General features: G+C 65.3%; 3 protein-coding genes across 7 annotated transcripts; 1 reads left to right on the top strand and 2 right to left on the bottom strand.

The window, feature by feature from the left end:
* Nucleotides 1–55,700: 55,700 nt before the first annotated feature.
* On the bottom strand, nt 55,701–58,889 carry LOC118614914 (nucleosome assembly protein 1-like 1). Its single transcript, XM_036238143.1, is given in 2 exon segments — nt 55,701–56,759; nt 58,688–58,889. Coding segments are annotated over 2 exon segments (999 nt in total). The 3' UTR covers nt 55,701–55,962.
* A 4,959-nt stretch (nt 58,890–63,848) lies between these two features.
* On the top strand, nt 63,849–100,397 carry COL18A1 (collagen type XVIII alpha 1 chain). 5 transcript variants are annotated; one of them, XM_036238089.1, is made up of 41 exons: nt 63,849–64,117; nt 69,943–70,487; nt 75,427–75,516; nt 76,184–76,243; nt 77,308–77,437; nt 80,720–80,796; nt 81,103–81,213; nt 81,444–81,470; nt 82,305–82,367; nt 82,474–82,560; nt 82,786–82,839; nt 82,975–83,133; nt 83,774–83,836; nt 84,419–84,445; nt 84,989–85,120; nt 85,535–85,597; nt 86,010–86,036; nt 86,906–86,941; nt 87,395–87,466; nt 87,663–87,698; nt 87,886–87,975; nt 88,479–88,505; nt 88,579–88,605; nt 88,793–88,855; nt 88,976–89,050; nt 89,545–89,571; nt 89,846–89,899; nt 90,169–90,243; nt 91,262–91,330; nt 91,831–91,873; nt 92,247–92,309; nt 94,464–94,507; nt 94,751–94,873; nt 95,434–95,587; nt 95,673–95,746; nt 96,154–96,282; nt 96,701–96,808; nt 98,094–98,339; nt 98,744–98,941; nt 99,311–99,426; nt 99,968–100,397. In XM_036238089.1, exons 1-41 carry the CDS (start codon nt 63,868–63,870, stop codon nt 100,176–100,178), a joined length of 4,125 nt encoding a protein of 1,374 aa, XP_036093982.1. In that variant the 5' UTR covers nt 63,849–63,867; the 3' UTR covers nt 100,179–100,397. The 5 variants fall into 5 exon arrangements, with proteins under 5 accessions (XP_036093982.1, XP_015999024.2, XP_036093980.1 ...); XM_016143538.2 differs by having other exon boundaries at nt 63,849–64,507; nt 96,701–96,733; XM_036238087.1 differs by having other exon boundaries at nt 63,849–64,507; nt 96,701–96,790.
* A 1,067-nt stretch (nt 100,398–101,464) lies between these two features.
* On the bottom strand, nt 101,465–125,195 carry SLC19A1 (solute carrier family 19 member 1). Its single transcript, XM_016143545.2, has 6 exons — nt 125,071–125,195; nt 112,684–112,908; nt 108,003–108,765; nt 107,739–107,931; nt 105,579–105,720; nt 101,465–102,471 (listed from the first exon to the last, which is right to left on the bottom strand). The coding sequence occupies exons 1-6, from the start codon at nt 125,071–125,073 to the stop codon at nt 102,211–102,213; spliced, it is 1,587 nt and encodes a 528-aa protein (XP_015999031.2). The 5' UTR covers nt 125,074–125,195; the 3' UTR covers nt 101,465–102,210.
* Between the last annotated feature and the right edge of the window lie 11,497 nt (nt 125,196–136,692).

The raw sequence follows: 136,692 nt of genomic DNA, 5'->3' as shown, positions 1-136,692 counted from the left end.
GCGGCCTGAGGCTGGCCCGTCCCCCTCCCCCTGGGGACCCTCCGCACAGACCACAGCCCGGTCAGCGGGTGACGCGCCAGGGCCTGACGTGGTAGAGATTATAGGCATGGACGACTCGGAACCTCTGGAAGGAGGGGTGGAGGCAGGCCTCGACCCCCGCGACCCCGCGAGCCCCGGGAGGAGTCGGGGCGCGACCTCGCTCCTCACCGAGCCGTCAGTATTTTCTGGTTCTTCTTCCCGACGCCCGCGGGGCTGAAGTGGCCGTGGGCAGACGCGGCTTGTCGTGTCCGAGCCCGGGGTCCCCCTGCGCCCACTGCCCCTGGTCCCGCCAGCTCTGCTCAGAAATGCTACAGCCGCCGGGGGGAGACCCCGACCCCAGCCCACGCTGGCCTCATTCAAACGCAGGCCGTGTCCTCTCTCGGTCACCGCTGCTGACTCCCGCTGCCTTGGACGGGCCCACGCTCTGCGGCTGGACACCGAGGTCCCGGCTGGCTCACCTGTCCCTTCTCCTCTCCTCCGCCTGGCCACAGCTGGCCACGGAACGAGCTGGCCCTACTTGCGGCCTGCTCCCCGCACTTCACTGCCCAGAGACGTAGGCTCCGCCCTCCAGCCCCAGTTCTCATGCCACTTCCTCCAGGAAGCCTCCCCTGACTGCTGGAGGGAAATCGGTCCTCCTCATCCACCTGCGATGGCAGAGCGAGGACTTAGGGCTCAAGCCACCCCTGCATTTCCACCCTGCACCCCATGCGCATGCGTGAAGCGCCCTCTGTGCAGCAGGTGCAGTGAGGCGCAGAGGGCGGGGTGGGGAGCTGCCCCCCCCAGCAGGCTGCACAGAGGGGCAGACGCCACCTGAGCAGGCCCAGGGAGCGACTCAGTGAGACTGTGAGGGGCACGTGGGGGGCGGGGGCGGGGACGAGGCGCTGAGTCAGCATGGGGGTGTTCAGGGGACGCTTGGGGCCGGGAAGGGCAAGGGGAACGGGGCGTGGGCAGCTCGTGCCGGCATCCCGAGGCGGGAGAGAGGGGCAGTGGGGACAAGGTGGTCCCTGAGGCAGGAACGGTGGGGGGGGGGAGGGGAGCGGGGGGGGGAGGGCCCGGCTGTCCGCAGTGGGCGTGGACCCGTGCCGTGGACACGCCCCCTGGTAGTGTGGGGCACGGAGCTGTGAGGGTCCCGGGGTGGGCACTGTGCTCAGAGGAGGTGACAGCCCCCAACACGATCCTGATGCCTGCTCTGTGAGGGGCCGTCTCCCCATCCCGGGGGCCGTCCAACAGCGGGGAGGAACCTGAACACCGCGGCGGGGCCCCAGTGCTCCGTGGGCGGCCTGAGCCCAGCCCTGCGCTCAGAGACCCAGGTCCCTGTGGGTCAGCGCAACCGGCCGTGTCCTGCTCAGGGCCAGTGCTCCCCCGAATGTGCCCTAAGGATGCCCGGGACCCGGATCCAGGATCGTGAGATGGGCCCGACCCAGGCTGGGATGGGATGTGGCCGGTGCAGGTGGGTGCCAGGCTGGTCCCCTCGGTGGGCCAGGGATGGGAAGTGGGGCCCTCAGTGAGCCCAGCGAGGACTCGTGCCCCCAGCCCTGGGAGAGGGGTCTTACCGGGTCTCTGTGGCACCACGTTGGTCCCCAAAATAAAGAGCCAGAAGCTGGAGCCAGCAGACCCCCCTCCCCACCACGGGATATCAAATGCCCTCCGGTCAGCCTTACGCTGAGAAGGGACCCAGTGCTCCAGACACACCGCCCTGGGGATGAGAAAGCCTCCCCTGAGGCACAAAGTTTCGATAGTTCTGTGGTTTTCACACCTGGGAGGAACAAGGAAAATCCCCCAGGTGTTTTCATTCTCCAGAGAAGGCAGGCTTCCGCCACAGGTATGTCTGGAACCTGTCCCTGCTCAGGCCTCCTGTGGGATTCACCAGGAATGTGCCTGGGAGGGGAGGGGAGGGGAGGGGAGGCGGTCGGAGGCCCGCCCTTCTCCCAGAGGCATTGGAGAGCAAGGTCCTGGGCGTGAGGTCTGAGATCACCACCTGGAGGGAGACAAGGACACCCAGCCCGCCAGGGAGACAGTGGGCCAGCCCTCCTCGCAAGCCTCCCACCAACCGCCAGCCCCAACCTGCCAGCCTCACGGGTGAGTCACCTGGAAGGAACCCCGCAGCCCCAGGTAACCCCGGGGTGATGCAGCCAGGGACAACCCATCTCAGAGCCTGCGAGAGCTCTGAGCCAGCAGCACCCAGCTCCGTGGTTGCAAGGACAGGAGAGGTGACCGCACGCCATTTCCATCAATTTCATTAGAGAATTTTTACCTTTAAACTTCACCTGGAACATTCATGGTATGGGCCGAAAGTCTGTGTCCCCCAAAATTCATATGTCGAAATCACCCCAAGGCGTTGTGAGGAGGCAGGGCCCTTGGGAGGTCACTCCAGAATGGGGCTCGTGTCTGAATCAGAGACCCCAGCGAGCCCCCTGCCCCTCCCCGCCAGGGGACAGTGCGAGAGGCCCCTACCGACCAGCTGGTCTCAGGCCGTCCAGCCTCCAGAGCTATGAGCAGGAAATCTCGTTGTTCATAAGCTCCCCTGAGTGTCTCACCATAGCAGCTGGAACAAACTAGGATAATTCAGGTGGAGCAGTTTTACAGGTCTTTATACTATAATATTGTCTGTGTCTTGTAAGTTCTTATTTATAACCTAAAGAAAAGAGAGCAGATATGAATGTTACAAGTCATTCCCAAACATTTAATTTGTAACATCAGATAATAGAATGACCAAAGAATTACTAAAACCCAGTCTTTTTATACCATATATTTCAAAAAGCTGAAATGAAAGACTCCAAATATGACATCTGAATTAATTAATATTATTATCAGGAAAAACATACTGGGTGTAGGAAAGAAGGGGATTGTGGTCTTGTTCCCTTCGATTTTTTCTGAGTTGGCAGGCCTTATTTTTCAGGGCGGCCTTAGGTTTACAGAGAAGCTGAAATCACCGCGCTCTCCCGCCCCGCACGCTGGGTCTCCGCTTCCGCTCTGGGTAACATGCTGCATTCGAGCGCTAAATCGTTACAATTGAGACACAGTGTTGATACGTTAATGATACATATTGATACATCATCGATACACATTGATACTAAACCATGGTTTGCGTTAGGGTTCGCTCTCTGTGTGGAACATTCTATGGGTTTTGACAAATGTGCAATGTCATGTGGCCACTAGTTTGGCTCCTTCTTATTAGGTTAAAAATAAATGGGGCCTTCTAGAGATTCAAATGTGGTCGTAATCACGTTTGGTATATTTTTCTTCTGAAAACGTTGGCCTTGGAAGGAGACGTTTTATCAGCGAGCCACTGTTCCGCGTTGCGGGCGCGAGTCCAGGACTGTCTTGTCTTATCTGTTTCATGGCGTGTGGCCAGCGTGCAATCGAGTAGCTCAGGAGCGGCTTTTTTTTTTCTTTATTTTTTTCCTTTTGAGCGTGAGCTGATACTCAGAACAGCATCTCTGTTTCAAAATACAGTTTAGCTTTATGAGAATACGTTACTTTTTCTGGTCGGAATTCGTTTGGAAGCTGACGGAACTTACGGTCTCTCCCTTTGTAAACACTCAGCCGCCCATTCACCATTTATTTGCTCATTTATTCGTGCTTTTCTGCTAGCAGTCCATCGATCTTTCAAACAGAGGTTCCAACAACACTTCTTCCTCTTAGAAAGTGCCAGCGTTGTCAAAACAAAGCCAAGCCGAGGTGAGCTCCCACACACAGAGTCATGCGCTTCCCGGGCCTGGTCACCGCCTGCCCACCCCTGTGGTTCCGGAAGTCCCAGGACAGGGAGGGAGAGGGCCAGGGAGGGGAAGGGAGGAACCAGCAACAAGCGTTTGCTCTCTTGTCCCTGGAAATTTAATTTCAGCTCTTAAAACTTGACATTTAATACTGTCATGAATAGCAACATTATAACATGTGCAAACTTGTCTAAGAGGAAATTTCCACATTATTATTGACAATATTTCTCCTGAAAGTCACAGCTCCTGTGACATGCTCACGTACCTTACTTACGCAGAAATTCTCTCAGAGTCTTTCGCTCCCAGTGTATCCGACGATGATGCAGAAAAAATAGTTCGGCACAGAAAGAATTTTTTCTCTTAACTGTTTGAGGCACCTGGAGGTTGAGGGGCAGGCCCAGTGCTGGAGGCAGAGGCTTTCTCTCTCCAGGGACCCCTGGGAATGGACCTGCCAGTCCCCGCCCCCGCCTCCTGCAGGAGTTAGAGTTACCCCTGGAGGCAGCTCCTCACAGCAGCTACTAAGGTTTGCCCTGGGGGACAGTCTTGGTCACACTTGTCCCACCTCTCCATCTGCCCCTAGGGACCTGGCACATTTAATCTTGGGGTGGAGATGCCCGTGCAGGGGGGGCCCTCGGGAGCTTGTACTGGGATCGCCCAGACCTCCTGACACTTGACCTCTGGCAGATTCTCTACGATCAGAATGCAGGGATGTCAGTGGGCTGATCTGAGCGCACACACGCGCACACTCACGTGCGCACGTGACACACATACACACACACACGCAGGCTGTGCTGTGTTCGCATCAACGCACGCATGCACACTCAGCCTCCCTCTTCCGAAGCCCTGTTTGTTTTCCGTCACCAGCAGATGAATGTTTTATTAAACTTTTCCTTTTATGGGTTCGTGTAGGTTTCACAATAGCAATCACAGCAGGACTTTGGTTGTGTGTATAAAATCCAAAAGAATCTGAAGATAAATGCTTAAAAGCGAAGTTAGCATAGTTATGGGGTGGGGGAAGGATGAGAAAAATGTTCTAGAATTTGTTGTAATGTTGGTCTCATAACTCTGTGAACATGGTGAAAATGACGAATTTTACATTTCAAGCAGATGAATTATGTAGCTTGGAAATTATATCTCAATAAAGCCATTACTTTTAAAAGTGAATTTAGCAAGGGCACTGGATGCATGATAATATACAAAGGTCGATTGTATTTATGTAGACCTGCAACAAATAATTAGAAAATGAGAATTTAAAAATGATAGCATTTCAGTAGCATCAAAAATATCAACTGCCCATAATAAATCTAACAGAAGATTCTGATCACCGTAAAACATTTATTAAGTTAGAATAAGGAAGACCCAAATAAAGGAAGGGACATGACATACTTATAGATTAAAAGACAAATGTTACAGAGACATATGAATTGGTCTGTGAACTCAGGGTCGCCAGACGTGTGCGCGCCTGCACACACGTGGGAAAACTTCCCGGCCGAATCTCAAGTTTGTGCAGACATGCAAGGGACAGGAATAGCTGGGGCGATGGCGCCACCAGGAGCCACCAGGGCAGGGGGCAGCAGGTGGGGCCAGAGAAGGCGGGTCTGGGACAAGCCGGCGGGAGGATGCGGCCCAGGCAGGCCCCATGCCTGCCCTTTCGACCTTTGAGGAAGGTTTTACTGCTAAAACATAAGGGAACTCAGCAAGCTCCTCCGAGTGGTGGTCCGAGGCCTTCAGCCTGGGAGGCTGGGGCAGGAGCCTCTGGCCAGGTGTGTGTTAGGCTCCCCCTGGGACCAACTGCCCCCTGGGCTCTGAGGCCAGCAGAGGCCAGGCCTCCCACGGCCCCACCTCCCGCCTGCGGCGTGGTCAGACGGCACTGGGTGCACTGGAGGGGGACCCGTTCTCTTCCCTGGCCCGGGCCCAGAGCGGGAAGCCCCTACTGTGGGGGTGCACTCGGTCTGTGTGCGGCCTTGATGCGCCAGCTCCCCACACCCGTCCCGCCTCACAGGTGCCTTTGGGGATGGGCGAGTGGCCCACTCTTCCCGTGGGGGCGGGAGGGCTCACCTGCCCCTCCCAGGGACGCTTCCTTCCTCCCACATGGTGACCCGGGCTCGGCCTGGAAAATGTGAGCCGCGCGGCCCGACCTCCCCGCTCCGAGCCTCGGCGGCCCCGCCGGCCCCCTCTCCAGCATCTGGCGCCCGTTTCCTCCTGGCAGCGAGCCCGCGTCTGCGCCGTCCCCCACCGCGCCTGGGCCCAGGCCAGCTGGCAGCCCGGGGCGCCCCTCGCCGGCGGTCAGCCCCAGAGTGGCCACCAGCGTGTCGGCTGCCAGGACACTGGGGGCCACGGCGAAACGGGGCTGTGTGGGGGAGACGCAGGAAATGGATGCACCGGGACCCGGGCCGCACGCAGGGCCCGAGGAGGAAGAGGCCGGACCCGGGACTGGACAGCCATCCGCGCCCCAGGCCCCGGCACCGCTGTCCGGCTCTCCGACCCCTCGGGGCCCCTCCTGCACCTCGGCTCGCCCGAGGCTCCTCGCCGGCCCCCCCGGCTCTCGGCTTCGCAGCCCCGTCCTGCTGCTGGCAGCCACCTCTGCCCGACCACGCGCGGCGCTAGCACGAGCCTCTGCGTCAATGTCACAGGGCGGGGGGGCATCGCCTCTGCCCAGGGGAGCCGACAGATGCCACCCCACGGGTGAGGCTCGAAGAGCGGGGACACAGCGCTCTGCGGTCGGCACCTTCTGGCCCAGCCTCTCGTCACCTCGCTTGTGTGTTGTGGGGTCCAGCAAGTCCCTCCTGGGACTGCCCGGGCTCTCAGCAGCCAAGGCTGCTCCCACACCCCCACCCCCACCCCTGCAGGGCCGGGACTCGCAGCACAGCCAGGCCCAAGGCTGGGCCTGAGCCCCGGTCACCCGTCCTTTCTTGCCCCTCAGGGTGCAGGGCTAGCCTTGTGCTTTGCAGGGGTCGGGGGAGTCCTTCGGTCCCCGCGTGAGCATGTGGGCGGGGCCTCAGCCAGCACTAAGCGCTTCCGCGCTCAGCCTGGCAGCGCCATCCGCAGGGCAGGAAGGCGGGGCGTGGCGAGCCCCCTCCCGGGCAGCACGGAACCTAGAGGGGGGAACCCAGTCCCCCTGGTGTCCAGCTGCCCACGAGGGCCCCAAACGAGGGCCACCTGGGAGAGCACGTCTGGGAGTCCTGGCTGCTGGGGGCGGCCAGGGCCTTGGGGGGCTGATCCCCACACGGGGCTGGGGGCTGGGTGGGCCAGCACTGGGGACTTCTCGTGCCGGGACTGGAGTCTCGGTGTGCCCTGGCATGGGGGCCTAGAGCAGCCTCCGGCGGACCACGGCCAAGATCCGCCTCACTCCCGCGGAGGCCAGAGGCCCTTGGCTGTGGGCAGTCAAACCTCCTTTCTGCAAGGCCAGGTGGCCGCTGAGGAACCGGGGGACACCGGCAGGCCCCAGGGCCCCATGGTGGGCCTCAGCGCCCAGCTGCCTGGGCTGGATGACGGGAGGACCTGTAGCTGGAGGCAGAGCTGGACAGAAGAACGGGCCAGGGACGCGACGGGCCCCTTCCGCAGTGGGGTGGGGCTGGGGCATGGTGTGGGGGCAGAGAGACCGAGGCCCTGACCCCACACTGGGGTCTGACCGGGACCTGCGCAGGAAGGAAGCAGAGCTATGACACTGGCCAGCGACTCAGGTGACATCGTCTGCCAGAGCTGGGACCTGGCCTCCAGGGAACAGGGGGCTCCTCACAGAGAGAGGGTGACGCTCCTATGCGAGGGGGTGACGGACCAGAGGGGGAGCATGACGAGAATGGTCACGGGACCTGGCAGAGGCCGCAAGGGGGTGGCGGCAGTGCCCGGGGGGGGCACCCCAGGGACACTGCGTGCAGCTAGATGCCGCCCCCGGCCTCCCAACTCTGAGAAGCCAGGTGCCCCCCGGCCCCCCGAGCTGTGGCGTGAGCGGGCCAGGCTGCACGTTGCAAGCCAGGGGTGGCCCGGACGAGCCGAGAGCTGCCTCCCAGCCCTTGAAACCCGTGTCCCAAGGCCTTCTGCAGGACGGGCGCTGGCCCCAGCGCACAGGAGGGCCGGTCCCCGCTCGGCCAGGCCAGCACCCAACTGCTCCGGCCACACCTGTCCTTTTGCCGGATGCCTCCCACTAAGTCGCAGGCCGGAGGGCTGGCCGGGGCATGGGTCTGCCCTGCTGGGGGCCCGCGGCCCACGCCCGTCTCAGCTGCTCCTTGGCAGCCCGTGTGGCTGTCACCTCACGGAGTCTGACCAGGAAGGCCAGCCACACTGGAAGGGCGCCTGGTGCTGGGGCACACAGCAGGGGACACTCAGGGAGACTCGGGGTCTTGGCGGGAGGTGACGTGTCCGAGCTGCACACAGGCCACCTGTCCCCCTGTCCCCCAGCCCTGAGACCTCTGCCCGACGGGTCACAGGTCCCAGCCGCCTCTCCCCTGGGGCCGCCCGGCCTGCCTGTCCCTGGGTCTGAGTCCCAGGGTCCCCTTGGGCTTCACGTACAGCCCGTCAGGCTGGCATGTGACCTGGCGTGGCCTCTGGGCTGTGACCTTGTCATTTGCTGTGACCCCGTCAGCCTGCGAGGACCCAGATCAGGAGCCCGTCTGCTGGTGAGGGCCACAGTGCACAGCCTGGGACAGCGAAGGGACATCCCGGAAGGAGCCGGGCTGCCGGCCAGGGTGGCGGCAGTTTTGTTCATCAGCGTTTCTTTAAACTTACTTTTCCTTAAAATCCCTAATCTGACTTTGGATTAAAGGGGGTTGGAACATGTCACCCCAAACATGTCACTTTGGCACAAGGATTATTTTGAGTGGAAGGCAATTAAGAAACAGCGGACGCAGTGGGGGGAGGGGCGCCCTGCCCCCAACCCAGCCTAGAGGCGGGGCCGGGGCTCCTGGGCCGAGTCTCTGCTGTCCACCCTCAGGCTCAGTGTCAGAGCGGAGCCGTACGCACCAGCCCCCCTCCCGCCCCCAGCCCCCCTCCCGCCCCCCGCACCCCTCCTGCCCCCCAGCACCCCTCCCGCCCCCAGCCCCCCTCCCGCCCCCAGCCCCCCTCCCGCCGGTCTCTTCTCTGCAGGCTCATCCTTGGTTGGAACCGCCACCCAGCCCCCCGGGGTCTGCCTCTTCTCCCCAGGTTCCACTTCTCCGTGTCCTTGTCCGTGCACTCTGCAGGCTTCGGTCATGGGGGGCAGGGTGATGCTCCCTCCCCTCGGTGCTCACAGGGGCCTCTCCAGCTCCTCCCCACCCACCCGCAGGCCACGTGCTCTCGACCTTCGGACACCCTCAACTGCCGTCTTCTTTCTTTTAAACATCGGCGTCTCGGCCTCTGCACCCCTGGGGGCGGTGCCAGGCGGGCGGGGTGTCCTGCAAGCCGGTGTGGTTGGTCACAAGGAGCCAGGGGACGCCCACAGTCCCCGGGGATGTGTGGAACTTGTCCTGACTCACAGGACCCTCTGCGCAGGCAGCAGAGGCCACTGCGCTGTCCCCAAGCACGTCACGCCACCCGCCTGGACATTCGAGGCGAACTCTCATGGGAAAAGATTCAATCAAACCGGGGGTGCTTTGCCCACATCTGTGGCCCACCTGCAACCCCCGCCCCCACCCCTGTCCAGACACCGCCCCTCCCGCCTGGGTCGCTGCTGCTGGGTGTCCCGGTCCTGTGGCTGGCTGAGCTCTCTCCGCTGTGATGTGGGGACCCCGGTCTGTGACAGGAACCCTCGTGAGTCTCCCTTCCTGTGTGAGGACAGGGCCTGGGACAGCAGCAGCTCCGCAGCCCTCGTCACCCCTCTGCTGAGCTGGGCGGGGGCAGCCTTGGGGCTGTCTCCTCTCAGGGCTGACGCCCCCCAGCAGCCAGCTGTGCCCACCCCCCTGCCGGTTCAGACCCCTCCGCTGACCCTACTGGCTCCACACCCCCACTGCCCAGGCTCCACCCCAGAGTCAACAGCGGGAAATACGAATTTCCTCCCTGTAGGAAATAAAGGAGGACCCCCATCCCCCTTCAGAGACTTTTCCTTCTTCTTTGTGACAAATCTTCTTAACGGCTCCTAAGCCTCTGGCTCAGGAATGTTCCCTGAGGCCGAGCCAGCTCTTTGAACTGCAGTCGTCAGGGAAGAGGGGCCCTGGCCTCCCGGGAGGCCCAGACGAGCCAGCTGCGTCACCTGACTGCAGACGGCGGCCCTGCTGGCCGGCCAGCAGTGCTGTCTCCGCGGCGGCTTCGGCGGGTCGCCTGGGACGCGCGGCCGTCCGGGCGCAATGCTTATCCGCTGACAGGACTGTTTCTTGCTCTTCCGCCTTCACAGAGAGGTTTTCTGGGTTAGAACGGATGTGTTTTTTGTTCTCTTTCCCCCACAGAGGCCTGGCGTGAGGTGGCAGTGGGGGGAGAGACCAGTCCCGGCGTCCCCTCCCGGGGTCCCGGCAGCTGCCCACCGCCTCGCCCTGCGGGCTTCTGCTGTCACCGACCCTGGCCACCCTGGCTACTGCAAGGGTCCTTGTAAACAGCCCTCTGCCAAACTTTCCTCCCCTCCTGGGTGTATCTCCCTCGACATCCCCCGCCCCGAGTCAGGGGCTCCTTTCAGAGCTGCTCATCGCATCAGCTGCATTGGTTCTGGTGGTCAGGAACGTCCCAGGATTTGAACAGGGATGCTCACACACACGTGCACAAGGCACACTCATGCATGCAACGTGCACACACCCACAATGCTCACTCACATGCACGAGCTCATGCATGCACACACCCACAACACTCACATGCACAAGCTCATGCACGCACACACATACGCTCACCCACATGTACAATTCATGCATGCACATGCTCATACATGCGCACACACAGGCATGCACACACCCACACATGCTCACCCACATTCATGCATGCACACACTCATGCACGTGGGTGCCCACGCATGTGGGTCTGGAATGAGCGGCTGGGGCAGGATGCCCCCAAGCCAGGCGTCCTGCGTAGCTGGTGCAGAGGTCCGGGAGGGCCCAGCGTGGGAGGACATCACGCCGCTGCCCTCGGCAGGAAGTGCCAGTGAGAACAGAGGCCCAGAGATTTCGCAGCTGCCTTGGGTGGGCCTGGGATTCCCACGGCACTGGGGTGTGGGCGGAAGGCCGGATTGCTGCTTCATCTCCAAGGCCAGGAGGATGCGGCCATCTGGGCCACAGCACCCCCACCCTCCGGGGCAGAAAAGGCCTGAGCTGCGCCCTCCTCCGCCAGGCCAGCCCAGCACCCCTCGGTGGCTCCTGTTCCCAGGCCCCCGACCCGCCCCGCTCAGCTGCGCTGAGCCGGGAGGGCTGCCAAGGGCGCGGCCCTGACCCGCAGCCTCCTCTGCAGTGCCTTCTGCTCTCCTGCACCCAGTACCCTGAGGACGGGGCGGGGCGGGGTGGGGGTCTGACTCTCGACTTCTCTCTTCCATCTGGTGAGCTTCTCGGCTGCTGCGCTGGGGGGTGGGGGGGCCCTGTCGAAGTCTAAGCAGCCCTGGTCTGATGGAGGCGCCTGCACCCCGCTCCCCGCGTGACCAAGCCTCTCCCACTCCCCAGTCCCAGTGGGCACAGATGCCCCCAAAGCCAGCTGCCAGCTGCCTGCTCTCGGGTGCCCGTGTGGCTGGCCGGGAGGCCACCCAGTGCCTCTGCCCTCCTCTGAGTCCTCGTCGAGTCTGTGGGCACCAGGAATGACCCAGACACAGGACCCCGCTGGACAGCGCATGCCCCCTCGTCCCCCATGATCCACACCTCAAGGTTTTCCTATCAGTCAAGTCATGACTGAAAGAAAGCTGCAAAGAGGCAGACCAGTGTGCACAGAACCTTGATCCTTTTGTGGAGGGCGAACCCCGAATGTCACAAAGAGGCACAGGCCAGCGGAATGCAGAGGACGTGGGATGCCCGGAGGGAGGCGGTGCTTCCGGACCTCGGAGGACTCTGCCCTAAGGACTGTGAAAACTCCCCGGACCACTCAGGACAGAGGAACGGGAGGGACGGCCCCCTCCTGTCACGGTCAGACCTTGGCAAAGCGACCGCGGTGGTGGAAACAGTGCTGCTTGTTCCGTGGTCGCCGGCGCTGGCGAGCTCACGCTTCGAGCCGCTTCCTGGGACCTGGGACAATGGGCCAGGTCCACTGAGGTGGCCGTGAGGGCCCCACGCTGGGCGAGGCGTGCGGGAGAGCTCCTGCCTTGGGCTCCCGCATGGCCTGTGTGGGGTCCCCGCGTCTTCCCCACAATGCTGGTGTCTCTCGGGCGAACACGCTTTCTCGGGGTCCTGGGTGAGGGGCGAGGGGTGCCCAGAGTGTCCCACCCCGTCACAGCTCACACTCAGCTCCCCCCCAACCCCTGCCATCCCTCCAGCCTCCTCCAGGCAGCCAGACAGGAGCTCGCGGTCCCGAGCCCCGCACCGATGCTGGCTCTGGCCTCCAGCCCTGGGTGCTGGACAAGTCAGTCAGGACCCGGCCCACCTCCGGAGAGCTGGGCCTCTGCTCACAGGGCGGGCCGACCGGCAGCGACACTGTGTGGGGGAGGGCTTCCCGGGACGTCCTGCGGGTCCCCTACGAATGCTGGCGTGTAGCGACGGGGCCGCAAAGCCCTGGGGACCCGTGGGAGCTGACCGGCCGTGCGGTCTGCGGGAGCCGTGTCCTGCGGGACGGACAGCACGCCTCGACGGCAGCCACCCCGGCCGCCTGCCGGCCCCGCCAGGGCAGCGGTCATCGCGCCCACGTGGCCGGAGCCTGCGAGGACTGCCCTCGAGGACACGCTTCTCTGCTAAAGCCAGTCCCCGGCCCGAGCCCCCAAGGGAGGCGGCTGAGGTTGCAAAGCTTCAGGGCTTCTCAGACTCGCTTCTCCCTGAGGTGGCTCCAGGCCAAACCCCCGACTAGGAGCTGTCTGCGTCCCCACCCCCGACTAGGAGCTGTCTGCGTCCCCACCTCGGCCCCTCTGGCTGTCACCGTCTCCTCCCAACCCCCGGCCGTCTGGTCCTCACTCCCTGTGCCTTCTCTACCGAAGATCCAGGCTTCCCGGGCATGCCCCGGGCAGCAGACACCCGGGACCTTCTAATTGATCGTTAACGGAAATGCGGACAGGGCGACTGTGACGGCCCCTCGCCCGGGCCACTCCAGCAACGCCGGCAGCGTCACGGGCTCTCGCGTGACGGGAAGGAGCTGGGGTCCGGCCGCGCGGACTTTGGCCAGTGGCCACTCCCCGTTCACGCTCCAGATCCCAGCTGCCTTCGGTCCTGAATGACCAGGAGCTGCGGCGGGCTGTTTACCCCGGCAGCGTTCACACGGCCCAGGTGACTCACGGGCCGGCCGCTTCCTTCTGGTCACGTTTGCCAAATGCCCACGGCTTCAGTGCCGGCGGCCTAGACGTTTCCATCCGTTCAGGACACATGGTGGAGAATACGTCGGGGCCCAGAGCGCCCGCGATCAGCAGGACCCGCGTCGCTGAGCCGCCGGCGTGGAGGACGCCGGGCTGTGACGCCCAGCGCGCCTCCTGGTACCTCGCCCGCCGGGCACCGTGCAGGCCGCTCGGACCAGCTCCGTGCTGGGGCGCCCGGCCCAGCGGGGGACGGGCGGGGCCGCGAGCTGCCTGTCGGGTGCCCCGCCCGGTCCCAGCCGCCCCCGCAGCCCCGCTGGGCGCCCCTCGCTGTGACGCTCCCATCGGGCCGGCCGTGCGTGAGACGTGCCCCACGGCTGTGTGCACAGCACTGAGCCCGGCCGCTGTGTCCCCTCGGGCGCTCTGCCACGGCCGCCGCCCACATCTAGGCGCCCCACACACTGGTGCCGCTGCAAGCAAGCGGGCGGGCCCCGGGACGTGGGCAGGCACCTCTGCGGGCACCTCCAGGCGCCGCCGCCTACACGGAAGTGGCCGTTGGCTTCCCAGAGCGATGTGTCACCTGGCCCGGCCGCCAGCGCCATGTGCGGCCCCCGCTGCCCACGTCCTGGCTGGCCGGCGCTCGCCGTTGTGGTGGCACAGACCCGTCTCCCGGGATTAATGAGGCCGACTCCGTCCCCACGACTCCTGGGAGTCTCCACCGTACGGTCGCGGTGACGGTGACGGTTGTGGTGACGGTGGCAGTGATGGTGACGTTGCGGTGACGGTGATGGTCATGGTGACGGTGACGGTTTCAGTGACGGTTGCAGTGACGGTTGCAGTGACGGTGACGGTCGCGGTGACGGTGACGTTGCGGTGATGTTTGTGGTGACGATGACAGTTGCAGTGACGGTTGCAGTGACGGTGACGTTTGCGGTGACGGTGACGGTTGCAGTGACGGTCGCGGTGACGGTTGTGGTGACGGTGACGGTCGCGGTGACGGTGCCCTCACGCGGGTCAGACGCGGGTGTTCCGTCCTCTGCTTCCTCCGAGGAGAGGCGGCTTGGCTGTGCGGACGGCGCCCCGCCCGGGAGGCCCGTGTGTCACAGCCGCGTGTCCTTTGTCTGTGGTCGTTGGCCCGGGACTGCGGGTCGGTTTGTTTCCCGTCCTGTTCTGCGATCTTGGCACGGCGCAGGGCGCGGCCTCCTGCGACTGTTCGCTGGGCTCGCCGCTGCAGAGGCCACCGGAACAGAGCGGCGGGGCCTGTCGCCCTCCCCCGTCACGACCCCGACTTTCCACACCAGCCTCGAGTCACCTGACTAGACGAACGAGGTCGGGGAAAGCTGGCGACACAGGGGCCAAACTCTGCCACGGAGGGCGCGTGTGTGTGAGAGTGTACGCGCGTGAGTGCGTGTGGCGTGTGAGTCCGTGTGGTGTGTGGCATGTGTGAGTGTGTGTCAGGCTGTGATGTGTGAGTGCATGTGTGAGGCTGTGAGGCGTGTGTGAGTGTACGCGCGTGAGTGCGTGGTGTATGAGTGCGTGTGGTGTGACATGTGTGAGTGTGTGTGAGGCTGTGAGTGTGTGTGTGAGAATATGTGTGTGCGTGTGAGTGTGAGGCTGTGTGTGGTTGTGAGTGTGACTGTGATGTGTGAGTACCTGTGAGTGCCTGAGTGTGTGAGTGTGACCGTGGCCAGGCCAGAAGTCGGTCCTCGCTGGACACGCTCCCGCACTCTGGTTCAGGTGGGCTCCGCGACAGCCCACCTGGGGACGCCCTGGCAGGGGGACGACCCCCCCCCGACCATTGGCTCTGAGCCCAAGGCGCATCTGGGGGCCCCGGTGGACTCCATGGTGGGCTGTGGGGTGCTGGCGGTGCGGGTGACTGACCGGTCAGTGGGGGTCGCAGTCGAGGCGGGACTTGCACAGACGGTGGCCCCGGGGAGGCGGCCCGCGTCCACGGAGCCCCAGCGGTCAGGGGCCAGTGAGCCGGCCTGGAGCTTCCTCAGGCACAGATGTGACATCGCCACCGCCGGTTCAGGGCCTTCCCTCGAAGCTCAGGGGTCCCAGCCCCTCTGCACAGGTGGGGACGGGGACGCCCCAGGCTGAGTGGAAGCTCACGGTCAAAGTGCGGAAGCTCGCCAGGCCCTGCGGTGGGGCAGGAGAGGGGCCTTGGTGTGTGACCTCCCGGACAGCCCCCCGGGGCCGGTGCTGTGGGGACAGGGGAGCACCCCCCCAACTCCGCTTATCACAAAGGCTCGGCTTGTTGTTGTAGCCTGTGTCTGACATTCGTCAGAGCCGATATTTACTTGCCGAAGGAACACAAACATGAAAGCATCTGCTCTGTCACTCGTAGAAGCTGCGTTCCAGGAAGCAGATCGGGTTTTTTTTACCCATGGAGCAGAGCAGCCTTGAAAGCCAGCCCTATGAGCGCCGCCCCCCACCCGCCCCCAGCCCAGGAGGGCCCCAGCAGGCCCAGTGTTGGGGGGGAGGCTCCACCAGGCCCAGCGTCTGGGGGGGAGGGGACCGCTTCACCAGCAAACAACAAGTGGAAATGCAGGCAAGCCTCGGGAGGACCCAGGCAAGGTCAGGTTCACACTTCCTGGGCCACTGGGGTTTCCAGTCCAGAGTCCCTGCTGTCCTGCCCCAGGACACGGGGTCTGCCCGGCCCTCCAGGCCCCTCTGCGCGACAGCCGGCTGGGTCCGAGCTCCTCTCTGCAGCACGAAGGCCTGGCCTGGTGCCTCCTCACCCCGGACGCCCCCCGGCCCTGCCTCGGCCTCAGACCCTCAGACCCAGCCCGCACCCATCCACGACACTGTGCTCACAGTGGACAGGGCCTCGCCCGCACCCAGCAGCCCTGCGGGGAGCTGAGGACCCTGAGGCGCAGGCGGCGCCTGGCGGACTGCGTGGGGCCAGGTCTGAGCTCTCGACAGAGCCCCCTGAACAACCGGCTCCCCTGCCGGCAGCCCGGGAGAAACTCCCAGGGGTGTCCCGCCCCGTCTGTCGCCGTCTCCTCTGACCAGCTCACCCCGGTGTCATCGTGTTTGTCACTGTGCTTCAGAGGCCAAACGCCGTCCCAGCCTCAGCCCCCCCGTCTCCCGTCTGTCACCTGTCTACCGGTTCATCATCTGTCGTCTACGCATCTATCGTCTACCATCGATCATCTGCCATCTGTCTGTCGTCTGTCCATCCGCGCACCATCTACACACCCACGCCCTCGCACGCTCGCTTTCCCTGTCTCCGTGGCTGCTCGGGAAGCAAACAGGCCCCCACAGTCTCCTAGGAACACACGCGCCAGGCCCCGGCCGACTCCGCCCGAGTCCCAGTACCTGCTGGGTGCTCTCCTGGCCCCAGACCCCTTGGAGAAGGGATCTTTGCTGACCGGACTAACTTAAGGGTCTTGGGGAGACCATCCTGGCTTCCCAGGTGGGCCCTAAATGCCATCCAGTGTCCTTCTAAGAGGGAGGCAGAGGGGGGTGTGACACAGAGCGGCCATGCGACCGTGGAGTGGCAGAGAGGGGACGCTGTCGCCCTTGAAGACGGGCTGCGGCGTCCACAGAGCAGGGTGCCGGGCGCCGGGAGCTGGGAGAGGCAGGGAGGGGGCGTGGCCCGGTCGCGGGTTGGGCTTCCGGCCTCCAGCACCAGGAGGCGCTGTTTCTGTTGTTTCGATCACGGTCCGCGGTGGTTTGTTCCAGCTGCCCCAGGACAGTCAGAGAGGAGAGGCGTGAGGAGGCAGGAGGTCCTGGCAGAGACGCTGGGCGTGAAGGGGTGCCGTGGGCGGGAGGGGCCCCCAGGAAAGGAGTTGGGGGCTGTCGGGTTGTGTGGCAGTGGCAGGAACTTCCACCACTCTGACCCACGAGTGGCGTGCCTGGCAGGGAGCAGTCAGGCAGCCAGTGCACCCACCTGCCGCGTCAGGGCCCCCACCGAGGGACCCCTTGACCGCAGCCTCACGCACTGCTGCGTGCTGGACAGGCCCCTGCCACAGCAGGACTGGCCTGGGCTCTGCCCTTGGGTCTCGGTTCCCCTGTGGGCAGCCTGGGTTGGCCATCATGACCATTTCCAGGGTCCACCAGCCCTAGGGGGCTCGTGGCCACCTCTGACGCCCCCTTAGCCAGTCGCTGCGTGAAAGCACAGTGGGGGCCGCTCGGACCACCCTCTGGAGGGCCCCCCGTCGGGCGTGCCGCGCGCCTTGCTGGGGGCGCGGGCAGGACGCCCGGCAGCGGAGGCGGCCGCTGCCCACGCAGACCCAGGCGTCTCCGCGTGACCGCGCTGTACAGGCGGGAAGGGGCAGCTTTGTGTTTAGAAAACGGAACGAGTTGAGGGACATTTCCTCGGTAGCGGCGGGTTCCCTGATGTCAGCGGTTCCCGGGGCTCAGGCCCTGCAGACCGTGGCGCTGACCGCAGGGGGGGGGGGGGGGCACAAGAGCCGCGTCCTCCGCGGAGCCCACGCCAGAGGCCGCACTCCGCCCCGGGCGGGGCCCTGGGTGCTGAGCCCCTGAGGGGCCCCCGCGCGGCCGCACGGGCATGGCACGGCGTCTTGGTTCCCCGGACATTCGGCCGGAGGGCGCGCCCCTTCGCCAGGGTCCCCGGCCCCGCGGGTCGCGCCCGCAGCGGGCGGCCACCAGGGCTGGCACCGGTGGCGCTGTCAGGCCCGCGGTGCCCGGGGGTGGGGGACGCACAGGGCCGTCCTTGCGCGCCTGCGCAGGGAGGCCGCGAAGGTTCCATGTCGCCTGCGCCGTGGCAGCTCCGCGGGTGTGGTCCCAGCCCAGACACTGCAAAGCGGGGCGCGGTCCCCACTGCCGGCCGTCGGGCCCGTCTGTCTGTCCTCTGCCTCCCAGATACGACTTTGCGCTGGAATGCTCCCTGAGTGTCGCCGTGACCTTGAAAAAATCCCGACTATTTTTACATGAGCTGTCCCCGGGGACAGCAGCGATGATTCATCCGTGACAAATCCTTCCTCCACGTGCCTTTCAGCCCCGCCACGTGAGGGTCAGGCCGCCTCACCGGGAGGCTCCCGGCCTTGGGCTCGCCGCCCCCCCCTGGGTTTCACACGGGAAAGGGGGAGCCTGCCTCGCAACTGGCATGAAAGGCTGTCCCCCGCTGGGCTGTGCCAGGACCCCACTGGGCCCCGCGGGCAGGGCGCGGGGACCCCGTTTCACGGGCGGGCAGCGGCGTCACTAGGAACTCGCCGAAAATGGGGGTCTCAGCCACGAGACCGAGACCGCTGCCCCAGACGCGGTGGCGGAAGGCGGGGGCGGCGGGGACGTGGAGCGGGGTGGGGGGACAGGGATGGGGGGCAGGCCCAGCGGCATCTGGGAGCACCAGTGGCTCCCGCCGGCTCTGTCTCTCTGCCACCTCTGCGTCTTTCTTCGGGGAGAGGTCGTTCACTCAAACCCCGTTACCCGGAGTCCCGCGTCTGCAGGCCCCTGACCCTCGCCTCTGTGGCCGCGGAGCGAGGCCGTGTGCTGGGCGGTCGTGCGGGTCGCGCGGGGCTCGGAGCCCTCTGAGTCGCGTCCCCGAGCCCGGCACGGCTCAGGTCGCATGGGGACACGCCGCCTTCTTGGCTCGGCTCTCAGTCTGTGGACATGGACGTGCCCTGCGTTTTGCATTTTCGCTAGTGGCGTCATCGTTTAAAATGGCCCCGGGCAAGCACGCAGGTGCCAGCGAGTGTCAGGCGCAGGGCGGCCGTGACAGGCGCGGGGGAAGTGCCGTTGGGCAGGTGTCTTTCAGGCCTGAGTGACGGGTCCCCGCCTGAGCCCAGTGCCCAGGAACCCGGGGTGCGCACTAACGCAGGCGTCCAGGCGGAAGCTCACGGAGCGGCCGCCCGCGCCGGCACTGGCCCTGTGGTCCCAGCCCTGCGGCCCCCCGGGGTCGCTCAGCGTTTGCTGGCTCGGCTTAGAGACACGTCACGGAACGTAAGCCCTGTGCGAGCTCTGTGAACCTCGCAGGTGTCACTCTCCCACAGCTGTGACGTCACATCCTGTTTCTAACTCCAAGGATGAGAGCGCGGGGGCGTGCGGGGGAGGCGGGCCGCGTTCCCCTGTGACACAGCCCAGGGCCCCTCCAAGCACGTGTGGGCTCCGGTCTGTGCTGGAAGGTTCTAGAGCCGTGATGGTGCTGTGCCCACCAAATCAATACACACGTGGAGGGAGAGAAAGCCGTAAGCGGCCCTCCTGGGCCGAGGGCACAGGTCGCTGTGGCCCTCAGGAGTCGGGTGCCTCCTGACTGCCTGGCGCCTCTGAGCCGCGGTGCCAGGGGTTCAGCGTGGGCCGTGCCAGAGGCTGGCTACTGCTTCTGCCCCCTCCCGCCCTTCCCGTGTCTGCCGAACCCTGCCCCGGGTTGCCGGCGGGCCGCGTGCAGCCTCCAGCCCCCCTCGTCAGGGCCAGGCGGTGCTGCCCTTAAAAGGAGTGCCCTGTGGCCCCTTGAGGCTCTTAGGGCTCCAGGGTGGAGCCGGCTCCCGTCCTGTCCCCAGAGGTCTTCTCTGCCGAGGTCATGGCTCCCGGCTCTGAGAAATTCCGCCCCTTTCTCAGGGCATTCGGCTGAGACAGGCAAGACCTTTCCAGGACATTCAAGTGCCCTGTGAATCCTGCCATAGCCCCAGGGGAGGAGCGGCCGGAAGCGGGAACCAGAGCTCAGGGAGCTGGGGCTGAGGGTGCCCTGCCCTCCCTTAGGCTGCAGGGCCAGGAGCTGGGCCTGTGGCTGCTCCACCCAGACCCCCTTCCCTCTGGGCTGCAGGCCGCTGCTGGGCACGTTTGCTCTTTGGTCAGCCTAAGAAACGGAGCAAGTGTCCCCCCCGAGGCAGGGGGACCTTGCAGGGCCTCCCTCCAACCCCGAGTCCCCCCCATTCCCGCCGCCCACTAGGGGGATCGTTGCAGCCCATGGGCCCCACTTCTTCCTCACATGGTGGGATTGAGTGTTGTGCACTCTTTAAAAAGGTATTTTGTGCTGGTTGCCTCCGGCCGTGCAGAAAGGGAGTCACACTGGGCACTGGGTGTGACCTGTGACGTTCTCCCGGCGCTGGCGACATTCTCACCGCATTCATGATGCTTCCTCTGCGTTTCTGACATTCTCGCTGTGTTCATGAAGTTCCCGGCATCGCTGAGGTCATGAGATCGATGGCGGTCCCGGGGGAGCAGCGGGGGAGGCAGGGGCAGCAGGCTCAGGATGGGCTGGTTCGAATCTCCCAGCAGGCTCGGCCCTGGGTGATTAGGGCACAGGGGACCTCGGCCCAGAGTGTGGGGGCCCAAAGAGGAGGCAGTGGGGCTGTGGGCCCCGATTGATGGGTTTGCATGTGAGGGCTGCCCCCACTGAGTTGGGAGTGTTTGCCCAATCTCCAGGAAGTGGCTGACTCAGGAGGGCAGCCCTCCAGGGTCAGCAAGGCCCAGCTAGCCAGGCGTCAGAAATACCGGAAACAAGGAGACGGGCCTAGCGCGTGTGCGTGGGGACGCACTCCGGGGTGACCCCTCACGGCTGCCCCGCTGCGGGCCGGGCCAACCTCAGCCCTGGCCTGAGCTGCCTGGGCAGCTGCATGGCCTGCCCCCTGCCTCCGTCCCTCCCACACACCTTCCTGTCCCTGAGGGTCTCCTTTCCCCCTCTCAGCTCTCTAGGCCCTGGCCAAGCATGGCCCGGTGGCAGGGCTGGCCCTGGCCCTCTCTCCGGCTAGATGCTGCCTCGCCGTCCAGCTGCAGTTCGGACACCACCCGGTCCTGGTTCCCAGGCTCCAGGGACGGTCCTGCACGCTTTCCGGGTGTAGCTCTTAACTGTGACCCCTTTACTGTCATGAGTTCAGACGGGAATGGCACGGTCACCCTGCCTAATCATGGCTTTCTCGCGAGGCCAGTTGTTCTACATGGGAATTGTCCGTGAGTCTAAGTTCCTGGAGAGGGGGCTCAGTCTCTGTTGTTTACACTGACTGCGGTGGTGTAAATATCATGAGAATAGATAAATACCTGTTCAAGGACGGCCGAGATGCCACCCGGAGCTCTTTACAGGGTGTCCCATCCCTCCCTGTCGGGGTCGAGTGGGAGGGGAGCACGTCCTCCAGGTTCTCAAGGTCTCGAACAAAGACTTGAGCAAGACACTGTTATGGCGCGATCAAATTTAAGACCCACGGAGCCAATTGAGATGAATTGTGAGCCTTTATTAGCCGGCCGGTGACTGACTCTCCCCACTAGAGAGTCAGCCCAGAACTTTCAGAGGAGGTCGCTTATGAAGCCTACAATTACATTAAACAAGCAAGCAGGTTTACAGAAGCAGGAGTTACCCATTAGCATATCTTTGCACAGGATAACTACACCCTTAACATTAGCATATCTTTGCACAGGATAACTACACCCTTAACATTAGCATATCTTTGCACAGAATATCTCCTAGAGCTATACTCTGGTTAAACATTAAACAAGCAAGCGGAAGTTGGTCATTTGAAAATTTCCCCCCTTAACAACTCCGAAATACAGGAGAAAAGAAAAGCTTCATTAGAAGGGAAAGCCCACTCCCAGGCGTGGAAGCGGCCTGAGCGCGAGAAGCGTGGCTCTGGAGGCCTGGTGACAAAGCCTTTGGGGTTTTGTCCCTTTCTGCTGTGGGCCCGTCCTTTTCTTAGAGGAGTAGGCTTCCTCGATTGACAACTAAGATGGACAGGACGCAGTGATTCATCATTTTGCTCTCTGCGCATGCCCGTTCCCAGAATGCAGTCTGTTATAATGATGTTAACGAACTTCCGGGCACGTGCATCACATTATCAAGATGCTATGAAGAGGCTCAGGTGAGTTGAAGGTCGTTGGGGTCTTGATTGCACAGGTGTGACTGGCTTAAACTGGTACCTAAATCTCTGCTGCTGGTTTCTTTGTGTGAGTTAAAAAATGCCTTCTGGCTTGCTTCATTGTGGGTGGATTAGGGCGGACCCCTTCTGAGATAGGATGACCTCAGCGTCTTCGCAGGCAGACCCAAAACCCCCGAACTAACTTTCCTGCCTAGCTCTTTTCTAAGAGCAATGAACCCCCTTATTATTAGTGTAGATGTAGAGGGACGGGAGGTCTCTTCTTCCGTATCTGCTTCCTGCTGAGAATGGCCTGTAGGTCGCTGCCTACAGGGATCCATGGAGCTCTTTCTCTTTCTGCCTCGGTCAGGGTGGGGTCTTGGGTTTCCTGCTGAAGTGCCACCTCAGTCCCTAGACAAGGAACAGAAGATACGAACTCGTTATTTAAATCATACATCTATTAATTTCTGTTACCAATTTGCTATTAAGCGAGTAAAGGGAAACAGGCTCGGTTAATGTTTCTTAAAGAGTAAAAAGAAAGACCTGTGGCTTAAAGTCCCCTCCCCCCTCAGACTCTGAGGGCCCTGCCTGGCTTAACACCATTTCTGCTTAACAATGGGCCGATGACCCTTAACAATAGCCAGAGGATCTGAGTCGTCAGGGCAATTATCAGGATTTCAGGGAGGGGGCCTTTTTTCCAAAGAAAGGAGGGAAGAAAACTAGGTTTACTAAAAAGATTAACTCTGCAAGAGGGGTCCCATTTCATCTCCTGATAAGAGGTTAGGAATTTACCAGTGCTGTCCGGTGGGGCCCTGTCGTCCCGGCTCTGGGCTCTGCGTCCTGCGTCTGGCTCTGCATCGCACCCCGCACGGGCGCCAGCCAGGCCGTGCGCTCGCTTTTCTGTTTTTTTTTTCATTGAGCGCGGACGGCAGGTCCCACGCATCCTTCCCCCACAGGGGGCGTCTTCGGCGTTGTGTAATATTCCATTTGTGGACGTACCCTGACTTTCTCACGGAATTTCCAGATGTCGATCATGCAAGTTCCTTATTTTATGCGTGTAGACAGTGTCGCCAGCCCCAGGGGTGGTGCTCGAACACGGGGCAGCGTGAAGGGCCAGGAGCTCAGACCTGCCCCATGCGGCGGGGCAGGCTGGGGGCAGGTGGGGGCAGGCGCCACCGGGCTGGCTCCCTGTCACCGATTTCTATGGGTTTCTATAGCTTGCAGCCTGTGACTTAGGGCTGGCTGGCTTCCCAGGCTGGTTCTCTTTTCCTTTTGCCATAAATAAAGGTAAGACGCGCTTCAGGCGTCTCCACGGGGAACTCTGCCCCGACTTGTCGGCGGCTCAGAGAGAAAGGGCTCTGCTGATGGCAGGGCTTCGGGGTGGCGGGGGCGCAGGCACAAAGTGAGAGTTCTCTCAGAACCCCCGTTGTGACACAGACAGAGCCCCAGAGGGTCCAAAGCGGTTGGCTGGAAGGAAGTGCCAAGCCCGGGCCTCCAGCAGGCCCTGGGTCGCCGCTGCCGGCGGGCCTCGCCTCTGCCCTTTCCTCTTCCTTCATAGAAACCCCTGGAGGGAGGCTGAGGCCAAGGGGGGAGGGAGGAGGGAGGAGAAGGGCCGACAGAAAACAGGAAAAGGGGAAGCAGATGGGGAGCCAGGCCTGAGCTCAGAGGAAAGGGGACAATGGAGAGGGGAGGGTAAGGGGGTGGGGGGTCGGGGGTGGGCAAGGGCATCTGGGCCCCGCCTTATGGCCCTCACCAGCCCTGCGCCCCCGTCCTGGACTCCACAGCCTGTGTCCTCTCCCCGCCGCCCTGCCAGCACCCCGTTCTTTCACGCCTCAGGGCCAGGAGCCAGGCAAGGGTGCAGATTAAAATCACTGACCCCAAGCTGTCTCCCGGGCGGCATTGCCAAACAGCTTTATTGCCATATAATTGGTGTAAGATAAACTACACATCGAGTGCACGATTGGATTTGGTTGGACTTCTGGGGACCTGTCAGCACCACCAAGAGTGACTGAGTCACCGCGTAACTGGCAGAGTCCCCTGTGCCCCTGTCCCTTCTGCCCCCCAAGCCCGCACCACGGAGCCACTGTGTACCCCGGGTCAGTCTGCAGCTCCCACAACCCCACGCGGCGGGACGGCGGCCTGGACGCCGGGTGGCTCCCAGCCCAGCGCCGGCTGTGACGCGTGCCGGTCGCTTCCGCGGGGGCCGCCGGTCTGCTGCTGTGGCGGGAGTCGCAGTGAGTGCGGCCGCGCGCTGCTTGGCGGAGTCCGTTTCCAGGCGGGGCCGTCACCAGCGCCGCTCTGGGCACATCTGGGTGTGGCTGTCTGCGTGGACGGCTGCTTCCGCTTCTCCCTTCTCGGGGTGCACCCCAGGGGCGAGGGGGTGTGCGTTTGACCTTTTTAGAAGCTGCAGGCTGTCTCCCAGAGTGGCCGTTCCAGCTGGTTCCCTGATGGGCGGCGGCCCCCGGCCCCGCCCCCAGTGGGCCCTGCCGTTTTTGCCATTCTAACGGGAACGTCGGGCATCTCGCCGGGGTCTTGCTCGCGTCTCCCTGGTGACGAACGATGCGCAGCCTCTTCTCGCGCTCCGGTGGCACAGTCGCCGTCAGTCTGTGCCGGCACGTGTCACCCGCCCCCGTGGTGTCCCTGGTCCTCTCCTGGCATGACAAGACTCGGCTACAGAGAGGCTAAGACACTTTCTCGAGTCACAGACTCAGTAAGTGCCCAGGCCGGGGGTCCCCAGAGACGAAAGCCACGCCGTGAGCCTCTGGCGCTGGCCGGCCAGTGATCACGTTCTTGACAGTGACTTCACGAGGCTGCAAGGTTCTCCAGGAAGCTGGGTGCCGCCCGGCCTCGCTGGGCAGAGCTGCCTACGTCGGGTGTGACGCCCGAGCTGTCACCGCGGAGCCGGGGCCCCTGCCCAGGCAGGGATCTCTGCCCGGAGGGGGGTTGGGCCCCCCCACCCCCCCGGATCGCCTGGGGGCGGGGCCTTGGGGCAGGGGCGTGGCCGTGGCTTGCGGGGCACTCCCCGGCGGCTGCCCGCAGCCGCCCGGCGTTGGGGCTCTGCTCTGAGGGCCGAGGTGCTGAGCTTGGTTTTGGCTAAATCCTGAGGCGAGAAGGCCGTGCCGTCCACAGGCGTGGCGTGCGGGCGCGAGATCGAGGCAGGAGGAGGAGGGCCCACGCTCCTCCCGCGTGTTGACTGCGTCCTCGGACGCGCCCTGCAGTTGCTTGCTGCGCGGAGTCCGCAGGACGGCCAGGCCCTGGGCACGGCTGAGTCAGCGCCCGGTCGTCATGTCCCCAGGCAGTGTCTTCCCCGCACAGGCTGCCTCTGGCCCAGCCTGTGACTCGGCGAGCGTGGGTGTGGACGCTTCTGAGCCAGCTGCCTGCCGCCCACGGGAGGGTGCTCCTGGCCCAGGTGCAGCAAGAGCAGGCGCGTCAGGCTGTGCACCGCTCGTCTGCGCCATCCACAGAGAAATGGTGCCGGTGGACACGCGGGACGTGGTGAGCCCAGCCTCTGCCATGGGACTCGCAGCCGGAGCCCGGGCTTCTGGACCTCTCTGAGAGCCTCTGGACACGGGCCGATGAAATGCACTCACTAAGGAGCAAACACGCCAGCGACGCCAGGCCGTAGACACACTGTGTGCTCAACACGCCCCCGGCACAAAGCCCGTGGGTCACGCAGATGCGGAGGCGGCCAGCGCACGCCGTCGGAGCGAAGGCTTTGCGTCAACAGCCATTGAGAGCTGCTCTGGGGCCTGCGAGTCAGGAATACACCCAGGCAGCAGAAGGAGCCTGAAGAAATGCAGAAATAAGGACGGCCTCCCTGCCCGCGGACAGCCGAGGAGGACAGGCGCGAGCCGGGGGCTGGGGACACGGGGGCACCGTCCTAGGCGGGACGGGACGGTAGAGTACGGTGCGGAGGGGGCCGGGGACAGAGGGCGCTTCCGGGATGAGGCCGCAGGAGCCGCCCCGAGGACCCGGTGCAGATGGGAGGACGCGCAGCCTGGCACGGGGAGTGGCATGAGCAAAGCTCAACGCAGGAGGCAGCAGGGCCAGGACGAGGGCGGGACGCAGGCGGGGGCCGGATGGAGGGAGGTCCGAGGCGAGGCTGGAGAGAGGCGGCCCGGCCAGCTGTCCAGGCGACGGAGCCGCCGTCGGAGCCGCCGTCGGCCGTTCAGCGACATCGTCGTTGCCCTGCAGTGCGGGGTGTGGGGCAGGCTGGATCGGGGGGAGGGCTTTGTGAGCGCCCTCGTTTAGACTCCGGCGGTGGCAGCAGAGACTGAGAAGTGGGGGACTCAGAAGCAGCCCTGGAGACAAAACCCCTGGGATGGGTGGGGCGCAGCGGGGCGCAGGGGAGACAGGAAGGTGACGGACACCGCAGGCTCTCTGCGGCCAGCCACTGTCTGTCTCCTGTGGTGAGCCACTGCTGGTGGAAAAGGAGGAGTCGGCACAGCCCTTCGTCCTCTCTGTGCTCGGCTTGGTGGCTGTTGACCTGGCTCCGCCCCCCGGAAGTCTGACGGACGTGGAACGTGACCCGGGAGCAGCGCTGATAACACGGCTCTGAGTGACGTCATCCACCTGCACTGGCAGCTCTCTCCTCTGGCGACATGTGGGGGGCTTGCCATCAACCGAAGTCCCCTCAGAGCGCAACCTGTCACCAGGCATACTTCTTGGTGGAAGTTGAGCCTATCCCTCTTGAGCCGACCTTGCATTCCTGGAATAAATCCTGCACGGTCGTGACGTACTATTCTTTTCACACATTACTGGGTTTTACTTGTTAACATTTCGTCAGGGATTTTTGCATGTATGTTCATGAAGGGGACCGGTCTATAATTTTTTTCCTTGCAGGGCCTTTGTCTGGTACTAGGGTAATACAGTCCTTGTGAAATGAATGGAGAAGTGTTTCCTCTTCTATTTTCTGAGAGAACTTGCAGAGGTTTGCAATTATTTCTTCAACTAACATTTTATGATGTTCACCAATGAAACTATTTGGGTTAGGGCGTTTCTTTTCTAAGAAGATTTTCAGTTATGTTTTCAATTTCTTCAACAGATATAGAGCTATTTGGATTTTTAAAATTTCTTCTTGTATCAGTGTGGATAACCTGTGTCTTTCAAGGAATTGGCATTCTTCATCTGAGCTATAGAATATATTAGCATAGAATGAAATTGTTTATAATGTTCCTAAACTATCTTTTGAAAAGTTGCAGGGTCTGTAGTGATGTCCACTCTTTCATTCTTGATATTGACCATTTCTGTCAGCACTCTTTCTTTCTTGGTTAGTCTTGCTAGAGTTTCTAAAAAATAAAAAGCAGCCAGTCTTCAGTTTCAAGAATTTTCTCTATTTTTTTTGTCTGCTTTCTATTTCATTGGTTTCTAGCCTAATCTGTATTATTTCCTTTCTTCTCCTTCCTTTGTGCTTAATTGGCTCTTTTTTCCTAGTTTTATAAGATGGAAGCTAAGGTCATTTTGATATTTTTGTTCTTTTTCTAGTATGAGCATTTAGTGCTCTGAATTTGCCACTAAGCACTGCTTTAGCTTCTTCCCCCAAATTCTGATTTGTTGTACTTTCATTTTCAGTTAATTCAAAATATTTTTAATTTCCCTGAGATTTCATCCTGAGTTACAGCTTATTTACAAATGTTTAAATTTCCAAATATTGGGGGGGCTGTACAAGTATCCATTTTTTAGTTTCTTGTTTTATTATGCCCTGAAAGCGTACTTTGTGGGATTTATACTCTTTTAAATTTGTTAAGGTGTATTTTATGGCCCAGAATATGGTCTAGCTTGGTGAACGTGCACATGCACTTGAGAAAATGTGTTCTTCCCAAGAAGAATTGTCGAGTGGCGTGTCCTGTAAGGATCAGTGAGGCCTTAGCTGCTTGGGGGTTGTGTGCATGTCTTCTCTACCCTAATTGCTTGTCCTAGCAATTACTGGGAGAGAGTATTGACGTCTTCAACCGTACTCGGGGATCTGTCCATTCCTCCTTCCAGTCCAATCAGCTTTTGCTTCATGTATTTTGCAGCCTGCTGTTTAGACACAAACATGCTCATCTATGGTTGTTACGTCTTCTCAGAGGATGGACTCCATCATTATGTAACGTCCCTCTTTATCTGTGATATCATTCCTTTTTCTGAAGTCTGATATCGAGATAGCTACTCTGGCTTGCTTGCAGCCAGCAATTGAATGGTGTCTCTTTTTCCATCCTCATGCTTTAAATCTATGTATGTCTTTACATGGAACCTGGATTTCTTGTAGACAAAACACAGTGAGGCTTTTCATTCCATCTGACCATCTCTACCTTTTAACTGGTGCGATCAGACCATTCACACTTAGTGTGATTATTGATAAGATTGGATTAAAATTACAACTTTGCTAGGTGTCTTTTATTTGTTTCACCTGTTTTTTGTTTCTCTTTTACTCTTTTCTGCTTTCTCTTGGTTGAGTATTTTTTCTCTTTCTGTTTTATACCCTTCTGACTTATTACTCAGACCTCTTTTAAAAATTTTAGGGGCTGCCCTAAAATTTAATCTTAAATTAATCAGAATTTACATTCAGATATATCGAACTTCTTCACATACAGTGTAAGAAGCTTACAAAAATATTTTCCCCATTCCACCCTCCTACCATTCCTATAATCATACATGTCGCACAATTCAATGTTGCTTTTTTCCATTAGTTAGAACCTATCATTTACGGCAATTAACAATGAGGGGGAAAGCCATTTTCCCTTCCTGTCTTCCATTCTCGATTCTCCTCCTTCCTCTGTGAAGGCCCGGTGGTCAGGCGGGCAGCATGCTCCTTCTGGTTTCTGAGCGACACATCTCACTTCTCAGGGAGCAGGTCCTCTGCAATAAGTTCCCGTAGTTCCCGTTTATCTGAAATAGTCTTTTTTTTTATCCTTAATTTTTAGAAGACATTTTCACTGGTATAAAGTTGTGAATCAATTCTACGGGATTCAGGGCTATCCAGACACCGCTTCCTCTCCTCCAGCTCGGCGCATTCTGCAGAGAAGCCGGCGGGGCCGCGGGTTCCCCGCCTCCGGGGTGTCCGTCTCTGTGCCCTTTGCGCTTTGCCCAGGAGCTGCTTCTTTCTCTTTCCCCCTGCGGTTTGAGCAGCTTATGTGTTTTGGGGCTTTTGTTTGGTTTTTGTTTGTTTTACCTTTCGGGGACATTTATCCTGCTGTGTGTTCTCTGTGCTTTTTTGACCCATGCTTTGGGGTCTGTCATTAATTAGTCTTGGAAAATTTTCGGCCACTTTTCTTCAAGTATTTTCTGTCCTCCGCCCGCTCCCTTTTCCTCCTGAGGTTCCAGCCTCGTCTCTGTGGGGCGGTTAGACACTGTCCCACAGCTCTCAGGCGCGCACCACCACGTCTTCCCGTTCTTTTTTCTCTGTGCGTTTCTGTTTGGGTGACTTCCGCCGAGTCTCCGTTGGCTGAGCGAAGTCTGCCCGTGAGCGGGTCGGAAGCATTCTCCATCCACGGGCGCCTCGGCCTCAGCGTTCCTGTTCCATTCTTTCCACTGACCCCATCTCTTTCCATGGCAGTACGTTACTCTGAGCAAAAAGCAGCGGCGGGCCCACTAAGCGTGCAGTTTCTGAGCCACGGAGCTTGCGCGCCGTCCTTCAAGGACGTGCCTGTCACTGATAGCGCCGGGGCAGCGGCACGGGTTGCGTCAATGAATCAAGCGCGAGATCCAAGAGTATTAGCTCACGTGCGTTTTTAAGATTTCACAGAACAACTTTCTGTGTTTCCAGAGTCACAAATATCTGTAAAGTGCATTTTAGAAAAGCCAGCAGGAAGATCCTGGGGACCGCGGTCGGCAGGAGACTGGAATGCAGAAGCAAGTCGCGAGGGGCCCAGCCGTGCTGGTGACACTCGGAGTTTTCACAGGGAGGGCTGCGGGGGAGGGTTGGTGGGGGAGGGGTGCACCAACCCCTCAAACATATGGTGACAGGTAGGAGGCGGCTGGAGGTTGTGGCAGCTACACCCCGTCCTGCCCTGCGGCGTCCTACCGGGGTTCTGGGGCCCCTTGGGAGAGGCACGTCGACACGCCCGGCTTGGCCCGGTGAGCCCGCCTCCTCCCTGCCTTTCTTCCTTTTGTGCAGCGGGGAACAAAGCGAAGAAGCTATGTGTCGGGGCCTGAATTCCAGTGGAGGGAAGTGGGGACCCCGTAAGTAAATACCGGAGCCGAAGGACAGACAAAGGCGCACGCGCACTGGACAGCGGTCAGTGCCTGCCGGGAGTGGCGTGGACCGGGGAGCCCTGGAGCCGGCTGGGAGTGGAGGTGCTGCGGGGGTGACCGCAGGACCAAGGCCGCCGCCCTCATGGGGTGGGGGCAGGAAAGACCCAGGGCCGACAGGGTTTTAACGCTGCCCCTGGGTGTGACCAGGCCCAGGCCGCGCGCGCGTGTGTGTGTGTCTGCCTGGCTCATGGGGGCGTGAGCGGCCACACGCTGGCTAAGCTGTCCGAGCGAGGAGGGAGGCTGTGACGTCGCAACTGCCAGGAAGGGAAGGGGCCGCAGGGAATCCCTGGGACCTCGTGTGGCCGCCCGTGTGGCCAACGCCGCGCAGACACAAAGGCTGGCGTTGCCCTGGGCGTGGGTGCGCCTCGGTGCGGTCTCCATGGGGACGAGGCCCCGGAAGTAGGGCTGCTCAGGTCTGGATGATGCACTAGAGAATGTGTGGCCCCTCCTCTGCCCTTGATGGCTCAGTGAAAGGGGGCGATGGCATGCTGTGACATTAATAAAATTGTTTATTAAGAACTTCGAACGTGTGGAAAAGAATGCAGAAGGGACAAGCGCCGGCCCGCGGTCCCAGCCCCGCCCCTGCGGGGCGCCGCGCCTCCCTCCGGTGCGTGTTTTGGGTCGGCTGCCGCCGCACGCGCCTGCCCTAGGACAAAGCTTTCCGCGTGAATGTTTTTCATTCAAAGCGATTTTGTGGACGTCTCCTCATTTACTTGCTGGTTCCGATTTCTGCTAGCATAGCGCCCCCGGAACGCCGTCTTCAAACGCTGTCTTCGTCTGCTGCGCTGTGGGTACCCGGGCCTCGGCTGGTCAGAGCTGCCGCGCGGCTGAGCCGCAGGCGGCGCGCCGGGCCGGGCGGGGCGGCTGGGAGCTGCAGGCTGTGGACAGCCGTTGGCTCCTGTGATCTGTCACTCGGCAGGTGCTTATGGAGCGTGGACCAGGGCTGGGCATCACCCCAGGGGCTGCAGGCGCACGCACAGGAGGTGAAACCCGCCGCCGCACCACGCCGCTCCCGCGCTGGATGGAGCTGGCTGTGCAGGCAGCAGGCACGGGGACCAGAAAGCACAGGTTGTCGGGGTGATCGGCACGGTGGGGGAAGGGACCAGGGCCTGGATCCCGGCGGCAGAGGGGCGGGCGCCGCGAGCGCGTGCGCGTGCGTATGCGTGCGGGTGACAGCCCAGCGGAGGTCAGAGTGTAGGATCTCCGTCCATTCATCCACGTGGCCAGGACGTGAGGGGCCCCAGCCGTGCTTCACACTGGCGGACCGTGTGACCAGGGCCTGAGACCTGAAGCGTGTGACCTGGTTTGGATCCCGATGTACTGGACACGGCATGCTTCCCGAGCCCGCTCTGCCGGCACAGAACCTGCACTTCCGGTGACACGTTTCGCGTGTAGCCAGGGCGAGATACCTGTTGCCTCTGCACACAGGGAAAAGGGTCGACCTCCGCAGAGGTCACGCGCCTTGCCCTGTCCCCAGCCTTTGCCAGGCTGGCCCTGTGGCCCTGCCCTGCCGGTCCGAACTCTCTCCCTGCACAAACCCACAGTCCCAACCCATCACCTGCTGCCCCCGGAGCTGGGCAGACGCCCCAGGCACGAGCTCCAGACCGGAGGAAATTTCCTGTCAATTTAAAACAAAAACAAGGCCAGCGCTGGGCGTGGTGGACCCCGGGCCTCTGCCTCCAGCCCCGGCCAGGCCCTCAGTCAAGCCATGTGGGTAGCGCTGGCCTGTCCCTCCCAACCGGTGTGCATTCCCTGAGGCCAAGCTGTCATTTCTCCTCCGTGAGGACGGGTGAGACCCGCAGCATGGGGGGAGGAGCAGGAACCCAGCACAAGAGGCGAGAACATGGAGTTCAGGCCCTGCCACCCCACAACTGCCCTGACTCGCCCTGCCACACGCGCATGGCCGGACGCGCGGGGACTGGCCCTCCCTCTGGGCTTCTGCTCCGGGCCCCCACCCTCAGCGTCTCCACCGCCTCCCAGCCCACGCCTGGCCTCCGGCCCCTGCTGCCCAGACTGTGCAGGGCCCCCACCTCCGGCCCGTGGCACTGCTGGGAACTTTGCGTCTTTGGGACGAGACGATGGTGCCCACCCCTCTGGAGGTGGGGTGTCGTCTTGTGGATGGTTGGGGGGCGCACGGCAGTGAGAGCTGACGGGGAGTGGGGTCTTCTGTGTGCAGGTCTGTATCTTCCAGGTTTTCTACATTGGTCACGTGTCACTGTGTACTCTGGCGGGAAGAAACTGTCCCCTCCCCTCCTAGGTTCTCCCAGTCGGTCCAATAATTAAATTGACGCGCGAGAGAAAACGACCAGATTTAATGCATTGTCCTCCTGGAGCCCCACACACAGGACAGGTGCAGGGTCCGGGGAGAGAGGGGCATGTGACATTCGGAGCGAAGGATCAGCCGAGGTACCTGGGGCCTCAGAGGGGAGGACCGTCACTACGGGGTGATAGGAGCAAGTGTCCAGGCATTAGAAGCTGGGCCTGCCCTGCAGAGAGGTCAAAAAGGTTATTTCCGGTGATGACTTGTTGTGGGCAGGGCCCCTCATTCCACGCTTCCAGGTGCTGGTGGGGGGAGGGGTGGACGTTTCTCTAGAGCCTGCAGGGTCTGGGCCGCCTGCAGCTCAGAACCCGCCTGCCGCCTGGGCACATCTTGGGGTGACTCATTCTAAACCCCTACGGTAAATAAAGGAAAAAATAAAGCTCTCGCAAGGGAAGGCCGTGAATGCCATGAGGACTTAGGCGACATCCAGCAGTGACGCTATGGTGAGGTATAAAATGCAAAGAACGAGCGCGAAGTTCATTTTTCGGAGCTGTGAGTTGAAGATCAGGGTTGTTTCAGTGGAGAAAGGCAGCCTCAGGGGTTACTGCTGTTTGTTGCAGATCAGTCGCCCCTTTCACTGCACAGGTGCCCTTTGAAGTGGGCTTGCCCGGCCCTGAGGCCTCCAGCCAGGGAGAGGACAGGAGCTGTGACCTGGGGGTCCAGGGGCGAGGCAAGATCCCCAGGCCCAGTTCCGACCCCGTTCCAGCCGAGTTCCAGCCGCGCCCTCCTGGAGCTGCAGACAGGCCCAGGGCCAGAGACAGTCGCACCTGCGGAGGCAAGTCCTCTGACTGCAGGTTTAACGATGGGTGGGGCTGGGTGGAGGCAGGATGAGCCTGAGGACAGGTGAGAGGCTCCTGCAGCAAGGCCAGCTGGCAGACAGAAGGACAGACCGGCAGACAGACTGCAGCCGCTGGAAAGGGTGCGTCAGGGCCCAAGGACACGCTGCTAACCCCACGTGAACGCACCGCACACACGTGCCTGTGCACACCGCAAAGCCAGAGGCACACGGCAAAGCCATAGTGAACAGACACCAACTCAACCACCCCCACTGCACAATTACGAGTGGGACACACACTGGGCCGGGACCCCGCCCAGCCCCGCCCCCCATGTAGGAGACAGCTCTGCTAAGGGTCTACGCTAATCCTTCCTACTTCATCCAGTTCTTTTTAAAAAAGTCTCAGCAGCTAAGTTGACTTCTCTGCTGGCCAAGGACCATGAGTGCCCTTGTCACATAACCCTGAAAAGGACTCTAGGTGTCAAGGCAGAGAACAATGGAGGTGTGGGCAGGTGGCCGACTGGGCCTGGGGTCCTGGGCAGGATTGGGCCTTTGAAGGGGATAGCAGATGGGGTGGGGAGGTGGTAACGATGGATCGATCGGGTTGGAGCACAGGCCCCTTGGGCACACGGAGCTGTGGGTGTAGAGGGCATGTGGCTTGGGCCTGGCCGGGCACTTGGTCTCTAGGCTGGTTGGAGAGTGGGGTCAGAGGATGTCCAGCTGGTGTGGGGCAGAGAGACCGAGAGGGGCTGGGCGGGCAGGAGGCCAGGGGCAGAGGCTCCAGGGGTCCAGGCAGGAGGAGACCGGGGAAGGGGAGTGGGGGTGGGCGCAGGTGTTCAGTAGTAGTCCAGAGGGTTTAGCAGAAACTTACTGAGCCAAGGCCAAGGACAGGGACAGACTGCGAGGTGACCGCGTCCAGGGAGATGCGAGTTTACTGTGAGCGGTGGGGTATCTGGGGTTCTCTGCATAGGCCCCTGGGGCGGGTTGGGGGACAGGATCCCCTGCGCGGCTAGTGAGGAAGGAGCTAAGACGCGGATCAGGCGCGGGGCAGGAGCACCGGCCGGAGGAAATGGAAGTGGAGGGGACATAACTCGTGGCCAGACATCACTAGGAAGGCTCTGTGAGGGGCAGCGGGACCTCCAGGAACCAGAGGGGCTTCCTGGGCCAGGTCCTGCAGGCTGGGAGGCAGCAGGCAGCGCCCCTCCCGCCCCTCTGAGGGAGGTCACCAGAGGCTTCGAGGGCCGCAGGCAGCTGCGGAGGGCGTCCCGGGCGAGCGAGGCCTGCGGAGCTCTGAGGTCCTGGGCCAGCGCCCGCGGAGCCAGCGAGGCTGGAGGCGCTGTCACCACGTGGCTACTGCGCCCACGAGGCTGGGCTGGAGCTGCGCAGCTTCCTCCCACTCCAACCACTGGCCCCCGAGATAGCTGCCTCGTTCCAATTGCCCGCCTTCCCGCTGTCCCCACCGGACTCAGGGCCTGAGGACAACGACTCCCCCGGGGACCGCAGAGGGCACCTTCCGAAAACACGTCCCAATAAACGCCCGGAACTTGCTAGGGGCTTGAAGCCGGGACCCCACGTGCTAGGTCCCGCAGCCGCAGGGGCAGCTCTCTCCGGGGTGGGGGCGCGCGCGGGCCAGGCGTGCAGGGCAGCGGGTGCGGGGAAAGCGCTCTTGACTGTCGCACGGGGGTGACTGGACCAAGGGGAGCCCAGGCTCGGGTTCCCCCCTCTGCGCGCGGGCTTCTCCTAGGGTTGCCCGCTCCGCCCCCGTCCTCTGTCGCGATCCAGCCCCGCGCCCCAGGCCCCACTTCCTGGCCACCCGCCCCGCCCCCTGCCCGTCCCTCCCTGCGCCCCGCCCCCTGCCCGTCCCGCCCTGCGCCCCGCCCCCACCCCGCCCCCTGCCCGTCCGGGCGGCGGCCGGAGCGCGGGGGCCGAGCGGGCGCACCGCGGCGGAGGGCGCGGCACCCGCGGCGCAGACCCTGTCCGGCCGAGCATGGCGCCGAGGTGTGGGCCGCTGGGGCCGCGGGGCGGGCGTGCGGGCGGGCGACGCGAGAGGCCCCCTAACCTGTGGCTTGTCGCCCGCAGGTGGCCCTGGCTGCAGCCGCCACGGCGGCACCTCCTGGACGTGCTAGCGCCCCTGGTCCTGCTGCTCGGGGTCCGCGGGGCCTCGGCGGAGCCAGGTAAGTCCGGCGGGAACGCGAAAGTTCGCGCGCCGGGCCGCCCGGCCTCCGGCGCTTTGTGCGGATCTCCGGGAGGGGGGGCCCGGCGGCCTCCTCACCCCCAGCCCATCTCGGCTTCAGTCCGGGGGAGCAGCCCCAGCTCTGCCCGCGCGCGCAGGTGGCTCGCGGGCAGCGGACAGAGCGGGGGCGGGGTGGGCCTGGGGCCCTGTGTCCCCGGTGTCCCGCGCTGGCCATTCATTCTTCGACTGCGGGGGTTCGCGCCGCCCGGGCGCGTCGCGGGATCCGGGCGTGGGCTGGGCTGGGGGGTGGTCCGGGCCGTCAGCGCCGTGAGTCCCTCGCGTCGCGACCAAACTTCGGCGACTCAGCATGGAAGCTGGTGTTGTCCGCGCGGCGGGGCCGAGGGCCAGCGAGGGGCAAGGGCTGTGGTCGCGGTGGCCGGGGTTCAGGAGCGGTGGTTCCGGAGACGCCCGCGCATCCGCCGCCCCTCGCCCGGCCTGTGTCGCCGTCATTGACCTCGTCCCTCCCAGATCCTGAGAGGCCGCCGTGGGGTCCCGCCTCCGGACCCCGGGAGTGACCCTGCGTGCATCCGGCGGTGCCACTTAGTGTCCAAAGTGTCCAGCCTGTCGAGGCTAACTGCCCGGGTGCCCCAAGGCCAGCCTTTGTGCGCCGCGGGGGCAGCCAGGCCTCAGGTCCCCGCGGTCGCCGCGGTGTCGGGTTGCGCGCGGTCCCTTTGATGAGGCCGAGCGCCGGGAGCTGCAGCGGGAGAACAATGCGCAGAAGTCCGTTGTTCGGCCGCGCCCGCCGCTTTTCCCGCGTGCCCCGCAAACCGTGCCGCGGGAGCCGTTCCGGTCGCGCTAAATCGCCCTCCGCCACCAGCTTCTGGGACCTCGTTCCTGACCACGCGGCCGCCAAGTCCCCGTCCGGACACGCCCAACAATGACACGGGGGCAGGCGGCGCGGGGTGCCAGGCCCAGGGCACCCCCCGCCCCAGAGAGGCCGGTGTTTTACCGCCCACTGGCGGGAGTAGAGCGCCGGGAGCAGCCGTTCCTTCGTCAGCCGTCTCCTCGCGTCCCCCGAAAGCAGCAGATTGTGACTGCAGTCGCCGCCGCCGCCGCCGCCGCAGCAGCACACCTGCTTAGCACAGCTGGCGCGGGAGGAGGGCTGGACTGGCGGGAAGTCGTTCTAGAGAGAGAATAATTTGTTTCATTGTTTCCAATCGGCTTAGTCACAGGTTAAATAGAACAGACCTTTACGAGTAAGCGCCTAGTAAGCCTGCGGCTGTGGGCGGCAGATAACGCCGTTCTCTCGTTTGTGTTAACTCCAGGGGTGGCCTTAGCTACCCCTTTGCTCTTTCGTGGTTCTGTGGGCCTCTGGCTTCTCATTGACCGCCCAGGGCTACCTGGGCGGCTAAACATGGCTTCAGGAAACTGCCCGCAGAGCTCACCCAGGATGCAGACGAGCAGGCCGGGGCTTGGGCTGCTCTAGCAGGAGTTTGTAAACCTGAAGTCACTCACCGAAGAGGGAGAAAAGGGAAGCCGGGCAGCGCCCAGCCCCCAGCGCAGGAAACATTGTAATCGAGGATAGGGAATGAATGCAGGCCGTTGCTTTCAGCTTCCCAGAAAAGGAAAATGTCAGGTGGTCTGGCTTTGGCAGTGGGGTCTAACAGTGGGGTGGTCCGCACAATGCGGACTTCAGAGTGGGGGAGGGTGGTGATGGGGAAATGGTGTGGGTATTTCTCTGGCCGCAGGTTGGGGCTGTAGTGGGCCTGTGCTCCCCGCTCCCGCCCCTCCCCCACCCGCTCACAGGGAGGACGCAGGTCCCACTTGCTACTGGGACCTTGAGTTGGGATAATTACCTTGGCAGGTGTTACTGGAGCGAACTAATGTGTCTGAAATCGTAAATTAGCAGGGGCTGTTTGTTCCAGGAACCCTTAAAAATCACCCACAGGAAGCAAAGGCTTGAAACTTAGTTTGCTGATTTGCACATTTTTTCTGACTAAAAATGATGCATTTTTTCATGCTTGTTTGTGCTGGACTTGACCAAAAACAAAAAGTTTTGCTGTTTTGTGCGGGGACGGGTCGCCGCCGGGTCGCTGCCATTCCGATGCTGGTGAGTGACATCCTGCGTGTTTCCTCCACGATGGGAAACCAGCGGAGCACCCCCCCCCCCCACTGGTAGACGCGTGTGGAGTTACCCATGCTGAAGTGGCCGTCAACACAGAGTGGGCTGGGGACCGAGGACGGCCTCCAGCCTGGGCTCTCCCGCTTGCGGCCTCAGCGTCTGGCTCTGTCGGCTCCGCCTGCCGCTCAGCCCTCTGTCTCTGGGCCACCCACGGCCAAGCATGGTCCCTGCCCCCACCCCGAGGGGGTGTCCGCAGGGATTGGGCTTGAGCAAGACCCAGCCAAGACCCTGTAGCCCCGTGTCGGTGGTGTCGGTCACCCTGGGGTGCTGGTGGGCCTAGGCTGGTGGGAAGGAGGTCTTGTGCCAGGCAGGCTTATTTCTAGGTGAAGCTGTGGCCAGGGCCCACTGGCTGTGGCTGCTGCGGAGTCTTCAGGGTTCAGATGGGAGACCTCTAAGATAGTTTTGAATTTCAGCAAAACTTGTTTTTCAGGGTACACCCGTTTTCCTATAAAAGGAGGAGGAGGAGGGGGGAAGTCCTGGAAGGAAACCTAGAAGGAGCTACACTGACTCCCGTCCAGAAACAGGCCGCAGACCGAGCGTGCATGGGACTCCCGGAGAGCCCCGCCGCCTCGCGTCATGTCGAAAAGTAGACGCATGCACATGCACACATCCGTGTGCATGCATACACATTACTGCACGCTCACGTGTGCGTGCACACGTGACATGCATGCATACCAGTGTGCATGCACACAGCAGTGCGCACACCAGTGCATGCACACACACACACTGGTAGGCATGCACACATGGATACACTAGTACACATAAAACGTGCACACATGTACGCCAGTGCATGTTCATGTGGGCATACATGTGCACGTGGAGATATATGCATGCATGCACATCGGTGCACACACATCACTGCATGTATGCATTCACATGTACGAAGCCCACATGCACTCACCAGGGCATGCACATCGCTGCACATACATGCCAGCACACACACGTGAGCACATGTGTACATCGTGGTACATGTGTGTACACATCAGCGCACATATACATTTATATGCGCACACACATGTACACACAGGCACCCATTAGTGCATGCGTACATACATGCACATTGGTGTGCATGCACGTGGCCATACACGTGTATGTGAACATAACGGATGCACACACCTATGTGCATGCACACATGCACACACCAGTGCGTGGGCATACGTGTGCATGTGCGCACACACCAGCGTACACACACGTACACAGCATACGTATACATATGTGCACATGTATACATCTACACACGGACACATACACACATATGCGTGTGTGCATGCACTTACATACACACATACTTGTTCTCTCCATCAAAGAGCCTGGTTCTCTCCATATTGTTGAAAAAAACTGGTTCTCTGGGGCCACGGAGAGAGCTGGAGGGACCCCGTGTGGCTTGTCAGCCCCGCTGCTTCTGCCGTGGGTGATGGGTCTGGGTCTCAGAGGGCCCACTAGGTAGTGGGCCAGGAGGGGAAGCCGCAGCCCAGGTGCGGCCTGGAGGCGGAAGTCCCTGTGATATCTCAGTGCTCAGCTATTCGTCCAGGGCTGGGGATGGCCCTCCCAGCCCCTAAGGGGGTTCCTTCACACTGCTGAGGGCACACAGAGCCCTCCAGGGCCTGCCGTTGGAGCGCATGTTGGAGACCCTGAACCACCCTTACACTTTCTGGACCAGGCCTTGGGCTCCCCAAATCCTCACAGCTGGTGAACGTCTGAATGGGGCAAAACCTCGTCTTTTGATTCAAGGTTCAGTGAGCCTCCTTCTTGCTCACAGCCTAAGGCCTAGTGGTAAGGACGGGTCAGCAGAGGGGGTGGCCTCCAGCACCCGACAACATTCAGGGCTCAGATGAGGGTGTGGCCCGGGGCAAGCTGGCCTTGCTGCAGCTGTGACTGATGAGCAGCCCCCAGGCCAGGCTCCGTCTACTGTGCCCTCCCCATAGGCCCACCTGCAGCCCCGGTGGAGGCGTGGCCAGCGAGTCTGCTCGCACGTATCACACCTCATCGCCCCTGAGACGGAGTTAGCTGTTACCTGTGACAGTACCAGGTCACACCCTGGACGGAGGTCCTCCCCCAGAACACAGCTGGCTGAGCGGCAGCTGTCCAGGGCTTGGGTGTCTATAGGACCCACTATGTAAAACTCCTTGAAACTTGATGCAGTTGGGAGGAGTAAAATGTTGAGAAAATTAAAACGTGTGTTTGATGTGCTCATAAGATAACTCGGTATGTTTTGACAAGTGGCCCAGATGGCATTGCTAGCGGGTGGGGGGGGCCTGCCGTGCCCCAGACCTCCTGATGCCCTCCTGGACGGAGCTGGCAGCCGCGTCCTCTGAGGCCGCGGAGGCCCGGGGCGGCGGTGCCTGACCCCGCGCCGGGCTGCCGCGGTTCCCGCCCCCACCTGGGATGCCATGAGTGGCGGCTGGCACAGCTTTCCTGCCACACGCGGGTCTCTACGTCACGCAGGTGATCGTGCCGCACCTGCGTCTGCGCCCCAGCGAGCCTCCCTCAGGGACAGGACGCCCGGTGGGCAGGGACTTTTCCGTTCTGCCCCCAGCAGGGCTGGGGGGATGACATGGCCGGCAATGGCATCATGCTTTAGGCTGGCGGGTCAGGGCCGCTGCCGAGGGCTGGGGGGCTTTTGATCATGGAGACGCTGAGTCAGAGTCAGTTTGGAGGCTGCAGGGCACTGTCTGCTCCGCCCGCCATGCCTGCCGGAGCGTGTCCTGCGCCCGGCTCCCCTGGCTCGGGCAGGCCCCAGCATGGGCTTCCTGGCTGTCCTCGGTGCGAACCCCGGGAGAGAGAACCATGTGCAGGCCTGGTCACCGTGCTGGAATTCCTTGCTGCAGACGGGCCTCCCAGGCTGATCTGTGAGAGGCAGGACCCGGCAGGGGCGGCCGCCCTGGGCTGGTGGCTGGTGGGGGCCCGGCCACCCCGCTTTCTGGACCAGGAGGCTCTGCGGGGGGCCTGAGCCAGTGCTCGGCCCAGTCCGCCCAGGGACTGGCCGTGGGTTGGAGTTGACCTTGACGGGGTGTTTCCGGGGGAAGGACACTGGACCTGAGCCAAAGGCTCAGGGACTGGGGGACGGGGACCGTGTGGCAGAGCGCGCGGCGACGGGTTCTAGCGGCAGGGCCTGCGTCCCCGCTGCGGACGGCACGTGCTGCTTGCCCACGGTCCTGTCCGTTCGCTTGTCCTCCGCGTTTACGGTTTGCACTGTCCCTCTGAGCAGGTCCAGCGTTCACCACGGTGAGGCCGCCTGTTTGGAGTCCGAGTTTGGCGTCTCCGAGACGGTGTGGAGGCGGTGCCCTGGGGCGCGCCTCGGCAGCCGATGCCCGCGTCCCAAGCTGGGAGCGGGAGGGTCTCGGGAGAGTGGCGGGTTCAGTGCTGGGACCCGGAGGCTGGGCGGCCTCTGCAGACCCCGCGTCCTGGGCCCCGCGTCCCCCGGGGGAAAGGGCGGCGTTTCTCCACGTCGACACCCAGACACTGGGGCCTGCGCGCTGGGGGAGGTCGAGCCCACGTGCGAGCTGCTGCTTTGACGGGGGCGGGGCAGTGTCTGTCCCCACGCTGTTGGGGACGGCAGGGCATGGGAGGGGGCAGTGACGTCCCGGGACCCTGTGGGGCCAGCTGTCCGGTGAGACACCCCCCCCCCGCCCCAGTGGCCTGATGCAGGGGGGACCTGGGGGTGGGAGGGGACCGTCGGAAGTGGCCCTGCCTTCCTCTGGGCTCCTTTTGTCCTGTCGACCCCCTGGAGCCAGGGTCTGTGACGTCTCCCAGGCTGGGGCTGAAGTGGGGAGGGGGTGGCGTTTTCGAAGACCTTCAATGGCTGGTCTCGCCATTGGGTCCCTTGGGGCGAGTGCGGCCACTCGGCCTCTTTTTCCATCTGGCCATTGACGTCCTGCTGCGTGTGTGCGTGGTTGAGCACCTTCCGTGTGCGAGGCCCCAAAAGACAGGACGGCGGCCGCCGGAGTATCTCCCTTGGGGGCTGCGGTGCGGGAAGGGGGGGACAGGGTGTGTTCACAGTGGGCCCCAGGGTGGGGGGAGGCAGGCACGTCCAGGCGCCTGCGCCCCAGGGACTGTCCTGCCCACGGCTCTGGCTCCAGGGCTGTCCGTGAGCTCGCCCGGGCCGGCCGGGCTGCTTTGAGGCGCTGACGCACACGGCGCGTTGGCAAGGGCTGGGATGGCGGAACCACGAAGCCCGTCGCCGGTCAGCGCCGCTGCAGGTCGGCGTGAACCTCATCACCCCCCGCCCCCACCATGCAGGACCCCAGAATGCCCTGCCGACCCCCGAGGCCGGAGGGCGGCTCCTGTCCTGCACCCCAGGCGGCGGGCCTCGGACCTTTCAGAGCTGGGTGGGGTGTCCTGTTCTCAGGCCCCAGGTGGCCTCGGGACCGGCTGACGGAAGGACCATCTGGGGCCACAGTGAGCTTGCTGGGCCCTGAACCAGGGTGGGGGAGGCGGTCGGACCGAGGTCAGGTGTGGGGGCCGGGTCAGTGACATGGATGGCCTGAGAAGGCCTGGACCGGGCGCTGCTGGGCGCAGTGCTGGCCGCCGAGGGGGCTCCCGGTGCGGGGGCCGTGCTGGGCCTCAGGGCCTTGGCAGGGAGGTGGCCGTGCTGTTTTGCTTTTGTAGAATGAGGCAAATGGTGCAAAAGCGGGTTCCCAGGGGTGCCCAGGGGCCTGTGGGTGCGGTTGGCTCTCATCGGCCCCTCCAGCTCTCGGAAGTGAACAGGCCTCTCTGGGCCCCTCTGGGGGTCAGCTGCAGCCAGGGCTGCCCAGTAGGACAGTCGCTTCCAGGGGACTGGGCTGTGGGCAGCCTCCGTGTCTTTTGTGAGGGGTCTGAGGGGGCCTGAGGGGACTTGGGGGGGAGCCCAGGCCCCGGTCTCGGGCGGAGGGAGGGGCAGCATCTGCTCAGTCGCATGAGCCACGGCTGAGGGTGGCAGCGCCTGCGCCGCAGTCTGGTCACCCTGGTGGCCGTCACGTCCCAGCCAGCAGGTTCAGAGACCGACTGAATCGGGTTTACAGTCAGGTCGCTGGGCAGCGAAGGGTGGCCGGCCCTGCCCACGGGGTAGCAGGACGGTGCAGGGCGTCACCCAAACCCGCCGGCCCACCCTGCCCCCTGCGCCTGGCCTGGGCCTGTGTGGCCCTGTGTCGCCCGCTGTCTGCTGGCCCAGCGAGCATCCTCTGCTGGCGTCCGAGTGACCTCGGGGCCCCGGGCCCTGAGCGCCCAGGCGTGAGGACGGGGCTGCTTTGACCTTTGCCCTCCCCCCTGTTCTTAGCGGAAACTATTCTAGTTCCTCGGCCGCTGTCACCAAGGGCTTCACAGAGCGATGGCCTGTTTCTCGTCCTCGTGGCGGTCACAGCTCAGGACGTGTTTGGGGACCCACTTCTTAGCCACCAACACCAAGAAGCGGAGCACGTCAGCTTCTCTGCTCAGCCGCAGCGTGCGTGACGGGCAGGCCGGGCACGGAGCCGCGGTGCGGCCGCCCGCCTCATGCCCCTCTGCTGGACACAGACCCTGGGCCCCATGGTTCAGATGGCGCTGCCTGTCTCTCAGGTGCGGGGACTGTCCCCGGCTCGTTGCTGCCCGAGCCCCAGAGTGCCCTGCTGTGTTTGCTGTGGCTGTTACCGCAGCTCTGCCCACGCCACCTTGTGCCTGGGCCTGGGGGTCACCTGGGTCCCCCTTGGGTGCTGGGGCGTCATGTGGGCTCCTTGCTGTGTGCCTCCGGTCCCCTGGGCCTCGTGTGTCCTGGTGCCGCCTCTGAGGTCTGCAGAGTGTGGGGCCTGCCAGGCATCGGCCGCTGCCCCTGCCCCCGTCTGAAAATCCCCTGCAGGGACCGTCCTCCGTGTCCACGTCCTTCTGTGAAGAAACCGCAGCGTTTCAGGGGCGGGTGTGCGGTGGTTGTGAGACCTGCCAACGCGAAACGGCATGAAGTCTGGGCACGTGGGGACCCGGCGTCCAGCTCTTTACTGGCCGCAGACCTGACTGCTGGCCCAGGTTCTATGGACCGGGTGGCCGGTTCCGGCCTCCTCGGTTCCGCTGTCTCCGTGACAGCTGGACAGGTCGTGTCCGGGGTGCAGATGCTTTCTTGGAGGGGTCTCCGCCATCCCTGGTCCTGTTTGGGGGATGCAACCCCCACTCGCCCGTGGGGCCACGTCCCAAAGGACGCGTCTTCTGTGAACATTTGCTCAACCCAAGGGTCATGGTTTTTCTCCTTTGATATCTCAAGAAGTTTTTTCTTCATGTGAGAAATACGTGTGAACGTGGCCGCCTGAGCCGCTTTCAAGGGTCCGTCCGGCAGCGGCACTGAGTCTGTTCGTGGTGCGTGCCACTGTCCCCCCCGCCAGCTTCAGGCGCCGGCGTAGCAGCCTGTGTCTCCGCCCGCAGTTGTGGCCGCTCCGGAGCCGGCGGCACGTGGCCGGCTGTGTCCTGGTCCGCGGCGTGGTCGGCAGACGGGCGCCCGTGGGCTGACCCCAGAGCCTTCGCCGGGCACGGTGGCGAGGAGTCCGGGGCTGCCTGGCCATGTGGTGCGATCCTGATGACTTTTAAAACCATTGCGCTTTGTAAAGTGAGGCGGGCCGAACAGGAACGCACACCTAGCGTTTGAGCCCGGACGGCGTGGGGTGCGGGATGGGACGTGTCCCCTCTCCGCTCGGCCCTGCACACTGCTCAGCGCTCCGGCTTTCAGGTGTGGGCGGTCACTCTGCCACGCGGCCGGGGCCGCCCCAGGGGGTTCCGGTCAAAATGGGACGTCGTCGAGATGCTTTTATGGGAGAAAGAAGAAAAGACCAGCTTCTGGAGGAAAAGGAATTTGGATATAAATGGCAAAATCCTGGGCAGAGCCACACGCTGGGGACAGGTTCTCACGTGCTCAGGGCACCCCACGGGCCCCTGGGGTCCACGTGAGCTGAACGCCAGTCTCTGGCCGGCAAGGGCTGATGGGGGCGCCGCTGGTGGACGCTGAGCCCCGGCAGGCCCGCTCCTGCCCTGCCCCGCACCCCGCCTGCAGGGGCCGTGGGCAGCGCAGAGTTAACGGGCGCCTCCCGCAGGGCGGGGGCGGGGGGCACTGGGAGGCCGGGATCTGGCAGCTCTTTCTTCGCTAATTGAAGACGTGAGGTCCCCTCGCATGAAAGCCCCTTTGTGCTGGCCGGCGCTCGCTGGCGGCCTGGGCTCCTCGCGCAGGGCACCCCCAGGAGCAGGTGACGGATGGCCCCGAGCGGCAGGAACGTCCCCGCGAGGCCCCGCATCAGCCTCCCCCTCCTCTGTGCCGTGAGCGCGATGGGGGACGCGGGGCGTGGGGCGTCCTCGTCCCCGTCACAGGTCACTGTCGGATGCCAGGCCAGCAGGACCGCCTTCTCGGTGGTGTCCTGGCAACGGGGTTGGGGTGCGGGGGGGGGGGGGCAGGCCTACCCCGCGAGCCCCGGGACATCGTGGCCGCAGGCCGGAAGGCCTCGTGTGGATGGCCGGCTCCTTCATCTGGCCCCAGAGAGCCGTGTAGGATTTGGGACCCGGGGAGGGGAAGGCCGTGTGGTGGAGGGGGGCCTCGGGGTGTGGGCCCTGCGCCCCAGCCCAGTCCCCTCAGGCCCTGCCTTTGGCTGGGAAGGGCGCCGGGGCTCATGCCTGTCCATGCGCCTCCCCACGTGCCCCGCCCCCTGCCGGAAGATGCCCCCCAGCGCCGGGGGCTCCCCAGGGGCTCCCACACCGGTTCCTGCTGGTAGGCGGAGCCTGTGCACATCCACTCAGCACTCTGGGCTCCCGGAGGACAGACGGACGGTTGGACAGGTGGGCTCTGGGCAAGACAGGACCATGTTGCCGGGAGCCTCGAAGATTGCGGGCCCGGGGCAGAGCCGCTGAGGGCCCGGGGCAGAGCCGCTGAGGCAGGAGCGGAGTCGCAGGGCTGTCGCGATTGGAGGGGTGAATGGGAGGACGCTGGGGGCCGACGTGGTCCCCCCCGCCCCCCTGCTCAGGCCGTCCACGTGCCCTCCGGGGCGTCAGTCAGGCGATGTGCCCCTCACGCTGCCCTTTGTCCTGGCCCCACCACGAGCCACCGGGTGCAGCCCAGGGCTGGCGGGGGGCCACCCCGCTCCCCCAGCTCCCGTGGTCGGGGCCCAGCCCCACCTGCCCTGCCGCCCCCACCTGTGCTGCTCCCTCCGGGGGAGGACCCGCGCCTTCCGCGGTCGGTCCGGGGCCCCCCAGGGCCCCCCTCCGCTTCCAGCCTGAGCGGGCCGTGGGGTCCGACGCAGCTCCGGGCACTTCAAGGCCAGCCATGCACGTGCCAGAGCCATCCTCGTCCAGAGACTGTCACTGCTGCCAGCTCCCGGGCTCGGGCGGCCGGGCCGGGATGGCTCTGAGGCTGCCGTGCCCCCCGCTGCCCCACTCGCCCCTCCTTCCTGCACTCCGCCCCCCACCCCCCCTGAGCTCCGCAGCTCCCAGCACGGCCCTCGTCCTGGGAGACAGCCCCTCCTCGGTCCCTGGGCCTTACTGCCTGTGCTCGGAGGTGCTGCTGTGGGGGACCCCAGGCCGCAGGCCCCTCTGGGGAGCCCTGGCTGGACCCTATGGCTGTCACTGGTCTGCCCCAGAGGGGAGAGGCTGCAGGCCCCTCCCAGCCCCTGCCCTGACGTCCCTGCTGGCTCTCTGTGGCCGGGGAAGGACCTGGGGTGGTGGCCGAAGCAGCACTGGGCCAGCTCATCCCTGGGGGACCCTGCTGTTCCAGACCCTGGTCGAAGTGACTGGTGCCACTGGCCTCGGGGCGCACCAGCGACCTGCACCTCTGGCTCACCAGGCCTCCCCTGCTCCCAGGCGGGTTTCCAAGGCGGTCGATGTGGAGAGGTTTCCTCACGGCCTGGCTGCAGCCCCTCGCCGGTCATCAGCAAACTCACAGTGGACTGGCAGGTCGTGTCGGCCGCTAGCCCAGAGGCCAGGCGGGAGCAGGGAGGGCTCGCCCACACGGGCCCAGCGGGAGCCAGCGCCGTCCCGCCTGGGGGGCAGCTGCTTCCCAGGGCTGCTGGGCGGTTTCTGGAAGGTTCAGAGGGCCGGGGTGTCCCGCTCACTGCTGTCGCCGCTGCCTCTCCCCTGACTGTGGGGGACGCGAGTTTGGGGGTCGTGTTGAGAGCGAGGGCCACGTTCGCGTGGCGCCGAGGTCTGGCAGCCTTCGTCGGCGGTGCTTGCTCGTGTGGGCGCCTGGGAGAGCTGCCACCTTCCCGTTTCCGCAGAGAACTCGGCCCGGGGGCTGGACGAGAGCAGGCTGTGGGCACTGCCACCTCTGGGCATTTTGCAGGCGGGGACAGAGCCCCAGGGCAGGCCCCAGTCTGGGGCTGAGTGTGGTCATCTGACGCCCTCGGGACAGGCGTTTGCCTCCTTCTCAGGGCCCTTGTCTCCATGGGGTCAGCCCCGGTCAGTACCTTCTCCTTGCCCACCGGGGGCCCTGGCCGCGGGTCACCCGGGTTAATACCGAGTTAGCTCAAGCTCAGCCACGTGTGAGCGTGTGAGCCGGCCAGCGCCCTTTCTTGGAAGGGTGACTTAGTTTGTATCCCAATGATCCTTCGGTCCTGATGGGGTGGAGCTGTCGCCAGTTGGTTTGAGGCGGTTCCCGCAGCATTGTCCCTGTGGGAAACGGCTGGGTACGGCCAGCTCCCCGCCCTGGTCACTCCTGCCCGGCTTAGTGGCAGGACAGTGTGAGGGAATGGGACAGCGGCTGCGCGGGGCTGGCCCGTCCGGCCGCGGCTGGGCCCCGGTGGGCCAGTTGCGAGGGGCCTGGGCGCTGGCCCCGTGTGGTCCGGTGAGGGTCTCGGGTGTAAGGACCCTGCCTGGCGCCTGATTGGACGTCCTCGCTAACACTAGCGCCCACGGTGGGTGTGACAGTGACCGGCACAGCTGTGGAAGAGCCAGCCCACAGTCACCGAGTGCCTTCCGGGTCGGCGGGCCTGGCCACTGCCCGGGTCCCCGCGGGGCAACCACGCCTGGCACTGCCCCGAGGACAGCACTCAGGCTGTGAGGGGTGGCGGCAGGGCTGGGCCCTCAGAGGCCTTGGGCTGGTGACCACGCAGACAGCCCGCTGCTGGCCTGGAGTCCCCTGCAGAGAGTGTCACCTCGAGTGGGGGAGTGGCTTCTGAGACCTGAGCTGGTGGTGACAGGGGGCCCGCCTGCAAGGCCTGGTCCGAGGAGCGGCCCGTGCAGCCGGGACAGTCGCCCCGGGGTTTCTGCCGGGCCATGGCTCTGGCCCTGCTCGCCCCTGTGGGTCTGCAGATGGAGGCCCAGGCTGTGTGTCCATCCCCCGTGCCCCCTCCTTGTGATCACCAGTTTTGGGTGCCTGGGGGCACAGTCCCTCCCTGGAGGGTCCCGGGCCACACCCACCTTCAGGCAGCCTGAGGCCCCCCGAAAAGCCTTGGGGAGGAGACAGCGGTGCTGGCCCTGGCTCAGGGCGCTGCTCAGTTCACGGGCGCCCTTGAGAGTGGCAGCCTGGGCCAGGCCGTGGGGTGCGCTTCAGCCTAGGTGCCTGCCGAGCAGGCCCACAGGCTCTGTGCGGGTGACACAGGGACAGCCACAGGCTGGACCCCCAAGGTGCGGCCCATGCTGTTGGCTTTACTGTCACTTCGACAAGGATGTAAACGGTGTGAGTTGTGGCCCACAAGTCTTTGTTTTGGGCCCCCTATGTGGGTGTGCCACCCTCGCCCTCACTGTCAGCCCTAAGTGTGATCGCTCCCTTGGCCTGCAGTGCATCATGGTGCCCGAGGGTGTCGGGGAGTAGAGGGGGCTGGGCAGGACCGGGGGGGGGCATGTGTAGGAGCTCAGGCTGTTCCCAGGGCCACCTGCAGGGGCTCCAGGTTCTGAAGCCCGAAGGTCCCCTCGGAATGTCCTGCCTTTCCTTGCGGTGCCTTATTGGGGCAGGGCAAGGGGCAGAGCCTGGGGGCTCAGAAGTAGGGTACCAGGAAGGACGCCCCTCCCTCAGGGCTTGGCGTGGAGGTCAGTGTGGGGCCTGTGGGACCCCCATGTTCCTCAACTGGCTGAGAGGCACGTGGTTTAGGAAACAGACCCTGAGGCTGAGGGCTCTTCCCCGAATGGAGTGGCTGCATCTGATGTGAACTGACTTCTATTTGTTAAACCCTAAAACCCTAGTAACATCCAGAGAGGGGAGAGAGTGGAGAGAGGGAAGGAGGGAGGGATGGAGGGAGGAAGGAAGGGAGGGAGGGAAGGAACGTGAGCTGGAATGAGATGGAAATGGAGAGAGATGGAGACAGAGATGGAGAGGGTGGGAATGGCTGTGCAGATGGAGATGATGGAGATGGAGATGAATGAGATGATGGAGATGGAGATGACGGAGATGGAGACAATGGAGATGGGGATGATGGAGATGATGGAGATGATGGAGCTAGAGATGATGAAGATGGAGGGAGATGGAGGTGGAGATGGTGGAGATGATGGAGATGGAGATGATGGAGATGGGGATGATGGGGATGATGGAGATGATGGAGATGATGGAGATGATGGAGATGGGGATGATGGAGATAATGGAGATGGGGATGAATGAGATGATGGAGATGGAGATGACAGAGATGGAGATGCAGATGGGGATGATGGGGATGATTGGGGATGTGGAGATGGAGATGATGAAGGTGGAGATGGAGATGGAAATGATGGAGATGGAGATGATGGGGATGGAGATGATGGGGATGATGGGGATGATGGAGATGGAGATGATGGAGATACAGGTGCAGATGCAGCTGGAGAGGGTGAGAAATGGAGGTGGAGGGAGAGATACACATATGGGGGGCAGGATTGGCGAGGGAGTGAGAAGCAGGCGCTCTTGCACCCCGACATCCCGTCGGGATCCGCACTGACCAGCCTGAGGGTGCGGCAGCACGTCCATCGTCCCGCAGCCCTGCGTGGGGCGGGGACCTGCCCTCGTCGTCCCCCCCACTGGTGCCAGGTGCGTGGCCCTCGGCCCCACTTGCCCCTTTAACATGAGACGAGCACCCGGGGGGGCGTGGGGACCCCTCCTGCTTTCCCGGCTGTTAGCCGTCTTTGCACAGCGTCCGGCCACTGGTCAGCGAGGTGCATCCGCCTCTCAGCCGCCCTCTCGGTGGAGTGTGCGAGGTTTGAACGCAGCACGACCTGGCAGCTGGGGCCAGGCTGACCGCCGCTCAGCTCCGCGGCTGTGACGGGACTCTGGGCCACCGGCGGAGGGGCGTCTGTGGCCCCCGGACACTGGGCAGCACGACGCCTCCTCTGAGGGAGCCCCCGTGTGTGGGCGCCCGGCGGGTGTGGGAGCACGCCGGCCCCGGTTCGAAGTCTGGATCTGAGACGCGCGCCGAGAGCCGCCCTGCGCTCCGCGGGGCTCCACGGCTGGCTGCAGGGGCTGTGCTTTGGCGACAGCTCCCGCATCCCTGGGTTTGGGGCTCGACGCATCGCCTGGTTCCCGTGTGGAAGCTCAACCCCGTCACCTGTGGCCGTGTGCGCGGTTGGGCCAGCCACTGCCCTTCCTCCCCGCAGTGTCCAGTAGTCCCAGGGTCTGGGAGGACCGCAGACCTCTGGAGTCCTGAGCCGTAAGGGTGACGGTGACGGTGGCGGGAATGGCTGTCAGGGGCTGCAGGCAGGCGGGGCTGAGCGGAGGGGGTGGGCATGGCCGCCCCGCCCCGCCCACGTGATCTGCGGAGTGTGTGGAGCTGAGCCCTGCAGCCCGGGTCCCAGAGAGGGGACCGCCGCCTTGCAGAGACTGCGTGTGCATGGTGTGTACACGTGTGGTGTGGACTGTGTGTGTGCGTGCGCGTGTGCGCGTGTGGTGTGGGCTGTGGACTGTGTGCACGTGTGCGTGTGTGGTACGGGGTGTGTGTGTGCACGTGTGCGCGTCGTGTGCGTGCGGAACCAGGCCTCCTTTCGAGCATTTGCCCAGGGCCAGGTCTCGGGGACAGCTGACTGGTGCGATTACGGGGTGGCCGAGCGGCCGTTGCTGTCTTGACCGTTTCTCCCTGTCTCCCCTCCGCTACCGCTCCGCCTTCTTGCTGTCACCCCAGTTACTTCTGGGCGTGGGCTGCAGGAGGCAGGTGCAGGCAGGGCCCCTCCACTCAGCGGCAGCTCGGAGCGGCGTGTCCTGCCCGCCCCCCGGGCTGTGTGCGGCTGGTCGCCGCGGGGCGCTGCCTCCCGGGCGGGCCCCCTCCTGCCCCGCGCACGGCCGTGACCTCACCTCCGGCCTGCGTGCCCAGGCTCGGCTGGGCTGGGGGAGGCTCTGCGCTGAGGTTGGGCTCGGTGGCTGACGTGTGGGCGGTGTTGGCTCTCCCTCGCCTGACCTGTGGTCAGGTCAGTACGTCCCCTCCTCTGCGGGACGAGGGTCCTGCCGGCCCCGAGTGCCCGGTGCCGGTTGCCGTTGGGTCGTGCCAGGCTCCAGGGTCTGACTTCGCGCCCCGCAGGGCCTGCAGCTGGGCTGGCGGAACCGGGGTGAGGCCCTGAGTCAGCCTCAGGAATGCGGGCCGGCACCCGGGCCGCGGGCCACCAGCTCAGGCCTGGCGGAGGAGGGGTGCGGCTCACGGCCTCGGGGGTGCCCCTGGCTCTGGCGTCTCCGCTGCCCCCAGCTCCCTCCTGGTCCAGCGCGGCCGGCGGCTGTGCTCACAGCCCCTCCCCCATGCAGCCCTCCCGGCCCCCCACGAGCACCCCAGGTGCTGTGCGGGGTCCTGGTGCCCTCAAGACCTTAGCGAGCATAACGTTTCGCCTTGAATGTGCTGCGTGATGGGTGACCAGCCAGGCGGGGCCGGGGCCGAGGCTGGAGGTGGGGAGACTCCAGGACCCCTGGGGGCGGTTTCCACGCGGGTCCTCTGCTCCCTCTGCTGTCGGCTGGGGAGTAACCAGGCTCCTCGGCTTCCTAATTAACCGTTTTAAAGTGAACAATCCATTGAGCTTTAGTGTATGCACAACCTCATCCAAGCATCACCATCTCTGGTTCCAGAATGTTCTCACCTCCGAGATGCCGCCCGCTGTCAGTCAGCGCCCCGCCCCCTGCCCCCTGCCCCCGGCACCCGGCGCCTGGCACCCGGCACCTGGCCTGGTTCCCTCGCTGCCCACTCGGGGCATGTCACATGAGTGTGTGCCCGCTGTTCGTGCTTGAGGGTCTGGCTTCCCGTGCCCAGCGGCCCGTGTCCCCAGGTCCGTCCACGTTGTGTGAGGCCGAGTGACACTCTGTGGTGATCCTTTAACTTTTAAAACGTGGACGGAGCGCGGTGTCTCTGAACTGGGGCTGTGGCTTCCGAGCGGGTGACCCAGGACCCAGGCAGGTGGCGCGGGGCAGTGGCCCCTGGGCTGCGGGTCGCTCTGCGGCCCCCGCCCACGGCTGGCTGAGCGGCGGCTTCGTGCGGACAGACAGACGGCAGGCGCGTCTTCCCCCCCGCAGCGTGGCCTCGCCGCCGCGTCTCTCAGCCGCTGCCCCGGCACCCTTTGCCAGCTGCTCAGGGCTGCGGCGTGGCCCTCAGCCGCGGGGCCCTGGGCCGTCTGCACCTGGCCGGCTCCCTGGGCCGCGGCCCCTGAGCCCTCGCTCCTGCCGCCGAGCTCGTCCCCGGTGCACGGGGCACGGGGCGGGGCCAGAGCATCGTGCCCGTTAAGTGGGGGGTCCCTTTGCTCTCCTGCAGGTCAGGCTGCTTGAAAGGCTCGACGTGGCAGGAAGGGCAGCCCCCCTGCTCCCCGGGGCTTGACATGGCGAGAAAGGCAGGCCCCCTGCTCCCCGGGGGTTTCCGGGAAGGGGGTTCCAGGTGGGGCGCCCTGGCATCTGCCCAGAGGGGTCCAGGTCAGCCCAGGGCAGGCTGGGGGTCACTCTTGGCGACCCTGGGTCCGGTTACAAAGGCAGGTAGGGAACGTGGGTGGTGGCCTGAGAGCTGGAAGCCCAGGAATGTGGAGAGGGCCCGTCCCACCCAGGTTTCCGCTTCCTAGTCCAGGCAGAGGCCACACCGGGAGGCCTTTCACGGCCGACAGCTTCCGGCAGATGGCCCAGCAGGCCCTCGGTGGGGACAGGCCGGCCAGGAAGCGGGAGTCACGGGGGTCACGAGGCTCTGTCAGCACGGTCACCCCACGCACATGGCCGGCCTGCGCGGGACCCAGGCGTGGGGTGAGGGGATTGAGGAACCAGTGGATACACTCAGGGAGCCCAGGTCACTGTCCTGCAGGGCCCGGGCATTTGTCTCCCAGGTGATTTATCGTCAAGGCTGGGGACTGACATCCTGAGGTCACATTCCATTCGTAACAGCTTATCTGGGCTGTCAGGCAGGACCGGGAGGGGCTGAGACTGAGCAGAGCTGTAGCTGGTCTCCCCACCCTGACCCCCCCCCCCGCCCCGCCTCCCACCCCCAGGGTCCAGGGGCAGGGGCGGGGGCGGGGAGGGGTGTTTGCAGAGTCCGCTGTGTGCTGGGTGGGGCTGGAAGGAGGGGGAGCAGGCGGGTGGGTGGGACCCACCCCCACAGCAACAGGGGTCCCAGTGGGTGTGGGAGAAGAGGGGACACATTCCGATGGGGGTCCCTGATACCCCAAAAGGAGGTGACGTTCCCAAGGCCCACAGTCCCAGTGCTGGGCACATTTCCAGGCCCCACAGAATGCGAGGACCCCCGGGAACCTCCAGCTGCTGCCTGTGGCTGTGTCCGGACCCGAGGCAGGGCCTAGCACGGGGGATGGGTGCAGAGTGCGGCTGGGGCTGGGGTGGGGGCGGGCCGTGTGGGGGGCAGGCCTGATGGCCGGCGTGCTGGTCATGGCGGGGAGGCCTTTGCAGATGGCCTCGGGGGCCCCACCCTTCCTGTCTGCGGGCACCTTGGCCCCGTCAAGGATTGGTCTGGCATAAAGGGAGCCAGGCCTCTCCACTGAGTCTGAGGGTCGCAGCCTGGGGGCGGGCGGGCCACCGCAGCCTGGAACCCTGGGGAGGGACATCCCCAAAGGCCTCTTCTGAGCTTGGCCAAGACCCCCCAGCCCCTGAGGCTCTGCCCCTGGGATGTCTGCTCCCCACTTCCACCAGGGGCCGGTCGCCCGGGCAGGACCCCTCCCCCACCCGGGGCTCCTGGCCCTGGAGAGGCGTCCTGTGACGCGCGACCTGCTCAGGGTGCCTGCTGGGCAGGGTGCAGCCTGGGCCCCCTCCCGCCCGAAGCGCCCACTGCTCCGCGCGTCGGGCCCACCCCGTTTTCCCACCGGGCTTCCGGAATCATGCCGAGCGTGCTGTTAGGCTAACCCTGAGAACGGCCCCCTCCCAGGCACCCCTGTTGCCCCCTCCGCTACGATGACTGGGAGGACTCCAGATAGGTTCCAGAGAAAGGCACGGCTTGCACAGACGTCAGCCCGCTGTGAATCGACTTAACCGTTTGGCCAAAGGAAATAGCGACAGCCCGATTCCGAGAGGGGTCGCAGGCTCCGCTGCCGGCGTGGGGTGTCTTCCGGCCCGTCAGCGTCGCAGAGGGTCAGGCAGGGATGCGCCAAGTCCGTTCAGATGCCGGGACAGAGTCTGGATGAGGGGACAGAACGTTTCCTTCAATCTCTTAAAATTGAAAAAATATTAATTTTTGTAGGAACGTTCTTCAGGACGGTCTAATGCTGGGCCGTCGCTGCCTGCTACGTGTGAGCAGGGCCGTCCTGGGTCCCAGGCGGGGGCCGCCCGGGGGCCGAGCAGCCGGGGCCCGGGCAGGCCGGTCCCAAGCCGGCCCTTCTGCCCAGGCCCCCCTGGCCGTTGTCAGTGTGGTCCTTCCCGAGGCGCTGCCGGCAGGAACTGGTTTGGGGGCCCCGTGGGGAGCCGCGGCAGGGCCCTCCCGCGTCCCGGGTCCCCGTGTGCGTCCGTGGCGGGTCCCCTCCGTCTCTGCAGCTCTCCTGCCGACGGGCTCCAGAGGCAGCGGTACTGAGAAGCCTTTAGCCAGGGCCAGGTGCCAGGTGATGTCCTCAAACCTCTCTGGAACCCTAGTCCCCTGGGCAAGCTCCCCCAAAACCCGGAGGGAGTGGCTTCGTGGGGCAGGGTGGGGCTGACGGTGGTGCCTTTGCGGGAGGCCTGGGGCCGAGCAGTATCTCCCCCTCCGGCCCCAGGCCGGCTGACGGGAGTTCGTGCCCTGGCTGGGCGGCTGGGCGGCCCGGCACGCGGGGCCTTGCTGGCTCCTGCCGCAGCCACAGCTGTGTCTTGGCGCCTGTGAGCCGGGCGGCTCCGACTGCCTTAAGCCCAGGGAGGAGGAACCCAGAGGCTGGGCCTCATGTCCACCCCTCTTCCTCACCTGACTGCAGACCCAGGTGGCTTCGGGCGCCTTCCAGGGGCCAGGCTGACAGCTCGGGGAAGATGGGGGGCTCTGCCCCGTCGTGGCCAGGGGTCCTGGCAGGTGTGAGCTTGTACACTGGACAGGCGGAGGCCACCGAGGCGGTTCCTGCAGGGTGGGGGGCAGGTCTGGCCTGGGGCTGGGGCCCAGCTGTGAACGCACTTCCCTCTTGTGCCCGTGACGGCCCCCCGGCCCGCCCCTGGCCCCGGACGCTGAGGCAGGACTGTGGTGGCCAGGCCTCCCACCGTGGACGTCGGAACGTCAGGACGGTGGCCCACGTGGGGCTGGGGCCCCCGGCTCCTCCTCTACAGGGCCGGGGTGATTTGGGGCCCTTGCGGACAACGTCCCCTCTGAGAACGAGTGTTTCGGAGGGAGTTCATCTGGAGTCCTGCCTCCAGCGCCGTTCACTGACTCCGTCACCCCGGGTGACACGGACCCGAGCAGGCATTTCCTGGGCCGTGTGCCATGGGGACCTCATTTGAGAAGCGACCCCACAGGGAATGCCGGTGGGCATGGCGCCTTCCTCCTGCCGCAGGGACGCCGCCACCCCCATCTGGGCCCCCGTCCAGCCCTGTGGGGGGGGGGCAGCCCCTGTGAGCCGGGTGGCCGTGGGCAGGCCTGTGCCGACACCCCCGTAAAACTGGCCCCTCACGCACACCAACGCTCGTTTTTATAGCTTCCTGCAGACCCCGTTTCTCGTGACTTTAGTTAGGAAAGATGTCAGCTTTGTCGGACGCCAGCTGGGCTGAGGCCATGGACGGGGCTGCCCGGGCAGCACGGGGACCCGCGGAGTGTCCCCACGTGTGCCGCCCCCGGGGCCCGGCTGAGCGGGACGCTCCGTCCCCTCCGAGGTGTGAGCTGGTTGAAGGGCCCGAGGTCAGGAGGTGGCTGTGTCACCCACTCTCGGTCCCACAAACTCACAGTCCCACACTGTCACACACGTGCACAGGTGCACACTCACGCACCCACCCAGGTGGGGCTCCCAGGGGCTGAGTGGGGGCGGGCACCCGTCTCCAGCCTCTTTGTCTCTGAGTTTTTCTTTTTTAATTTCATAGTTGTCTATTTTCATAGCTGTGATCTCATAGTTACATGATAAAAACTCTCCGGAAGAACCGAACCGCGGCAGTGGACGGGAACGTGTGAGGATTTCTGCCTTCGACACTTCTGGCAGGAACACTGAAGTTCAAATGCGAGGTAGAACGAACCGCTTCCGAAACATCGTCCTTTCCTTCGCAAAGCCGCCAGTCTACAGGGAAACGCGGAGCCGCAAGGCTGTCGCGGGCGGCCTTTGTGTCGGGCTGTGGGGGCGCGGGTCGCACTCCGCTGGCTGTCGGTGTGTCTCGGGGTCACGATCTGGGTCGTTTTCCTCCTCCTCTTCCTCCTCATCCGCTTCTGACCTCCTTCATCGTAATTCAGTGGCTTCTCCAGCGAAGCGTAACGCTGATCTTGGGACCGTACGTTCATGTAAGTAGTGACCACTTTGTGCAGCAAGGACGGCGTCGGCATCGTCACCCAGACACCCGCTCGGCAGCTCCGGGAGGGGCAAGCGAGCCGACACTGTTGGGGTCACAGTGCGAACCGTGCCACGTCCCTTGTGTTTCTGCTGCTTTTCGACGGTTGTTAAAGTGACATTCTTCCCCTTCTCCCAATCTATCTGGCGTGCTGTGCAACCCATAATTTCTGGTCCATCAAAAGAAAAGCGATCAGAGTCATCTGGTTCTGACCTCATCCTGTGGGCCTTTGCCAAGACTTCATCCGTGAAATATTCGTGGCGTTCGAAGTGAAATTCTAGGGCGAGACTCGCAGGCGGACCAGCATCTGAGAGCCTCGTTCAGGGGCCTCGGGATGGGTTCGCCACGTTCTGACCCCTGCCGCTGAGCGAGTCGACGGTCTGAAAAGCAGCCAGCCAAGATCCGGGGCTCCCTTGGGGGCTCCTCCTCCTTCGCCCTCTTCTGTCTTCACTCTCGGCCTTTCCTGTCGGCTCCTCCGAAGCGTGGTCTTCCTCATCTGGTCTCCATTCGCGTCCTTCTCTGGGTTCATAAGCTGTGTGAATGATCGCGAGTCACTTATCAACTGAAGGCTGATAGAGAACAGAGCACTTCGGAGATCACGAGCTTCTGCGGCGAACTCGGCTGCGCTCTGTGCTCATAATGTGATGGTTTTGAGAGCATCCGCTCGCCAGTTAACTACCTCGGGCAGGTCGCCAGTGTCTGCCATGTTGTAAGAACCCCGGGTACCGGGGGCCGGCACGGGGAGCCGGGCGGCCGGAGCAGATGGTGCCCAAACGACCCCTCTTCCCCGAGTTCCTGCCCGCGTCCCCTTCCTCGTCCTCCGGCCTCAGCGGACGGCCCCCTGTAGGGCTGGTCGGTCTGGTTTGCGGGGGCAGCTCTCCCCCGGGGAACGGAGCCCCCCAGGGTTGGCACCTGCCCGCGGTCCCGTCTGTGCCGGGCCTTCCGACGGCTGCGCAGGACAGCGGGCGCGGGGAACCAGCGACGCCGTGGCGAGCGTTGCTTGGCGGGGCGGCGCGTTGACTTGTGGGCAGCGGCTCGCACTGGCAGGGTCGTCCCTGCGGCCGGGAGAGCGCGGACCAGACGCCCGCTGCGGTGGGAGGAAGACGCGTCCTGGACGCTGACCTGGGGCCCCAGAGCGGCGGGGCCGTGGCCTCGCCCTGTCCCTGCTGAGGACACGGCGGCCGAACCTGCTCGGGGACCGCCGGAGCGCCCGCCCGCGCCACCCGCCACCCGACGGTTTTGCTGTTTTACCAGTGTGTGCGGGGCGGGTGGAGGGAGGCGGGCCCTTGCCCAGAGCGAGAGGCCGGGGCGGGAAGGGCCAGATGTTCACCGAAGAGGCTGCTGCTTTATGGGGGGAGGGGCTCGCCGGGGGCCGCTCGGTGCTCAGAGCCAAGCAAGCCCAGACCCTCAGGACGGGGGACAGGAATCTCCAGCCAGTGGGCACAAGTGCAGGAGGAAAACGGGACAAATGGGGAGGCGTCTGCCCTGGTAACAGCACCTGCCACTCGGCGGCCAGACGCCCCGGAGGGGGAAGGGGCCCCAAGAGGAGCTGCAGGTGCCGGCAGTGTGGGCATGGGCGAAGGGCCCACCTGGGAGCGGGCGGGGGATGGGGGACGGGGAGACGTGTGTCCTGGAGCCTGAAACAGCCCAGATTTACCCTCGGAGCCTGGAGCTCGGAAACCGAGGGGTCTCCTCAGGCTGAGATCCCGACGTTAGTGGGGCGAGGGGGCACCCCTGGAGGCCTGGGGGGACCGTCTGTTTTCTTGCCTTTTCCAGCTTGTTCAGGCGCCCACTTTCCTAGGCTCCTGACCCCCCCCTCCGTCTTCCCAGCCAGCAGGGACCAGTCCTAGCTTGGCTCTGACTGTCCCCCCCCCCCCGCCCCGCATTCTGAGACCAGTGGGCCCAGGTGGATGATCCAGAACCATCTCTATAAGGTCACCTGGCTGGGAGTAACCTCTCACCTGCACCTAACCCTCCCTCACCAGGTAACAACCTGTTCAGGGCTTGGAGCAGGACGTCTGGGGGGGTGGGATTATTTTGCCCAATAGCGCCCAAAGATTCATGTCCCTCCCACTGGCAAAGGCACCCACCCCACCCAGCAAGCCCACAGAGGAAACCAAAAATGTACTGTTTTCCAGGACCCCTGTGCAGTGGCAGGGGTTGGGGGGGGTGTCTGCTTCCCTGCGGGGGGCCACGGGCCGGGGACCTCAATGGGAGGGTCGCCACCCTCTCTGTCACTGAGATTCTGGGATCTTCACCCTGTCATCCTGGTGACCCAGCTAGACCAGACCCGGGAGGGTGTGGCCAGTGAATGGGCGGAGCATTGCTCGTCCCCGGGGGCCTGGTGAGGCCTGAGTGACAGGAGGTTTAGCATGTTCAGGGGCGGGGTTCCTGCCTGTTCCTGAACCAGAGAAGAGGTCGGGGGACCCCAGGCCCCCGAGATTGCCACCATTCACCAACCAGGCCTTCGTGCGCTTTCGTACTGTAAAAAGTCCGAAGGACAGAGTGGCTTTGGGCTCGGATCTCGCGTCCAGCGCTGCGCCGGGGAGAAGTCCCGGGCTGCGGCGCCCCCTGGCGGCCGGCCGCCGCAGCACAGCCCGTCGCCGGCGGGACCCAGGGCGCCTTCCACCCACGGAACCTTGGTTGCTGTAGTCCGCTCCATTCTTTCAAGAAACGAGACAGTTTCTCCAGGAAATAGTTTCCTAGCAGTGGGCGTCTGAAGGGAGACACGTGAGACACTGAGCTTGGTGCTGGGACCCGGGCCACGGCCCCGAGCTCGGCTCAGCTCAGGGAGAAACCCGCTGGTGGCGGAGCGCGGGAGGCTGGAGTCTGGGGACTCCTGGAATCATGCCAAGTGTGCTGTTAATATTAAGCTCACCCTGAGAACTGCCCCCTGCGTGTGTGAGCGTGCACACGCATGCGCACCCGCGCCCCGCCCATGCACACACACAGCCGCACGCGCAGCCCCGCGCCCCGCACGTCCACGCGCAGGCGCGTTGCCTCTGTGCTGCGCTGGTGGACTGAATGGCGGCGTCCTGACCCGTCGCCTCGCGCTTCCGCGTGCACCCCCTGGGGCGCGAAGGCGCGCCCCGGTTCTGTGCTATTCTCTTCCCCAATGATGCCCTGCCCAGTGGCCCTGGAACCGTCTCGCCCGCGGTGCCGCTCCGCTGGTCGTGGCCACTCAGCCCCCTCCCTCTGAACAGCCCCTCCCGCGCGTCCTTCCCGGCGTGGACACGAGAGTCCAGCCAGCCCTCCCGCCACTCTGCCTGTCCAGCCGCTTCCTCATTAGGGTTCCCGCTGCCGTGAGCATCCCGGATGGATGCCCAGCGGCCTCCCCGCGCCTCTCCTTGGGCGGGAGGGGTCAGGTGTGGCGGTGGTGGTCAGGCTGCACTGGGCAGTGTCTTCATCCTGACATGTGTCTCCAGGTTGTCTGCTTTCTGACCGCTGTCTCCACTGCTGGCCTTTCCAAGCTGTCGCTCCATTTGCCATGGTGGCTTCTCACGGACAGGTTGGGGGTTTGGGGGACCCAGCGTCAGCTTTGGCCAGTGGTGGGGTTCTCAGCACCCTCTCCCCACTGGGGGCTGAGCAGTGCTGGGTGTTCATCTAGGGCCCCAAAGGGCATCACTCCCTTGAAGAGTTGGGGTTTGGGGATGGGAGACTCTCTTCCCACCAGGCAGCACCCCCACCCCAGCCCACGCGGGGCTCAGACACTGGGGGCTCCGCTGAGCCAGCTGTGTCTGGGAGAGGCAAGCAGGGCCTTGCATGGATATGGGGTCAGCTGGCCCCTGTGGGGGAGGAGGCGGGTTGGGGCCGGGCCCCAGCACTGAGGCACAGACAGCTGGACAGGGAGGAGAGCCCGTGGCCAAGGGAGGACAGCCCGTGGCCAGACTATCCCCGCAGCCGCAGCAGCTCTCAGATTCTTGTGTGTGGCTGTCACTCGGCAATGGGGCCAGCAGATCCCTCAGTGACCGAGCAGCCACCAGGGAGGGGAGGAGCTGGGGGTCTCCTGCTGCACGGCCACCTCGTGCCCCTAACCTTCACAGCATCCCTGAGGCTGGGTGGTGGCTGGGAAGGGAGGCGATGAGGACAGCGACCGTCCGTCCAGGGGCTGTGGAGAGCTGTCTGCCGGCCGCCCAGCCCGGCCTCAGAGCCGTCACCTAGCTGGGCCTTTACCACCGTGGCCGGAAACCGTCACAAAATGCAGAGTTCAGTCAGGCTGCCAGGACGTGGCCATGACCAGCTCGTTGCGCCTCGGAGGTGCGAGCAGCATGTTTACATTTCTGATGAGCCGGATGCGTGCCGCAGTGCATGGGCCTTCACGAACGTGTCCCCGGGCCGTGGGCGCTGGGACCGTGGTGTCCTGGGACCCCTGATGGAGGCTCGGGGCCACCTGCCCGTCTGTGACGGTGTCAGCCCCTGAGGGAGGAGCGGGGGAGAGGACCGACCCCAGGGCACCCCAGGCAGGGTCTCCGAGGATGCCACTGGCTTGGGGACAGGCCAACAAGACAGAACAAACCCTGGTTCAGGCGGGGTGGGGGCGGCAGGGCGTGTCTCCGACAGCGTGAAACAGAACCTTCTAGAAGAGACCAGGGCTGGCCATGTGGCATGGGGCTTGCCAGTGAGGGGTTGGCGGTGCCTTGGTCCCATGGCGCCCCTTCTGGGGACGAGTTTGGACAGCACCCTCATTCCCTGAGTGCAGGTCTGCAGCGGGCAGGTGAAGGGCGCTGTTCGCACACCTGGCTGCGGGCGGGGGGCGGAGCTGAGAGGGCCATGCAGACGGAGGAGCCCAGGTGCCCAGCTCCTCCCGCGTGCAGAGTCCTGAGGCCCCTCCCACCTGCAGCTGTGCGACGCAGGGGCGGGGTCAAGCCTGGCCTGGCGCGACTCTGCCTGTCAGCCCTGGCTTCCTGCGGGCGTCTGGGAGTCCCCAGGAGACAGTCTGTGTGGATGTGTGCAGGTACAGGCACACGCACACACGGACATGCGCGCACACAGTCTTGGACACGTGCACACACAGACCACGCATACCTGTGAAAAGCCCTGGGCTGGATTCATGGGAGGAGGGTATCGTCCAACAGGGTCACGAGCTGTGTGCCTCGGGGCCAGAGGACAGGACAGGAGAGGGGTTTTGGGGAGGACAGCGGGTCCCTCCATGAGGGGCGATGGCGGCAGAGGAAGGCCCCTTGTGGCCCCCCTAGACTCGGTGAGTTTCATCGGCGTGTCCGAGACGTTCTCAGACCGGGGGACGCGGCGGCCGCCCCTGTGGCTCGCCCTCAGCCGGGTGCACTCAGGCCCAGCTCTCCCTCGTGCAGCTTGGCATGCCCTGGCCGGCCGTCTCGGTTGTCCAGGCGGAGCTTGGAGTATGCCTCCAGCTGAGTCGCTGGATGGTCATCATGGGCCCACGGCTGGGCCAGCGGGCAGTTCCCTCCGAGTGCTCGGAGGTGGAGGGGGCCTTGGAGGGCGGGCAGGAAGGGTGCGCTCTGGAGGGTGAGGGTCTGGGCCGTGGTGGGGCCGCTGCCCTCCTGCAGAGCCTCCCGCCCTTGCCCCCTGCAGGCGGCCCTGCTGCCCCTCCCTGGCCCCTGGCTCCCAGGTGGCTGAGCGAGTGTCCCCAGGGCCGACGGGGCCAGGGTTCCGGGCCAGGAAGAGCCACGGTCGCTCTCCTGTGCAGGCGGGAGCAGGTAGGACCTTGGAATTTGTCATGTCAGGTGTGAAATCACGTTAGTCGCCGTGGGTTTGCGAGCAGGGACTGTTCTCTGGGCATTTCCGGGAAGTGCGGGCATCGTGGGCATTGACGCTGGGAACGAGGCCGAGCTGAGACAGATGTTTGCACGCCAGCTGCCCCCAGCTCCCGAGGGACACGCTGCTCAGCTGCCGTAAGGCGTGAGCCGAGCTCTGTCCTTTGGACGGCCCCGATCGGCTGAATGCCGCGTGTGGACGCACTGGGCACAGCCGGCGACATGTCTTCAGTGCTGAGGTGCCCTCGCTGCTGACCCCGGCCCGGGGTGGGGGGCTGGGGGGGCGGGCCGAGACCCCTAGCACAGACCGCAGGGGGCAGGGGCAGAAGGGAGGGTCGCTGGGCGTGCAGGGCCCGCGTGGGGCTGGTGGGGGCCGTGCCGGTCAAGAGCAGTGTGCGTGTGCGTGCGTGTGGGCCCATGCTCGCTCCGCCTCTCCTGGACTCTGGTCTGCAGCCGGCCGCTGGGTCCCCACCTCGCCGGCAGCAGTTGGGAGGTGCAGGGCGGGAGGGAGCTGGGGGCCGTGTCCGTCCAGCCAGGGCCAGGGTCCCGTGTGGGAGGGAAGCCCGTGCGCCCCCCACATTCCTGCCGCTGTCCCAGGTGGGCGCTGGGGCTCCTGGCTGCGTGGGGGGGGGCAGCGGGGCCGGAGCCGGACACCGGCACGCGCGGTGTGCCCCGAGCACCCCAGGGCTGGCGTGGGCAGGACGGGCGCCGCGTGGCAGTGCCCTTTCCTGTCTCTGGCGGGAGGAGGCATCACCTGACATCCCGCAAAGGGCAGCAGTCGGCCGGTGGGGGCTGTCGGGCAGCAGGCTGGCCTGGCCGACGCCCTCCGGAGCCCGTGGTGCCCGTCCCGTCCCGGAGGAGCCCCCGGGGGAGGTGTCCGGCCAGGGCACAGCCGAGAGGAGGTGCAACGGGCCCCGCCCTGGGCTGGCACCGCGGCTGCGGGCAGGGCGCGGGCGCCTGCGGTGGCCGGGCGCCCCCACTCTGGGGTGGGGGCGGCGGGGAGGACGTGTCCGGTGGGCCCTGCGTGGGCGGCAGCGTCTGCCTCCGCGCGTCCCGGCATGTCCCTTTTCCTGCGTGTGGCCGCCCCGCTGCTGCCGTGCTGTCGCCTTGGAGCGGTCTTCGGGGTTGGCTCAGAAACCCCTGTGGGATGCGGAGAAGTGGCGCCCCAAAGTGACACTGCTCCAGGCAGCAGGGGAGGGGCGGGGCCGTCGGGGAAGGCAGCGTGGCTGTCCCCAGCGCTCGGACCCAGCGTCGTGGTCTCCGGCCACGGTGCCAGGACGGGCGGGCGTCTGACCCACAGGCCGAGGAGCTGGGTCTCTAAGCAGGTGGCGCGCCGTGCCCCTCAGACGCAGCAGGTGCGCAGAGCTGGGCGTGTCACAGCTGGGCGCTTGTCAGTCGCGGCGTCATGCGGGGCGGAGGCTGTGGGCGCAGGGGCCGCTGGGCAGGCAGGGCTGGGGGCTGCTGTCTCGAGGTCCCGGGGTTCCCAGCCCTGCCCAGGCGGACGCCCCAGGGAGCCGTGCCAGGCACCTTCCCCTGGAGCGGGGCCCTGGGCTGGGGAGCTGGCCCGAGCCCCCAGGCCCACAGAGCACAGGGAGCAGTGCAGAGTCTGCCTCCAGCTCACGGCCTGGAAGCTGGGAACCCACCGAGCGAGGTGCTTCCAGGGCCCCTTGGCCCCTTGGCCTCGGGAGTCGCTGCTCTGAGGAGGTGTGGGACATCCTGGGGTCGCCCATCACTGTGATTAGCGATTTGTGTCTTCTGCAAGAGTGAGAAAGGGGAAGGAGGAGCGGCTTCCAAACAGGAGGGAGCTAGCGAGCGGGCTGCAGTGTGGGCGGGGGGCGGGGCTGGCCTGGCCCCTCCCCAGGGGCTCTAGCCTCTGGCCTGCCCCTCCGCCGGCCACACACAGCCCTGATGGCTCCGGAGCTCAGCGGCCGATGCAGCCTGTGGCTGTTGCTCCTGCTGACCTGCGGGCTCGCGGCCGCCCACGCGGATCTGATAAGCTGGTTGTGGTCGAACGCTGGGGCTGCTGACCCCACAGCCGGCCTACCTGTGCCGGCCACAGAGCACACGACAGCGGCAGCTCCTCAGGCCGGCCCCGCTGGGCAGTGGACGGTCCCGGCCAGCTCTGAGCTGCCCCGGGGGAGGCTGGAGGTTGGCCAGGGTGAGGCCCCGGCTGCCCCTCGTGCCGTCACCGCGAGCCCGGACAGGACGGAAGAGAATGTTGCGGGTATTGTGGCCAAGATCCTGAATCTGGCCTCGGGCATCCAGAGCTTCCTCCAGCTGTGGGGCAATAGCGCCGCCACCGAGAACAACAGCTCGGCCGAGACGCCAGCCCTGGTGACCCCCACAGAACCCCTCCGCACAGTCCCCGGGCCGTCCAGCGCCTCCCTGGACAGCGGGACCCCTTTCTGGCTGAGCAGTGGGGCCCCAAGCCCTCCGGACACTCAGTGGACTGGGACGGGGACCCGGCCTGGGCCCACCCAGCTGCCTCCCACCTCGGGCAGGCCCCGGGCACTGCTAGGGGAGCCCCTAGTCTCCCCGACAGCCCCAGGTAGCGCCGTCTCCTCCCTGCTGAAGGGGGCCCCTCCCTGGGGGAGCCGGCAGTCCCCAGGGCGGCCCCAGGATCGGGATGGCAAAGGACCCTCGCCCGCGGCAGCCCGTCCTCGCCAGCAGCACCAGCACCCCGGCACCCTGAGGCTCGCCCCACGTCTGCTTCGCCTGGTGGCGGGTCCCCTGGGCGTGCACGCTGCCCCCTGGGCTCTCCGCTGCAGCACCACTGCCAAGCCGTCTCGACTCTCACGCTCAGCTTTAACGGGGGCCGGGGGTGCGTGGGGTCCCCGTGGGGCCGGTCCTGGTCTTGCTAACAGCTCGGTGCTGCTCTGGGCCGAGGCGCCCTCCGCCTGCGGGCGGCCTGGCCGCCGGCCCCTGCTCCCCGCCCTGCGGGTCTGCAGCCGTCTGGGCACCGGCCGCGCCTGGCTGCCTGGCCCCCCGCACCACGCGAGCGCGGAGGAGGTGCTGGCGGCCTCGGGGGCCTGGGGACGCCTCCTCGGGACGCCCTGCCACCGCTTCCTCGCCTGGTTCCTCTGCCTGCTGCTGGCCCCCCACCGCGGCCCGGGGCCCCCGCCCGCCCCGCCCCCCTGCCGGCAGTTCTGCGAGGCCGTGCAGGACGCTTGCTGGAGCCACCTGGACGGGCGCGGGCTGCCGGTGCCCTGCGCCTCGCTCCCGGCTCAGGAGGATGGGCGCTGCGTGTTCATTGGGCCAGCCACAGGTAACGCCAGCCCGCCTCGCCGCCAGGGCTGCCGGGAGCCTGGCTGCCCCCCGCCAGATCCTTACGGCCCGGTCCCCGTCGCCCTCGGGAGGCAGAGGGGAGCCTGAGGCCTGCAGGGCTGCGCTGACCCTGGGCTCTGTGTGCTGTTCACGTCACCCTCCCCACGCCCCGAGATGGCCCGCTGCACCCCAGTCACGGAGGAGACAGGCCCGTGGCACTGTGGCATCCCTGGGGAGGGGGGTCCCACCCAGCCCTGGCCACTGCCCTGCAGGGTCCGACGCCCCCTCTGTGGCTGCAGCCTGCTCGGGCGGAGGGGGCTGCAGGGGTGGATGCCACGGGCCGGGCGGACTTGCTGCTCTGAAGGTCCAGAGGTCGCCGCCGCGGGCAGTGGTCAGTGAGCACCAGAGCACGGCCTCCCCACTCTGCCACCCGTGGAGGGGGAGGGGAGGGCAGCCGCAGCCTTCCAGCCCTGCCAGCGCCCTCCGCGTCCACCTGGGGCCTGCTCCCCGGTCCCCTGGTGCCCCTTACAGCCCGGCCCGTCCAGGTCAGGCTGAGGGATGTGTGGGGTGACCCGGTGTGTGCCAGGCCTGGGCGGCGGGAGGGGGCCGCCAGCGCCCAGGTCCTGGCCAGGGCAGGCGGGAGTGGATGTCGCGCAGTGTCTGACCCCGGGAGGGGCACGCCAGGGGCCGGAGGGAGGATGACCGGCCCTGTGGGCAGAGGACGGGGAGGCGGGCCCTGCTCACGAGCGGGAGTGGCCAGGAGGGGGTCCCGCAGAGGGACGGCCACGCGGGGAGGCCCGTGTGTGCGGAGGAGGGGCCCTGGGGCTGCTGTGTGAGCTGGGGCCTGGGGCACAGGCCGTGTCCACACTGGGGGCTCCGTGGGCTTTGGTTCGGGGACACAGCGAGCTGTGTGTTCCCACGTCCCCCACACGCCCGGTGCCCAGACACCTGTGTGTCGGGCCAGTGGGGCCCTTGCCCTGTCCCGTGGCTGTGTCCTGCCAGGAGGCCCCTGTGCTGAGGAGCCCGGCCGCTCTCACAGCCCCCCCCATCCTCCACGGGGCTGCGCTAGGCTGCAGAGAGGGCCCCAGCTCTCCTTTGGGGGGGCCAGCCACATGGGGTGTGGGGTGTGAGATCTCTAACCGCAGCTGGCCTGGTTAGCCAGTCGGCCCGAAGGGGATTCTCGCCGGACATCTGCAGCGTTGGCAGGGCCCCCGGCCTGTGCCGGAGGCCATGTTCCCCGCAGGGCCCCGGGGGACGTGTCTGTTGGCCCTTTGCTCGTTGGTGGGGGCTGCAGATGCTCATCTCACCAAGGCCCCTTGTGTGGCCTGGCCAGGGACAGTCCCATGGGGAGCGGGGCTGGGAGCACATCCCCTCCCCCAGCCTCATCATGGGGCCCGCCCACCGCGGCCTCGCACCCTGCTCAGGCTGGAGGAGGGGGGCGAGGCGCTCCCTCTCCCGCATGGGTGGCTGTGACACCAGCGACGAGTGTGCAGGTTCTGCTGAGTTGGGGGGGGGCCGAGAACCAACCGACGCCGGCTGCGTGAGGCCCTTGGGCTGTGGGGGGGGTCTCTGGTGGAGGGGATGTCCCAGCCTGGGTGCTGCTTCCTCCCCAGGACGCGCCAGGGCTGCCCCTGGGGGCTCAGCGGAGCCCCCACCATTCCCGATCCCGATCCAGCGTGTCGCACCCTGTAAATTTTTGTGTCAGCTCGTCGATTTCCACTAAATAAGTAGCTGGAATTTTGACCAGGATCGCATTAAATCTGTCGATCGATTTGGGCAGCGCTGACATCTCGACGATATTGAGCTTCCTGTCCATGAACAGGGATTAGCTCTGCGTTAATTCGGTTGATTTCTTCCGTCCGAGCTCCGTAGTTTTCCTCACGTAGGTCTCCTACGTATTTTGTTTGTTTTACACCTAAGCCTTTAATTTTGGGGATGCTAACGTAAATGGTGTCGTGTTTTCTGTGTCTAATTCTGTCTTTCCGTCACCGGTCTTTAGGAAGGCGGCTGAGTTTTGCGTCTTCACCTGGTATCCTGCGACCTTGCTGCAGTGGCTCGTTAGCTCCAGGAGGTGGATTCTTGGTGGTGGGGGGTGGTTTTGGGTCAGTTCTGCCGACAGTTCGTTTCTTCCCTTCCTTGTCTCCTCGCGTGAGCTGGTACTAGGGGGAGGGGGTCCTTGCCTTGTGCCTGACATCAGTGGGACAGTTTCAGGCTTCTCACCATTAGGCGTGACGTCAGCTATAGAGACTCTTTATCACCTGGAGGAAATTCCGCTCCGTTCCGTTCCTGCTCCGCTGGGATTCTTCTTCACGAGTGGGCGAGGGACTTTGTCGGGCGCTTTTTCTCCATCTGTTGACGTGCGCTTTCTTAGCCTGTTGACTGGTGGGTTATGGTAATTGGCTTTTGAATGCTGAACCCAGCCTTGCAGACCCCTAGGATAAATCCTGCTCGGTTGTGGCTGGCCTGTTCGCTGAAAGGGAGGCTGCCTTCAACCAGGCAGGTCCCCAGGTCCTCAGTCTGAGGGGAGAAGGTGTCACCCAGCCTGCCGGAGGCATCACCCACTGTGTTCCCGGGGAGGGCTCCATCCAGCTCTCGGGATGACCGGCCTTGGCTTTTGAGGAGATGCTGGTTTCCCGCCCTGTTAGTGGGACTGCCTGGGCCTCGCCTCTGCAGGGAGGCGGCCATGCTCTGTGCACAGGGCGCCCGTGCATGAAGATGGCAGTGATCTTAGGGCTGCGGCATTCGGAGGCTCGCTCCCAACGGGGCCGAGGAATTTCATGGAGGGGGAGTGGAGAGCTTCGGGTGGGGCCGCTCATGCATGTCCGGGGTCCTCGGGGCTGCCCGCGGAGCACGCTGCTGTCCTCCTGCCCGAGAGGCCGACAGCTGCTGCGTTTTGCGTTCATAATTAATTTGGAAAAGTTCTGGCTGCCCGGTTCAGCTTTGGTGACAGCTGGGGCGGGGTCGCCAGGGCTCCTGGCCCCTGAGCTGGCGAGAGTCCTGTTTCTCAGTCTTAGAACATCTCCCTGAGTGGACACGCGGCCCGCGGGTACTTCTGCTACAAGGGACCGGCATAGCGGTCCTGTCCCAGTGGACAGACAGGCTGTCTTTGAGTAGGAAGTGACCACTGGCCTCCAGAGCCCCGGGTCTTCCTGTAAGGTCCCTCTGCTGCCGTGAGGGGCCCCTGGGCCATTGTCCCACTGTGGCTGCCGTCTGTGCTGCACCCAGCAGTTCCCCGTTTCCCGGTGCGCAAGGGGCGGGCTGAGGCGGGGGACAGGCGGGGAGCGGGGGGGCAGGCAGGGAGCGGGGGCCCGGGCTCCCACGACGTCCCCCACAGGGCTGTTGTCTCCTTTGTTTCCACTTTTTCTCAGGGAGCTCTCGAAACACATGACTTGTCTCAGAAAGTCGGGGTGGGGCATTTCTTCTGTCTGTCCCCCGGAAGTCCCAGGTCGGCCTGGCCCTGCTCGGGGGCCGGACCCCCGGTGCCCATGACACCCACACACACCACATCCTCCCTCAGGGCACCCATGTGTCACAGCCCCTCTCAGAGGAACGTCCCCCTGCATGCAGCTCACACTTTGGGGGCAGACCCCCTAGAATGTTGGGGGCCTCTAGAGAAGAAAGGCCATGGGCCAGGGCTCATGGCCAGACCACGGCCCCCTGAAGCACAGGGTCTGCCCGGCAGCGTGGGCAGCTGGGGACATCGCGGTGAGTTGCTGTCTGCCGTCTCCTGTGTCCGGCAGTGACCACGCTTGGCCTGCACTGCTGGCCCCCGGGCTCTGGCCCAGGCTGCCAGTGGCGCCACACCCAGGAAGCAGTCGCCCCAGTGCCGTGTCCGAGGGCCCCGGCCAGGCGCACGGCTGGCACCACTGCCGCAGGGCCCCGGCCCCCTGGGAGCAGAGGAGATGGGGAGAAGCCGGCACAGTGGCCGCGGCCCTGGTGGGGTCGCGCCTCCGGGCTCTGCAGGGAGGGCAGCGGGCGGCGGCGGCGGGCGGTGGGCGGTGAGTGGTGAGTGGCGGATGGTGAGCGGCGGGCGGCCGGGCGAGCTCGTCTGTGTCTGCAGCCGCCCCCCAGCGCAGGCATCACCGCCTCAGCTCCGCCTCAGGTCATGAGGGCACAAGGGCGGGGGACCTTGTGGCCGGGGGACCGCTGCTCCAGGAGACCCAGCCCCTCGTGCTCTGGCTTCCTCGGAGTTTGGCTCGTGCCCAGCCCGGCGCCCGACGCAGGCGCCCTGCCGCGAGCTCCCCGCCTGCCGCTTCCATTTCCCCGTCTGGGAGGCGGGGCAGCCAGTCCGCCGCTGGCTGCGGTCCGCGCCCCGCCACGCGCTGTGCTGCTCCCGCGGGTCCCCAGTGTGCGGACGGGCCGGGTGGGAGGGGGGCGGGGACGGGCTCTGAGTGTGGGGTGGGGTGAGGGCGCTGCGAGGTGGCCTACGGGTGGGCACAGAGCCCCTCGCCCTGATGGGGAGGCGGAGCCCCACCGTGCCCTTGCTGACCTGTGTGGATGACCCCGCTGCGCCCACTGTGGGCCTGCAGGCTGGGTGACAGGAGGGTGCGTGGCTTTTGGCTACTGTGTCCTGCCCCGCAAGGTGCCCGGATGACGCGGGGTGGCTATCCCCAACCCCGACGGCAGAGCCCAGGGGCGCGGGGCGGGCGCCCGGCGTGCGACCCGGTTTCCCCTTCAGGCCTGCACGCAGCCTCACGGGTGTCTTTCTCCCCTTCGCAGAGAGCGCGGGCACAGAAGTGGGGCTCCTGCAGCTGCTCGGGGAGCCCCTGCCCCAGCACGTCGCCCAGGTCGACGACCCCGACGTGGGGCCCGCCTTCGTGTTCGGCGCAGACTCCAGCGGCGGCCAGGCGGCGCGCGCCCACCTCCCCAGCCCCTTCTTCCGCGACTTCGCGCTGCTCTTCCACGTGCGGCCGGCCGCCGAGGGCCCGGGCGTGCTGCTCGCCGTCACGGACGCGGCGCAGGCGGTGGTCTCGGTGGGCGTGAAGCTGTCAGGCGTGCGCGACGGCCACCAGGACGTGCAGCTGCTGTACACGGAGCCCGGCGCGGCGCGGACGCGCGTGGCCGCCAGCTTCCGCCTGCCCGCCTTCGCCGGCCAGTGGACGCGCCTGGCGCTCAGCGTGGGCGGCGACAGCGCCGCGCTCTTCGTGGACTGCGAGGAGCTGCAGCGGGTGCCCCTGGCGCGGTCCCCGCAGCGCCTGCAGCTGGAGCCCGGCGCCGGGCTCTTCGTGGCTCAGGCCGGAGCAGCGGATCCGGACAGATTCCAGGTACCGCGAAGGCCCTGCGCGGGGGCGGGGCCAGGCCTGGGGTGGGGCCAGCCTGGCTGCCCCTGGGTCCTTGGTCTGCCTGGCTCCACAGCGTGGCTTCTCGGACACCCCAACAAGGGTCTCCCTGAGCTGCCCTGGCTTCTCTGAGGCCCCCTTGGGACCACCACCCTAACCGGGTGCTGGCCCTCCACCATCTGTGCGCAGTGCGCGCAAGTGGCCCCTTGTTCCAAAATTAATTTCAGGGTGACAACATTGGAGGGTAGGAGTGGGTGTGGGCCACCCTGGGGTGAGCAGCACCCAGTGGAGTCTGCACACGCGCTGGGCGGGGCCAGGGGTTCGCACCCAGCGCCAGCACCGGCCGGTTCTTATTTTTTTCTTACTTTTTTCACGGAACTGCTCAGCGCCTGCGCTCGGGGCAGCAGTGTGGGCGTGGCCCCCAGCGGCGCTGTCTCCGCAGGGTCCCAGTGCTGGGACGGGGTCTCCCACCCGGCCCCCAGCCGCTCTGCAGCTTGGAACCTTGGAACCGTGAGCGGGAACCCGCCTCCCACAGCACCGCGTGGGCACCCTGAGTGGGGGCGCCCTGAGCGGGCGCTGAGTCAGCGCTAAGGGGCAGCCCAGCTGCCCGCGCCAGACAGGGGTCCCTGTGTGTGCTGCTGGGGGACGTGCCCCCAGCAGACAGAGAGCTGATTATTGCCCAGACAAAAGCTGCTTGACTGAAAGTTATTCTAAGCCCGGGTGACTCCGGTTCTGAGCGCTGACCTTTCGCCTCTGGCGGGAACTCTCACCCCTGGGGTCTGGGAGCCAGCTGGACTTCGGCACCACACTGGGCCCCCTTGTGTTGTCATTTTGATCCTCAAACATGATTAACCGAAAGGGCTCGGAGAGTCGTCCCACCCAGGGACGGGGCGTGTGTCCTGGCAGTTTGTCGAGCGATTTCCTGGCATTTCTAGATGGGGCAGGACACGTGGTCCCCCATGTCTGTGACGCTCTAACAGAGCAGCTGCCCTGTGCTGGTGGGGGCAGGCCCCGCCGAGGGCTCGGGTGGCACCGCAGGAGCGAGGTGGTCACCACCCACCGCTGTGCAGCCAGGACTCGCGGCCTGCCTCTCCCCAGGCCTCGCCCGGGCTACACCCGCTGAGCAGAACACAGCGGTGCCCAGCGCGCTGCTGTGCATTTCTCGGTTGTTGGTGAAGACAGACTTTAACTTTCCCAGGTGTTTATCGGGTAGTTGTCTCCTCTTTTGTGACCGATCTGTCTACCTTCTTTGTGTTTCTTGTTTTGGGGAGTTCAGCCTTTTCTTATTGATTCATACAAACTCTTTACATATGCAAGAAACTGATCTTTTGTTTTGTACACCACACATTTTGTTTTCCCGTTTGCCATTTTCTTGTTAACCTTGTTATTTTTTAAAAAAACCATTGGGCTATTTAAAGTGTTTATGTGGCTCGGTCCTGCCTGGAGAAGACGCCCCCAGTGCTGACCCTCCCAGCGAGTCTGCGGTTGGAGAGGCAGCCGGTGGGGGCCAGCGTGAGGCTCCTTTGCCCGGCTCCGGGCTGTGGTCCTGCTTCCCCCAGGCAGCCTGTGGGTTTCACTGTGTCACATCCAGACAAGTCAGGCCCAGTCTGGGTCCAGTGTCCCCGCAGATGGGAAGTGTCCAGAATTTTCTGAGTGGTGTCTGGTCAGATTCCGGTGAGAAGGGGCGCTTGTCCGGTGGTGCAGATGGCGGTCGGCCTTGTACAAAACGGAGATTCTTGGGGAAGAGTCACTCAGGTCACATGATTTCTAAGACGTAGCAGGAGCGGAAGCTTGGGGTGCCGGGCGGGGGCTGGGTGGTGTCGGTGAGCTGTGCCCGGTGCTAGTGCCCGCGTGGGTCCCTCCCGTCGCGACGTTCTGTCACCTTACGCGGCGGGTTTGGTGGTCGATGTCCTGGGAGACGGCTCGTCCCACGCGCCGCTGCCCGTTAGTGCCTTTCTGGGAGCCAGACCCCCTCGCCCGGGGTGTCTCTGTGGCTCTGGGCCTCAGCCGTCTGAGTGTCAGGCGGACTGCCCACGCGTGCGCTCGGGCCCGGCCCGCGGCCCCGGGCCGGGCCTGCCGCCGGCCCCTCCCGTGCGCTCTCCGTGTGCTCGGTGAGGAGCGTGGAGCTGTGCTGGCCGCACCACACAGAAGGAAGCACTCGGCCCCCCGGTCACCTAGGCGCGGGCCACCGGGCTTGGTGCCGAGGGTGGCGTGGAGCAGGCAGGGAACGTATGGGCCCCCGGGCCGCGTGGGCCTCCTCCCCTGGCAGCCCCAGGCCCAGCCGCAGCAGACCCCCACTCCTGGCCGAGGCCCTGCTCGCGACAAGTGCTAGGAGCTCCGCCGCTCGTTGGAAGCCACGTGAGCCGGCATGGCCTAGCCACGGAGCCGCGGCCGCCGTGCGGTGCCCTGGACGGAGCGTGGGGGGCGCCTGGCGTGCAGGCGCGAGCCCGGGGGCCGCGAGGCTGCCTGGTGCGCTCACGCACTCAGTCGAGGAGGCGTGGGCCGCACACCAGGCAACCGGCCCCGGGGGCCAGGCAGTGGGATGAGGGGAGCGTGGCTGTCACAGAGACTGCTGAGGTAGGTGGGTAACGAGGGAACAGACTGACCTGAGGGATCAGCCGGCGCAAGAGGGGTCCCGGGGTGGGGGTGACGCAGGCCTGGGAGTGCCGTGGGCCCCCCAAAGGCTCTTGCCCCTCCACTGCCCCGGGCAGGACACACCTTTCCATGCAGGGCAGAAATGGTGGGTCAGAAGCCACCCCTAGAGCCCTGGGGGCCCTGGGAGTTGTGGTTTCGGGGGGGGCAGCCCCAACACCAGCAACCTCAGGGACTCGCTTCCACAAGGTGAGGTCCTCACGTCCACACAGGACTTTGGGACGTGTGGCCCGCGACGTGGCAGCGGCAGGGCATGTTGTAAGCAGTCTTTATCGACGAAACCTCCGGATTTCGTAATGTTTGCTTCCTAAGTCCACTCGGTATTTGCAGTGGGTCTTGTGGCCCTTGCGCTAGTGACACTGGTGACGTCTTCTCCAGCTGGCCGTGTCCTTGGGAGAGCACCACCCCCGGGCAGGTGGCCTGGGCCGCACTCCTCTGAGACCGGCCGCGGTGGCCCAGTCTGTCCAAGGTTCAGAGCCTCGTAACGGTGTCGGCGTGGGGACAGGCCATGACATCCAGGGCCCTGACCCCCACACAGAGTGCCCCGAGGAGCGGTCAGGAGTGCGCTTTTCTAGAATTTGCAACATCCGGCCCTTCCTGCCATCCCTGGGAGTTCTCTACCTTGGTGACTCATTGTCGCCTGGGGACCACCCTGTCCCCCTCCTAGCAGGGATGGTGGGCCAAGAATTTGCATCTTGAACTTGATACTGCTGCTGACCCCTGCCCTGACCCCGGAAGCCGACCCCTGCCCTGACCCCCGAGGCCAACCCCTGCAGTTTGGAGTCCAGAAGGGCCTATGCCTCCCCTGGGTGCTGGCTCCCCAGGAGCCTGGACAGTGGAGCCTGTGTGTCACGTGGAGGGCTGGGGCGGGGCGCGATCCTTGGTCTGCACCCCCCACACCCACGTCCACACGGTGCCCACAGCACAGATACACACACGTGCACGCACAGTCATGCACATGCCTACACAACACACACGTGCACACACGCGGGGAGATGGGGCGCCTCCCCACAGGCCTCACCGTCAGCCATGGGGGTGGAGGGGGCAATGGGGTCAGGCAGGTCTGGCTCCAGAGCCCATCACCTTCCTGGAGGAGGGAGTCCAGGAGTGCTTCCTGGAGGAGGTGGCCTGAGCTGAGCCTCCAGAGACCAGTGGAGTCCTCAGGCAAGGGCTCAGCTGGGGACACGCTGGGCTGTTTCTTGGTTGGTGGTCACATGCTCCTTTTTGGTATGAGCAGGAAGCTTGTGGGGTCAAGGGTCAGCTGATAAAGTGAGTCCAAAGGGCTTTTGGAGGAGTAAATGGAATGACCGAGGAATGACCGAGGAATGACCGAGGCGGGGTCAGTGCAGGCCAAGGACACATCGGCCTGCTGCCTGGGCCGAACAGCCCACGGGATGGAGGGCTCGCTCGTGTGCATGGCCCGGTGCTGCCTGCCTGGCGCCTCCCGGCGGGGGGCACCGGAGGGAGCGTGTGCGGAGGGGTGGAGAGGGTGAGCGAGTGTGTGAGCAAATATGAGTGTGAGCGAGTGTGAGTGAGCGGGTGTGTGTGTGCATGACTGTGTGAGCGAGTGTGTATGTGCGTGTGTGTGAGCGAGTGCGTTAGTGAGTGAGTGTGTATGCGTGTGAGTGTGAGTGAGCGAGCGGGCGTGTGTGCATCAGTGGACTGTGAGCGAGTGTGTATGTGCGTGTGTGTGAGCGAGTGCGTTAGTGAGTGAGTGTGTATGCGTGTGAGTGTGAGTGAGCGAGCGGGCGTGTGTGCATCAGTGTGTGTGTGAGCGGGCGTGTATGTGCGTGAGTGAGCGAGTGTGTATGTGCGTGTGTGTGAGCGAGTGCGTTAGTGAGCAAGTATGTATGCGTGTGAGTGTGAGTGAGCGAGCGGGCGTGTGTGTGCATCAGTGTGTGTGTTTGAGCGAGCGGGCGTGTGAGCGGGTGTGAGTGAGCAAGGCGTCCGATGGAGCAGTGGCCGGGCCTCTGGCGAGTGGCGCGTGTGCGTGTGGAGACCCAGGCGCTGTGGGCTCCGTTTTGCCCCGGCCCCTGACTCCTGTCTCGTGAGGAGGTGGCGTTGGGGTCCCGCCTACTAAACCTGCTGGCTGTGTCCTGCGCCCGGCGCTGACCGGGGCGGGGCCCCTCCTGCTCTGGTCTGTGTCCCCTGCTGGGATCGGCAGTGCAGACGGTGCCAGGCCCTGGGCCGGACGCCGGCGTGAGTCGGGTGCTCTGTGCCCTTGCCACCCGCGCTGGGACCGCCGGTGACCTCGCTGCCCTTCTGTGTTTAGGGTGCGATTGCAGAGCTGAGGGTGCGTGGGGACCCCCAGGTGAGCCCCCTGCACTGCCTGGAGGATGACGCCGACGATGACCGTGACAGGGTGAGTCCCCTCCCAGCCCACACCCCACCCGCATCCCCACCGCGTGAATGGAGGCCGGAGCCATGGGGCTGGTCTCCCCTGGGACCCCGAAGTGGCGGGACCCAGCAGTCTCTAATGAAGGTGCCGGTTCACGAACCAGAAACCCGGCAGCCTCCCCTCCCCCAAGTGTCCCCTGAGAACCACGGAGTGTGAAGTCGGTGCCGGGAACTGTCCCCAGTCGCCAGTGGTGACAGGGTCCAAAGCAGTCACCACTGCAAAGCGTGTGCGTGAGAGTGAGTGTCAGGCTGGGTGTGAACGTGAGGGGTGTGAGTGCGTGTGAGCGTGCGTGCACGCATCACGCGGGACCCGAGCAGGACAGGAGCAGAGAGCGGTGTCCCCAGGGAGCCTCAGGTCAGAGGGCGCCCCAGCAGACACAGCCGTGCGAAGGACAAGGGGCGCGCCACGGCCCCCGGCCGCCTGCTTTCCTGCCCCCCGGCCGCCTGCGCCGGCGTCCCGGGACCGGGGTGCCGCGTGGAAAGGGGGGGACGTGCGTCTGGCCGAAGGGTGGTTCTCTGACCAGGCCCTCGCTGACCCAGTGCGACCCTGCGCGACCCCGCAGGAGGGGCGTCCCCCCCGCCTGCCGGGCATGCTCCCCGTCACTGCTCCCCACGATTCTGTCCCCCCACAGGCCTCGGGAGACTTCGGCAGCGGACTGCAGGCGAGTCCGGAGCTTGCTGGGGAGGAGGCGGTGAGTGCGGGCCTTGGCCGTGGCGGGCGTCGGGGGGCCCCCCTCCCTTCCTGGTGTCCCGCCGCCGGAATGCCCTTGAAAGTCGGTTCTGCTTCCACGTGTCCCTTGGACTCAGAGGTCACCTGGGCAGCAGACTGTCCCTCCGGTCAGCCCTGACAGATGGGATCTGTAGTCGGGGAGGCCTGCGGGGAGCGCCCCAGCTCACAGGCCCGAAACGGCAGGCAGGAGAGGTGCCCTCGGGGGTGAGCGCCGCCGGCCTCGGCCCCCGCCGTCCGCTCGCCGGGGCATGCCATGCTTGTGGGGTGCTGAGCTGCCCGGCGGCCTAGTCCAGCTGGTGTCCGGTCCGGCTGGCTCTCCCACCAGGCCCTGGGCGGAGCCCTCAGACGAGACTCCACGGGTGACCGTCACTCACCCCACAGCGTCCCCAGGGAAACATGACCGCTGTGGGGCTCCTGGCTGCAGAGCGTCCCGACCGCGTGTTAGAATCAGGGAGGCGGGTTTTCAGGGCAGAGCGGCCTCGGCCCCGCTGGGCGTGGGGTGGTCTCCGGGCCAAGGAGTGCCTGGTGATGACCCTCGCTGGGGACACGTCGCAGCCACACCCACCGCGCATGGTGAAACGTGGACCCCCCCCCCCCCCCCGCATGGGCGGTTGTGACCATGTTGACCACGGGAAGGAGCTGGGTGCTGGAGGGTCCCCAAGGGGCCGTAATGGGCCCCGAGCCAGGGGACGGGGTGCCGGTCCATCCCTCACATGCGGAGAGACCTCGGGCAGCGGAGGTGGGGGCTCGCTGGGCTCCCAGGGTGGAGCCCCAGTCCAGGGGACTCACCTGCAGGAGGGAAAGAGCCCGAGGGCCCCGAGCTTCCTGCCTGAGGGGAAGTCCTGGTGGCTCCCTGGTGGCTTCTTCTGGTCCTCCTTAAAGTCTAGAAAGATCCTTTTTTACAAGCCAGCTCGACCTTGGCTGAGGTTTGCGGGCACACAGGTCGCGGGTCGCAGGGCGCAGGTCACGGGTCTCAGGGTGCCCGCCTGGGCTGTTGGGAGCCATTTTCCCCGCTCGCCTCTCCAGGGCATGTCCTTACAGCCCGGCCTCCCTGAGGCTCCGCCCGTCACTTCTCCACCCTTGGCTGGAGGCAGCAACTCAGAAGATTCCAGAACTGAAGAAATTGAAGAAGAAACCACAGCATCCTCGTTAGGAGGTGAAGCTCTTTCGTGTGCGTGCGTGTGTGTGTGCGTGCGTGCGTGTGCATGCGCGTTGTGCGTGCGGCCGCCCGGTGAGGGACTCGCGTCTGCCATAGCACACGTGCCAGGCCGGGCAGTGGCCGGCGCCGGTCCGGCTTCCTCGCCACCCAGGCCGCCCCCGGGAGGAGTCCGGGCAGAGCGGCTGCTCCTCCGCGCTCGCCTCCTTCCTGTTTTCTTGCTTCTGGGGGACTCGTGGGACTGAGTGGCACGCCACTTCCCAGCCTGGGGGCCAGCGGGTCCCCAGAGGACGCGAGAGTGGGCTGTGAGGGCAGAGGCGGCCTTGGAGCAAAGGAGGCTGTGTGCAGGACCTCGGTGACGCGGGCCTCCCGCCCCGCCTCCCGTTGTGGGGCCTTGTGCAGCTGTGGTTGTACCCCGAGAGCCCAGGAGGCGCTCCCTGTCTCAGGGTCAGCGGGTTTGTAAGCTGCCGATGACATCTGCAAAGGCCCCTCGCGGCGGTGCCCGGCTGAGCGTCTGGCCGAGTAACGGGGGGACAGGAATCTGAGGGACACCTGCGGAGCGCACGCGGTGCCTTCGGGGCGCAGACAGTTCCGTAGACGGCGTTTCATCCGGGAGAAGGGCGCGGATGGCTGGTTACGTTACTGCGCGCGCCGCACTCAGCACGGCCAGCTCAGGAGCAGAGAACCGAGGGCGAGCGGCCCGGGTGCCCCGGGGTCCGGCCGCTCACCTGTCCCCCGCGTGGGCGGAGGACGCGGTGCCCGGGGCATTCGTCACGGCTCCCGAGGGCCTGGCAGGCGGGGTGGGGGTGGGTGCCCGGGCCTCCGGCGCCTTGGCTTCCGCCCCTGCCCGGGTCGGAGCCTGTCCTTCCTCGCTCCGGCGAGAGTCGGCTGTGCGTCCGGCGGCTCTGCCTGGACAGGGGACACGCTGCCTTGTTCCCGCAGCCTCGCGCCAGGCCCTGAGGGCAGGTGTGGGCGTCCCTCACGGAGTTGCCTTGCTGTGCCCTTTGCGGTTCTTACCAAGTAATGAGTCAGTTTGTCAGTTTCTATGAAAACAGGTTTTGGCTGGGACGTCGCTGAATCCGTAGACCAGGGTTGGGGGAGGGGTGAGGACCTCAAGATTGGAACAGAAGCCACCTCACCTTGTACTTGGGTCCCCACTGTCTCCCCTCTTGGCGACACCTTCGCAGTTTTAAACGTTCGTGGAGGAAAGGATTTTAAGTTTGCCTTAAATTACGCTGATACTTAGAATCTGGCCGTGGGATGGGGCTGGGCTGCCGTCCCGGGGAATAGGGGTTCGGGGCTGCTCGGGGCCCCAGATGGGGGTGGGAGGCAGGGCTCTGAGCTAAGGGCAGGGTGCCAGTTGGGGGTGGCCGGCTCCCCCACTGTGGAGTGACCACACTGGCCACACGTGGATGTGGCTCCGAGTTCTGCTGGAAACCAAGCCGGTGTGTCCCAGGCCCACCCCCCTGGGTGACACGGTGCAGCCCTGGACAGTGCGGGCTCCCTCGGTGCTCGTCTGTCCAGTCCCCAAGCAGCCGCCGCCCTATCCCAGAGCGCGGGCAGACCCCGGGCAGGGCGGACGCCCCCGCGACTTCCTGTGGCAGACGGGGTGTCCTCCGCCCGCCCCGGGGTGCCTGGCGCTTCAACGCGGCCTGAGCCCTGTGTTTTCCTGTCGACGCGGCAGCTCTGACCCGCCGGGTGGAGGGATTCGGGGAACAGCCTCGAAGTCCCCACGAATTACTCCTCAGAGGGGAAGGCGCCAGCTCCGCACCCGGCGAGGAAATGGCAATCGGAGGAAAGGCACAGGGCGAGGGAGGGTGCGGCGCGGTCACGGCTTCGCACGGCCCGGGCAGGTCCTGCCCCACGGGTGGGACCCCTCAGCGGGGTCCTGGTTCCCCCGCCATCACCCTCCCCCCAGCAGAAGCTACGAAGGACACCCCTGGCAGCAGCCAGCAGGGGACTTGTATCCGGGCTGTCGGGTTGCCGTGTGTGACAGTGCTGAGTTTCCCGAGTGTGACTGTCGGTGTTAGAAAATACCGCCACCCCTGCGGGACCCGCGGTGCTTGGCGGGAAGGGTTGTGACACATGCAGGGGACTCTGGGGTGGCACAGCCGAGAGGGGGCCGCGTGTGCATGCTGAGTGTGAGCGTGCTGAGTGTGAGCGTGCTGAGTGTGAGCGGGCTTGGGGGGGCCGCGTGTGCGTGCTGAGTGTGAGCGTGCTGAGTGTGAGCGTGCTGAGTGTGAGCGGGCTCGGGGGGGCCGCGTGTGCGTGCTGAGTGTGAGCGTGCAGAGTGTGAGCGTGCTGAGTGTGAGCATGCTGAGTGTGAGTGGGCTCGGGGGGGCCGCGTGCGCGTGCAGAGTGTGAGCGTGCTGAGTGTGAGCGTGGTCGGGGGGGCCGCGTGAGCATGCTGAGCGTGTGCGTGCTGAGCGTGAGCGTGCTGAGTGTGAGCGTGCTGAGTGTGAGCGTGCTGAGAGTGAGCGGGCTCGGGGGGGCCGCGTGAGCATGCTGAGCGTGTGCGTGCTGAGTGTGAGCGGGCTGAGTGTGAGCGGGCTCGGGGGGCCGCGTGAGCGTGCTGAGTGAGCGTGCTGAGTGTGTGCGTGCTGAGTGTGAGCGTGCTGAGTGTGAGTGGGCTCGGGGGGGCGCGTGTGCGTGCTGAGTGTGAGCGTGCCGAGTGTGAGCGTGCTGAGCGTGAGCGTGCTGAGTGTGAGTGGGCTCGGGGGGCGCGTGTGCGTGCTGAGTGTGAGCGTGCTGAGTGTGAGCGTGCTGAGTGTGAGCGGGCTCGGGGGGGCCGTGTGTGCGTGCTGAGCGTGAGCGTGCTGAGTGTGAGCGGGCTGAGTGTGAGCGTGCCGAGTGTGAGCGTGCTGAGTGTGAGTGTGCTCGGGGGGGCGTGTGTGCGTGCTGAGTGTGAGCGGGCTGAGTGTGAGCGGGCTCGGGGGGCCGCGTGAGCGTGCTGAGTGAGCGTGCTGAGCGTGAGCGTGCTGAGCGTGAGCGTGCCGAGCGTGAGCGTGCCGAGCGTGAGCGTGCCGAGTGTGAGCGTGCTGAGTGTGAGCGGGCTGCGTGTGAGTGTGCTCGGGGGGCGCGTGTGCGGGCTGAGCGTGAGCGTGCTGAGCGTGAGCGTGAGCGTGAGCGTGCTGAGCGTGAGCGGGCTGAGTGTGAGCGGGCTCGGGGGCGGCTGGGCTCAGGCAGGACCGAGTGGGCGGCGGGCAGCTCTGGGGGCAGAGAGAGCGGCGAGCGAGAGCCTGGGCTGCTGCCCGGGGGTCTGACCTCCTCTGCCCCACCCAGCCCAGACCCTCCCGGGCTCACAGACGGCCGCCACGGGGGACGGGAACGTTCGCAGCCCTGAGGACAGCCTGGAAGAGGTGAGGCCCCCTCCCCGGCCCAGAGCCGCTCCGTGCCTCGTGCCCGCGCACTGGCCTGACAGACCTGGCCTCACGCCCTTCCTCTCCATCCCCCGTGCCCAGCACGAGGTGGGCGTGCCTGGGGGGTTCTGGCCAGAGCACAAGCAGCACGTGGGCCGGGACGGGGGTGACCGGGCCGACCCGGCCGTGCGCCCACCCTGCACGTCCCTGCGTGATGCTGAGCCCAGCCCGGGGTGCCGGAGGGCACAATGGTGGGCGTCCAGACAGGCGTGCGTGTGGCCCCCAGCCTGCACCCTCCCCTCCCAGGACCCCGCAGGCCCGCTGGTGCCCGGCCCCGATGCACGACTTGTCCCTGGGCCGCAGGGACCCCCAGGCCCGCCAGGGAAGGATGGCGCCCCCGGAAGGGACGGCGAGCCGGTGAGTACATCTCGCCTTGGTCCCGCTGGGGCAGGGGCTCGGCAGGCGGGGAGAGGGTGTGGCCGAGCAGCTGGGCCCCGGGCCCCCCAAGATGGTGGGTCCTTTCCTGTGGGGGAGCTGGGGTGTCGGGAGGCAGAGGGAAGACGGTCCGGGACCCATTTCGCGGTCAGGTCGGTGGGGACAGGAGCGTGTGTGGCACTGTCGCTGACGGCTCCTCTCACACGTTGCAGGGTGACCCTGGGAAAGACGGAAGACCCGTAAGTGCGCGCTCGCCTGCGGCCGGAGGGGGCGTGCGGGGCCCGTCTGAGGGACGGACGGGGCACAATGCGCGTCTGGGGCCCGCGGGCCCCACAGCCAGCGACACTTTGCACTCAACATACTGAAGAGATGTTAACATGAAGCCATTTTGAAAAGGCAGCTTAACTTTTATTGAGAAAATGCAAAAAAAAAAAAAAAAAAATAGAGGACAGGAAGGACAGCCTGACCGCTGACGGAAACCCCTCAGGCTGGGTGTCCGTGCCGAGGCGCTGGGGTGGCCACCAGCAGGAGAGACACGGTTCTCAGAGCGGCGTGCAGTAATGGGGGGGGGGCGCCCCGGCAGCCGGACACGGGGGGGGGGGCGCCCCGGCAGCTGGACACGGGGGAGGGGCGCCCCGGCAGCCGGACACGAGAGCCCGCTAGAAGGCGTCCGAGTGAGAGGCCGTTCCACGTTGACAGCCGCATGGCCCTCGATCGGCTCCAGGCTCCATCTGCTCGGCACAGCTGGCGGCAAAGCTCCGACGTGACTGATGAGGCGTGTGAGGGGCGTGAGCAGCCTGAGGTGGCGTGGGGCTGTGGCCGAGCCGGGCTGCGTGCGTGCGTGGCCCGTCACCCGCGTGTGCACCCACGCACACGCGACGGGCAGAGACCGGCTCTGTGGCCAGGACGCCGTGGTCAGCTCCACGCAGGCGCTCTCTGTGCGACGGGGTCGTGCGTGGCCTCGGGGGCCCCGAGGTCCCTGGCGCCTGCCTCCAGCCCCACTCCCGGTGGTGGCACAGAGGTGCCTTCTCCCTGACTCGCTCCCTGACTCGCTCCCTGCCTCTGTCTTCCAGGGTGACACTGGCCCGCAGGGCTTCCCGGGAACCCCAGGAGACGTGGGCCCCAAGGGTGAGAAGGTGAGTGTGTGTCTGGGCTGGGGCTTGGGTGAGCGTGTTCTGGGGCCCCCCCCACCCCCTATCGTGGGCCGTGCCTTCTAGTGTGACAAGCATCCTCTGTCCCCAGGGTGATCCTGGGGTGGGGCCGCGAGGCCCCCCCGGGCCGCAGGGGCCTCCAGGACCTCCAGGGCCCCCCTTCAGCCAGGACAAGCTGGTGAGTTCACCCTGCGACCTCTCCCGCCATGGGGTCGGGTCCCTGTCCTGCAGGGGGCACTCTGTCTCCTGCCGAGCTTTCCAGCGCCTCACCCCGCACATCTGGGACCAGGGGGTGGGGGGGGGTGTGAGCCTGCGGGAGGCGCGTGGCCTGGGGTGGTGCTGGGGGCAGCACCGCGGGGGGCCCGCCTGGGCCCTGGGCGACGTGGCCTGGCTCTTCCCTCAGACCTTCATCGACATGGAGGGGTCCGGGTTCGGCGGCGACCTGGAGAGCCTCCGCGTGAGTGTCCCTCGGCCCGGTGGCCGCGGCCCCGCGTCTGGCGCACAGTGGACCCGTGGGCGGCGGGGCCGGATCGGGCGGGGCCGCCCTCGGCGCTGTTGCACACTCGGCTGTTCTGTGCTGTTCCCTGTCCAGGGCCCCAGAGGCTTCCCCGGCCCCCCCGGGCCCCCCGGCGTCCCAGGCCTGCCCGGACAGCCAGGCCGTTTCGGGGCGAACAGCTCAGCCACCCCAGGACCTGCAGGCATGCCCGGCGTGCCTGGGCGGGACGGGCAGCCTGGGCCCCCCGGCCCCCCGGTAAGGCCTGCCTCCCCTCAGCTGTCCTTGTCCCAGCAGGGTCGGCCGGGAATGGGGTGAACACAGGGTGGGGGCCTCTTCCTGTGCGGGCCCAAGCCCCTCAGCTCCCACGTGCTCCCCACGCCTTGCTGCTGCTCCCCACGTCCCCAGGGTGGGGGGAGGGGCCTGGTGGTTCTGGGCGGTGACTCTGGGTGACACCGTGCCGTCCCCGGGAGCAGGTCTCCCGGGGTCAGAGTGAACCCCGCTGCCCGAGGAACACGGGCCGTGTGGCCAGCTCGCCGTCCGCAGGACCTCAGAACCTGGCCGGCCCTGGCCCCTGGCCCCGGGGACACGGCCTGTGGCTGTCACCATGGTGACAGGGCCGCAGGAACCAGGCGCGCGCGGCTCGCGTTTGGCTCGGTGGCGTGGAGCCACTGCTGACGCTCGTGCCCCCTCGCGGGGGGGGGGGCGCCCCAGCACCGCGGCGAGGCAGCCCCCGGCACCAGTCTGCCGGCCGCCGCGCCCCGCAGCCCGATTGGCCGCTCGAGAGGAAGAAGGAAGGAGAACGTTTGCGCCCGAGCACAGCGGCCAGCGCGGCCCGCGCCCTCAGGACGCCTGCCCACCACGCCCAGCGCCGATGCCATCTGCTTTCTGTCCCCAGGGACCCCCGGGCTCTCCAGGAAGAGAGGGGCGACCGGGCGAGGCCGGCCAGAAAGGCAGCCTCGTGAGTCACTCCCCGGGGGCCAGGCGCCCGTGACCTCGAGCCACGCTGTGTGGCCGAGGGTGGTCGAGCCCGGATGCGTGGGGCGAGGTGTGGGGACCCTGCGGATGAGGAAAGCCACAGGACGCCGGGGCTGTGGCTGGCTTTGCGCCCACACGCGGCCGCAGTGCGGCAGCTCCCGAGGGCCGTGGCGCGGACATGGCGGGGTCTCCTTCCCAGTGTCGGGGCTGTCGCTGGCAGGAGCTTCCCGGCTGTGCAGTGTCCACGGGGCTGTGGGCGAGTGCTCTGGCCGGGCGCACGTGCCAACCACAGATGCTTGGGGACACTCCCGCGCGGCCCTTTCGGCAACGTGGCGCTGGGAGGACCTTCCTCCTGGGGTCCCCTGTGCCAGGGCCGAGAGGGACACACTTGCTTCAGCCGCGTGTCCTCTGGGGGTGGTGCAGGGCGGGAGAAAGGACGGTCGGAAGCCTTTGCATCAGGCATGGGACGGTGGCCTCGTGGGTGGGACCGAATGGGTTCTGGGCTGTGTGCCTCTCCCGGCTGCACGTCCCTGACTTTACAGTAATCGGTCTCTCTTTCCCGCAGGGCAAAGATGGAGCCCCAGGACTGAAGGTACAGACGCTCTTCCCGACTGGGACGGGCCGCGGGGTGGAGCTGAGCCCGCGAGGGCCCCGGGCGGGGCGGGTGGCCCAGGCGCTGGCTGTGGGTGTCGCGTTGGCCCTGTGGGATCCGGGACAGGTCCCAGTGCTCGGACACGGGAGGCCACCCTGCCTGGGGCCTCACTGCTGCGTCCATGACCCCCCCACGGGTGGCCCGAGGTCCCCACGAGGGTCCAGCCCCATGGGAGGACCGGGGGGCCTATCTGGGAACCGCCGAGCACGTCCGAGGCGGCGTCACCCGGGAAGCTGCCCGGCGTGAGGAGGGGGTGCCAGTGGCGTTGCAGAGCGGGTTAGAGGTCAGGAGGGGCCCGGAGGACGAGACGAGGCCCGGGGTGGGCACGTGAGTGCGTAGACGTGCACATGGGCGTGCAGGAACGTTACCTCGCCGGCTCCGCAGAATTGTAAGGAGCTTCGCGAGGAGACGTAGGTGCGCTGGGGACGCAGGGCCTGACACCCTGACGGCTGAGGGTGACGGCGTTCCTGCTCCCGTCTGCAGGGAAGCAGGGGGGACCCCGGCCCCGCTGGCGCGCCTGGAGAGAACGGCCTGACGGGAGCCCCTGGACCAGCAGGACCCCCGGGCCCCCCCGGGCCCCCCGGGCCCCCGGGCCCCGGGCTGGCTGCAGGGTTTGTGAGTGACGCTGCTCCCTGGCCCGCCCTGGATCCCCGCCTGTGACCCTGGGGCTGTGTGGGCTCGGAGGGACGGGCGTCTCCTGCCCCGCGGCGGGGCCGTGGGCGGTGGAGGGTGCCCAGGCCGCGACTGCCCCTCCTCGGAGACCGCACCCGCGTGTGATGCCGACATGCAGCCTGGTCTCCAGCGCGCCCTGGGGCTGAGCATGACCTCAATCCCGGGGGCCGCGCTGGTGCCCGGACGGCCCCTGTCCCAGGCGCCTGCTTCTTACCCGAGGGCAGGGACGGGTCGGCCGTGGCCAGGCGTCCCCCTCGGCCATGGCTGGGTCTCTGCTTGGGGCCAGTGGCTGGCCGTGGGGGGCCTCTCCCTGTGAGAAGGGGCACAGACCTGAGCCCCTCCTCTGTTCTCCCCCAGGATGACATGGAAGGTTCTGGGGGACCCTTCTGGCCGACCACCCGAGGTGCCGAGGGGCTGCAGGTACTGCCTCGGGGGTCTGGTCAGCCCTGGGGGCGCGGCTGCCTAGGGCAGAGGCTCCCTGCTGGGCCCCCAGGAGGGGAACAGGGCAGAGCGAGCCCTGGAAGGCGGGTCTTTCTGCAGAGTCAGTCGCTGAGTCCTGTGGCTCTGATCTGGGGGAGTCACAGAGTGTTGACCTGAGTGGAATGTTAATTAAGTGGGGCCCTCGCTTGAAGTCCCCGCCTCCTCCTGCCCCCCGGCGTGTGTGCCCTGGCGGGAGTCGCCTCACCCGGCCCTGGGTGGCGAGCACAGGCCACCCCTCGTGGGATGGCAGGGTGGGGTGCCGGCTGCTCACCCCGCCGTGCTGGGGAGGTGCTGCTCTCGGGCGGTGGGGGGCAGCAGGGCCACCTCACCGAGGCCTCTTCTCTGCCCGCAGGGACCGCCCGGCCAGCCCGGAGCCAAGGTCAGTGCCAGACGAGTTAGCGACGCCCCTCCCCCGCCGCCCTGCCCGGCAGGAGTCACGGGGGAGTGTGCAGAGCTCACAGAGGCTGGGGCCCCCGTCACCCGTCCTTCCCAGACCTTGCTCTTGGGGGCGTCCGGCCGTCTTCCTGAAACCGCATGGGGTGGCGCCCTTAGCTTCACACGGCCTTGTTTGCTGACTGGGGAGGAAAGGGGGCTTTGGGGAGGGACCCCGCAGCCTCTGCGACGGCAGATGGTGCCTGAGACCCTGGGAGCTCCCCTCGGGGCGCCCCATCTTTCCTCCCTGCGTGCTCTCGCCCCCACCTGCCCCTGGAGGACACGGACGCCCCCCCGGGGTGCTGAGCCAGTCGCGCTCTGCCCCTGGCCCCGGCACCCCGCACAGGTCCCCCCCGGGGTGCTGAGCCAGTCACGCTCTGCCCCTGGCCCCGGCACCCCGCACAGGTCCCCCCCGGGGTGCTGAGCCAGTCACGCTCTGCCCCTGGCCCCGGCACCCCGCACAGGTCGCCCCTGCTCACGCAGCCCTGGTTCTTAGAATGTCCTGCTTTGCTTTGCAGAGCGGGGACATTTCAAAAGTTGAGTTTTTAGAAGGACGTGCTTCTTTTAGTTCTCTTAAATTGGGAAAAGTAAAGTCACCTCAGAGTGGCCTCCCAGAGCAGGCCTAGCCATGCGCCCCGACGTGTGGCCATCCCCAGCTGTGCAGGGTCCCTCAGCCCTGAGCCGGGGGCGGGGGCGGTGTGAGCCTCCTGAATACCCCCCCCGCCTTCCTCGGAGGACGGGGGCACCCGTGGGGGTGGGGTGGGGGGCGAGGGGCCGGCCCAGCGCTGCACTCACGGGGCCTTTTACCCACTTCAGGGGGACCCTGGAATAGCGGGGCCACCAGGGGCCAAGGTAAGACCCTCGTCTCAGGCTCAGGCAGTGTCCGGGGCATCCCCAGCCCGGGTGGGCTGGGGTCCCAGGCTGGGCCCCCTCGGCCCCCTCGGCCCCGGCCCCTCGCGGCCCCCTGGGTGAGCCTGCGTGGGGCCACCCCGGAAGCCGGGCCCAGCACCGTTCTCTTGCTGTCCACTGCTTTGTCCTTGTGCCTGACTGTTCCTTAGAATTTAGGACCCGCCTGCCCCCAGGGCACCCCTAGGTTTCCCCGAGTCCTGGGACCTGCTCCCCCAGGCTCCGCAGCGTAAGCCGTGGGAGCCACACGAGCCCGCCGCCACCCTGGTCCCATTCTGTCCTCGGCCCCACGTGCCGCGTGGAGCCTGGTGTGCCCCACAGCACCCCAGCCCGTCACCCCCTGACACCGGCTCGCTGGACTGGGCCTGACCCACGGGCCTGTCCGTGTGTCCTTGGCAGGGAGGAGCTGGTGCAGACGGACCTCCCGGGTTCCCTGGCCTCCCGGGCAGAGAGGGCGTGGCCGGAGCCCAGGTGGGTGGCTGCCCAGGGCTGCCGGGGGTGGCACCCATGTCTCTGGGGGTCCCCTGACCCGGCTCTCTGTGCGCCGTGGGAGGACTCGGGGTCCGGGCTGCCTGTGGGTTTCTCGCGGTTGCCAGGCTCGGCGCAGGTCTCTGGGGAGGGGCTTGTGTTCCGCCTGTGACGAAGCCTTTCCTTCCTGTCTCTGTAGGGACCAAAAGGAGAAAAGGGGACCCCGGGGGAGAAAGTGAGTGGGGCTCAGGGTGTGCGGGCGGGACCCAGGGGCTACCCGTGGGGCCTCGGAGACGTGGGGTGAAGACCCCGAGGTCGTGGGGCTCTCAGGCCGGGGTGGGGCTCCGGGTGCTTCCTCGCACCCCGTGCACAGCTCTGCTCCCGCACACAGCCGGCACGCTGGACATGGCCTTCTTTTGCAGGGTGACCCAGGCAAGGACGGAGTGGGGCAGCCGGGCCCCCCCGGGCCCCCCGGAGTCCCGGGGCCCGTCATCTACCTGTCGGAGCAGGACGTAAGGACACTGTGTGGGCGACGTGCTCTGCCTGAAGCCCCGGCCACCCGTGGGGGCCAGGACTGTGTCGGTCAGGGCCACCCACCCTCCCCCTGCAGGGGGACCCCAAAGACCCTGGGATTTCAGGTCCTGGTTCTGCGGGGTTTCTCGGCCGTCGAAGCAGGGCTCTCTAGAGCTGCCCTATGGGTCGGAGGGTCACCCCTCCGGCTGCGGACATGTCTGCTCCGGCCCCCCGCGTCTGGCACGGGAGGCGGGGCCTCTGGGCCCCTCGTCTCAGGGTCATGGGCAGGAGGGGCCACCAGGAACAGCTTCGCTTCTCGCCTGAGGGCCCCTGAGGCGCGAGACCGACAGGCGTGGGAGCGTGGCCCTGTCCCCCGTCTGGTTCTGGTGTTGGCCTGTGGGCCTCGTGACGTAGCCGTGACGAGGGTGGGACCGTGGTTGTGACTTGGCTTTCCTTTCTGTCCGTGGCTCCATGCTTCCCTCCACCGCCTCGCGGGGAGAAGGTGGCGGCCAGCGCCCACGGGGCCAAGGTACGTGCTGCCCGCGGGGGTGCGGTCGCGGGCACTGGCGGCCGACCCCGCTGACCCTGCTCTCTCCCCGCAGGGCCAGCCGGGGTTCGCGGGCTTCCCCGTAAGTAGCGGAGCCCCTCAGGGTCTCTGGGTTGCGGGGAACCCCAGCACTGGGCGGGTGCGAGCAGAAGCCCCCGGTCCAGCACGGGCCTGGCGGGCAGGGCGCAGGGCCGGTCAGGACCAGGCAGCAGCCGTCACCGGGGTCCGGTCACCCGTGCGGCCTCTCACTGCTGCCTGTTCTCCCACAGGGACCAGCTGGGCCAAAGGGAGACCCGGGGTCTGGAGGCCAGCCGGGCCCCCCGGGGATGAAGGTGAGGGGCTCGGGGCCGCCTGTCTGGGCGTGGGTGCCCGAGGGGCTTGGCAGGGTGGGTGCAGGGCACCCCCGGAGCCGCCCCCTGACGCTGCCCCCTGCCCCCTGCCCCCTGCCCCAGGGCGAGAAGGGAGAGCCTGGCATGGTGTACGGCCCCGACGGCCACGGTCTGGCCCCTGCCCCCAAAGGAGCCAAGGTAAGGCGGCCACCTGGCCCTGCTCACTGGCTCGTGTCCAAGGGCTGGGGTCCCAGAGCCTTGCCTGCTTGTCCCTGTCCCAGCCACGGTGGGCGGCAGGTCCCAGCCCTTGCTCAGGAGGAAGCCCAGCGGGCTCCTTGGGGGGCCCTGGCAGCCCCACCCCTGGCAGGCGACCCCCAGACAGGCCCATGGGCGGGTCCAGGAGCAGCAGGACCCAGACCGCAGGTGGTCACGGGCATTGGCCTGCAGGGGCCCCGAAGACCCCAGGGCTGTTGGGGGTGGACCCCAGGCCCAGTGAGAACATGGCGGCCCCACCTGGCGTCCTACCTGAGATCAGGGTCGCCGTGACCCCAGCCAGGTGCGCCCTCTGCTGCTCCGTCCCTCCCGGGGCCAGCGCTTCGGGGGCCGCCCGGACAGCATCCAGAGGGCCGCGGGGCCCTCGGGCTGACGGGGTGACCTGCGGCCACCTGACTGTGCTTCTGGTTTGTGTTCAGGGCGAGCCTGGCCCCCGGGGACCCCTGGTGAGTACGCACGGGTGCTGTGCCCCGATGGGGCGCGCCCGCCATGCCTGGCTGCTGGGTGGCTGGGCACGTGTCCCAGCTGCACCTTTAAAGCTGGGACCGGTGTTGGGGCCACCGCGGGCGGTCCCTGCTCCCCGGGGTTGGCGGGGCCACCGCGGGCGGTCCCTGCTCCCCGGGGTTGGCGGGGCCACCGCGGGCGGTCCCTGCTCCCCGGGGTTGGCGGGGGCACCGCAGGCGGTCTCTGCCCCCCTCCAGCATGCTCCCCTCTCCGCAGGGCCCGTACGGACGGCCCGGACACAAGGGGGAGATCGGCTTCCCTGGACGGCCGGTAAGGACTGGGGCCTCCCGCAGCCCAGGCCCCAGCGAGTGGACGGGTCCTCCGCCCTGTGCCCCGGGGTGCCCTGCCTGTGCAGTGTCTCTGGGACCGAGGACCCCCCACCCCCCGGCCCATGGCCCAGAGGTGTCGACACCCTTGGGTGGGGAAGAGCTTCTGGCCCCAACTCCCGAGGGCCTGAGGGCTGGGGTGGGACAAGGTGGGTGGGAGGGCAGGTCCCCCTGGTGGGGACCAATGTCAGCACCCGACATGCCCCTCCCCAGGGTCGCCCTGGGATTAACGGATTGAAAGGGGAGAAGGGGGAGCCAGGAGACGCCAGCATCGGATTCGGTGTGCGGGTGCGTGTCCTGCGGGGACGGACGGGGGGGGCCGGGGTGCCCGGGACCCAGGTGGCCTCGGGTCCACGGGCTCGTCTCGGGGAGGCGGCCTCTGAGTGACCGACCCTGGGCTGTGACAGCCACGCCTGTGTCACACCCCAGGTGCACGCACAGCCCCAGCCCGCCGGGAGCGGGCCCCGCGGGGCTCTGGCAGAGGGGCCCCCGGCCGCGTGGCTGCTGGGCTCTGGAGGCCCCTCACCCAGCACCCCGTCGTGGTTTGCCGTGACTCTGCCGACCTTTAAGCCAAGGGTTTATTTTAGTGCCATCGGCAGGTTGGCCGTGTCACCCTGAGGCTCAGGGCTGGCGTCTGATACGCTGCCTGCCACACTCTGCGTTCGCTCCTGAAGGCCCCGCCCGGTCCCCGCCCCGCCCGCTCCCCGCCCCGCCCGGTCCCCGGGAGCCGTCTGGGCCTCTGGGCAGTGCTACTGAGCCCGGGGTTCCAGCCATCCGCTCCTCCAATTCTTCCTCCGCGGCGGGTTCTTGCCGAGGCCGCCTTCCTTCCTGCAATTTGCCTGTCTCAGGGAAAGTCGGGGACAGAAGGCGACGCCGTGCGGGGTCCTGAAGTGCCGACAGAGTCAGGGTCACGCCTGCCATCTGGGAAGACAGGCTCTTGGGCTGTTAGCGCCGCAGAGTTTCAGCGGCAGACACGCCTGGCTGCGGGCGCCCCGGCCCTGCGGGCTGCGTCCTGCGGGCTGCGTCCTGAGGGCCTGCGCCCTGCGGGCCTGCGGGCTGCGTCCTGAGGGCCTGCACCCTGCGGGCTGCAACCTGCGGGCCTGTGACCTGCGGGCCTGCGTCCTACGGGTGCCCTGGCCCTGCGGGCCTGCCTCCATGCTGCCCCCTCCCCCTCGGCCGCGGTCTGGACGTGGCTTGGGAAGTGACCACGGTGATGTTCAGAAATGCTGCCCACTCTGCCACCCTGGGCAGTGTCGTTGGCCTGGCTGCGAATGTGACTGACCACGGCTTTCTGTCCCCCACGCAGGGCCCGCCTGGCCCCCCAGGACCCCCCGGTCCCCCGGGTGTCCCCGGGACTCCTGTCTATGACAGCAACGTAAGTCGCCCGGCACTTACTCTTCCTACCCACCCCGTGACAGAGCCCATGGTGGCCACCGCATTCTTTCCTGCCACTGACCTCCAGGCTGGGGCCCAGCCAGGGAGAGCCAGCCCAAGCCGTGTGGGTCGGGGGTACTCCTGGGAGGCAGTGGGTGGTGGCCCCGGGCCACCTGCCCTGTGGGCAGCAGTGCCTGCAGTCGGTCACGGCCAGGGCGGGGGCCCATCTGCCAGGCACCTGAGCCCAGAGCCCTCCAGCCCCCTGCGGGGTGGACGTCCCCAGTTCACGAGGCTCAGAGGTGTGACGGATCCCGCTGGGGGCACGTCACCTCACCACGTCTTCTCTCTTGCTTCCTCTACCCCGTCTTGGTGTGGGGTGGCTGAGGGGTGGGGCGCCTGTGGGGTCTCTCAGGGCTTCTGGGCTCAGAGACCCCTGGGTGGGCGGTCGCCTCGGTTTCCAGAACGTCTCCCTCACCCACCAGCTCCGCCCGTTCTTTGCAGGCGTTTGTGGAGTCCGGCCCCCCTGGACCTCCGGGACTGCCAGGTGAGGGCGCCTAGGCCTGGGGCAGAGCCGGGGGGCCCTTCGGAGGGACGCCAGACGCCCCAGGGCTTGGCACACGGATTTGCGGGATCTGACCGTGGACCGGAGTGGACACCTAGCAGCCACTCCCTTGCTGCCCACAATTCCGATCCGGCTCCGTGCCGAATGGGAGAGGCACGGCCTCTGGGAGCAGGCCCGCCTGGTGCAGCCCCTGGGCGGGCCACCGAGCACCAGCTCGTCTAGCTCAGACAGTCCCCAAGCCCACGTGCTGTCCCCCTCCTGGGACCAGGCCTGGCCCAGTGCACTCAGGGCCCGCCAGGGTCGGGGGCATGGTCTTCACATTCAACAATGGGCACTGGGGTCTCTGTCCCTCCAGGTCACCAAGGGCCTTCTGGACCGAAGGGGGACAAAGGAGAAGTGGGCCCTCCCGGAGCTCCAGGTGAGGCCGCTCTGGGTGGCCCTGGGCCGAGGTACCGTCCTACCCTCCTGGAGGGGGGAAGCAAGGTGACGGCCGGACAGGTGTCCGTCACCCCAGTGCCGAGGGGCAGGGCTGGGCTCCAGGGCGTGCCTCCCCGAGGACCCCGGCACCGTGACAGGGTCGGCAAGGGGCCCCTCAGGGAGCCGGAGGTGCCGCGGAGATGCGGGGTGAGGTGCAGTGAAGCCACAGCCACCTCTGACGGGGAGGAGGAAGACGGCGTAGGAACCGTCCAAGAGACGGCAGGAGAGGCGAGGGACGGGCCGCCCGAGGGGCCGGCGCAGCCAGGGACCGGAACGGGCGGAGTGCTCCCCGGAGGGCCGGGATGAACACGCCGCCGCCCGGCGCGCCCCCGCGTGTGCGTGTGGGAAGCCAGGCCGCCAGGCCGCAGGGCAGAAACGGTGCCAGAAATGGAACCTTCGCAACGATAAGAACCCGCCGAAGAGGGGGAAAATGCCCCAAATCTGTACGCGCCTAACAACGTAGGTTCAAAACGTAGAAAGCAAACATCGTGGAGAAAAGGAAGAACGCACACCCACCGTTACGAGGGAGATTGTAACCGGGCCTTCAGCGAGCAGCAGGACCCGCAGACGGGCCTGTCGGGAGGCAGCGGGTCTGGCAGGTGGCACCCTGGCCCAGGGCCTGGAGCCAGCGCGGGGCCCCAGCGTGTTCCCCACGGGGGCCCCGCCGGCCGAAGCGAGTCTGCAGGCCATGAAGAGCTGGTGTCCTGCAGCCGTCCGCTGACCGGCAGAGGCGAGCAGGGGGCCCCCACGGAAGACACTCCGCACGGCGCCTTCCGGGCACAGAGAAGCCCGGATGCAGTGCACGGGACTCCTGCATCTGAGGCGCAGGGTGCCGACACCAGGTCGCGAGGTGCAGGGGCCCTGAGCCCCCACCCTGCTCCCCGCGGTGGCCCTGGAGCAGCGCGACCCCCACACGAAGCAAGGGAGCCCGGACGGGAGGCAGGTGTCAGCATGGGAGCCAGGCCACCCTGGGTGGCCGTGGAGTTCCCTGCGACGGCTGAGGCAGAGCCCGGAGCCGGGCTCCCGCCCATGGGGGGGGGCGTCATCCAGCCCTCCCTGGCCCCGCGGTATCCATCTTCCAGCTCTACTGGGTTTCCAGGGGGAAGGTCATGGGAGAAGGTTAACCCAAGGTCACTCGTTAGCTATTCCCAAAACCACAGTCTCCTAAGTAGAGTGTCTTGCTAAGCGTCCAGTTCAAGAAGCTAGAAAACAAATAGCAAATTTAACTTGAAGCAAATAGATGGAAGAAAACAGTAAAGGTCAGAAGTGAATTAAAAGACATGTGAAAACCGGGAAGCACCAAGGAAGTCAAAACGCCCGAAGTCGGCCCTTCGAAGGGACCGGTCATGCTGACTCTCCCCTTGCCGGCCCGACGGGGCGAGGAGGCAGCCGCGGGCGCTGCCGGGAGGGGCCGCCCTGCGGCCCGGCGGTCCGGTGTCCAGCAGGCAGCTCGCCGGCCGGCCGCGGTGGGGGCGGGGCCGCCGGGCCAGAGGCGGGAGGGGAGGCGCGCGGCGCCCCTTTTTGGAAAGGAGGAATAAACCTCTTCGACACCCGCAACCCAAAAGGAGCTGCGAGGAGACTGTCGGAACGAGCAAGTAGATTTCCTGAGGTCACGAGGACCCTTTGCGGGATCGATGGCCGGTCGGAAACAAAATGGAAAAGGCCGGAGGGCTGGGTGCTGCGGAGGGGGCAGCGCGCGGCCGCAGGGGTCAGAAGATGCGCACTTTCGGGGATGAGGCGCCGAGCCCTGGGGCGTGGTGGGTGACAGGTGACCCTGCCAGGGGGTGTGGGTGCTCGAAAGATGCCAAGAGGTGGGGCCTCCAAGTCCTTTCACAAGGGGAAAAAGTCGTTTCCTTTTCCTCACATCCACGTGAGGCGACGGACGTCAACTGACCTGTGGTGGCTGCTCGCCGCCCACCGGGCACGCCCCGGCGCCGTGAGCAAGACCCTGAAGTGACGAGGGAGGAGCATGCTGTGTGGCAGAATCCACACGGAGACACAACAGTTAGAGAGAAACAGGACGGGGTGGGGGGCCGTGAGCGGCAGACGGGGCCGGACGCCCCCCCGCTGAGGCCCCACGCAATCTCTCCCGCAGGGCAGTTCCCGCTCGACCTCTTCCAGCTGGGGGCCGAGATGAAGGTGGGTGGCACCCCCTCCCCGCGCTGAGCGCTGCCCGGAGCACCGCCACTGGGCACCCCACGCAGCGCTGGCCGTCTGCGGAGCGGCTTCGCGGGCCCGCTCGTGTGCTGCGGAGGGCCGCCAGGCCCGGCCCCAGAGGCCTCCAGCTGCCCCGCCCCCCCAGCTCAGGGCTCGTGGGGTCAGCACCGGCACTGTGCCAGCCACGGGAGCCGGACTGCCGCAGACAAGCCTTTCTGTCCACAGGGAGAGAAGGGTGACCGGGGGCATGCCGGGCAGAAAGGGGAGAGGGGCGAGCCCGGGGCCGGCGGGTTCTTCGGCTCCAGCATTCCCGGTCCACCCGGCCCACCGGGCTACCCTGGGATCCCGGTAAGCTGCCCACACACATGCCCGCCCAGGCCTGTCCTAGAGCTCGTGTCCCCGGGGGCCCTGGGGCCAGGAACCAAGGGCAGAGCCGTGGGTGCCCTGCAAGGTGGGCCCTGAGTGCCCCGTCCTGGCTGGCTGTCCCTGGGTGGGGCATGGCAGGCCCAGTGGGGGCACAGCCACTGACCCCCTAGGGCAAGCTCACGGACCTCCAGCCAGCAGGGGAGTGCGGGTCGGGGTGGAGCCTCCTGAGCCCTCCCCTCTGCGCCTGACCTGCTGGCACCGTTCCTGCCCAGCAGTACCCACTGAGGCCCCCAGGAGACCATCTGCCCTGAAAGAGTCCTGGGGAAAGTGGGGGACGGAAGGGACTGAGGGCCCTTGGCAGCTGCTCTGACCCACGGTTGTTGAGGGGCGGGGGTCCCAGACCCTCAGGCCTGGGCAGGAAGCCGATGCACTCAGAGACCGTCCCCCTGCACGGGCTCTGGGCAGAAGCAGCCCAGCCCCTCGAACTTGCTTGCATGGTCGGGGGGCCGTGGGTCACCGCGCCGTTCCACTCTCCACCCTAGGGTCCCAAAGGGGAGAGCACTCCAGGCCAACCCGGCCCACCTGGACCTCAGGGACCCCCTGGCATCGGCTATGAGGGGCGCCAGGGGCCTCCCGGCCCTCCAGGGCCCCCAGGGCCCCCAGGCCCCCCCTCCTTTCCTGGCCCCTACAGGCAGAGTAAGTCCGGGCCAGGGAGGGGCCGGGGCGTCAGCCTCCTCCGGCTGGGCCCAGCCAGTTCCCACCCCTGCTTCCTCTTTTACAGCTATCAGCGTCCCTGGACCCCCAGGCCCGCCCGGGCCCCCAGGCCCCCCCGGAACCATGGGCACCTCCTCAGGGGTAAGCAGCCCCTGCCCTGCTAGACCCTCAGCACCTAGTGGCCCCCGGCCACCCGCCCTCCGGAGTCCCGGGTGGCCCACAGAGACCCGGCCCGCCTTGCCCGGGTCGCACAGAAGCCAAGGTGTGCACGCTGGAGCAGTGGGGGCGCGCGGGGGGCTCCCGCCGAGCCCCTCGCCCTCCTTCCCGAGGGCGGTCTCAGCCACGTGCTGTCTCGGGGTCCTTGGGGGCCAGCCAGTCGTAAGGACCGTCCCTTGTCAGGGGCGGCCGTATCGCCCGCCCTGCACCCCAACATGCCCACGTGCAGCCCCCCGAACGCCCTGCCCTGTCAGGGCCACGTCACCCCCGCCCTGTGTGCCTGAGGCCGCCAGGCTGTGCGGCAAGTTCCCACCGGCCCGGGCCTCCCACAGGTGAGGATCTGGCCCACGTACCAGACCATGCTGGACAGGGTGCCCGAGCTGCCCGAGGGTTGGCTCATCTATGTGGCCGAGAGAGAGGAGCTGTACGTCCGTGTCCGGCACGGCTTCCGGAAGGTCCTGGTGAGTGCCGGAGGCCTTCCCCTGCACATGGGAGGGCAGTGACCTCTGGCTTCACTCAGGGGGGCAGGGGCAGGACGGGGAGAAATGCCAGGTGGGGAGGGCCTGCGGGGCGGAGCGATGCCCCCGCCCGGGGCCCTCGGGAAGATCCTGCCCGGCAGACGCCACCGGGGCAGCGACAGCCACAACTCAGGCTGCTTTTTTAAGTCAATAGACTGTTTCGTGAGCAGTTTCAGGAGGACGGGAGTGGCCCCCACTCGACGGCACACGCATGTGTTAGGCGTGTCGCATGCCAGGCTCAGACGCAGCCACGCTGGCTCCCGTGGCGGGGAGGACGGGGCTGGGCAGCTGGCAGGGAGTGCTGCCCGGCTGTGGGCTGGTCACGCAGAGGTGGCTGGGGTGACCCTGTGCTTTCTTCCAGCTGGAGGCCCGGACGTCACTGCCGCGTGGGACGGTGAGCCCGCATCTCCCCACCCCTGCTGGCTTCGGGACGCATGTCCCAGCTTTTCAGGTGGCTGGGGCACAAGGGGTGTATGACAGTGGCCGTTTGCTCTGCCTCTAGGGGTAGGGTGCTCAGACCGCGGGGGTCGGGCGCTCAGGCCGCGGGGGTCGGGCGCTCAGGCCGCGGGGGTCGGGCGCGCTCAGGCCGCGGGGGTCGGGCGCTCGGACCGCGGGGGCCGGGCGCTCGGACCGCGGGGGGCGGGCGCTCAGGCCGCGGGGGTCGGGGTGGGGAGCCGGGGCGCACAGACTGCGCCGGGGGGGGGGGGGGAGGGGAGGGCACAGACTCCGCTGCCCTTCCTTCAGCCCATGCTGTTCGTTGGTCTGTCATTGCTCACCTGGAGTGCAGGGCACAGGGACAGAGGCTTCCAGGCCGGAGGCAGCGGGGACAGGGACGGGGCTGGGGGGCGGGGCTGAAGCACTCGCACTCCCAGAGTCGCTGTCGTGCCCCTGTGCTGCGGGCTCCCTGGAGCAGAAGGCGTGGCTCCTCGAAGGGCCCAGGCGAGGCCGTGCGAGGTTGCGTCGGGTTCTGCGTGAGCCCGTCGGCCATGGCGAGCCCATGCGCTCATTCATTCGTCAAGCACCCAGCACCGAGTCAGGGGCCCCCTCACACGCCAGGCACATCCTGGGCACGGGGCGCGGCTGCGCATGAAAAGGCAAAGGCGCCCCCCCCCCCCGCGTGTGGAGCTGGCACGTGGGGGACGAGCCGCACAGGCAGCAGGTGTGCTAGTCTTCATCCCGTGAAGTGTGACACGTGACCACGTAAATGTGGCTGTTTGGTGTAACTGTACGTATGAACTCATTACATCATAAATCGTAACCAGGTAATAGGTACCTAGCATAGGCACATAAGTCACACTCAGAGAATACAGTGTGTCAGAGGCATTCGCGGCTGTGGGAACAGACAGGTGGGACTCAGTGGGGTGCAGGGTTGAGACTAAGGTGGAGGTGGTCTCTGGCGGGCGCCAAGCCGAGAGGCTGGGGGCGGAGTGCATGGGCCCGCTGGTGTCTGGCCCCCGGGCCACAGCGGGGCAGCAGCTTCTGAGCGTGGCGGAGCCAGCGGGTGTGTGTGTGTGTGTGTGTGTGAGCAGTGGGCCATCGACTTGATCGGGGTGTAAACAGGCTGGCCCGGCTCCCCGGCTCTGGGTCCCACCTGGCTCTCAGCACCCCAGCTCAGCACTCCCAGCCACGAGCACAGCTGGGTACCGGCGAGGGGGCGCTCCGGGATGGGCAGGGGGGCGGGCAGGGCCCAAGGGGCTGTGCGGGGACCGGCGGCCGCAGGAGCCCTGCATGCACCCCCACCCCTTGGTCTGCAGGAGAACGAGGTGGCTGCCTTGCAGCCCCCGCTGGTGCAGCTGCACGAGGGCAACCCACACCCGCGGGGCGAGCTGCCCCCCTCCACCGCACGGCCCTGGCGGGCGGACGACGTCCTGGCCAGCCCCCCACGCTGGCGAGACCCCCAGCCCTACCCTGGAGTCCCGCACTACGGCTCCTACGTGCAGCCCTGGCCGGTGCGCCCCACGGGCACTCCAGCCCACCCCCACCAGGACTTCCGGCCAGTGGTGAGTGGCCCTCGCCACGTGCCCACCAGCCTGTGCTCACAGGGAGGGTCCTCTGGGCCTGGGCTGCCCTCTGGTGCTGCTGGCAAGGCCTGTCCCTGCTTATGTCCTGGGCCACTGCAGGGGGCAGTGCTGGGGGGGGGGGGAGGTACTGCAGAGCCTCTTCACTGAGGTGGTTGGTGAGGCCCAAGGACAGGGACTTATTTGGGACAGGGATGGGGGCGACCTAATGGTGGCCACTCCAAACTGACCGCACCCCCTCTAGGGACAAATGCTGCTTCCCAGGCCTGGCCTCTGCCCAGACTCGCCCCTACTGCCCACTGGGAGGGCCCCGGCGGGGGCGGGGGGAGGGGCGGGCCGGGCGGCGGGATCGCCACGGCCGGCGGCTGACCACGCCTCCTCCGCAGCTGCACCTGGTGGCGCTGAATGGGCCGCAGCCGGGCGGCCTGCGCGGCATCCGCGGGGCGGACCTCCAGTGCTTCCAGCAGGCGCGGGCCGCGGGGCTAGCGGGGACCTTCCGCGCCTTCCTGTCCTCGCGCCTGCAGGACCTGCACAGCATCGTGCGCCGCGCCGACCGCGCCGCCGTGCCCGTTGTCAACCTCAGGGTGGGTGTGGCCCCGGCCGGGGGCGGGGCACTGGGCAGCCCACTGGGGCCGCCCCCAGGCACCCACACGCCCCGGTGGCTTTGTCTCCCCCTCCCCCCCTTCCTCCCCCTCCGCCGGGTCCTGGTGTCCTGGGTTCACCTTAGGTCATGAGGCCCTCAGCATCCCCCACCCCGCCACGGGCTGGGAAGCGCCCCGCCCCACAGGGCCTGCGCATGCATTTCGGGACCACCAGAGCCTCCCAGACCCGGGGCCCGGGCCAGGAGCGTGCCTGGGGGTGACCACTCCCGGGAGGCGCGTGGTCAGAGGCGCCTGGCAGCCTGGGCTCTGGCGGAGGTGACCAGAGATGGAACAAGGTGCCCCGCCCTGCAGGACGAGGAGCTGTTTCCCAGCTGGGGGGCCTTGTTCTCCGGTTCCGAGGCCCAGCTGAAGCCTGGAGCCCGCATCCTCTCCTTTGACGGCAGAGACGTTTTGCAGCACCCCGCCTGGTAGGTGTGCCCGTGAGCGGCCGCCGGCTCTGGGTCACGTGAGCCATGCCGCCCTGCGTGTCTGCCGCGGGGGCGCCAGTGAGGACAGCGTTCCCGGTGGCGCGTGGGAAACCCCGTCGCCGGCCTGCTGCCACGCCCCCCTCCCGCCCCGCCATGGGCTGGCGGCTGACCAGCTGGCCGCTGGTCATTGCGCGCCACCGCCGCGCTGGCTGCTGTAAATCGCCCCACGCGGAGTCTCCGCATCGGGCAGGTGGGCACCCCCTGCTGCTGGCCAGTTGCGGGGTCGTCCACGCCCATCATCCCTCTGCTGGCCGAGTGAGGGCGCGCAGGCCCTTTGACAGTGGCTAGGTGTCAGACTAGCGTGCAGCCCCGCCCTCACTGAGAAGTCCCCAGGGGTCCCAGGCCTGCTCCTCGGGCTGCGCCCCCAACAGCAGCAGTAGCATGGGGTGCGGTGTGGGAGGCGGCATCCGTAGTAGCTAGGACGGCCCCAGCACCCGCCCCAGCAGGGCCCAGGTGGACTGAAGCCCACTGTGTCCTGCAGGCCCCAGAAGAGTGTCTGGCATGGCTCAGACCCCAGTGGGCGCCGGCTGACAGAGAGCTACTGCGAGACGTGGAGGACAGAGGCCATGACGGCCACGGGCCAGGCGTCCTCGCTGCTGGCGGGCAAGCTGCTGGAGCAGAAGGCCGCGAGCTGCCACAACGCCTTCATCGTCCTCTGCATCGAGAACAGCCTCACGACCGCCAGCAAGTAGGGCTTCTGCCACTCACAAGGACGGAGGACGCACAGAGTGCCGGAGAGAAGGCCCGGCGGCAGGGCAGTGGAGAAGCCCCCAATGTCGGAGGGAGCGTCAGCTGGCTCCCAAGGGTGGGGCCTGGCAGGGACATGTTCCTGTGTGGTTCACACTTCCTGTAATTCTCCAGAAGTAAAAGGAAGCCAAAGAGTGTATTTTTTAAAAAGTTTAAAACCCAAAGCCTGATGTCATGACTTTTTCCCGCCCCGCCCCCTGCCCCCCAGCCCCAGCTGGTCTGGCACGGTCATGCCACGGAACCCTCTTGGCCCAGATCAGGCTGGGTCCACCTGGCTGCTTTCGGCAGGTGCAGTTACACCCAGGCAGGTGCTTCTTCCTGCCCAGAGCCGTGTGGAGGGTCATGGACAGGCCTGGGCCGTGCCCCCGAGCAGGCCACGAGCCCTCAGCCACACTCACCACTGTCTGCACCAGTGTGTCTCAGCAAACCCCCATCACTGTCTTTGAGGGAGGGCTCAGGGAACATTTTGGGGTACATGTGAGCATCTTTGGGGAAGCTGGTGGGGGACCCCACTGGCAGTCACCCTGGAGGACCAGAGCCCACTGCCTCCAGGTCTGTCCGCACTCAGCTGTAAGCCAGAGGGGCTGGTCCTGGTGACTGACGGGGCTCAACACAGGACCCCAATACAAAGGACCACTTGCACGGGGTCTTCGAGAAGCTTCACTGTCATGAGGAGTCCTTGGGAGCTGGCCACATGCCACCGAGCTGGCAGCCTGAGGGGCACAGTGAGCACAGGTGCACATGGCCGTAGCGGGCCACGTGTGGACATCCACAGGTGTGCCCAGATGTGCCCAGATGTGCGTGTGTAGATGGCCTTGCTCAACTCGGGCCTCCCTGGGGCTAGCAGCCCCCCAGGCCTGCTTCCTGGGCTCCCCGCCCAGCGCTGCTGCTGCCGGTCAGGCTCCAGGAGGCGTCTGAGCCCAGGGCGGTGCACCCCGCACGGAGCAGGCGTGCCGGCACGACCACGGGGCCAAGGGGCACGGCACGCGCATGGCCGGTCCTGGCGTCGTGAGGCAGAGGCCGCTAGTGGCTGCAGTGCACACCGGAGGGGCTGCGGAGGGGACAGTGGCCTCGCCCTTTGCCCCCCCCCCCCCCGGTGTGGGCCACTTGGCTGCCCTGCACCCGGGCCACGGACGGGCAACATCAAGGGCACACTGGGCCCTGGTGTGGGTCCCTACCTGCCCGGGGACCCCCCGCAGCCCCCCGGGCCGGCACAGGATCGAGCCCCTCACACGGGTTGCACGGTGTTTAATGTGTTGGGGTCCTCACATTGCAGAGCAGCGTAGCTGGCCCCCGGGGCGCGTGGCCCCCTGGGCCTGTGAGCAGTCCTCCGTCCCCGTGAGGCAGGTCAGGGTTAACCCACTTCGGGGGGGGGACGAGGCCCCACACCGGCTTCTCCAGAGGCCCTGAGGTTTCTCATGTGTCAGCTAAAAAAGGGGAGGAGAGAAAGCAGCATCGTTTCGAGTGTGAGCTCTGGGACGAGGAAAACGTCCATCTGGCCGCGGGGTGGTGTGCCGACGGCTGGCACCTGGGGCCACCTCGCTGGCCCCCAGGGACAAGCAGGACCTGCTCCCAAAGGAAGTGCAGGCAGGGAGGCCCGCCCAGCGGGAGCACGGAGCACCCACTGGCCACGTGTCAGCAGGGGGCAGCCTGGCCCACAGCGGCCCAGCAGCTGCCAGCCAGGGCGTCCCCAGCAGGCCGTGGGCACAGTCCGGACATGCAGCCTGTGCGGCACAGGTTCACGGCCGCCACTGGATGGACCAAGGCACCTTGGCTGAGGCAGGCAGCCCTTGAGGTGTGTGGCACAGGAGAGAGTCCACAGAGGGCCCCACCAGTCACCAGTTCCATAATCCGAAAAACGAAATTTAAACAATGCAGGAAACCCGGCTTGCTGACTTCACGAGGCCGGGCAGCCTGCCTAGGCGGTGACGGTCTGACGCCATCTGGGACGCGAGGGTGCTGGGGGCGAAGGGCGGGTCAGACCTGGGTCTTGTGCTGCTGGTTCTGCAGCCACGAGGTCGGCCCTGGAGTCCACCCGCCGTCCTCGGCGGCTGGTGGCGGGGCTCCGGGATGCGCATCCCGCGCCTGGGTGGCCTTCTCCTCCAAGGGGCTCCTCAGCTCCTGGGCCAGGGGCAGCGGCTGGTGGCAGCCTCGCCACAGGTGCTGCAGGCCGCCCACCATGGCCGCCAGGAAGTAGGCAACGGCCAGCACCAGGAAGTACACCGAGTAGACGCGGAACTGGAACGGAGCAGGAGAGGGGGCGGTTGCCTGGCAGCGCGGGCGTGCACCCCTCCCTCCCCCCGCTCCCGCTCAGAGGCTGGGGGGCCCCCTGCAAGGCCGCAGTGGCCGCCGAGGTCAGAGGCCACATCCAGGAGTGTCCTCGATGAGTCAGGTGCTCCTCGCGGAGCAGCGCCTAGGCTCACACCGGAAGCAGCTGGCCTTCTGAGGCAACTATAAGCACGACGACGTCTGTGGATCACGTGCTGAACCGCAACAGGTGGCCCCGGAGGGACCCAGGCGGGGGCGAAACTTGGCCTTTAGCCGAACCCCTCTCAGGGCGGTGCCACTGGACACCTGCTACACAAAGCCACACTAAGAAGCCCAGGAGACCCGGGAGCTTTGCTTAGTACACAGAAACAGACACAGGAAGGCAGCCAAAATGGGAAGACAAAGACGCAAAACCCGTGTGCGAGAAGAAAACAGAGATCCAGAAATAAGGGAGGCAAGCAACCTAACGGACGCGGGAGTTCAAAACACGGGCCATAAAGATGGTCAGCGGACTGTGGGGAAGTGGAGATAAATTCAGTGAGAACTTCGACAAGGAATTAAAAAACATAAAAATGGAAATGGAAATCATGAAAGGGAACCAGTCTGAAATAAATAGCACGTTATCTGAGATAAGAAGTATATTAAATAGAATAAAGTGAATAAAGAAGAATAAATGACCTATATAGAGGACGGGAAGGCCAAGGACACTCAATCAGAAAGGCAAGAAAAAAAGAAGCCAAGATTATAATAATAATGTAAGGAGCCTATGGGACACTATTAAAGGTAAAAAAATCCACCTCATCAGGATACCGAAAGGAAAATAAGACGCTGAAAAGCTATTTGAAGAAATAATGATGGAAAACTTCCCTTACCTGATGAAGGAAAGAGGCATACAACCCCAGGAAGCTCAGAATCCCAAAAACCAGGAACCCAAAGAGGCCCACACCAAGACACATCGTAATTAAAATGCCAAAGGTTAAATGCAAAGCGAGAATCTTAAAAGCAGCAAGAGAAAAGAAATTACCTACAAGGGAACACTCATAAGACTGGAGGTGATTTCTCAAAAGACGCTATGCAGGACAGAAGGACTTGGCACAAAATATTTGATGCGATGAAGACCCAGGAGCTACAGCCAAGGACACTTTATCCAGCAAAGTTATCATTTAAAGTCGAAGGACAAAGAGCTTCCCAGACAAAAATAAGCTAAAGGAATTTATCACCACCAAGCCAGTCAGTATTACAGGAAATTTTGGAGGGACTTCTTTAAGAGGAAAAAAACATGGATCAAAAACAGGAATAAAGAATGGTCACAACTACATTCCTATCAATAAGTACCTGAAACGGAAAAGAATTAAGTGCTCCAACTGAAAGACAGAGCGGATGAATGGATAAGGAAAAAAGACCCCTACATGCCGCCTACACGAGGCTCACCTCGGATTAAGACACACAGACTAAAAGGAAGGAGATGGAAAAAGATATTGCCTTGATGGACCTAGAAGGTATTTAAGTCAGACAAAGAAAGATAAACACTGTGTGATTTCACTTATATGCGGAAGCAAAGGAACAAAAAGAACAAACTAATCAAAAACAGACTCACAAGTATAGTGGACCATTTGGTGACGGACAGAGGAGGGGTTGAGGGGCTGGGAGAATGGGGTGACGGGTTAAAGAAGCACAAATTAGTAGCCGATGGATGGTCACGGGGACGGGGAGCACGGCAGAGGGAATGCGGTCAGCACTAATATGCTGGCTGGGTGGAGGGCCGGGGAGGGAGGGGGCAATTGGGATCGTTTTATGAACTATATAGCTGTCTAACCAACGTACTGTATACTTGAAACTAATTAAAATAATTAAAAAAAATTTTTTTAATCAAAAAAATATGACTATATGCTGCTGTCTACGAGAAACTCAATTCAAATATAATAATACAATCAAGCTAAAAAAATATGGCGAAGGCTCTATCATTTGAACATTAATCAAAGAAGAGCAGGCGTGGCTATATTAATAGAGTAGAAATTGGAGATAAAATGACCAAAGACAGAGAAGATACTAATAAAAAGCTCAACTCACCAAGACACACAGTGATCCTAAATTTGTATGCAACAGACTAAAGAGCTATAAGGATGAAGCAAAAACGTGACGGAATGGAGAGAAGAAACAGACTAATCTGCAGTTAGAGGTGGAGACGTCGACACCCCTCCCGACGGCAGAGCCGGCCAAACTCACAGCGGAGAAGAAATCAGCAACAGGAGCAGGTCAGCACTGATAGCGGACTCCGCCCAGCAAGTGTCGCTGGAACATGTAACGAGACAGACCACACCCTGGGCCATAAAAAACCTCACAAACAAAACGATTTATAACATGGAGGCTGTGTTCCCTGGTAACAAAACAGAAGCAGAACAGAAGTCACTAACAAGGATGACAGGGAAATATCAAAACACTTGCAAACTAAACACGCTTCGAAACAATCATGGTCAAAGAGAAAGCTTCCGGAGATTTCAAAAAATACAAAGAAATTAATGAAAATACAACATATCAAAATCTGTGGGATGCACTAAAGCAGTGCTAAGAGGTAAATATACAGCACTAAACGCAAACAGTTCATCTAAGCTCCCACCTCAAGAATCTAGAAAAAGGTGAGCAAAATAAACCCAAGGCAGGAAAAATAAAATTATAAAGACAAAGTTCTAGCCAGCGCAATGAGGCCAGAGACAGAAATAAAAGGCGTGCTGAGAGAACGGGCGTAGAGACATTTCACCAGTGAGGATAGACAGACGGCACGTGAGCTCGCGGGGAGAAGCATCGCTCATCATCAGGGGAACGCAAACTAAAACCACAAGGCACCACCGTGGCTTCCTGGCGCCGTGCCCTCCGACCCTCCCGGCCCTGCTCGGGCCGATCGCTTCCTCTCCGGTGCTCAGTGGATCCCACGTATCCAGCTGGAGACGCCCGGCACCCCCGTGCGTGTCCCCCGCCCTCGCTGGGTCTGTGGTCTGGGCCCCACAGAAGGGTGGCACTGCCGGTCAGGTGGGCACCGGGAGGCCCCGGTCCAGAGGCCGCCCTGACCCGGGACTCACCTGCAAGCGCACCGGGAGCCCCAGGCCCCGCTTGTCGGAAACCACGAGCGTGATGGCGGTCTTGAGGACGGTGGCAAGGAACGTGTTGACCCCGAAGACCAAGGCACAGAGCTCTTTCGAGAGAGAAGACGCAATCTGGAAACTTAAGGAGAAAGCAGGAGGTCATGCGGCTAGAGGGACCGCAGATGCCACGGTGCCCAGGGGACATCCAGTCGGGGCGCGGGGACAGCCATGCACCCAGTGCTGGGCCAGACCCACGAAGGCCACGTGAGACCAGCAGGTCGCGCCTGGCGCCTGGGCTGCCCCCGCGTCTTACCACAACAACTCACGAAATCAATGCAGACGGAGCAAAACGCAGCCCCAGGGGACGTGTCAGAAGTCCCGAGAGGCCCTGGCACGGAGTGACTCGGTCACTGCCGCCCTCTCAGAATACTGTCCCCAGGGGACGGGCGTCAGGAGGACCAGTCTGGAATCAAAGTCTTTCATTGTTAAACGATTTGATAAAAGAAAGAACCCCGCGCAGCAAGTGAATGAGCAGGAGTTAATCCGCTCGCCGTGTCCAGCCTCTGCGGAGACGTGAGCAGCTGAAGGAATCATCCCCAAAGCGCCTTTAAAAACAAGTAACGACTGGAAAAGGGAAGGGGCTCGCACACCCGGCGCCGCCCGGACGAGCAGAGCACCGGCAGGCTGCTGGCACGGCGCGCCCGGCCCGCGCACCGCCTCCGCGGTGGCGCCAACGGCCCGGGCTCCCGCCACGGCCAGCAGACGCGAGAAGAAACCGCGGCAGCAACAGCCCAAAGATGGGAGCCGCTGCCAGCGCGAGGGCGGAGCCGGCCGCCGGCACTGAGACACAGCGTGCTGGCCTCGGGGACAGCAGGCCACCCGGCGGGCACCGGCGCACCTGCCGGCACACCCTCGCTAAGGCACGCGCCCCGTGACCTGGCCGGTCCCCGCTGGGACCCGCCTGAGGCCATTATCAGAATTCAGAAAGAGAAAGGCAGGTGAGAGAGTATGCTGATCTCAGCTCAGGGCAAAACAGTGGAAGCAGCATCCTCGTCCGCTGGGGATCAGCGACATGTCACGTCGCTTGTCACCAAGAGGGCCAGTGACACCCGCGTTCTAGACACGGAGCCACGCAGCTACAGGAGAAGGGCAAACTCTGCCGGGCGTGGGCCAGCGCCCGGCTGCGCTTGGCCCTCAGGAGCAGGAAGGACGGTCGCCGGGTTTGCTCCAGGACTGGACGCCCAGGGGCAGTGTGGCTGAGGGTGCAGGGAAGCGGGCGCTTCGGGGAGTCAGGCCACAGCGGCTCAGGAGGCTGAGGGCACGGAGCTGAAGACGAAGTGGGGACAGATGGCCTGGCACGGGCGTGGCTGGAAGGACAGGACTGGAGGTGGCCCACGGGAGTAGGGTGACAGTGACGGATAAACCCGCTGGGTGCAGGAGGCTCCTGGGTGGCTGAGTGCACGTGGTAGGAGCGTGCATCTTCGTGAAAGTCAGCTCAAAGGAGCAGACAGAGCCTTAAGATCAAATAGGACGTGGGCAAGGGAAGGTTCTAGAGAGCACAGGGCCAGTAGGCAGCTCCCAGGGTGTCCCCCAGCAGGTACAAGAGGGTCCCCAGGGCTGTGAGAGACAAGGGCATCGGGAGAGGCCCATCAGGTGAGGTGGCCAGTGGCCGCCGTTCCCACAGCAGGAGCGGCGGGCGGGAAAGGCTGGGGCTGCCCGACTCGGGGCGGCAGCTATGCTTCTGGCTGGGAAGCAGGGGAGGGGGCTGGGCGGAAGGGCTTCGTGAGGACCCGCCCCTGGGGACGGCCAAGTGGCCTCCGCAGGAGGGGCAGAGGGTACGGCACATGGAGGGGCCTCCTGGCTGAGCCTCCAGGTCACCTAAGGCAATATGCTTGGATAAGAGGCAACGAAGCCCCTGGCTAAAGGCGTCAGGGTTCCCCTTCCTCCCACCCCAAACCCGCTTCGCGCTGCCCGGCACACAGTCCTCTCCCCAGGGCTGCTGACGGAGGGTCTCCACGCACGCAGCGCGGACGTGCGTCAGCGCGCACTGCCCAGCAGGCGGGCGCGCGGCCCCAGCCACCTGCTAGCGCGCCAGGCGCCCCGCCCCGCCGCGGTGGCCGCCGGGCCGGGGCCTCCCGCGCCCCGCAGCTGACTCACGTGGCGATGGGCACCAGGAACTGGTATAAGCCGCGGAAGAGGATGAAGACCACGTAGCACAGCCAGATGCTGCTTGTGCTGTGCATGACGAGGACCAGCACTGCCTGCACCGCCGTCACCGCCCCGATGACCAGCTTTGCCCACAGGGCCCAGCGAATCTTCACGAAGCCTGCGGCAAAGGAGGTGATGGCGCCTGCGGAGACAAGGCGTGTCACCGCGGTCCGTCCGGTGGGTGTGGCCGGAGGCGGGGCCGGCCCTGCGTACCGAGCAGGGTGGAGGCAGCGTCCGCCCCGCCGTTGTAGATCTTGCTGGCGTCCGTGGTGGGGTTGACCTCGTTCCACAGGATGTGCACGTAGTAGATGATCAGGTAGTAGCCCGCCGAGTTGAAGACCCACCAGAGGGACCAGAGGCGCAGCTGCGGCAGCCGCAGGCTGTGCGCCACCTCCCCGAGCATGCGCACCAGGATCCAGTCCCGCCAGGCCGCCAGGCCCGGCTTCCTCCCCCGCGGCGGGCTGGGGCCCACGTGCATCTGGGCCACCTCGGAGGGCGAGGCCCCGTCACAGTGGGGCTCACGGCGGTTGAAGAAGAGGCTGCGCCTGGGGCGCTTCAGGAAGAAAGTGAGGAGCAGGCTGAAGATGAGGAAGGCCAGCGAGACGTAGTTGAGCGTGGTGAAGGACAGCCGGCCCACGGTGACCAGCAGCTGGCCCAGCACCGAGCTGCTGAACACCCCCAGCAGCACCGCCGCCCGCGAGTAGCTGGCCATGCGCTGGTAGCGCGCGGGGCGCACCAGCGAGAAGATGTAGGAGGAGTAGGCGATGCGGGCGGCCATGGTGACGCCGTAGAAGACCTCCATGAGCTGCATGTGCAGCACGGAGCGGCCCAGCAGCAGCAGCAGCCACACCGCCACGTAGCTGAGGCCTTGCAGGAGCAGCACCGGCTTGTAGCGCAGGTAGTCGGTCAGCAGGAAGACGGGCACCAGCACCGCCAGGTACGAGTAGGACAGCACCGGCAAGATCTCGTTGGTGACCTGTGGACGGCAGCAGCGCGTGTCCTAGGCGGCTCCGACCACAGCCCCTGCGGCGCCCCTGGGACCAGGCCGCAGGCACCGTGCCCGGCGGTGACACCCTCGAAACACATCTAGCCATTAGGACTGTCCAGGGTGCTGGGAAGAGAGGAGCCCTGCCCGCACCCCAAGTGCCTCCGGCCGGACCCCAGCCCTGCCCGCAGCTCGCGGACACGGCGGACCCCCACTGCTAGGCCGGGCCACGAGGGCACATGTGCCTAAGGAGAGCTGGCAGTTAGCATGGAAGCCGTCGCTGGTGAGGTGCTGAGCCCCACTCGCAGGGCTCGCTTGTGCCTAACACAATGGGAACACCGGACACCTGCCGGGAAAAGCACACGGACTGACACATGCTCACTCAGCACCGGCTGCATCGGTCGCGGGAGGAAAGGCAAAGTGAGACTCAGGCGGAGGCCAGGGAACCCACGGCTTCACGCGAGGAGTTGCGGAGCACATGGGAGGAAGGGAGCAGAGAGGGGGCAGACTGAGGAGAAGGGACAGACGGGGTGGCCAGAGCCCCCCACACGCCTTCCGCCCAAGGAGGGCCTCGGCGGCCAGTCCACTGGGTCCCAGCGCAGGGGACACAGGGAGGGAAGCCCCGCAGCCAGCCCTGGCACCGGCTGCTCAGGACCGGGCCACCAGCCCCGCCCCCTGGACACAACTCGGGCAGTGGTCAGGGAGCCAGGATCCGCGGCCTTTGCCAGGAGGGCTGCCCACGGCCTCGGTGCATTTGCTTGTCCAGGCAAAGGCCGAGCCCGGCACAGCGGGTGTGGCCTGGCTGTGGGCAGGGCAAGAGGGCTGTCCTGGGCCAGCAGCGCCCACTCTGTGACCGGCTGCCCAGCCCGGGCCCTGGCCGTCCTGGGCTGGGTGTGAAAGGTGCCTGGCATGGAGCGTGACCAAGGCCCAGGCCCATGGGTTTTGGCCCTGGCCAGACCCCACCTGTCCCCGCCCAGGGCGCCGGCCATGCCTCAGACACTCCGGGCTGGGTACCACGTGGGCCCCGGCCTTGCTGAGCACTCACAGGCTGCGGCCTCCCTCAGGCTCCACCCAACTCTGGGCACTGACCCCGCCTCAAGCCTGACTGCCCGCTGGCACCAGTGCAGGTGGCCCTTGGCCCCACTTCACAGACGGAAACCGAGGGCCAGAGGTGAGCCCCACTGGCACGTGGGGATGCAGTCAGCCCGGTGCTCATAGCTTCCGGAGGCTGGGCGGACCCCCACACTCCAGCCTGCTCGCCCCGTTCCTATAGCCCTGGCACCTGCCCGCCCAGACGTGCTGTGGAGCAGCCAGCTGGCGCAGCGCATTCGAGTGGACCCCAGCCTGGACCGCACGCTGCCCAGCCTGCCTCCCCCCGCTGCACCCTCCTGAAGCCAGCACGCTGGGGAGCCCAGGCTGACCCCACAGGCTGCGGTCCCTGCCACCCCGAGCACTGAAGGCCCCCAGACATTCCCAGTGCAGGCGAGGCCCCTGGGGGGCGCTGAATAACCTGTGCTTCTTCACAGGGAGCCAGGGCTGGCCCCGTGGGTCCAGAGACCGCCGTGTGTTTTGAAAACTGGGGAACTCAAACAGCCCCTCATGAGACCTCTGGCAGAGGGCTTGTGCAGCTGGGGGAATGGGGTGGGGGGCCTGGGGGGTTGGAAGGGCAGGAGGGGACTTTGCCCGAGGGGTGGGGCGGGGTCAGAGCTGAGGCCCAGCTGGTGTCTCCTCTCTAGACCCCACTGCCCACCCCTCCAGCAGAGGGCAGTGTGGGACAGTGGGGGTCACCAGAATGCACTTGCCCCCTGCAGCCTCCTCCCCACCCGGCTCTGAGTCCCTCCCTCTGCTTTCCCTGGGCTTGGCAGGCAAACAGGCCACTGACCACGTCACACTGGAAGGTGCTGGGGGAGGGGGCGCCCACGAAACCCCTGGGGCAGGTGGTGTCTGCCCAGTGACCAGAGCAGGAGCGCAGCCCCCCAGGTACGTTCCCAGCACCTGAGCGCAAGGATGGCCGGATGCGAGCACCCGGGCTGAGTGTGGGGGGCGCAGCCAGAGCTGAGTCCAGGGGCTTCAGGCAGCAGCGTTTCGGAAGGGCAGAGGCTTGGCCGGGGCCCCAGGCGGCCCAGACAAGCTGCAGGCGAGGCCGGAGCCCAGCAGCAAGGACAGGGACTCAGATGGGGGACGGTGGGTTCTGAGGACCAGGGGGACGAGGGGAGCAGGGCAGGGCCAGGCCACAGGTGACCTGAAATCTAAGAGAAGGGGTCAAGAGCCGACATTCCTCAGCACTGGACAGGCGCGGAGTCCCTGACTAAAGGGCGGGGACGGAACAGGGACCACGTGGCGGGGGACGCCAGAGAGGGGCGGTGTCGGCCAAGGCTGGGCTGGGGGCTGCAGGGCTGGGCCCAGGCAGCTCACGTGGGGAGGAGCCCTCACCTTGAACTGGCCCTACATTAGGGACGGGGACGTGAGCAGGACAGCACTGGCCGCCGGCAGGGAGCAAGCGACCCATAGTCAGCTGCAGGGCAGCCGGGAACCACAGTGGGAGAAATCAAGGAACCGCCAACCCGGCAGCTACCAGGCGAGTGGAGTCAGCAGGGTGAGGGGGAAGGGCGCCCGGCGCCGCGTGGACGGAGCAGGCGGTGCCGGCTGTGCCCACGACGCCATGCTCACAGCGGCCCTCCCGCGGGGGGACAGGTGGAGCAGGGGTGGAGGGTGGGCTCTGGTTCAGTCCCCTAAGGTCCTCAGCCCCCGTGGGTGACGCTCCCCAGTGAGGCTCCCAGACACAAGCCTCTGTCCTCCCACTGGTGGTGGCCAGGCTTGGCGGGGGTCTTAGTTTCTAGAACCTGCTCTTCTCCAGCTAACGAGCACCCTGGCAGGGCAGGGGCAGGCTCCGGGACCCACAGCCCCTCGCCACGGTTTCCTTACTGCCGGCCTCGTGAGCGCCCCTCTCATGGCCGTCCGTGCCCATGAGCGCCCCCCTCAGGGTCGGAGCTGCCTTCCGCACGAGGGGTCCTCGGGCTGACCAGTGAGCGAGGGACGTGGAGGACTGGCCACTCGGAGGAGCCCGGGACAACCGCGTGGGCCCCGGCCCCACTCCCTGGCCTTTCCCGAGAAGTGGCCAGCTCCGGCGGTCAGCGCTGGCCGTGGGGTCCGACGCAAACACACACAGGGCTCTGAGCTCACGGGCCAGTCACAGGGGCATTTCCGTCTTTCCAAGACGCTACTTTGGGGGGACAGGCCTCATCTGCATGGCTGCTCCATTTGACTTAACAGTTTGTGGGTCTGCAGGGGTAGACCCGGGCCAAGGAGAGGCAAGGCCTTCCCAGAACCCAGGGGCATGGTGGGACCCAGCAAGGCCAGTGACAGCAACGCAGGCAAGGAGGCCGTGGGCCATGCGGGGGCCTGGGGGTGGGGGGCGGGCAGCGCGGGCACCGAGCGGCGGGGGGGGGGGGGAGGGGGGGGGGAGCGGGCAGCAAGGAACCGAGCGGCGGGGGGCGGGGCCGGGGGGCGGGCCACGCGGGCACCCAGCGCCCCCAGGTGGACGGCAGGACCGTGTGCTTCACCCCCAACAGTGTCAGCTGCTCTGTTCACCGGACGGAGCAGCACGGCTCGGGGCTGCGGCCAGCCAGCCCGGTTCCCTGCTTGCTGTGAGCTGGTCCCCTCCAGCACTCTTTAGGCCAATGGCTGCTGGGTGGCCGGAAGCAGGCGCTGGCAGGGGCGGCTCACCCCACGCTCAGACTTGGGCCCTCTGTGGCCAGGGCCGCTCTTGACCTGGACTGGTCAAGCCCCTCTGCCCCCGGGGAGACCGGGGCGGGGCAGGGCCCCGGACGCCGCAGGGCTGCCCGAGCTGTCTGGCCCCCGCTGCCGCCTGCTGGCCCTCCCGGCCCCGGCCCACGCCGGGCCACGTGCCTGCTTCTGCGTGAAGTTCTTGGTGGGGCCCAGCAGGTAGGGGGTGATGAAGCTCTCGCCGGGCCGGATCTGCACCATGAAGCCGTAGAAGCAGAGGAAAGACACCAGGCACCGCCAGGACCGCGGCTCCGGCTCCAGGCTCGCCGGCTTCGCCACTGCCCGGCCAGAGGGCGCCATGCTGCCCTGGCCGCCGCAGCCCTGAGGGGCCTGTGGGCGACGCTGCCCCTGGAAGAGAGAGCCAGGAGTCAGCACGGCTCAGCGTGCAGCCGTGGAGACTCCCCCACCCCCACCCCCCCACGCACGGGCAGCGGGAGGGGCCCGCAGGCCCCAGAGCCTGGCGCTTGTAACAATCTGGATGCCAGGCCCTCCCAGACCCGCCGGTCACCGCCCCCAGGAATCTCAGGGGCCGTGTGGTCCCCTGTGGCGGCCGCCAGCCTGTGGAGACCCTGAAATGCTACGTAAAACTGAATGCAAGTTAAAACCCAGTCTCCCAGGCACAGCAGGCTCACAGCAGGTGGCTGTGGCTGCTAGGCTGGGCACGGGCCCTGCCCCAGGAGAGGTCTGGGGGACACCCAGCTCCGGCAGTCCACTTGGCCTCTGGGGGGACTCCATGCACAAGCCTGGGGGCAGACCGATGGGGACTGCAGGTGGAGCCCACAGACGGGGAGGGGAGAGGGCAGTAGGCCATGAGGGGTGTGACTGGGTGACAGGCCCAGACCCTGAGCCCAGGGAAGTCGGCCTCGCCACGAGGCATCTGCCCGGAAGCCTCCGCCCGGTGCAGCTGTGACAGCGCCTTCCCCAAACCCAGCTCCCGCCCCCTCTGACGGAGAGGCAGAAAGTCCCGTCCGCTTATCCGAATACTGTGCGTTTTTATCATTGCATCCCTATACAGCACTGTGAGGCCCTGACGCAGAACTCCTCGGGGGGCCCGGGCGGCCGGCCCTGAGAACAGCCGGGCAGGGTCCCGTGCCGGCCGACAGCTGAGGGGCTGGGACAGCGCCGCGCCCCCTGCCACGGGGCCTGCTCGGGGAGGGCGACTGCGGGTTCGGGGAGGAGCCCTCCGAGCACCAAGCCGTGGCACGAGGACATCAGGAGCTGTGGGACCAGCAGCCTGTGTGCCTTGGAGAAGCCACCAGGGGCCTGCACCCGGTTCTTTGTGCGGCCAGCACACTGCTCAGAGCCCGTCCAGCAGGAAATGCTCCCACTCCTCCTGGGATGATGCTCGGAAAAGCCCCGTGACAGCAGAACACCCCGCCCCCCAGGGGCCTCCAAGGGCAGAGTGAGACTCCGCCCCAGGCCTCTGAAAGTCCCTGGAAGGCCCAGGGCCTCAGCGAAGGGGGCTGTGGTCACATGAGCGCCCTGTTTCATGTGCATTTCTGTGACTCGGGGGAAAGTGGGGGGCGGTAGTAGTGAAATGACCCTCAAGAGGCCGGGTCTGGTGGATCTGTCTGTGGGGCCATAGGCAGGGCAGAGCAGGATGACAGAAATGCCAGGGGATTTCAAAGAGAGGGTGGTGGGGCGACAGGGGTCCCGGGGGGTTACAGGGCCCTGGGACAGCCCCCGCCATTCCAAACAAAGCAGGCAGCAGGCGGGAGAGCAGGCGCGGCAGCTGGGGGCCCTCGGGGCTGCACCGGCAGAGCCGCCACGCCTCAGAGCACAGCTCCCGACACCTCATGCCAGCCCCAGGACACCCCAGTTCCCTCTAACACCCCAGATGCGAGAGCAACTGCACAGCCGAGCGCCCGGCGGCGGCAGGTGCCCCGGAGCAGGACCCCCGGCGTCCCCGACTCCCAGGAGCCCCGGGGCAGGACCCCCGGCGTCCCCGACTCCCAGGAGCCCCGGGGCAGGACCCCCAGCGTCCCCGACTCCCAGGAGCCCCGGAGCAGGACCCCCAGTGTCCCCGACTCCCAGGAGCCCCGGGGCAGGACCCCCAGCGTCCCCGACTCCCAGGAGCCCCGGGGTAGGACCCCCAGCGTCCCCGACTCCCAGGAGCCCCGGGGCAGGACCCCCCGCCTCCCCCACCCTGGATCCCCGGGTCCTTGGCCTTCCTGATCTGGAAGTGAGGGGCGCAGCCCTCACCAGGTGACGGGTGGCCGAGGCTCAGGCACCAACGCCCGCACGAGTCCTCAGGGCTCGACCTGCTGCCACAGCCGCAGACACCCCCGGGCCGTGCTTCTTGGACCCCGTCAATCCCGGCCTGCCCTGCCCAGGGCGGCCGTCTGGCCTGGGGTGTGGCCAGGACTCTGTACCCTCGTGCTGGCCGGAAAATTACTCCTTGGCTCTGTCCATGGGAACACAGGCTGTCACCCATAGGAACATAACATCCTAACAACAAGCTTTCTGCTTCTGTACCCCAGCTTATGCACCTGACCTGTGAGTTGACAGGTAATGAATAGAAGAAAGACAGCCCTCTGTGTTTAGAAAGAAAGAAGAATGAGATTTTGGGCTTAAAACCCCTGCACCTCCACATTTCGGGGCTGCTTAATTTGGGGTCTGTGTACCCCTGGCAGACCCAGCTGGCTGAATAAAGAGCGTTTCCTATAACTCGCTGAGTTCCAGTGGTCTGTGTGGCTTTCGGGGGCTGGCAGCTACGGCACCCTAACGAGGCACGATGGCATGCCTGCGGGGGACCGGGCGAGCCCCGGCCAGCCTGGGGACACTGCCTCAGCACTGCCGGCTGGTCTGGTCCAGGCCGCAGGCACCCCACCCCCAGCTGCTGCTCAAGGGCACCCCAGGCCGCCAGGGTCACACGGCAGAACCAGCCTCACGCCCCGGGGGGCTGGACATACAAGGAGCTAGCCCAGGGGACAGCCAGGGAGTCCGCGAGCATGCTGGGGCTCACAGAATGGGGGTGTCTGCAGACACCTGGGGTCCAGGGACTCTCCTGGCATCACCTGAAGCTGCCACTTTAGTCTTACAAGCTCCGCCCCTACCCTCCCAGCCCACCCCCAGGGCTGATCCCCGCGGGAGGCCCCTCCAGCTCAGCCCCTGAGACCTAGGCATTGCCCAGTGCAGGCCCGGCTGGCCGGCCACATCAATGCTATAGTCCCCTGTGAGCTGGGTAGCGGGAGCCGCGCCTGGGCACCCACGGCAGGCTGCAAGCAACTCCATCTCTCATAAAGGAGCGTCCTGGGGCCTGCGGCCTGCATCCCCTGGGGGCCTGTCTGTCCACGGCGCCCCCACGCCGTGCGGGCTCTGCGGCACTCTCTCTGAAGCCCTGAAAGGGCTGAGGGCTGGGCGCCGGGTCCCTGCACAGCCAGCACCGCCTGAGGGGCAGAGCCAGAGGCCTCGGGGGAGGGGCCGCCACACAGGGGGTGGGGCCAAAGCCGTCTTTAATGCTGGCCACTGTGGGGGGACATGGTGGGTCACAGAGCAGGAGCAAGTGAACGGAGCAAACCCCCCGCCTGAGACACGGCCCCGGCCCCCGCCCGGTCACCCAGGCCCCTGCCCTGTCACCCGGCCCCCGGCCCGGTCGCCTGGCCCCCAGGAGGAAGGGCCCTACGCAGGGACTGAGGTGTGAAGACAGAGCAGCCCGGACACCAGGGCCCGGGGCCAGCAGGGCCGTCTGCCCAGAGCCGCATTCTGGCGGTTTATGCAACCCACGTGGGCACGATCCCCAGCCTGGCCAGGCGGTCGGGGATCCTGACGACCTCCAGCGCTCAAAGTCCTCCACCTGCAGGGCTGCTGCTGCAAACACACAGCACCCCCGCCCCCACCTCGCGCCCCAGGAAGGTGCACTGGACGGCCCCGCCATGTGCTCGCGGCACAGAAAGGGGCGCAGGAGGCATGTGAGGTGCCCAAGCTCAGGGCCGGTGGCAGCGGGCCTGGCCTGGACTCCACGCGTCCTGACCCCGGCCCGGCACCACGCAGCCCCGGCTGGCCAGCGGGAAGCTCACGGCCGCTCCCCCGAGGGCGGTGCCCACCCTCAGCTCTCCCGGCCCCCCAGGCCTGCAGGGAGTGTGGGCACCAGCCGCCCCCACCAGGAAGGCTAGAAGCCCGAGCTCAAAACAAAACCAGCCACCCTGCCTCGTTTGGACTTTAAACCAGCTTCTGCTCTGGCGGGTTAACCAGGGAGGGTCCTGACGTCTTCACAACGTCTGCTAAAAAAAAGAAAAAACCTCTGTATCCTGCCCGCAGATCACATGACAGCTGCAGGCCCGGGAGCAAAATTAGACCCTCGGTCGCCACTGCCGTCCACACCAGTGCACAACTTTGAACACCTCGGGGCTGCCGGTCATCTTTGCGCAGCACAGAGAACTAACATTTGGGGTTATCGGGTCCACCAAGGCCCCCTCTTTGAGACAGCAACTAGTACCAGCGCAAGAGGGTGCAGAATGCAGTCCCGCCGAGGCGGCAAGGTGACAAGCCATCTGGGCGCCCTGGCAACTGGGCTCCCGGGCTGCGGAGAGAGACCGCTCCGCTGGGCCAGCGTCCTGGTTCGGCAGACCCAGTCTGGGCTGCAAGGGGCCCTGCAGTCTCCCCGGAAACGGGACTCCTCGCCAGTCCTTTCCAGGGCGCCCTGCAGGCAGCTGCCCATGAACTGCGGCACCCTGGGCGGCCTGGACAGCAGTGTCTGCCGGCCGCCTTCCGTGTCTGAGCTCAGAGTCCAACCTGCACCGTGAGGCCAGGCAGGCTGGGCCTGGACACTGCCCATTTCCTCGGACCCGTCTGCTGACGCGGTCAGTGTTTCAGGCAGGGGGGTTGCTGGGCCCCTGGGCAACGGCGCTCTCACACAGGGGTCAGTGGGCCCACTCTGGATGGGCTGCGGGCGCCCGGCCTGGGTCCCGAGACAACCTCCAGCTGCTCCCAGGGACAATGCTCAGGCCGCGTCCTGTCCAGGAGGGTGGACTGCTCCCTCACCGTCGTGCGGGAGCCGGGCCCGCCGCCCAGGCCCGCCGCCCACTCACGGCACTCTCCTCCCTTCCCCGCCAACTTGTCCCCCCAAAATCTTCCCACCGGAAGAGCCCACCTCATCCCCATGTTTCAGCCCCCCGCACATTCGGGACTGACGCCACCCTCAGCTCAGGATCAGGCTGAAACCCTCCACCAGCAAGACAACCAACAGCCGGCGGGGGCAGTGGCCGACCCCAGACAGGACCCCGAATGGAGCCCTCAGAGTGCTGCCCCAGCCCGCCGACACCGACGTCCCACGGTGACCTCCTCTCGAGAAGCGGCTCCCACGGCCGGCAGCCAACTGCGAACATCTCACAGATCAGCCTGGGCCCGGACGCAAACCCCGCGCCTTTCCCTCCTCACCTAAGTTCCCAAAAGTACGCTACGCCAGACCCTTTCTCGGCGGAAGCCTCCTCTTCCTACACGCTCCTTAAAGTTCTCAGTCAGCCCCCCACATCGGACACAAATTCCAGAGCCTGGAAGATGACCCTCGAACCCACAGATGGCCAGCCGCTCGAGGGCTGCCTCTTAAGTTTTCAGTAACAGAGATAAGGAAACAAAAAATGAACGACTTAAAAGGGATCAGGCTAAATGCCAGATGCTGGTGGCCGCTGTCCAGGGCTCCCAGGGGGACAAGCACAGCCCTCAGGGCAGAACCCTCAAGGCCCTCTGGGCCCCTGCAGTGTGCCGAGGAAGGACACTGGGCCAAAGGGGCCCTAACCCTCGTCCTCCGCCAGGCCCTTGTCCATGCTGCGGCAAGAAAGGTCACTGGAAAGTCGACTGTGACCCACCCCTAAGGGACAGTCACATCTCTTCCTTCTGAAAAGTTGGAACAACTGGACCTCAGCCTGCCCAGCCTTCAAGGCCAGCCCCTGAAGACTGAGGGTGCCCAGGCCCCGTGCCCCCCGCCCCCCATCCCCCGTCACTCCCTCGGAGCCCAGGGTAACTCCGCCAGTGGCCTGTCTCCTTTCTTACTGATACGGGAGCCACACACTCTGCCCAACCCCGCCTGCCCCTCGACCCCACCTGCCCCTCCCACGTGCCCCTCTCCTCACCCCCCACGTGGGGGCTGATGGTCTAATGCCCAGCCTCTAGCCACCCCTCAACCGTCTCTTACAGGGAACACCGCTCAGCCACCTGTGGGTAGTCTCTCCTAAGTGCCCCACCCCCAAACCGCGGTAGAGACATTTTATCAAAACTCAGAGCCTCCCTCATTTAGACCCATTCCTCCTCCTCCTCCTCACTAAACCAGAACCAGATAAATTCCCCCCCCCCCACGTCTCTGGTCACACCCAGGTCTGGGGTACCTCTGCCCCGTCCATAGTGCAAACCCACTCTCCTGTCACGTAAAACTAAAGACCCTTCAGCATGCCCCGTGGGCCCCAACACCCCTTACCCCTGGAAAGAGACGGGGCCTCCAGCCCATAACACAATGCCTTTGATCCCAAACCTCCTGCGACCCACGGGCTCCCCATTCGGCAGCCTGATCCTGCCTGCCAAGAAGCCGAAGGTCCAGCTGGCCCTCCCACCGCCCGGCAGGACCCGACCCAACACCCCCTGTCCACCATCCCCCACGCAGCGCCCACTTCACTGTGATTGACCTGAGGAGGCTTCTCCACCCAGACTCCCCAGGGCTCTCTACCCGGACGGGTCCTGCCGCCTATCAGTCCCAACGACTTGCCTGGACTGTCCCTCCCCAGGGTTCCCGGGACGGTCCCCACGTCTTCGAACAAGCCTTAGCCTCAGACCTAGCGAAACAAGATCTCCACCCCAGCACTCGCCTCCGAGGTGCGGACGGCCCCTCCTCTGTGGCCCGTCCCATTCCCTGTGGTATGGACACGGAGCTGGGCTCCCGAATCATCTGGCTGAAAGCGGATATGGAGTCTCTCCCCAGGAGGCCCTCCCGCCTTCCCCTTGAGTCACGGACCTCGGTCTCTCCACTACCCCACGACATCGCACCATCGCTCTGGACAGAACTGACCTCACCGCCCACCCCCCTCGCCTCCCACCTGAGATCACGAGCTCCTACCTTGAGCCGATCTCTCCACACCTGGGTCCCTAACTTCAGCGGGCTCTACCCGGCCTCCACCGGTCCTTTGGCTGGACCGCTAGGCCCCGCCGTTGCCATGCGCCCCTCCTCCCGGGGGTTGCGGCAGGCCCGTCCACCCGCCCAGCCCTTGCCCTCCCCAACTCCTCCAGACCTGTTACACTCACACCACAGAAGAGGAAGGATCGGGTAGCACGTGGGCTCGTGGCACACGTCCAGGGTGCTGACGCGCGGTCGTCACCTGTCTATCGAAGCGACTAGGGACCACGGGCGGGGGTGGGGGCAGCCTGCCCGGCAGCCCAGCAGCGGCTGAGCGTCCCGTCCTGACACCAGAAACTCACACTCGGACACCCCGTTACGGCGTATTCTTCACAGAACATCTCCAACCTCATGATGCACAGAGCTACCCCGGACCGCCCTCCCTCTAGAACTTGAACTTCTCCCGTAATCTGTCCTGACGCCCCTCGAGCCCGGCACCCTCTACCCATGCACCCCCACGAGGAGGCTGCAGGCTCCCGCGTGGGGGTCCTCAACCACAGGGCGCCCCCTTCTCCCGAGCGCGGTGTTCCCCTCTGCCCGGCGCCTCACGCCGCGGTCATCGACGGCGGCTTCCTCCGGGGCGGGAGGAGGGTGGCGGGCTACGCGGCGGTCTCGCTCCCCAAGGCTGGGACCCGGTCCCTTCCTGCGGCGACGCCTCTCCACAGGCAGAGCTGACCGGAGCATCGTCCTGGCCGGAGCATCGCCCGCGGCTTGCGGACAGGAGGGGGACATGGCTGCAGAGGGCGACCGGGCCTCCGCGCCCGCTCACACGCCTGCCCGGGGTGGGGACGGTCTCCTGCTGCGCGCAATCCCGCCGCCCAGGCCCGTCAGCCCTCCGCCCCCCGAGGCCACGCACGGGGCGCCGGGCGGCCAACGCCCAGCACTCGGGGCAGTAACGAGGCAGATGCGGGACAGCGCGGCCACCACGGCCACCGCCGCCAGCTGCCACGTCCCGCCGCCACGCTCTCCTGAGGAGACTCCTTCTCTCCCCAGGCTTGGGGCGGACGAGGACCCTGGGCTGGGACGGCTCACCACGGGGCCACGCTCAAAGCACCGCAAGACGGTCAGACTCCGTCCACACTGGATTCAAGCCGCTCTTCCGTCTCCTTAAACCCGCCTCGCCTGCAGTACCTTAACACTCCTTGGAGATGTCCCTGCCCCACAGTCTCCCCACGCGGGTCCTCCGCCCCCCGTCTCCACGCCGTCCCACCCAGCAGGCTGGGGGCAGCGTGGGGGGCGGGGGGGGGGGGGGGCAGGACGGGCTGATTGCCTTCACACCGAGCCCCGCGTCGGAAAACGGACACTTAGTAACACTCATGAGGAAAACGGATACTTGCAAACCCTCTAGACACATCTCTAGCTGGCGGAGGCTTTCCCCGCCCCCTCCGAGAAGTCTCCTGAGGCGACCCTGGCACTGCGAACAGACATCGGTCCTCGCCCGGGGTCCCCCTCGTTACGGCCCGGTGAGGGCCCAGCCTTCGTACGTCAACACAGGACGTCAGCCTCAGGGACTCACTGGCACCGACACACGCCTTCCCGACCTTGGTCCTCTGGAAAAGCTGAAAAAGCTGACTCTTTAATAATAAAAACCCGGCTAACGAAGCTGAGTCCAGACATTAAGGAACTCTGGACTTCACTCTTGCCCCTGCGCCCTCGGCCTCCCCGGGGCCCCTCCTCCCTCGGTCCCACTGAACTCATGTGCGGGAGGCCTCTGCTTCCAGAACATTCCCCAACCACACGTCCCCCTTGGGGATCACACGCCCAGGCCACACCTAGTCGGTCAAAGTACCGGGAGACCCTGCAGACCCCGTCCTGCCCCGGCCGTCCACAGCCTTCCCGCCACCCCTGGTGACCGGCTCCTGCCTCAGCATTGCCACTCAGATGGCCTTAAACCTTCATGGCAAAGGCCCTCGCCCGGCACTCCTAAGCACCCCGCCTGCTGCTGAGGAGACCCCCAACCTGGTTCCGTCCTTCCAGGCTACAACGAGTCTCCAGTAGTTCGCCAAGGACGACGTGTGGCCGGACACCCCAAAACACCACAGCTATCCCGTTAGACCTACGAAGCTTCGGCCAACCCGCATTCCTGCAGAAGAGGACGCACGAGCAGCCTTTACTGCCCCTGACCCCTCTGTCCACGCTCGGGCCCTCCCCTTCCTCCAGGACGGACACCACCAGCACCCCCACAAACTCTTCCGGCCTCAGCACGGTCTCCCCTTCCTCATCGTCTCAAGGTTTTAACTTTTCACGGGACTCCGTCCGACAGGGCCACTGCGGTTCCCCGGGGCCAGCTGCGCCGTCGCGGAGGTCGAGCCCACCGCCCGCGCCGGTTCTGCTCAGGCACACGTGCCCCGGGCCCCGGCTTCCTCTTCCTGCCGACGTTCCCGCTGCCACTCGTCCCCCATTCTCTCCGCAACGAGTCCGACCCTGCGTGAGCCAGGACGGCTGGCTCTGCCCCCGCCCCGTCCCTCAGCTCCCTCGGCCCTCCCCGGGCCCCTCGCCACCTGGTGCCACGTCCAAACGACCCTTTCGTATAGAAAAGAAAAGGGCTCCGTTCTCGGCGGTTACTGCACAGCACAGGCTGGTTGAGCTTCTGGTCTCTTCCACGCCGGTACCCAACCCCTCGCAAAGGTAGCACATCCCTTCGCACCAGCAGTGGGGCCCGCGACCCTTCACAACCCCCCCCCCCCCGCTTCCCAAGGCCCCCCTTTACTGCACAGGAACCGGGAGCAGCACATCTGTGGGACGCCTACCCCCCGGGGCACGCCATCGGACGGTCAGACGGTCACACCGCAACTGCTCAACGGACACTGGACTCAACAGCTGGGCACCAGGGACCCCCAGAGGCTCACGGCCTCTCCCACAACCCACCCACCTCACAGGTTACCCCACGGGAACACGGTAGTGACAGGGTCGGACCGCCGGGGACTGCGACCGGACACGCGAACCACGTGTTCCGTACCCCCTTCTCTTCCTTGGCTCGTGACTGTCTCCGCAGCTCCCCAGCTGGTACCCCCCTCTCATCGGTCCCCCTGGATCGGAGCTGCCGCAGCTGCGCCTCCTCTGGCCCGGAGCTCCGAGCCTCAGAGAGGACGCGCTGGGACAGCCTACCCTCTTACTCGCTTGCCCTCTACATGTTCCGACTTGTAGACCCGCCCGAGGGGTCCTCTTTCTACGCAGGGCTAGCACTCATCTGCCTTCCCAGCCCCTGGACCGGTCTCTCTCTCCCCGAATACAGACATAGCCCCCAATAACCAGCCCTTACCAATTCCCGCCACACACTGTGTAAGACATAAAAGGGCCGCTCAGGTCACCCCACTGTTGGTGATACGGGGGGCGGGGGGGGGTCACGACTGGACTAGACACAGGCACAGGGGGACTTGCCACCACTCCATCCTATTTCGAACATTGTCCAATGATCTCCAAGAAGGCCTCGGTGAGACTGCAAGTATCGTTCAGTTCCCAGATCAGACAGACTCCCTAGCGGCCGTCGCCTCACGAAACGGATGCGGGTGAGACTTGGTGACGGCCGAAAAGGAAGGTCTCTGCCTCGCTCTAGAAGAGGAATGTTGTTTTTACATCAACCAATCAGGGCAAGTAAGAGAGGCCGCTAAAAGCAAAACACAAAACTGTGGTGGCGGAAAAAAATGACTCTTAATGGAAATTACTGGAAATTACTGTTTGACTATCACAACGGGAACACAGGCCTTCGATTATAGAAACATAACATTCTAAACAAGTTTTCTGCTTCTGTGCCCCTGCTTACACACCTGACCTGTGAGTTGACAGGTAGTGAACAAAAGAAAACGACCTTTATGTCTAGACAGAAAAAAGAATGGAATTTGGGGCTTTAAACCCCTGTACCTCTACATTTCGGGGCTGCTTAATTTGGGGTCTGCGTACCCATGGCAGACCCAGCAGGCTGAATAAAGAGTGTGTTTCTTATAACTCACTGAGTTCCGGTGGTCCGTGTGTCTTTTGGGGGCTGGCGGCTACAACAAAACGAATAAGACAGGAGAGCACCAAGCAGATTCTTGGGACACCTGGCTTAAAGCTGGCTGGGTGATTATCGAGCTCTGCCGCCAGCGGAACGCACCAGCACCAGACTCCAGTCCCGTGCCTACTACCCAACCCCTTTCCAAGAGACCCCTCGCCGGGACTCAGCAGGAAGCAGCTACAGAGGAGAGTCGCCGACCCTAGTCCATAAAACAAAAAGGCTGGGCTGTTAGGGGCAGGAGGGCCCCATCCCTCCCTACGCCCCGCCCCCCCGTCCCCCGCAGCGTGGGAACCAGACCTGCAGTCCGGGTTGGCGGCGCTACCTGCTCTCCACCCTTCCCCGCCAACGTACCCTCCGGAAATATTCCCACCGAAAAAGCCCGCCTCAAGGCCCAGACAGGCTTCCGGTCCTGCAGTCCCGGGACAGCTACCTTCGGCTCAGCCCGGCTGTCACTCTGCTATGAGTCCTGCTTCAGGTCCGCCTCTGCGTTCCTCCTTCAGCGGTGCTGACGCGCAGGCGGCGAGCAGCGGGGGCCACCACACTAGCAGGACGCAGCCCACACGTGGGCAGGGGCGGCGGTGGGGGCTCCACGTGGGGCCCACGTGGTCGCTAAAGGAAGCCGGTCCGTGTCACCATGCGCCCAGGGCGCCCTACACGCACGCAACCCGCGCGCCACCAGGCACCCTCCTGCAGCCCTGTGCGTTCACCCCGGGGACCTGCGACCCGCGCTCTCTGATTCACCACGCGCCCCACCGGCCCCCTCCCGTAGCCCTGTGCGTTCACCCCCGATCCCCTCATTCACTCCGGGCTCCCCTGGACACCCGCGGCCCTGGCCGCGTAGGCCGGTTACCTGGGTGGGCGATGGAAGCCGGAACCCAGCCCCGCCAGCCGCACACCTGGGCGCAGCAGCGCCTGAATGCCGCGCTCCCGGGGGCGCTTCCGGGACTTAAGCCGGTCAGCCGCTGCTGGCCACGCCCCGTTTCCCGCGCCGCTGCCCCGCTCTGCGCGGTGTGGTGCTGCGCACGCGCGCGGCTCCGGGCTCCAGCTGCAGCCCCCACCGGTCCTACGCTATCACTGCCCCGGGTCCCGCGGTGCCCTTGTGGCGCGGGCCTGTGCGCCGCACGGGGGGCCAGCTGCAGCCCCCGCTGGACCGCCCTCCTGGAGACCCTCCCGAGCCCACTCGCGCCTACCCACGCAGTGCCCTGGTCACAGCTCACGGACGTCCTGGAGCCGTCAGGGACCGATCTCGAGAGAGGCACCCTCTGCCCCCACCGCAGCTGTGACCGCCCCTTGGACGAGTGCCGGCCCCCTGCCCCACCCCCCCGCCCGCGGCCCTGCCCCGCCTACCCCGCCTGCTTGCCTGAGCAAGACGTTCATGTGTTTTTTCTTTTAGACTCACGTTTTTAAAACGTACCATTCCTAACTTGCCCGCAGGCCCAGCCCAGGGACACTGGTCACTGCGCCAAGCAGGACAAGGCTGTCGGGGTTTGACGGAGCCCTTATGCCCCCACGCAGCACCAGCCTGTGCGGTTCACCCTGACCCACATTTGATCTGGCTCTCCAACCAGGCACAGACGCCGGCTCTTGGCGATCACAAGACAGCAAGGCCCCCCCATCCCCACCCCCACCCCCACCCCGCATGCGCACAGGGAGGCCCCACCGGCGCCTCCGCGTCCCCCACCCCCTCATTTCGCCACATGCCTGCGCTGAGCCAACAACCTGTGGCTCTGCTGAGCGGAGCAGCGGGAAGCTGGGGCAGGGGAGGAGACGCGAGGGGGTGGGGAGTGAGCACGGGCCGGGCCGGGGCTCTGCACCCTGCTCCCAGCAAGGAGAGCTGTGAAGAGCAGGCCCCAGGCTGGTGGGCGGCAGCAAGACAGGGCAGGGACCACCGCGGAGAGGGAGCCTCTGGCTGCCAGCCATTCTAGGGGGGCCACCATGGGCACTGTAACCTGGGCACTGGGGGCAGGACCCAGGCCTCACCCACTGGGAGAGACAAGCAGGTGGGGGAGGGGCACAAAGACAAAAGAATGAGGGGGAGACTGGCTGGGCAGAGCAGAAAGGGCGGCCTGTCGGGGGACCTGGTGGCCCCCTGGTGGGTCCCCCGCTGTCTCCCTGCCAATGCCCCTCTTCTGGGCCTGTCCTAGTGCAGCGAGGCCCATCAGATGTGAGGGGCACTGGCGTCTGGGTCACCAGACAAAGCTCCACCCTACAGGCTGACCAGGGAGATGGGAGGTGCCCAGGCTGTGAGGCTAAGGCTTGAGTTGTAGGGAGCCCTCGAGTGCCCGCACTGCCCTCCCCATTTTTCTGCTGAGAAGGGGAGAACGGGGATCCTGGCCTGAACCTCAGAAGCGTCCTCTATGCCTGCTCGCTGCCCCAAACACAGGCATAAAGGGGCTTGGCCCCCAGGAACCCAGCACCCTGCACCCACAGCCTGCCCGCAGCTGGGCTGCATCAGGGAACAAGGGCCTAGGGGTCCTGTCCAGAGGGCTGTGGGGGCCCACTGAGGCCGTACTGAGTCCATGGGGTGCCCTCATGTGTGGGGTGCCTGTCAGGGCCCCAGCAACCCAGCCCAGGGCCCTGCACCTGGTGGCTGCTCTGGCCTTCCAGAAGGGCTCCTACTCCGAGCCTGGGCTGGCCCCCAAGGTAAATCTAGCCCATGAGCTAGACAGGGAACAGGGCCTTGGGGGCCCCTCTGCGTCCCCCTCCACACGGGCTCCTCCACAGGTGGTGGGAGCCCAACTCCCACAGGCCACGCTCAGCAGACTGAAGGGACACAACCTGCACCCAATGTGGACACAGCCCACCAGTCCCTTGCACCCTGGTGCGCCCTGGCTCCAGGGTGGCCGGACGTGGTCCGCCCACACAGCACAGCAGCGGCCTTTAGCCCAGGCCCCCCGGACTCCGCCAGGATGAGCTGGGCTCTAATTCAGAGACCCGGCGCCTGCCCCAAGGCATGGGTTCCGGGATGGCCTCGAGCTACACTTGGAGAAAGCAGAAAGCTATGAGATTAGAGATTATCTCACAGAGCTCAGGACCAGACTGTCATTTACAAAATGCCCAAGGGGTGCGGGGCAGGAGTCAGGCTGACCTCTGACTTCTGCCGAAAGAAAAACCCCAGAAGTTGGGGGTGGGGTGGGTCAGTGGAGAGGAGGAGGAGGAGGGAGGGAGAGGCGGCAGGCGGGGGGTGGGGGAGGATGAGGTGGGGGGAGTGGAGGGGAAGGGCCAGGAGGAGGGCTGTGCTCGGCTCTGTAGGGACCCAGGCCCATGAGCTGACCTGCCACACCTTGACCGCATCAGTGGTCAGGCCCTTGGGGAGCCAGTGGCCTCCGGCCTGGGATGCAAGTGGAAAGGACCGTCCCCTCGCCACAGCCTCAGCTGCTGGTGACGTGTGTCCGCTACGGAAGCAGGGCTGAGACCAAATGCCTGCACACACTTGCACACACAGACATGCCCACAAACACAGGAGCGCTGCAGGCACCCCGAAAGCACCTTCCTGGAAAAGACCCCCCAAGGCACCCAAGGACCAGCCTGCCACAGGGTTGGGCCAGGAAACAGCGTCCTCCAGGAAAAGGGGCCAGGGCAGTGGGCTCTCTCCCCAAGGACGCTGGTCCCTAGGCTGGAGCAGACATGACAGTCCCTGCGTCGGGGCCTGGAGCGCTCACTCGCCCTGCAGAGAAGGGCATCCTGGCCTCTGCGGCCTGGGAGACCTCACTGCAGACGTGAGAAGGGTTCCAGCATGCTGTGGGAGAGAGGCCTCCGGATCAGACCCTGCAGAGGCTACGGGCCTCGGGGGAGACCCACAGCCAGGTGCTGTGAAATGTTTAAGAGGAGGGAGCAGGAGCCCCAGGGGTGCCTTGTCTTCCCACTGTGGCGCAATGTACATGCGAGAGCTCTTGGATTCGTCGCCAAGGTCTAGGAGCCCCTGGCCAGCGCAGGAGCAAGCCGGGGGAGACACATAAGCCAAGGCCAGCGCCCAGGACAGTCGGACCTGGGTCCACTTGGAAGGTGCAGGCCACTGAGCACGCAGCTCTACGCTCCCCCACCCCCACTAGGTCGTGCACTGCAGCCCCCCTCTACCATGACCTGGGGGAGTAGTCACTGCCCACCCAGCCCATCGGCTTCTGCCAGGGGATACGCGCAGGTAAGGTTTGACATGTGCCCCAATGTGGGACTCTCCTTGTCCACTCCCACCTCTCACTCCACGTGTGGCCTAGTGGCTGCTGGTCCAAGGAGAACCAGAGTCTTGAGAAGGGGTGGGACCTCCTGCAGCTTGGAGCCCACCTGGACTGGCTGCCCCGCGGCCACCTGCCACCCTGGGCGGTAAGGGTGCTTTTCTCTGAGCTTGGACTGCCTGTGACTGGGCATCGCAGTGGCAATGGCTGGGCGTGACGTGCAGAAGGGGTGGAGACCAGTCAGGAACGGCAGGAACGGTATGAAGATGTAAACAGGGGTCTAATTTCCCGAGGCACAGTAACGCCGCAGAGCGAACCGCCCCCCGGCTCAGCCTGGGCCTCCACTTCCGGGCGGCTGCTCCCTGCTTGTACCATCCCTCAGCCTTACGTGCCTTTAACTCACTTTTTTTACTTTGAGATAATTACGGATCCATGTGCAGTTGTAAGAAGTAACAGCAAGAGAGCCCGTGTCCCCTCACCCAGTCTTCCCCAGTAGTGGCGCCCCGCAAAGCTGCCCCCGCCCCCGCTCCAGCCGCAGCGAGGGCGTCATCGGCCTCCCGTTTACGGGGAGGAAACCCACTCAGGAGGAGGCTGCAGCAGGCCTCCCTGACCCGGAGGAAAGGCGCGAGGCTCAGCCCTCCGATGCAGCCGCCGGCCGGGCACCTGATGGCCTGTCCCCGACGCCTGCGGCCTACAGGTGGGGCCGCTGAGATCACCACGCAGGTCGGCCAGGCGGTGGCCTTCCTGGGATGGCCCTCCGTCTCCCCGGCACTGGACCAGCCTTCCCGCGGTGGGCTGGGGCGCTGTGCGGGGCTGGCGCGGGTCAGGCTGGTCATTTTGGGCCCACGTGTTGTGCCCCCTCCCCAAGGCCACCAGCACCCAGCGTAGCCCGCCTCACGGAGTGACATGGGTGGGTGCCGGCTGGGACCGCAGTCAGGAGCACAGGGTGGACTGCCTCTGTGCAGAAAAGCAGGACCCGTGAGGGACACGGCGACATCGTGACGAGATGGCGTGGGCCTGGGGGCCGGGGCGGGGCTGCCCAGCTCAGCCAGGCCCAGGCTCCGCGGACTGTTCACACCAGCGCAAGGCGCGCGGCGTGGCGTGAGGAGGCCACTGCACAGGCGCAAAGGGGCCCCGCGGGGCGCAAGCGCGCAGTGAGGTGGGGCGCGGAGCCCCGCCAGCGGGGGCTCTTGTTACGCCTCGCGCGAAGCGCAGTGAGTCTAGAGAGGACGCACGTCGCCCTCTCCCACGTCCTGTCGCGACCTCAGGCAAGACGGTGAAGCATGGCTCAGGACGAGTTCAAAAAACGAAAACTCAGGCCACGTTCTCAGATCGTAACGCCACGAAACAAAACAGGAACGGGACAAAAAGATGCAGGAAAGCCTGGCGAGTCGGACCTTTTCCATCAGCTTTCCAAACGGGTCCTGGGTCAAAGAGGCAATCAAAGCTCACGCGGTTTCAATTCACCGCCTCGTGAGGACCCACACGTCACACACAGCTGATGCACCCGGCCAGAGGGCCTCGGAGGGGACGTCATTGCGAAATGGATTTTAAAAATTATTTTAGTTTTCTTATGAAAATTAGAGAAACAGCAGTTCATTCAGAAATTAGTACAGAAAAGGAACATCGAAATGCACCCCCAGAAATTAAAGAATGAAATGAGGAAAGCAGAAATTCATGACTGTAATTGGAAAGCAAATAATTCTTGATTTTTAATCCAAAAGATAGTTTCTCAAAAAAATAAAATAACGTGGCACTGTGCATGCTCTGGGCGGCCTGACGAGGGCGACAGCGCCACGGTCCGCGGTCAGCGGGGCTGCTGCAGCCAGGGCTCAGGCCCCGCGCACCTGCAACGGAGACCCGGAGGCCGCGGCGCCGGGCTGCGGAAATGGGGGTGCACGCAGCGCCTGCGCAGAACGGGAGCTCAGAGGCCCGGAAGCCCGCCCGGCTTCTCCCCTCCGCGCCCTCCGCCCGCCCTGGGGCCACCCCTCGGAGACACTCAGCCCTCGGTCCAGCAGAGGGCAGTGCAGCCCCATCTGCCCCTTCGCGGAGCGCAGCGTCGTGTAAGTTTCATGAAACTTGGCGAATAAATTTCAAAGTTCATTTCTCAAACTGAATGACATAAAATAGTCAAGGACCTTCCACAGAGAGCCCACGCTTGCCACCTCCCTCCCACGCGACAGTAGGGGCAGGACGGCCAGGCCCGCTGGCTGCCACCAGGGAGGGGCCGTGAGCCAGGTCCCAGGTGGCCCTGTGGGGCACAGAGGGTTTGGACCGGAGGCACCCTTCTCCTGCGGGGAGCCCTAAACCAGGTGGCTGTTCAGCCCAGGAGTCCCCAGCCTAGGCCAGCCGGTCAGGAGGGGCTTCAGAGGACACGGACAGAATGTGCGGGGGCCCAGGAGCCCCGAGGACTGTGGGGTGGGGACGTGAGGGTCTGCGTCACGCACTGACCCCGGGACGCCTGTGTGTGCCAGCCTGGGGTGGGGGAGCAACAGGCCCCGTCAGGGGTCCAGGGCCTGAAGCCGCCAGGGAGTGGGCCGTGGGGCGAGGTGGGGGGGAGTCCTTCTAGGGGACCCCAGGCTGGAGCTGGGCTCCCAGCCTGTCATTGGAGTGTCACACGTGACAAGTCCACCCATGACTCGCTTGCGGCTCGCCGCGCCCTGAGAAAACACCCCTTCACCCCGACACCCAGACACAGAGCATCGCCCTCCGCCCAGAGCCACCGGCCCCTTCCTGGCCATCCTCGCCTCTTCCTCAGGACAGTCCTACCTGCCGAGGGACTCGGCGGTGTTCCTGGGACTCACTGGGCACCCCTCGCTGTTGCCCGGAGTGGTCTCCGCCAACGACCGTCCCTTCGTTCCAGGGACATCGAGGCCGGTGCCAGCCTTGGCGGTTCTAAGTGGACGTGCTGCACACACCTGTGCACAGGTGTTCGCGTGAGCAGAAGTTCCCGCTTCTCGTGCGTGGGCGCCCGGACTGGCTGCGGGTCTTATGGTAGGTGCGTGTTCACTTTGGCAGAAGTCGCCGGACGTTTCCAGGTCCCCTTGAACATTCCACGTCCCAGCCAACAGTTAGTGTGCTCGGCCTGAACTGCCTCGGCCTTCCGAGGTGGGCTGGCACGCTGTCCCCTTCCACAGAGACCAATGGTCACGGTCCCGAGCTTGTTACTCACTTGTATCTTTTCGTCACAAGTCTGTTCAAATTTTCTCTGCATGTTATATACTGAGTGGCATTGCGAAGGTCACTCGTGTGCTGGACGCAGCCCTGCGTTGCATGCAGGGAATGGAATCGTCTTCCCCTCCGTGTGGCTTGTCTCGTCTGCTTAACCGTATCCTTTTGAGGAGCAGCAGGATTTATTTTGAGGAGACGTAGTTATGCATTTTTCTTTTCATTGCTTGCTGTATCCTGAGAAATATTCGCCTTCCCCAAGACGGGGAAAATTCTCTCGCATGCTTTCACCCGTAACGGCGCTGGCGGGCGAACCTTTCCGCAGTGACGGGAACACTGTGGGTGCTGTCCAGCCTGGTGGCCTCCAGCGGTGACGTGGCTAGAAATGGAATTTTTCCTGTGACTCTGGCTGACATGGAGCGGTTATTAGTCCAGCCAGAGAACTCGAAAGGGCAGAGGGAGAATTACTTTCCCGCGCCCACGGTGCGCATGTGTGAGTGTGTGTGAGTGTGTAAGGACGCGGCTTGTGACCCCAGGGAGCATCCTGCAGAGACGCGGGTCCCTGGCGCTCCCTCCCTCCCGTCCCGGCGCCGACTCTGGCTCTCCCACCGTTCACCCAGGCGTCCCTGTCCCAATCAGGCCCCTTGCAGCCCCACGAGGGCATGACTGTCCTGTCGCCGGGTGCCGAGACCTGGGGAGGGGGTGCATGCGGATCGCCTGAGCAGGTGTTGGCCCCAAGGACGAGCCCAGGACAAGGCACCTTTGCTCATCCCTGTGCTGTCCCTCACTCCTCCGCTCAGTAAACGAGGAACCAGCAGGAGCCTATGTCAGCAGGAGCCTCAGGCGCGGGGGGCAGGGCTCTGCCAGTGGTCCCTCGATGCGTTGGTCCTGGGGACGCTTAGGGAGCCGTGGGAGACCGGACTGGTCACCACTACCCAGGGACAGAGTTGGGAGGACAAGCTGCCCCCTTGGAATTTAGCCCAGGGCCAGCACTGGGCAGCTCCCAGGAATGGGGAGCCCCCGAGGATCCTGGCGGGGGGCCAGGCGAGTCACCCACACTCATCGTGCCATGCCCAGAGCAGCGCCCTGGGGGCAGGACCTCAGAGCCAGAGCCGCAGGCTGGGGTCCCCAGCCCCCCTGCTGAGCCCCACCACTGTCCCCACGGCCAGGCCTGGACGCAGTGCGTCGGGCCGCGGGGCTCTGCCCACCTGCCCGCCGGCTGCTGCATCTGGAGGCTACACACGCGCCTCAGAAAATGTGCCGCAGCTTCCTGCTGGTTTTCAACACAAGACATGGGACAGTAAAAGCTCTTCCTCCAGAAAAGCGAAGCGGACAGACGCCCCCAAACTGGGGACCCTCCCCCAGGGCCTGCGCTTCCCAGGGGAGGGTCAGCAGAGCGGAGGGTCAGCAGAGCGGAGGGTCAGCACCTGTGGCCGGGTGAGGCCACAGCCCACGGGGCACAGTGGTTGCTGGGTGCTTTGGGGGAGGGGCGAGCTCTGCACTCTGTGTGGAGAGTCCTGGGTGTCTCCTGCTAGGTACCCGAGGGTCATCCTGCTGTCCCAGGGGACAAGAGACATTGCATGTTCAGGGCTCATCAGGTTGGAATAAGCCTTTTCGGGCCGAATCCTCCACCGGCCCTCCAGGGTGCCCTGGGGTAGGGTCCCAGAGGGCTCGGCTGGGCAGCTCGCACAGTTCCCGCCTACTGTCCCCACCCCACCCCCAAAGGCAGCTCCAGCCCCCTCACCCCGAACCGCCAACCCGGACTGTGCCATTATCATTTTGTACATTGTGATAAAATGCACACGACACAACTCACCATCCCAACCATGTTCAAGTGCGCAGTCCAGGGCGTCGGGCGCATTCGGAGTCGTGTCACCACCTCCCGTCGTCCCACACCGGACTCTGTCCCCACTGCGCACTCACGCCCAGCCCCTCCCCGGCCCGGCACCCCGTCTGCTCTCTGCCTCCATGGATGTGACTCCGCAGGGGCCTCGTGTGGGGGGACCACGCGGCGTTCATGCTTCTGTCTGGCATGATGACGTCCGGGTCCATCGCGGGGTCGCGGGGTCAGACGCCCCTCCTCCTCCGGCCGCGGTGTCCGGCATATGGGTGAACCGCACCTGCTGCCCCGTCCAGGGGTGGACGTGGCTGTGCTGAATGGTGCGAATGCTACTGTTTTTACTACTATCACCATTATTGACAAGTCGAAAGGTGAACGTTTTCTAGTGTTAGGGTTTTTTTCCACTTCATTTTCTTTGACTTTTTAACCTACCGTCCAGGTTCATCCAGTGCTAACGTGATGCTGCGTGTCCACTTTCTGATGGACAGCGCGGGGAGCCGGCCTGCCTGACTGCACCCTCCTCCTTCACGGAAGGACCCGGCGCGGATTCAGGGTCACAGAGCCATTCCAAAATGCCACATCCCGTGTTGGGCCCGCTTAGGATTCACGTGGCTCGGCAGCTCCGGTTTCTCTGACTCATGAGTGCAGAGCTGTTGGGATGTGCCCGGTTAGGGACGCGGCCACCAGGTGGCAGGCGCCGCCCGGCCTTGGTTCTGGCTCTGGCTCCCTGGGCCACTAGGCGAGGAAGCTGCACTTCAGAGTCCATCTGAGCTGGGCAGCTGGGCAGTGAGGGCTGTGGCCTGGGGGTGCAGGCAGGGCTTGCTCCGGGCTGGCGTCCCACCGGCCCCATGGGAAGGCAGGTGCAGACGGCCCACGAACGCGGTGGGGTGCAGGGCTGGAGGCACGTGACCACGCGTGTGCATTTCGGGGCGGGCTTCACACGAGGGCAGGGCACAAAGTGACCGGTAGGGAGCGACCAGCCTCAGCACTGAGAGTGGGTTCGGGAGGAAGACATTTGACCACAGGAGCCCCGGTGTCCCAGACACCCCTCGCCCGCCCTCGCCGGCCTCACCAGCCCTCACCTGCCCTCACCTGCCTTTACCTGTTCATACCTGGTCTCATAGCCCTCACCCACCCTCACTACTGCGCTGGCTGGAACCCCCACTCACCGGGCTCCTGGGCCCTCAGAGCTTCTGGTGGCCCCGAGTGTGCGGGTGCCCACCTGGGACCGGGCCGCACACCAATTCCCGAGGCTGTGGGCTCAGCCATCTCTTCCTGCTGAGTCTGAGCAGCCGCCATGTCCGCTGAGCTGTCCCCGTGGGTTGCTGCTGCTGATTTCTCAAGCAAAGCCAAAACCTGATGCTTTTATGGGAAACCCTGATTTTCAACTAATTAAAAATTTTAAATTAGTTAAAACTAATTAAAATTGACTAAATTTCTGCTAATTAAAACTAACTTAATTCTTCTGAGAATAGCGTGCCAATGAAATCACCCAGTGGCGTGGGCAGGAGGAGGGCTGTGGGGGCCCGGGCCAGGACCGGCCTGGGCACCCAGGACAGGGCGACGGAGTGACCTCGTGCAGCTGCCACTGCTGCCTCCTGACCACGCCAGCGCATTTACATGGGCGCCACCGGCCTGGACAGAAACAGAGGTCACCTGGCAGCTGCGGGGGGCGGGAGCCAGGGGCCTCGAGGCCGGGTGGCGGTCCTGGCGCCAGCCACCCGGGTGCGTCTGCACACATTCTCTGAGACAGAGCCCTCCCAGGCCAGGCCCTCCACGAAGGCCCCCACGCCAGCCGGCCTCCTCCGGCCCAGCCCGGCCCGGCCTGCTGCCGCCCGCTCCTGGGGCCACTGCCCCCCAAGTGAGTGCCGTTTCCCACAGGGGATGGAACCCTGATCGCCTCGGGCAGGCAGGGACAAACTAGCATGGGGGAACCGCCGGGCACGACAAGGCACTGCCTACCCCAGGAGGGTCAGGGTCCTAGTGACAGCCACACCCACTACTCCCTGCTGTCCTGGGGGACCTGATGGCCCTCGGGGTGACAAGAGGGAAGAGCCCGTCGCAGCTCAGGAGAGAACGGCACAGACCCTCCCGGCACCCATGGGAACCGCCCCCATGGGGAGGAGGCCGTCCTCCCGCGTCGGCCCCCAGGGGGGCGAGACTTGGGGCGAGCCTGCTGTCTAAGGAAGGGGGGCCCATCATTGTTTGGACACGCTTTTGTTCTCTGAGGCGCGACCGGGGCCCCCTCCTGGGGGTAGCTTTAGGGTCACGTGGAAACTTCATTTATCTGTTTTTACTGTTTTCCTTCTGTAACCCTATTTCCTTTTCCTTTTCTGTTTCAAGCCAGGAGTTGGGGTAGGTGAAACACGGGAGATGTTTTTTAGCACAGTTAAATTACTCCGTATGAAACCATGACGGTGAACACACGACATTGTGCGTTTGCCCAAAACCCGGAGAGTTTCACAGCACCAATGAACACCTTATTGTATGCAAATCGCAGATCGGCTGGGAGGATGGGGGTGGGCTGGAAATCGCGAAGCATCGCCACCGAAGAGGGTGGTGCCCAGCCACTGAGGAGCAGCCGGCTTGGGAGATGAGTGGAGCCAGGGGGGCCGAGGCGAAGGGCCTGTGCGCGAGCTGCCAGGTGGCTTCCCCCGGTGCGGGCTCCCCGCTCCGGTGCCACCACGGAGCCGGAGGCACGGGAACTGGACAACCAAGCCAGCGATGGGGACGGTGGGCGCAGGCGTCGCTCTGTGGAGGGGACGTGACACAGAGGCAAGGAGAGGAGGCGGGAACGACCGTTGTGGTGGCGGATCAGAGCTGGAGACGCGCGTGGGAGCTCAAGCGTACCTGCTCGAGGTGCGGACGGCCACGTACGGACGCGCTCGCAGGTCTGTGTGTGGACACAGGCTAACCGCCCCCCCCCCACACACACACACAGCCCCTGCGCTGTCGCCTGAGGGCAGCCCGGCAGCCATGCGCATGCCCGCCCGGGTCTCGCCTTTCTTCCACGGAAGGAGCCGGGCTCCGGGAGAAGGGACCGATCCTGAGACCCCGGCGGGAGACGTGCGGGCTGAGCCTGGAGCAGCTCGTGGTGCCGGACTCACGCACGAAACCCCGCACGATGCGGCGTGTCCGAGAGTTAGAGGAGTCAAGCGAGAGAGCTCCCGGGGGCCGAGACGGAACACGTCGAACAGCTCGGTGAGCAACATGGCATCCGGTTCTAACCCGAGTCCAAAGTGAGCGTCCACGGTCCACACTGACAGGAACAGATGACCGACACGTGAGTGGGGAGGAGTCAGTGTCCCAGCAGACGGTGCCACAGTGCCGGTGGCTTCCGGGGCCGCCCGTCCTCAGGCGGGGAGCGCGCCGCACTCCTCAGGTGCGGGCTGTGCCCCGCGACCTCCTCGCACAGGACGGTGTGGGGTGAAGCGTGACGCGGGCTGGAGGAGCCTGACGGACACGCCTCCGCCAGGGGCCACGGTCAGCGCTGACAGCGACGGCCCAGAGGAGACCTAAGGGGAGTGACGAGCGATGCCACGTCGTGTCCTGGATAGAATCCTGGACAGAGAAGGGACATTAAGTAACAACTAATAACGTCTCCACAAACCGTGGTTTTCGGTAGCGTAACCAACGTTGTGTGTTAACTGCAACGGGCGCACGTTGCTAAGGGGAGCCGTTCAAGGGGGAGCGGAGGCACGCCACGTGGAGACCTTGTTATCTTTACAACTTCTCAACCTGAAATCATTATAAAAATAGTTTATTTTTTAAAAAAGAGAAAACCGTATTAGAGAAAATGAACAGCCAGATTTTTCCCATGGCAAAGAAGCCCATGAAATGTGTCCTCATCCATTAG

This window comes from Rousettus aegyptiacus, unplaced genomic scaffold (genome assembly GCF_014176215.1).
Source record: "Rousettus aegyptiacus isolate mRouAeg1 unplaced genomic scaffold, mRouAeg1.p scaffold_m13_p_20, whole genome shotgun sequence".
Lineage (NCBI taxonomy): Eukaryota > Metazoa > Chordata > Mammalia > Chiroptera > Pteropodidae > Rousettus > Rousettus aegyptiacus.
This window is presented reverse-complemented; position numbering and strand designations above follow the sequence as displayed.

Coding starts and splice junctions, on each gene's coding strand:
- COL18A1 (XM_036238086.1), top strand. CDS start 63,868: ATGGCTCCGGAGCTCAGCGGCCGATGCAGCCTGTGGCTGTTGCTCCTG. Junction 84,446..84,988: donor ATGGAGCCCCAGGACTGAAG/GTACAGACGCTC, acceptor TCCCGTCTGCAG/GGAAGCAGGGGGGACCCCGG. Junction 89,900..90,168: donor TCGGCTTCCCTGGACGGCCG/GTAAGGACTGGG, acceptor GCCCCTCCCCAG/GGTCGCCCTGGGATTAACGG.
- SLC19A1 (XM_016143545.2), bottom strand. Junction 107,932..108,002: donor CGCTGCCTCCACCCTGCTCG/GTACGCAGGGCC, acceptor TTGTCTCCGCAG/GCGCCATCACCTCCTTTGCC. Junction 105,721..107,738: donor TTCCTGGTGCCCATCGCCAC/GTGAGTCAGCTG, acceptor TTTCTCCTTAAG/TTTCCAGATTGCGTCTTCTC.